Raw genomic sequence first — 144,179 nt, forward strand, 5'->3', positions numbered from 1 at the left:
CATCTGGCTGACACAACACAGGGGCCGAAGAAAAACGACGTTTCAGCTTCTGAAAAGCCTCAACAGCCGCAGAGGACCAATTCACCACATCAGCACCTTTCTTTGTCAAATCAGTCAAAGGTTTAACCACACTAGAAAAATTAGCGATGAAGCGACGGTAAAAATTAGCAAAGCCCAGGAATTTCTGGAGGCTCTTCACAGATGTAGGTTGAGTCCAATCATAAATGGCCTGAACTTTAACAGGATCCATCTCGATAGTAGAAGGGGAAAAAATGAAGCCCAAAAAGGAAACCTTCTGAACTCCGAAGAGACATTTAGACCCCTTCACAAACAAGGAATTAGCACGAAGGACCTGGAATACCATTCTGACCTGTTTCACATGAGACTCCCAATCATCCGAAAAGACCAAAATATCATCCAAATATACAATCATGAATCTATCCAGATACTTTCGGAAGATGTCATGCATAAAGGACTGAAACACAGATGGAGCATTTGAAAGCCCGAATGGCATTACCAGGTACTCAAATTGGCCCTCGGGCGTATTAAATGCTGTTTTCCGTTCATCGCCCTGTTTAATACGCACAAGGTTATACGCCCCTCGAAAATCTATCTTGGTGAACCAACTAGCCCCCTTAATCCGAGCAAACAAATCAGACAGCAGAGGCAAAGGGTACTGAAATTTGACCGTGATTTTATTCAGAAGGCGGTAATCTATACAGGGTCTCAGAGAACCATCCTTCTTGGCCACAAAAAAGAACCCTGCTCCCAACGGTAATGAAGACGGGCAAATATGCCTTTTCTCCAAGGACTCCTTTATATAACTCTGCATAGCGGCGTGCTCTGGCACAGATAAATTAAAAAGTTGGCCCTTAGGAAACTTACTACCAGGAATCAAATTTATAGCACAATCACAATCCCTATGAGGGGGTAGGACACTGGTTTTGGGCTCATCAAATACATCCTGGTAATCCGACAGAAACTCAGGGACTTCAGAAGGAGTGGAAGCAGAAATTGACACCAACGGAACATCGCCATGTACCCCTTGACAACCCCAACTAGACACAGACATTGATTTCCAATCCAATACTGGATTATAAACCTGTAGCCATGGCAAACCCAACACGACCACATCATGCAAATTATGCAACACCAAAAAGCGAATATCTTCCTGATGTGCAGGAGCCATGCATATGGTCAACTGAGTCCAGTACTGAGGTTTATTCTTGACCAACGGCATGGCATCAATTCCCCTTAATGGAATAGGAAACTGCAAAGGCTCCAAGAAAAAATCACAGCGCCTCGCAAACTCCAAGTCCATCAAATTCAGGGCAGCGCCTGAATCCACAAATGCCATAACCGAGTAGGATGACAAAGAGCAAATCAGAGTAACAGACAAAAGAAATTTAGGCTGTACAGTACCAATGGTGACAGACCTAGCGAACCGCTTAGTGCGCTTAGGACAATCAGAGATAGCATGAGTGGGGTCACCACATTAAAAACACAGCCTATTCTGACATCTGTGTTCTTGCCATTCAGTTCTGGTCAAAGTTCTATCACATTGCATAGGCTCAGGCCTTTGCTCAGAGGACACCGCCAAATGGTGCACAATTTTGCGCTCGCGCAAATGCCGATCAATTTGGATGGCCAAGGACATTGATTCATTCAGACCAGCAGGCGTGGGGAATCCCACCATAACATCCTTAAGGGCTTCAGAAAGACCCTTTCTAAAAATTGCTGCCAGGGCACACTCATTCAATTGAGTAAGCACAGACCATTTTCTAAACTTCTGACAATATATCTCCGCTTCATCCTGACCCTGACACAAAGCTAGCAAGATTTTCTCTGCCTGATCCACTGAATTCGGTTCGTCATAAAGCAATCCAAGTGCCAGAAAAAACGCATCTACATTAAGCAATGCAGGATCTCCTGGCGCAAGGGAGAATGCCCAGTATTGAGGGTCGCCACGCAACAAAGAAATAATAATTTTTACTTGCTGAATGGGGTCACCAGAGGAGCGGGGTTTCAAAGCAAGAAACAGTTTACAATTATTTTTGAAATTCAGAAACTTAGATCTATCCCCAGAAAACAAATCAGGAATTGGAATTCTAGGCTCTAACATCGGATTCTGAACTACATAATCTTGAATGCTTTGTACCCTTGCAGTGAGATGATCCACACAAGAGGACAGACCTTGAATATCCATATCTACACCTGAGTCCTGAACCACCCAGAGGTTAAGGGGAAAAGAGAGACAAAACACACTGCAAAGAAAAAAAAATGGGTTCAGAACTTCTCTTATCCCTCTTTTGAGATGCATTAACACTTTATGGGCCAGCTGTACTGTTATGGACCTGGTGGTTAGGAGCACCCGGAATGACCTGATGAGTAAACTCAAAATCGGGACTAGCTCTGGGAAAGTGGGAACTCTGCTGACCGCAAACCCTACTCCTATCACACACACTAGAAATAGCCGTGGATCGTACCTGACTCTCCCTAGACGCCTCTTCACAGCCTAAGAGCTAACTACACCTAAAGATAGAAATAGAAGCCTTACCTTGCCTCAGAGAAATTCCCCAAAGGTAAAGGCAGACCCCCACATATATTGACTGTGAGTTAAGAGGAAAGTCACAAACACAGGAATGAAACAGGTTTTAGCAAAGGAGGCCAGATTTCACTAAATAGTCAGAGGATAGAAAAGGGAACTATGCGGTCAGCACAAAAGACTACAAAAAACCACGCAGAGTAAGCAAAAAGACTCCCCACACCGACTCACGGTGTGGAGGTGCCACTCTGCACCCCCAGAGCTTCCAGCTAGCAAAGGAATATCATGATAGCAAGCCGGACTAGAAATAGCAGTACTAAGAAATATATTCAGGAAGCAGTAACAACAAATGAACTAGCAAAGACTTAGCTTCTGCTGGAGTAGACAGGTCCTCAGAGAAGTCCAAGAGAGATCTGAACCAATACTGAAACATTGACAGCTGGCATGAAGTAACGATCTGAGTGGAGTTAAATAGGAAGCCAGCATAGAAATAAACGAGAGCAGCTGATAAAGCCAACCTCAGTGACCAGCAGTTCCGCTCGAAGCCACCAGAGGGAGTCCAAGAGCAGAACTAACCAAAGTACCATTCATGACCAGAGGAGGGAGTCCGAGAACGGAATTCACAACACCCCTCCTGGCGGACCCCAGCGCTAGTTGGAATGCATCCTTACCATGCAATTGTAAAATAAATTTTGAAAAGTATTTTTATTTGAGTTATTTCATGATAATTGTAAACAGGCCTAAAAGGCCCCAGGTACGTGAATGTGTAGATTTCTATGGGTATGCGTTCTAGGGTTAACTGAACCATGTGTTTTTGCTAAGTCTGAGCAGGCGGATTCCTGCAGACTTAGGGACTGTGAGATACCATTTTGTTTTGTTTTCCTGTTTTGCTCAAAGAGCTGTGTTTATTTTTACTTCACCATCGTTTATGCCGCAGGTACCTAATAAACCAGTGAAGGACTTAAAGAGACAGTGTCCCGAATCTACCTCCATGTACTGCTGGGTGAGCTGATCTACCACAGGTGGTGTTTTAATGTGGGCAACATTCCAGAAACATGGGGAGAAGCTGTGGTCAAACTGCATGTTCTTGGTGAAGGTGGCCATAAGCCAGGAGATGACAGGCATCATGGAGGACCTGTTTAAGTCTCTTGTGCAAGCACAGCAGCAGCAACAGCTGGCACATCAGGAGACAAGATGTCTGCTTATGCAACAGATGCAACAACAGCAGAAGCACCAGCAAGACCAGTTCCGACAACAGCAGCAGCAGATTGAGTTGGTTGCAGAGGTGGTTCGCAGGAGGGCAGCAGCCCCTTCCCCAAGTCCAGGTGAAGACATACAGGTCCTTCTCAAAAAATTAGCATATAGTGTTAAATTTCATTATTTACCATAATGTAATGATTACAATTAAACTTTCATATATTATAGATTCATTATCCACCAACTGAAATTTATCAGGTCTTTTATTGTTTTAATACTGATGATTTTGGCCTACAACTCCTGATAACCCAAAAAACCTGTCTCAATAAATTAGCATATTTCACCCGTCCAATCAAATAAGTGTTTTTTAATAACAAACAAAAAAACCATCAAATAATAATGTTCAGTTATGCACTCAATACTTGGTCGGGAATCCTTTGGCAGAAATGACTGCTTCAATGCGGCGTGGCATGGAGGCAATCAGCCTGTGACACTGCTGAGATGTTATGGAGGCCCAGGATGCTTCAATAGCGGCCTTAAGCTCATCCAGAGTGTTGGGTCTTACGTCTCTCAACTTTCTCTTCACAATATCCCACAGATTCTCTATGGGGTTCAGGTCAGGAGAGTTGGCAGGCCAATTGAGCACAGTAATACCATGGTCAGTAAACCATTTACCAGTGGTTTTGGCACTGTGAGCAGGTGCCAGGTCGTGCTGAAAAATGAAATCTTCATCTCCATAAAGCATTTCAGCCGATGGAAGCATGAAGTGCTCCAAAATCTCCTGACAGCTAGCTGCATTGACCCTGCCCTTGATGAAACACAGTGGACCAACACCAGCAGCTGACATGGCACCCCACACCATCAGTGACTGTGGGTACTTGACACTGGACTTCAGGCATTTTGGCATTTCCTTCTCCCCAGTCTTCCTCCAGACTCTGGCACCTTGATTTCCGAATGACATGCAAAATTTGCTTTCATCAGAAAAAAGTACTTGGGACCACTTAGCAACAGTCCAGTGCTGCTTCTCTGTAGCCCAGGTCAGGCGCTTCTGCCGCTGTTTATGGTTCAAAAGTGGCTTTACCTGGGGAATGCGGCACCTGTAGCCCATTTCCTGCACACGCCTGTGCACGGTGGCTCTGGATGTTTCCACACCAGACTCAGTCCACTGCTTCCTCAGGTTCCCCAAGGTCTGGAATCGGTCCTTCTCCACAATCTTCCTCAGGGTCCGGTCACCTCTTCTCGTTGTACAGCGTTTTCTGCCACATTGTTTCCTTCCAACAGACTTACCATTGAGGTGCCTTGATACAGCACTCTGGGAACAGCCTATTTGTTGAGAAATTTCTTTCTGGGTCTTACCCTCTTGCTTGAGGGTGTCAATGATGGCCTTCTTGACATCTGTCAGGTCGCTAGTCTTACCCATGATGGGGGTTTTGAGTAATGAACCAGGCAGGGAGTTTTTAAAAGCCTCAGGTATCTTTTGCATGTGTTTAGATTTAACTAGTTGATTCAGAAGATTAGGGTAATAGGTCGTTTAGAGAACCTTTTCTTGATATGCTAATTTATTGAGACAGGTTTTTTGGGTTATCAGGAGTTGTAGGCCAAAATCATCAGTATTAAAACAATAAAAGACCTGACAAATTTCAGTTGGTGGATAATGAATCTATAATATATGAAAGTTTAATTGTAATCATTACATTATGGTAAATAATGAAATTTAACACTATATGCTAATTTTTTGAGAAGGACCTGTATATGTCCAGAAGCGGTAAGATGAACAATGCACAAAATAACTCCGGGCAATGATGTAGAAGCTTTTTTGACTGTGTTTGAAAGGGTGGAAGAATGGGAGATGCTGCAGCTGGGGCTGTGGGCAGAGGTAATGGCCTCTTATTTAACTGGCGAGTCACAGAAGATTTATTCTCACTTGGCCTTACAAGATGCCCAAGATGCCCATATATATTAGCATGCTCAGGGGTCACTATGTCTGTCAGAGCTCAAAGGGTTCACCACTGGGCATATTGCGGTGATAAACCCCCTCACTCCCCAAATGTTTAATCTGCTGCATCTGTTACAGAATTGGTTGCAGCTAGAGTGCTCCACCCCAGCTCAGATGGTAGAGCGAGTCGTAGTGGATAGATTTATCCACTCCTTTCCAAAGCCAGTGCAGCCTAAGGGCATCACTGAAATGCAGATGTCCTGGTATGCCTAGTAGAATTGTACCAGGTGGTCAAGAGGTTCCTAAAGAAGCCATATTGGGGTACACAGAGGGATCCAGAGTCCCAAAAAAGGGGTGGTGGAGAGACCACTAGGGGAGTCGGATGTCCCAAGTGGTCACTGAGGGGTTACCAAAGGCCACAAGTAAAGATTTGCTCTGCTGGAGATGTCACAGTCATAGACACATAGCCACCTGGTGTCCTATGTCCTCCAAACAGATGGACTGCAGCCTAGGGAAGCACTATGCCTATCCTGCCTTCAGTGTGGACTATCAGCCTGGTGAGGGGCCGCAGGCATTCCCTGTAACAATAAATGGTCTAATGGTGTTGGAACTCTTGGACTCGGGGAGTTTGGTGACCCTAGTAAGGGCCACTATCTCACACTACTTGATCCCCAGAAAACACGTGGGCATCCAATGTATTCACAGGGACACCAAAGACTACCCTGTTGCCTGAGTGACTGTAAACACAAACTGTGGGGCTGAGTCCCATGAGATTGGAGTGGTTGCAGACCTTCTACACCCGTTGATACCAAAGCAGTACTTTAGCTTGTTCTGGGACTTATGGCAGAAGTCGGAGGGACCACGTGACTCAGACAGGAACCAGTGCAACTGTGGTGAATCCCCATCACAGTCGGAGGTGGATGAATTCCCCCTGTGTGTCCTTTCTGGTGATGAGTAGAGATGAGTGAACCTTTTAAGGTTCAGTTCAGTTATGTTCGCTGAACTTTTCGATGTTCGCCAAACAGTTTGCCGAACATAACCGAACACTATTGAATTAAATGGGAGGGAAAATCAAATGCATAGACAACACCTTCAGGGGAGCCCAAAAGCTTCAAAAACAGCTAAAATAAGGGGGAGACACTAGGAAAAGTGGCATCAAAGACCCATCAATTGCATTCTAAGTAGTGATGACCGAATTTGTTCAGAAAACAATCCCCAAACATAAATTCGGTATGAATATGGCACATTCGGATTCATTATTGGAAACACAAGCAAAATTTTTATCAAATTGGAAAAAAACGGTAACATTCGATAAAAAATGTGGGAAAACATTTGCATTGCCACAAAAGTATTTTCAGCACTTTAGCAATGATAATGATGGTGTATCATGAGCATTTGGCATGCGTTTGATGAGGGGAAGGGGTTTGCAGAGCTCAGAGGCACGGTGCTCTTGTAAACAGTAATTTTCTTTTCCTAACTTTATTTGTGCACACTGCAGCTAGCCAATCAGGGCTCAGGAAACACCCACAATGTCCTGACACCAGGGCTTGTGTCATTGGCTGCTGAAATCACATGTCCCTCTTTGTATAAAGAGTGGACATCTTGTTTTAGCGCCATTTTGACACTGCAACAGTGCAGAGAGGCTGCTCCTGATGCTGGCACTGTTAGCAGCAAGATTTTATCTAGTTAGCTAGGTGTTTTTTATCAGTCAAATAGTGTAGCTAGCTAGTTTCCATTATGGCTGTGAAATTTACCTTCCAGTATATTTTTATGGCCACAGACAAAGCCAGCAGGGCACATGTCCTAAAAGTGTGTTGTGCACTGCTTCTTTTGTGCTCCATGCATGAGTACAACATCCTAAATAATATTTTTTCACTAGGTAATTGTGAAACAGCCTGCTGTATCCCACTGTTAGTGCTGTGGTGATATGAAACTGTCTGCAGAACGCACATTAAAAAAATATATAATTTTTCAGTTGCAAAAAGTTAGACAGCCATCATATCTGTTAGGTGTCGAGTTCCCGGCTCTGCACAGGGGGAATCTCAAGCCATCTCCACTGCGGTCTCCCATCCTTCTCCAGCCACAGTGGAGCCTGCTCAGCGGAGACGTCGGTCCCAGCGTCTGACTTAGGCAGATACTCTGGTTACTGCTGTTCTTCCAGGTTCTGCCATTAAGACCAGTGCTGGGCAGCGCCGAGCAGACGCTTTTGGGACTAAGTCCTGCTTTTCACCCTCTGAGCATGCCCAGGGTGAGATCTCTTATTGGAGGTCGAGGGTCACATGCTTTGATACTGCAGCAAAACCCATTGGTCCTCCAGGAAGGTCCTGAAGGTGCTCAGGGTCTGTGGTAGCCTCTCATTGGTCCTTCTTGGAAGGTCATGTACCTGCTGCAGCTATAAAGGGTTCGCATGGCCGCACGGCCATGCGCTAGTATCAAATCTGTTATGTGCATGCGCCAGTGTGGTCACATTTATGTGTGTTCAGGGACTCGGCTGAAATAAGCCCCTAGAATGCCGGCACCTCCGGCGAGGAGATTGTATGTTTGCATGACCACAGACTGCCTTCAGCTCGGCAGTTAGCTGTGAACTCCTGTGGGGTTAACAGGGCACAGCGTCTTGTTTCCGTGCGACTCTGTGAAGTAACAGAGTTCGCTTAAACCGCCATATAGTGCCGTCATTTACTAGCAGCAGGTTCCTCCTGCACGGTGAACCCCGGGCTGCGAACGCATCAATAATAACATCTATATTTACTCGGTGCATTCCGCTAGCCCTAACAATATCTCACTTTGTCATTTTGTTGGGTTGAAATTAATCCATCTGCAGATGTCACACACATAACCAAAAACATTTTTCTGTTAATAAACTTCATACAATAGGAGGCCTGACTTTTAAATAGTTTGTAGCATCTAGTGTATTATGGAGGCCTGATCCAGAGGCCATCAAATAATTCTTCTGTTCTTAGTGTCATACAGTAGGTGATATCTCACATTCAATTACTTTTGTAGCATCTAGTGTGTTATAGAGGCTTGATACAGAAGCTACCAAAAAATTATTTTGTTCCTAGTGTCATACAGTAGGGGACCTAATTTTCAAATGTTTTGTAGCATCCAGTGTGTTTATAGAGGCCTGATCCAGAGGCCACCAAAAAATTGTTTTCCTAACATCATACAGTAGGGGACACTGGACTTTTAAATTGTTTGTAGCATATCTTCTTTCTCATAGAGACCTCATCCACACTCACACAATTCATCCTTATGTGACTAACACGATACAGCACACCATATTTCACCTTCGAATTTACTGCCGCTAAAATTCAGCTGTTTGCAAAGGTGGTGCAGAGTTTACAATCTAATTTTTTGTTGCTAATACTGTGCTCCTACCACCCTATCTGAGCAACATGCCTTGGAAAAAGCGAGGCCGTGATGAAAGGGGAATTAGACTTGGTGTTCAAGGTGTACGTGGGGTTGATGGTAAGGTTAGTGAAAGCATTAGTGAACCAACAATGTCACGACCTATGCAAAGACATCTGACAACTTCTGTTACTGGACAGGCTACTCATCTACCTTTCTTTGGCAGATGCATAGCGGTACACTTTGTTGATGAGGCGCAGAAAGAGCATGTGCTTGAATGGATGACAAGGGCAGCTTTAAGTGGTCTCTTCTTCTCTTCCTCCACCTCAACATCACACCCAGTACAGTCCACAGAGATGTCACCCAAATTCAGCTTGCTTCCCACAGTGTCATAACTCTCCAAACATTCAACTGACTGTACAGAACCACAGATGGGTGAGTCTGAAGAGCTGTTTACACATTCTATGCCATGGTCATCAGAAGTGTACTCAAAAGCTTCAGGCAAAAGGAGGAAATCTTCACTGATGTCCAAAAATGTTTTTAGCTTGGATCTGGGGCAGGATGAAGTAGGGTCTGAGCAGCATCCTGACCCTCATCATCAGACGTTAACCTAGGAGGGAGAGGTGACCCTGATGAGACTCAGATATCTGAAACTCATGCGGACTGTCCTGTGCTGTCAGGGCAGGAAGTGGAGGAGGGCGACTCCAAGGGCTAGGAATGAGATAGCAAAGAGGATGATGACATGTTAGATCCCAGTTGACATGAACATAAAGGTACACAGTGTCAGGACTCTGAACATTTTTATTACCTTTTGTGCATTACTGCCCTTTTGCAAGATGGCGTCTTTGGTCTCATGTGCACTGTGTCTTCCTGCTATAAAACTCCACCCCAGCCTTCAGTCTGTGCTAGAGTATTCTGCCTTGCATCCAGCTCCTGACCCTGTTGACTCCCTGGCTGTATACCTACTCCTGTGAACCTGTGTGGTGATCCTGCTACTCTGCTCTGAGTTCCTGCTGCATACACCAGTTTCCAGTAATCCTCCTTCATCTGCTGCTCGTGTTTACTTCCATCTGCATTTGCTGGACATGTAAACTGCTGCTGCTCTGCCTAAACCTGAGATTATCACCCAGGCCTTCCTGGTTGAGATAAGACATTGCTTGAACTGCCTTATAAACATAGCTATCTGTGTTTGGACTAAAACAAGGACTTTTTTCATGTCAAGTATCCTCAAGAATAATTGTGCTTCATAGACTTTCTGCATGATTGCATTTTCCTCTGAAGTTCCCTATAGACTGTTTAAGCTGTGTTTAATATTTACACCAAGTGTTGTGGACTTGAGTTTCTCTCTGCACCTGTTTGAATCACTGTGTGATAATATAGACTTTACCACTTATAAAACTGTGTCCTGTAGTTGTCTTGTTCCACGCAAAGAGTCTCCTGAGTTATCCCCTATAATTATTACAGGATACTGCTGGAACAATGACTGCATAAAGCAGATTAGAGCAGGTGTTTTCCATAATTAGATCACTGCAGAAAGATGTGGAAGGTCTGCAAAAGAAGTTTGGAAGCTTTGAAAACAATCAACAATTGTTTGGACAAACTTTGCAGGACTTAAGCAACCGCTTGGCAGCCCAGGAAAACAAACTTGCTGGCATAGAGTCCCAGTATGGACGGGCTTTTCAGGACATAAGCACGCAAATAGCTGCACAAGTGACTTTACCCTCTGGGCAACCGCCACCAGCTAGCCCACCTAAGTTGCCTCCATTCAGATTTAATTGTGATTGCGACACATTTCTTGGCTTTGTGAATCAATGTATGCTATATTTTGATGTGCATGCTGACCGTTTTCCTACTGAAAGATCAAAAGTATTGTGTGTAATAATGCTGCTGACCTCACGAGCGCTCGCCTGGGCGAATCTGATGATTGAGTCTCTTGACCCATGGTTAAATAGCTTGGATGATTTCTTGGCTGCTATGGCATTAATGTTTGATGACCCTAATCGCTGTGCAACCGCTGAATCTGCTTTGTTGTCTTTATGCCAGGCTAAACGTTCTGTTATTGAGTATGCAACTGAATTCAGGAGATTAGTACCAATTGGGACAGTTATGCACAATTGCCTATTTTTAAAAGGGGTCTGTCTAGTATTATAAAAGATGAATTAGCTCGCTCTGAGTCACCACAAGAGCTAGAGACATTTATACAGCATTGTGTTCGCATAGACATTCGCCTTACTGAGCGTAGGCAGGAGAAATTTGCTGCATATAACCATATTTCTAACTTTTCCCTTCCTTCTAAAGAGCCTGCAGGTAAAACCTCTGGGGAGGTGGAGGAGGTGCCCATGCAAATTGATTCCGTCCAGAGGTGTGAGATCAATGAGTGCCGGGAGCATCGCCTTCGTGAAAGTCTATGTTTCTACTGCGGCCAGTCTGACCACTTCTTGATCAATTGTCCTAAGTGTCCAAGACGGCCTAACAAAGTGCTAGCAGCAGTAGGAGAGTATGACAACTGTGATGATGAATCTGACATCTCTGAATGTAGCCTGCCTTTAAATGCTGTATTCCATTCACTTTCTATGACTTCACCCCCCAAGGAGCTGAAGGAGAATAACTCTCACTGTTCTCTCCCTATTAAGATCCTGTGTTCGGGACGGTGGATTTCCAGTGCAGCTATGATTGACTCAGGTGCAGGTGGCAATTTCATGGATATCGCATTTGCCAAGGAACATGGTATTGAAATTCAGCAAAGAGCCTCTCCAATTACCATGGAAACAGTGGATGGGTCACCTTTAATCTCTGTATACAAAAAAGGTTGCACTCTATCGTGCCAAAGCATGTCTAATATGGAATACATGAAATTTGAATAGCAAAATGGCTTTTGAACATTAGAAAAATATTTAAGAGACGCTTTGCACAGAATTTGATATAAATCAAATAGTGTGAGCCCATCAACTTCGTCAAAGTGGTCTCAGACTGATGGGTCCCTGACCTCCCTGTCCAAATGTGAACACTTACCAAAGGCCAATATCTGTATGCCTGGGTGAATGTGGACACCTCTATTCAGCAAAGCCTACATATGAGTTAGCCGGGACCAAGTGTGTTGAGATGCAATTAAAAACCACATGGTGATGGGAGGAGTGCTCAGCCAGTAAGCTAACATGGAATTAACAGAAAAACGGCTCGCACATCCTAACCAGTGTGAATAGGTGCATACCAGGAGCAGCTACCTCCATACATAAATATACAAAAAAGGTTGCACTCTATCGTGCCAAAGCATGTCTAATATGGAATACATGAAATTTGAATAGCAAAATGGCTTTTGAACATTAGAAAAATATTTAAGAGACGCTTTGCACAGAATTTGATATAAATCAAATAGTGTGAGCCCATCAACTTCGTCAAAGTGGTCTCAGACTGATGGGTCCCTGACCTCCCTGTCCAAATGTGAACACTTACCAAAGGCCAATATCTGTATGCCTGGGTGAATGTGGACACCTCTATTCAGCAAAGCCTACATATGAGTTAGCCGGGACCAAGTGTGTTGAGATGCAATTAAAAACCACATGGTGATGGGAGGAGTGCTCAGCCAGTAAGCTAACATGGAATTAACAGAAAAACGGCTCGCACATCCTAACCAGTGTGAATAGGTGCATACCAGGAGCAGCTACCTCCATACATAAATATACAAAAAAGGTTGCACTCTATCGTGCCAAAGCATGTCTAATATGGAATACATGAAATTTGAATAGCAAAATGGCTTTTGAACATTAGAAAAATATTTAAGAGACGCTTTGCACAGAATTTGATATAAATCAAATAGTGTGAGCCCATCAACTTCGTCAAAGTGGTCTCAGACTGATGGGTCCCTGACCTCCCTGTCCAAATGTGAACACTTACCAAAGGCCAATATCTGTATGCCTGGGTGAATGTGGACACCTCTATTCAGCAAAGCCTACATATGAGTTAGCCGGGACCAAGTGTGTTGAGATGCAATTAAAAACCACATGGTGATGGGAGGAGTGCTCAGCCAGTAAGCTAACATGGAATTAACAGAAAAACGGCTCGCACATCCTAACCAGTGTGAATAGGTGCATACCAGGAGCAGCTACCTCCATACATAAATATACAAAAAAGGTTGCACTCTATCGTGCCAAAGCATGTCTAATATGGAATACATGAAATTTGAATAGCAAAATGGCTTTTGAACATTAGAAAAATATTTAAGAGACGCTTTGCACAGAATTTGATATAAATCAAATAGTGTGAGCCCATCAACTTCGTCAAAGTGGTCTCAGACTGATGGGTCCCTGACCTCCCTGTCCAAATGTGAACACTTACCAAAGGCCAATATCTGTATGCCTGGGTGAATGTGGACACCTCTATTCAGCAAAGCCTACATATGAGTTAGCCGGGACCAAGTGTGTTGAGATGCAATTAAAAACCACATGGTGATGGGAGGAGTGCTCAGCCAGTAAGCTAACATGGAATTAACAGAAAAACGGCTCGCACATCCTAACCAGTGTGAATAGGTGCATACCAGGAGCAGCTACCTCCATACATAAATATACAAAAAAGGTTGCACTCTATCGTGCCAAAGCATGTCTAATATGGAATACATGAAATTTGAATAGCAAAATGGCTTTTGAACATTAGAAAAATATTTAAGAGACGCTTTGCACAGAATTTGATATAAATCAAATAGTGTGAGCCCATCAACTTCGTCAAAGTGGTCTCAGACTGATGGGTCCCTGACCTCCCTGTCCAAATGTGAACACTTACCAAAGGCCAATATCTGTATGCCTGGGTGAATGTGGACACCTCTATTCAGCAAAGCCTACATATGAGTTAGCCGGGACCAAGTGTGTTGAGATGCAATTTGACGAAGTTGATGGGCTCACACTATTTGATTTATATCAAATTCTGTGCAAAGCGTCTCTTAAATATTTTTCTAATGTTCAAAAGCCATTTTGCTATTCAAATTTCATGTATTCCATATTAGACATGCTTTGGCATGATAGAGTGCAACCTTTTTTGTATATTTATGTATGGAGGTAGCTGCTCCTGGTATGCACCTACCTTTAATCTCTGGGCCTGTGGATCAGGAGACCGTACCCCTTGAAATTTTGTTGGAGCCTAATCATCAGGAGCAACTTTCTTTCTTGCTAATTTCTTCTCCTCATTTTCATGTGATTTTAGGCATTCCTTGGTTGCGTTCTCAGAACCCAATGATCAACTGGGAGACCAAGGAGATTATCTTTCCAACAAGGAGCAACTCAGCATTAACAGAAGCTGTCCCTGAGTCAACAGCTACGGTACCACATGTACAGGTATTTTCTTTACCTCCAGCATATAAACAGTTCTCTGACATCTGTGACAAGAAGAATGCAGATCAGCTTCCTCCACACAGGCATTATGACTGTCCCATTGAGCTGCTTCCTGGGTCAGCTATTCCTTTTGGTAACGTATACCCTTTGGCGGCACCTGAGCTTCAAGCCTTAAAGGAGTATATTGATAAAAATCTGGCCAAAGGCTTCACACATCCTTCTTCCTCACCAGCAGGGGCACCTATATTTTTTGTAAAAAGTAGGATGGGACCCTGAGACCCTGTGTTGACTATCGGGAACTCAATAAGTAACCATACGAAACCGTTACCCTTTGCCTCTGATTCCCGAATTACTGGAAAGAGTCCACCATGCTAAGGTGTTCTCTAAACTGGATCTTCGTGCGGCTTATAATTTGGTGCGTATTCGTCCAGGGGATGAGTGGAAGACAGCATTCTGATGCCGGTATGGACACTTTGAATATCTCGTGATGCCCTTCGGGCTTTGTAATGCCACTGCAACGTTTCAAGACCTTGCTAATGACATTTTCAGAGATTTGTTGGACCAGTTTGTGGTGATCTATTTGGACGATATACTAATCTTTTCTGATTCTCTACAGGAACATGAAGAACATGTCAAAACTGTTTTAAGACGTCTGAAAGAGAACCATCTGTATATTAAGCCGGAGAAATGTGAGTTCCATCGTTCTGAGATACAGTTCTTAGGTTATATCATCTCTCCCCAGGGGCTGAACATGGAATCTGGTAAGATTCAGGCTCTCCTTGACTGGCCAGTACCCAAGAACGTTAAGGAGGTCCAACGTTTTATTGGTTTTGCAAATTTCTACAGACGCTTCATTCGAAATTTTTCTGATATTGTCCGTCCCATTACTTCCTTGACAAAGAGGGAAAAGCCCTTTAAGTGGTCATCACAGGCTCAAGAAGCTTTTGATCGGCTTAAGATCTGTTTCACCTCAGCACCGCTGTTGATGCACCCAGATCCAACACTATCTTTCATTGTGGAGGTGGACGCTTCTGATAATGCTTTGGGGGCTATTGTCTCCCAAAGAACTGGAGAGAAGGGTCTGCTACATCCTTGTGCTTTCTTTTCCCGTAGACTAACCTCAGCAGAGAAGAATTATGACGTGGGAGACAAGGAATTGCTGGCTATTATTGCGGCTTTCAAAGAATGGAGGCATCATCTGCAAGGAGCTACACAACAGATTATATTGCTAACTGACTATCACAATTTAGAGTTCCTTAGATCCACTAGATGTCTTTCTCCTCGTCAGGCTCGTTGGAACATATTTTTAAATCAATTTAACTTTGTTATCTCGTACCGTCCAGGTTCTCGTAATGGGAAGGCTGATGCTTTATCCCGAATCCATGCTGCGGATTCTGTACCTGGAGCCCTGTCCAAGACCATTCTATCTGATGCCAATTTCATCGGAGTTATCCACGATCAGGACTTGTGGAAGGAGTGCAGGGAGGCCTATGATGGTGATGTATTTCTGGCCAACCCACCTGTGGATATTAATCTTGTCTTTAAGGGTGGTATGTGGTTCAGAGATCGACGTATCTACGTCCCTGAGGTCATCCGTCTGCAGATCCTCAAGTTGGTACATGACTCCAAGTTGGCTGGTCACCGGGGGTACAGAAGACACAAGAGTTCCTGAGCCGATTCTTCTGGTGGCCAACTTGCCTGAAGGATACCAAGGACTATGTTCTCTCTTGCGAGGTATGTGCTCATTACAAGACTCCTCATGTGGCACCTACGGGTCTTCTCCAACCATTACCTGTTCCATCCCAGGGGTCTATATCAATGGACTTTATTGTGGAGTTGCCTACATCGGAGGGCATGAATACAATCATGGTGGTAGTTGATTGCCTGACTAAAGCTGCTCATTTTGTTCCGTGCACCGGCCTCCCTTCAGCTAAAGGTACAGTGAACTTGGTTATACAGAATGTCTTTCGGTTGCATGGGGTCCCGGTTGAGATCATCTCTGACTGTGGAGTACAGTTCACTTCAAGATTCTGGAAGGGGTTTTGCTCTGCACTCAATATTAATGTCTGTCTCTCTTCCGCTTACCATCCCCAGACAAATGGTCAGACTGAGCGGACCAACCAGACACTGGAACAATATCCAAGATGCTATGTCAGCCATCTCCAGGATGATTGGTTGGAGTTGCTGCCGTTAGCCGAATTTTCATATAACAATTCTCAGTGCGCCTCCACTAAATTTTTGCCTTTCTTTGCTAATCTGGGTTATCATCCGTGTATCTTACCTAGGTCTCCAATTAATTATCCGGTTCCAGCAGTGGAGGAAAGGCAGACTGCAATGAGGCAAAATCTGGAGGTTCTGAAGGAATCCCTGACCACAGCTCAAGAACGTTATAAGAGATCGGCTGATAGATTCCGTAAACCTGCACCCATGTTCAAGGTAGGAGATTCCGTGTGGTTAGCAACTAAGAATCTGAAGTTAAACGTTCCTTCACAAAAACTTGGACAGAAATTCATTGGCCCTTTCAAGATCAACGGTATTGTGAGCTCTGTGGCCTGCCGGCTGAAGCTGCCTAGGACTATGAAGGTACACCCAGTTTTTCATGTATCTTTACTAAAGCCTGTATCTCCTAATACCTTCCAGGGACGTGTTGTGCCACCTCCGTGGCCTGTGGTGATTGATGGGCAAGAACAATTTGTGGTGGAGGAAATTATTGATTCCAGGATTCGCAGGAATCGGCTCCAATATCTGATAAGATGGCAGGGATATCCCCCTGAGGAAGACTCTTGGGAACCTGTGGAAAACATCAATGCCCAACAGAAGATTTCTCATTTTCATCAGAGATTCCCTGAGAAACCAGGTCCAGGATTGTCCTGAGGCCACTTCTAAGGAGGGAGTAATGTCAGGACTCTGAACATTTTTATTACCTTTTGTGCATTACTGCCCTTTTCCAAGATGGCGTCTTTGGTCTCATGTGCACTGTGTCTTCCTGCTATAAAACTCCACCCCAGCCTTCAGTCTGTGCTAGAGTATTCTGCCTTGCATCCAGCTCCTGACCCTGTTGACTCCCTGGCTGTATACCTGCTCCTGTGAACCTGTGTGGTGATCCTGCTACTCTGCTCTGAGTTCCTGCTGCATACACCAGTTTCCAGTAATCCTCCTTCATCTGCTGCTTGTGTTTACTTCCATCTGCATTTGCTGGACATGTAAGCTGTTGCTGCTCTGCTTAAACCTGAGATTATCACCCAGGCCCTCCTGGTTGAGATAAGACATTGCTTGAACTGCCTGATAAGCATAGCTATCTGTGTTTGGACTAAAACAAGGACTTATTCATGTCAAGTATCCTCAAGAATAATTGTGCTTCATAGACTTTCTGCGTGATTGCATTTTCCTCTGAAGTTCCCTATAGACTGTTTAAGCTGCGTTTAATATTTACACCAAGTGTTGTGGACTTGAGTTTCTCTCTGCACCTGTTTGAATCACCATGTGATAATATAGACTTTACCACTTATAAAACTGTGTCCTGTAGTTGTCTTGTTCCATGCAAAGAGTCTCCTGAGTTATCCCCTATAATTAATACACACAGCTGAGTAGGTCATCTAAGGAGGAAAACAAAGAGTTTATGTTGTGCCATACTTCGCAGACATGTAGCGATACAGCCATGATGAGCAATGCATCCTCAACCACAACTGTGGCTGTGACCAGCAGCATCCACAAGTCTGCATCTTGCGGAGTTGGCAAAGGTTGCCTAGCCTGGGCCTTTTTTGACACTGTAATGGATGAGCCAACTCATGTACTCTGCCAACTTTGCAAAAAAAAGCTGAGTAGATGTAAAAAGTGCAATAATTTGACTGCTACATGTATGAACCTTCACATGCAACATGCAACATGAGTTACTCTGGGAATACCACTGTGCTAAAATGTGGACTAGCAGACCTCAACAATCTTCAGCTGCCCCATCAATCACATCTGCTGCTTCCTCCTCCTCCTCTGTAACCATGCCAACTATTGAAATGCAGGTTTTCGACCGCAGAACCTCGGGTTCTTTACCCACTTCAGTCATGCTGATTGAGAGCCCACCATCAGCTGGAATGGATGCGGATATGCCTGCTGTTTTAGAACCACCTTAGAGAATGAGCACACCACAACTTTTGCAATCCATCATAACATCTCTGCCTGCACCTCCTTCATGGTCCAGTAGTTTGCCCAGTTCACCATACTCCGCCCTCTCTCAGCACTGCCGCCAGTCCACTGTTCTGCAGTTGTTGTCATGTAAAAGATCGTTTCCTCCTATGCATGACATAGCTAAGAGGTTGAACTTCACTATCTCCAATCTGTTGGCCACGGAAATTCTGCCTTTCCGCCTGGTAGATACAGACAGTTTCCAAAAGCTGATGGTCATCGCAGTCCCCCAGTACCAATTGCCCAGTCACCATTACTTTTCTAAGAAAGCTGTTCCTGTGCTACACCAGCATGTCGCTGACAACATCACCTGTTTCTTGACTAAATCTTTGTTTGCTAGGGTGCATTCCACCACAGACATTTGGATGAGTAAGCATGGCCAAGGGCGTTACATCTTGTTGACTGGGCACTGGGTAACACTGGTGGCTATGGGGGCAAGCGCTGCTCCACAAGTCTTAGGGTATGTGCACACGTTCAGGATTTCTTGCAGAAATTTCCTGAAGAAAACCGGAAATTTTCTGCAAGAAATCCGCATTTTTTTTTTTGCGTTTTTTTCCCGTTTTTTTCGCGTTTTTTTAGCATTCTGCAAGCGTAATTAGCTTGCAGAATGCTAAAGTTTTCCAAGCGATCTGTAGCATCGCTTGGAAAACTGACTGACAGGTTGGTCACACTTGTCAAACATAGTGTTTGACAAGTGTGACCAACTTTTTACTATAGATGCTGCTTTTGCAGCATCTACAGTAAAAGATAGAATGTTTAAAAATAATAAAAAAAATAAAAAAAATGCTTATACTCACCCAGACATCTCCTCAGCGGCATCCGTTCCTCTTCCTATAGCTGGTGTGTGCGCACAGGACCTTCCGTGACGTCACGGTCACGTGAGTGGTCACATGACCGCTCACGACCAATCACAGGACAGTGACGTCATCGGCAGGTCTTTCACCGCACACCAGCTACAGGAACCGAAGCGACAGCATGCAGTGGAGGCGGGAAGACATCGAGGGTGAGTATAGGACTATTTTTTATTTTAATTCTTATTTTTTGACCACTTATATGGTGCCCAGTGCGTGGAGGAGAGTCTCCTCTCCTCCACCCTGGGTACCAACCTCACATAATCTGCTTACTTCCCGCATCGTGTGCACAGCCCCGTGCGGGAAGTAAGCAGATCAATGGACTCCTAGGTGTGCGGAATCCCCTGCAATTCCGCATTTTAATGAACATGTTGCTTTTTTTTCCGCGATGTGATTTTTTCGCGGAAAAAAAGGCTACATTTGCACAAAAAATGCGGAATACACTTAAAATAATAGGAGGCATATGTAAGCGTTTTTTTCGCGTTTTTATCACATTTTTATAGCGAAAAAACGCGAAAAAAACGCGAAAAATACTTAACGTGTGCACATGGCCTTAGAATCCTCAAGGCTTGCAGGACAAACCTCTACTTTTAACACTTCCTCCACTGCTTCTACCTCCTCCTCTATCTCCTCTAGGGTCTCCACATGCACCCTAATCCTCTGCCTTAATGAGACACACGGTCCAACAGTCTATAAATTTTACGTAAATCTTTACTCACCACATTTTAAAAGAGTTTTCAAATCAAAAACCATATACAAAAATGCCACATTAGAGGCTGCAAAAAAACAGAAAAACAGTTTGAGGAACCCTTTAGTTTATCTTATATTCACATGTAAGGTCTAAATTTAGCATAGGTATATAAGGTGCAAAAAAAGGTGCTTAATGCTACTAAAAAGCATGCTTAATATGCCTGTTATCCCTATAAGGTGCTAATAAATATATATAAAGTGCTTCCAGCTGTGTCCACATATAATATGCACAAAAAACAGAAAGCACCACTGCAAAAAATGCACACCACAAAATTGTATAGAAAATTATTTAACAGTATATTTTATTGGTACGCCACACAAAATATTAAAACATAATTAAAACAGGCAATAATCAATCCACTCTGAAAAATAAGTACATGTTATAGTGAATATACACAGATATGCATATAAACCAATCTCAGACCTACTGGCTCATGGGGCTATGTGGTGCATCTCTGCAAACCTAACGTGGACAATAACATGCCCATCAAGGAAAAGGGCCCCCAAGGTAGGGAAGGACCCTATAGGTAAGACCACAGAAGATGACCAAAGACAATATATATAAAAAAGGGTCATCTGCATAATGCAACCAACAGAACTCAGTAAAAGCCTGAAAGGTAAAGGGTTAAATTACCAAATGCTCCAAGTATGAAAGAGGGCAAGACCCCTCAAATGCAGGAGCTGAGTGGAATGAAGACAGTGGCCCCACGCGTATCGCCCTATTAGAAAGGGCTTAGTCAGGGGAGGTGGTGGCACACACACCAATGCACAAATAAATAGCAGTATGTGGAGTTGCCATAATTACCTGATGAAAAACTGGTGTGCGTGGATAGGAACAACCCAGTGAGGGGGAAAAAAATGTGCACATGAGACTAGTACCAGAAAGTAACCACGCACGCTGGAACACAGGCCCCGTCAGGGTGCCTGCGTGAAGTGGAGCGCAACAAAGTCCAGCACCATTGCGCAGCTGCAGATGCTGGGACACAGGTCCACTCAAGGCGCATCCAGCATCTTTGTACATAATTGTGCATGATCAATACATGCTCACCGAGCACGAAACGCCCTGTGAAATGCCTGCATAGAATAGAGCGCAAGGCAACTATCAGGCGCCTGCGCAAAATAACGCTCTGCAGAGTCCAGCACGCATAGTTAATGTATGCTTGCCAAAAAATATGCCAACGCAGGCTGGCCATATGGGATATTCACATAAATACAGCGCAGGGCATTATAATTAGGCCAATTCAACCAAGAAAACCTTAAAGTCACATATGCTTTAAGAAGTGCAAAGAACCCGTATGTACCGTGGGCTGAACAAAACCGCAGCCATAATGAAGGGCTCAAGGTTCACACACTATACTGTATATTATCCAAAAATATAAACAAAGATAATATCACAGCCGACAAGTGATGTTAGGGTACCATCACACAGTGGCATTTTTATCACTACGACGGCACGATTCGTGACGTTCTAGCGATATCGTTACGATCTCGCAGTGTCTGACATGCTACTGCGATCAGACACCCTGCTGAGAATCGTACGTCGTAGCACATCGTTTGAAACTTTCTTTCGTCGCTGGATCTCCCGCTGACATCGCTGGATCGTTGTGTGTGACAGCGATCCAGCGATGCGTTCGCTGGTAACCAGGGTAAACATCGGGTTACTAAGCGCAGGGCCGCGCTTATTAACCCGATGTTTACCCTGGTTACCAGCGTAAAAGTAAAAAAAAACAAACTGTACATACTCACCATCTGATGTCCGTCAGGTCCCTTGCCGTCTGCTTCCCGCTCTGTCTGTCTGCCGGCCGGAAAGTGAGAGCAGATCACAGCGGTGACGTCACTGCTGCGCTCTGCTCTCACTATACGGCTGCACTCAGTCAGAGCAGGAAGCAGACGGCAAGGGACCTGACGGACATCAGATGGTCAGTATGTACGGTTTGTTTTTTTTTACTTTTACGCTGGTAACCACGGTAAACATCGGGTTACTAAGCGCGGCCCTGCGCTTAGTAACCCAATGTTTACCCTGGTTACCAGCGAACCTCGGCATCGTTGGTCACTGGAGAGCGGTCTGTGTGACAGCTCCCCAGCGACCACACAACGACTTACCAACGATCACGGCCAGGTCGTATCGCAGGTCGTGATCGTTGGTAAATCGTATAGTGAGACGGTACCCTTAGAGTGCAAACAACACATACAACATAGACAAACAAAAGCCAAACAACCCCTGGGGGACAGGCACACCACAATAGCAAGGACACACACACACACAACACCTATCCTATGCCAGACAGTTTAAGCATGAACTATAATATTAGACAAACCAAAAATAGTACTTCAAGAGAAGGTGCAACTTTTATTGAAAACACATATACAAAGAAATACACATATACATATATACACATACATACACAGCACATTATAAATATAATAATTAGAATCAACCCATGTAAAAATTGAAGAAGTGGTGTATGACACTAACATGTATCAAGATCCAGCAGTAGTGTTGAGCGATACCGTCCGATACTTGAAAGTATCGGTATCGGATAGTATCGGCCGATACCCGATACCAATACAAGTCAATGGGACACCAAGTATCGGAAGGTATCCTGTATGGTTCCCAGGGTCTGAAGGAGAGGAAACTCTCCTTCAGGCCCTGGGATCCATATTAATGTGTAAAATAAAGAATAAAAATAAAAAACGTCATCTAAGGTCTTTCAAGCGCTCATTCTTAGGAACGGAAGCTGCCGGTTACATCAGTAAGGTCCAGGCTGCGTCGGAGAGGTGAGTATATCAATATTTTTTATTTTTATTCTTTATTTTACACATTAATATCGATCCCAATACCGATTCCTGATATCACAAAAGTATCGGATCTCGGTATCGGAATTCCGATACAGCAAATATCGGCCGATACCCGATACTTGCGGTATCGGAATGCTCAACACTATCCAGCAGTGTAAAAACACCCATTCCATGTAAACACAAAACAGACACCAGATCGTAAGATCTCCATATTGACATATAGATAAAAAGCAAAGGCTCAAGCCCTGGGCCTTCATCAAATTGAGGACCCCACTACAGTTTGTGGCCTTAAAAAAAGATGTTGGGGGGCTACAAACCCCTAGACCAGAGTCGAAGCCTGAAAAAAACGCAGGAATATAGGAGACAAAGAAAAAGGGGGGGGGGGGGGAACCGACACATGTCAGACCCCCTAGTGTTCAGAAGCACCACCCATATTTGCCCCATGAGCCAAAACCAGTAATAAACAATCAGGATAAAAACTATGACAATTTAAAACATAGGAGACAAATATAGTCTATAGCTTGAGACACAGATATAACTCATGGAGGCATCAAGGCCAGGGAACCATGGCATCGTAGATCTATTATTTATGGCAGATGGGACCGAACGCGAGCTTTGAGGCTGTTTCCCTGAATCCATGAGAAGATATAATTCCATCTAGAGATGATTATTATCCAAGGAACCCGGTAAATAGCAATTTCTTATTCAGACATGTAGGGGCAACAGAACCAAGATTAAAGATCCACCGAGATTCTGAACGTAATAGGAGCTTCTTATATGAACCACTCCTGTTAGACATTTAAACTTTCTCAAGTCCCACCACCCGTGTATTCAAGACCTGCCCCGCATGTTAGGCTAAAAAATATGCAGCCACCGGAGTTAGGGTCTTGCCCTTGAATGAAACACTAGATGCCAGGTTGATGGTAGAGAAATGTTTTTTCAATCCTGCATCGTAACTCCTGCGATGTTTGGCCCACATATACCAACTGGCACGGACAGATCAACGCATAGATGACACAAGACATTTTGCAGTTAATATATGACTGGAGCTTGTGCCTACTGCCATCCCCAGGATGGACAAAGACATCCCTAGTTGGCACAATGTGGGAGCAAACATTACAATCCCCCATGCAAATGAACCCTTCAGGTTAATATCCCGATTGATCTTGGTAGTTTGTCTCGAGTAGTGGCTCCTGGTAAGTAGATCTCTAAAATTGGGGGCCCTCCTCGCAGTTAGTAAAGGTTGATCAACCACAACACCCGACGTATGGAGATAAGTGGTGAGAATTCCCAAAAGGCCTCTGTAGGATGGCCCTGATTTGTGGCCAATCATTATTAAAGTTGGTGATGAACCTACGTTTGCTGTCTCATACCTTCGTGTGAGGGTTCAAAAGTGAGTCTTGCGTATTAGCCCTCGCCCATTGGAATGCAGTTGAAATACTCTGAGGCCGGTGTCACACTGGCGTTTTAAACGGCCGGGTGCAATGCAATAAAAAATCGCATTGCACTCGGACCAATGTTAACATATGGGGCAGCTCCCAGCAGCCGACTTTTTGTTGGCTGTTTTCTTCGGTCCGAGACAATCGCAGCAAAACTCTGGGCTCACTCGCACCCATATAAGCCTATGGGTGCGAGTGAGACAGCGCACACCACTCGGATATCATCCGAGTGACGTGCATTATAAGCGGACCCCAGCAATGGAGGAGATGGAGAAATTCATTTCTCCGCCTCCTCCGCAGTTGTGCTCCGATCCTCCCTGTGCGAGAGAATCAGAGCACAGATGCATGACACTCGGCCCCTGCTCTGCTGCGAGCAGGAGCTGAGTGTCATTAGCATATCACATCCAATGATATCACATCGGATGTAATAGGCCAGTGTGACGCCGGCCTTATGGGGATAATGTCTTTGTTTAAACCAATGAGAGGCTGCCACAGAGCGTGAGCACCTACAGGACCTTCCTGAACGACCAATGGCCTTAGCTGCAGTGTCTAATCATGTGACCCTCGATCTCCGCTGAGAGATCTTACTCTGGGCATGCTCAGAACGAGAAAAGCAGGACTTAGTCCCAGAAGCGTCTGCTCGCCGCTGCCCAGCACTGACTTCAATGGCAGAAGCAGGAAAAGCAGCAGTAACTCTCTGTACAGAGTCAGACTGAGCGAGATGCTGGGCAGGGCCGGTTTTAGGCAAAGTGGGGCCCTAGGCAAAGTTTAAAATGGGGCCCCAAATACTAACATATTGCACATCATACAGAAGCATTTCAGTTGTATTTACATGCACTGATCTCAGGCCGCTAAACGAGTGTGATCGACAATACTGAAGTCGTTGGACACTTGTTTCCCCGCCTCTTTCCACCATCTGAGAAAGAATGAAGGGGACAGAACGATCACTAATAGATCACTAACAGATCCCCATACAGTATCATGTTATCAGCAGCACATCTACAGTTTACATCGGCGATGTGCTGCTGAGAACAAGGATTTTTATTCCGGCATAAACCAATCACCCAATGAATATGCAGCATTTTGCTTGTTTAGTGTAATACACCCCATAGTCCTCCATATATTGTAATGTGCACCACAGTCCTCCATATTGTAAAATGCACACCCAATAGTCCTCCATATAATATAATGTGCCCCATAGTCCTCCATATAGTATAATACACTCCTCATAGTCCTCCATATAGTATTATACACTTCCCATAGTCCTCCATATAGTATAATACACTCCTCATAGTCCTCCATATATTAAAATACACTCCTCAGTCCTCCATATAGCATAATACACTCCTCACAGTGCTCCATATAGCATAATGCACTGCCATAGTCATCCATGTAGTACAATTCACTTCCCATAGTATAATGCACCCCATAGTTCTTCATATAGTATAATGTACTCCCCATAGTCCTCGATACAGTATAATTCAGCCCACATATAGTATAATGCAGCCACCACCCTGCAGAGTATAATGCAGCCACCCCACAGAGTATAATGCCGCCACCCCAGAGTATAATGTAACCCCCCCACAGAGTATAATGTTACCTCCCTATAGAATATAATGCAGCCCCCCCATATAGTATAATGTAGCCCCCTCATAGAGTATGATGCAATCACCCATAAAGGAATATAAATATAATACAGCCCCCCATAGAATAAAATGTAGCCCCGAACAAGATATAATACAGCCCACCTCCCCATAGAATATAATGTAGCCCCATCAAAGGGTATGATGCAATCACCCCTCATAAAATCTAATAAAGCCCCCCACAGAATATAATGTAGCCCCCCATAGTATATAACACAGCCTCCTCCATAGAATATAATGTATAATGTACCCCCCAAATATATAACACAGCCACATAGTATATAACACAGCCTCCCCATAGAATATAATATACCCCCATAGTATACAGCACAGCCCACATAGTAGTATATAGCACAGCCCATATAGTAGAATATAGCACAGCCACTTAGTATATAGCACAGCCCACACAGTAGTATATAGCACAGCCCACACAGTAGTTTATAGAACAGCCCACACAGTAGTATACAGCACTGCCCACAGTAGTATACAGCACTGCCCACAGGAGTATACAGCACAGCCCACAGGAGTATACAGCACAGCCCACAGGAGTATACAGCACTGCCCATACAGTAGTACACAGCACAGCCCACAGGAGTATACAGCACAGCCCACAGGAGTATACAGCACTGCCCATACAGTAGTACACATCACAGCCCACAGGAGTATACAGCACTGCCCACAGGAGTATACAGCACAGCCCACAGGAGTATACAGCACAGCCCACAGGAGTATACAGCACTGCCCATACAGTAGTACACAGCACAGCCCACAGGAGTATACAGCACTGCCCACAGTAGTATACAGTACAGCCCACAGGAGTATACAGCACAGCCCACAGTAGTATACAGCACAGCCCACAGGAGTATACAGCACTGCCCACAGTAGTATACAGCACTGCCCATACAGTAGTACACAGTACAGCCCACAGGAGTATACAGCACTGCCCACAGTAGTATACAGCACAGCCCACAGCAGTATACAGCACTGCCCACAGCAGTATACAGCACAGACCACAGGAGTATACAGCACAGCCCACAGGAGTATACAGCACTGCCCATACAGTAGTACACAGCACAGCCCACAGCAGTATACAGCACTGCCCACAGGAGTATACAGCACAGCCCACAGGAGTATACAGCACTGCCCACAGGAGTATACAGCACAGCCCACAGGAGTATACAGCACAGCCCACAGGAGTATACAGCACTGCCCACAGTAGTATACAGAACAGCCCACAGGAGTATACAGCACTGCCCACAGGAGTATACAGCACTGCCCACAGTAGTATACAGCACAGCCCACAGGAGTATACAGCACAGCCCATACAGTAGCACAGCACAGCCCACATCCCCCCTCTCTCCTCCCGAGAATGGCCGCACAGTCCAGTAAAAAAAAACCAAAAACACAAGCTCCTTACCTCTACCCGAGCCCGCGCTGCTCCCTGCTCCTGTGTCGGTGGCTGCCGCCGCACTGCCTGACACACAGCGAGTACGCGATGACGTGCACCCGCTGTGTCAGAGGCAGAGCGGGGAATGATGGGGGAGGGAGCGTCAGGTGACGCTCTCTCCTCCATCATTGCTTTGAACTGTACCGGCAGACGCCGGTATAGTTCAATGCGGCGGGGGAGTCAGCGCTGGCGGCAGGCGGGCCCCCATGCCTCACAAGGGCCCCATAGCGGCTGCGTGACTTGACGCTAGCTGGGGGCCCCTGGAGGAGCGGGGGCCCCAGGCAGCTGCCTGGTCTGCCTGCCCCTAACGCCGGCCCTGATGCTGGGACCGACGTCTCCGCTGAGCAGGCTCCACTGTGGCAGGAGAAGAATGGGAGACCGCAGCGGAGATGGACCGAGATTCCCACTGTGCAGAGGCAGGAACTCGACTCCTAACATTACCCCCCCTAGGGCCCCCCCTCCTTGCGCCTCGCTACGTTCGAAGGCAGCAATGAGCTGCGGAGCCCGAATGTGCTCAGCAGGCTCCCAGGACCTATCCTCAGGACCGTAGCCCTACCAGTCCACCAAATAAATTTTTTTGCCACGAACCACCTTGCACCCCAAAATAGCGTTCACCTCGTAATCGTCCGTAGACGAACCCAATGTCCCGGCAGATGACTCAGAAAACCGGGACATGTATACGGGCTTAAGCAGGGACACATGAAAGGTGTCGGTGATACCTAGGCGTGGAGGAAGGGCTAGACGGTAGACCACAGGGTTAACCTGTTCGAGGACCTAGAAGGGACCCAAGTAGCGAGGTGCAAACTTAGTGGACTCAACACGCAGCCTGATGTTATGGGCGGAGAGCCACACTAAGTCGCCAGGAGCAAAGGTCGGGGCAGGGTGCCGATGTGCATTGGCGGAGGACCTCATTCTCTCCTTGGAGGCCTGGATAGCATCCTGAGTGCGGTCCCAAATGTCTCGTGCCTCCACTACCCAGTCTGCCACCCTGAAATCAGCAGAGGACACGGGCATAGGCACAGGAACCCGCGGATGTTGGCCGTAATTAAGGAGGAAAGGAGTCTGAACGGTGGAGTCGGCTACAGCGTTGTTAAGGGCAAACTCAGCCCACGGTAACAAGGATGCCCAGTCTTCCTGCCTGGCAGAAACAAAATGTCGTAAATAAGTGACCAGAGTCTGATTGGCCCTCTCAACCAACCCATTTGTCTCGGGATGATAAGCCGAGGAGAGATTTAACTCAATACTGAGTAGACGACAAAGCTCCCTCCAGAATCGAGACGCAAACTGGGGACTCCAGTCACTGACAATCTTGTCCGGCATACCGTGTAAGCGAAAGATATGCTTGATGAACAAGGCTGCCAGAGCCCATGCAGACGGTAGCCGTGGAAGAGGCACCAAATGAACCATTTTGGAAAAATGGTCGGTGATCACCCAGAAAATGGTGCAATTACGAGACTTGAGTAAGCCCACCACAAAGTCCATCCCGACCATCTCCCAGGACCTGTCCGCCACCGGCAGAGGATAAAGCAACCCAGCTGGCCATTGCTGAGGGGACTTGTTCTTGGCACAAGAGACACACGCCCGAACATAGTCTGCGACATCACGAGCCATATGCGGCCACCAGTATGTCCTCGCCAGTAACTCAGATGTCCTTTTGGAACCAAAATGTCCACCCACCCTGGACGAGTGTGCCCAAGAGAGAACTTCCGGTCGCAAACTGGATGGTACAAAAGTCTTGCCCGGAGGCACAGACTCTAGGGAAACCGCGGCCACGGTTCTCAGGCTCTCAGTGGGGACAATAAGCAAAGGCTCCTCTTCCTCCTCCACAGATGACACAACGGAGCGAGAGAGAGCGTCGGCACGAATGTTCTTCTCCCCAGAAAGAAAATGGAGGGTGAAATGAAACCGGGAGAAGAACAAGGACCATCTGGCCTGGCGAGAATTTAACCGCTGGGCTGTCTGCAGGTACACCAAATTTTTATGATCTGTGAAGACTTGGAATGGAAAATGAGCTCCCTCCAAGAGATGTCTCCACTCCGAGAAGGCCAACTTCATGGCTAGCAACTCCCTGTCCCCGATGGAATAATTCCTCTCTGCTGGTGATATGGTCTTAGAAAAGAAGAAGTAAGGATGCTTCCGACCTTGAGCATCCTTTTGGAAGAGGACTGCTCCAGCACCAACAGATGAGGCATCCACCTCCATGAAAAATGGCCTATCTACATCGGGGCGATGTAGGATGGGAGTGCTAGCGAAGTGTGACTTTATGGAGTTAAAGGCCTTGGAGACCTCCTCAGGCCACAATTTGGGATTTGCCCCCTTCTTGGTGAGGGCAACCAAGGGAGCTACCAAAGTTGAGAAGTGCGGAATGAACTGGTGATAATAATTAATGAACCCCATAAAGCACTGCACCGCTTTAAGAGAATGGGGTTCCTGCCAGTCCATCACGGCCTGTAGTTTGGCAGGATCCATAGCCAATTCCTGGGCGGAGATGATATAGCCTCAGAAAGGTAAGGACTTCTGTTCGAACATACACTTCTCCAACTTGGCATAGAGGGAGTTTGCCCATAGGAGGTCGAAGACTTTGCAAACATCTCTCCGGTGGGAGTCAATATCTGGAGAGTAGATGAGAATATCATCCAGATAGACTACGACCGAGGTGGTGAGCATATACCGGAAGATGTCGTTCACAAAGTCTTGGAAAATGGCGGGGCATTACAGAGCCCGAAGGGCATCACCAGATATTCATAGTGCCCATCCCTGGTGTTAAAAACCGTCTTCCATTTGTCCCCTTCACGGATGCGAATCAGGTTGTAAGCACCCCGCAGATCTAGTTTAGTAAACACCCTTGCTCCCCGAAGCCTATCGAAGAGCTCAGATATCAAGGGCAAAGGAAACTTATTCTTAATGGTGATGGCGTTAAGACCCCTGTAGTCTATGCATGGACACAGTTCCCCATTCTTCTTCTGCACGAAGAAGAACCCAGCCCCAGCAGGTGACACTGACTTCCTGATGATCCCTCTTGCCAGATTCTCTTGAATGTACTGAGACATTGCCTCCGTCTCCATGAGAGATAACGGATAAACTCGACCCCAGAGAGGCTCAGCACCAGGCAAAAGATCAATAGGACAGTCATAGGGGCGATGGGGCGGAAGGGTCTCTGCCGCCTTTTTGGAGAATACGTCTGCGTAAGACCAATATTGCTTGGGGAGAGAGGATAGATCTGCGGGTACCTCTGTTGTAGCAACCTGAACGCACTCCCTCGGACACCTACCCCCACAAGATTCAACCCAACCCAAAATTCTGCCTGAGGACCACTCGATATGAAGAGAGTGGTACCGTAGCCATGGTATCCCCAACAGGACCTCATCAATTCCCTCAGGAATGACGAACAGAGATATAATCTCCTGATGGGATGGTGACATGGACAGAGTAATAGGGATGGTCTGGTGCGTTATCTGTGAGGGCAGTGTCGACCCATTCACCACTCGTACCATTACTGGTTGAGCTAGCATAACCAGGGGTATTGCGTGACGTTGGGCGAAGGCTGAAGACATAAAATTGCCCTCCGCCCCAGAGTCCATGCAGAGCTCTACCGAGTGGGAGGATGAGCCTATAATTATTGTCCCCTTAAAGGACAATTTGGAGGCAAACGTCGCCATGTCTAGTGTACCTCCACCTACTACCACTAGACGCTGACGTTTCCTCGACCACTGGGGACATCTGGTGGCAAGATGTCCTGACTGCTGGCAAACATGACAGACCTTGAGTGCACAAGCGGTCCGGGACTTAGATCCCTCACATGACACTACCATGGCCTCATGTGACTCAGGAACCAGGACCGGAGATTCCAGAGGTTTGGCAAAGGTGGGAGCCAGCCAAAACCTTTGCTTACACTGGGCTCGCTCTAACCTCCGCTCGTTAAAACGGAGCTCAATATGAGTAGAGACGGATATTAACTCCTCCAGTGTGGCAGGAATCTCCCTAGTGGCCAGAGCGTCCTTAACGTGATCAGCCAGCCCCCTCCAAAATATGGGGATAAGGGCTTTATCCGACCACTCCAGCTCAGAAGCTAAAGTACGGAAGTGGACGGCAAATTGGCTGACCAAGGACTCACCCTGAGTTAATGCCAGCATTTGGAGCGCCATGTCATGGCTGACTCGAGGTCCTAAAAAGACCTGTTTCAGAGTGCTCAGGAACAGCGGAGCACTCTGCACCACATGATCGCCATGCTCCCACAGCGGTGTAGCCCATTCCAACGCCCTGTCCGACAAGAGGGACACAATAAATCCCACCTTAGCTCGCTCTGTGGGAAAACGTGCAGCCAGGAGCTCAAGGTGAATAGAACACTGACTCACGAATCCCCTACAGGATTTGCTGTCTCCAGAAAATTTCTCTGGCAGTGGAAGGCGAGATAATGTCAGAACAGGGGTGGCAGTGGACAAGGTTGCTGCACAGCAACTGTGGTAACATCCACAGCTGAGGTTGAGCTCTCGAGAGCCACCAACCTACCCTCCAGTTGCTGGATATACCGCAGTGATTGCTGAATGTCCGCCATTTACTAGCCAGACCCTGGCGCTAGTATTATGTTAGGGCTAGCGGAACGCACCAAATGGATATAAAGACTTTATTATAATATATGCATTCGCAGCCCGGGGTCCACCGTGCAGGAGAACCTGCTGCTAGCAAATGGCAGAACTAAATGGCGGTATGAGCTACCTCTGTTAATTCACAGAGTAGCCGTAAACTCAAAGCACTGCGCCCTGTTAAACTTCACAATGGCACAGGCTAACTACCCATACGAGAGCAGTCAGTGGTCATGCATGCACACAAAACTCCTCGCCGGAGGTGCCAGCATGCTAGGGCCTTATTTCAGCCAGGTCCCTGAATACTCAAATACACAAACTCCTCGCCGGAGGTGCCAGCATTCTAGGCGCTTATTTCAGCCGGGTCCTTGAACACAATCATACGTGACCACACTGGCGCAAAGTACAACATAGAACAGTACTAGCGCATGGCCGCACGGCCATGCGAGCCTTAAATAGTTGCAGCTCGTTCAGGACCTTCCTAGAAGGACCAATGAGAGGCTGCCACAGAGCGTGAGCACCTGCAGGACCTTCCTGAAGGACCAAAGGCCTTAGCTGCAGTGTCTGATCATGTGACCCTCGATCTCCACTGAGAGATCTTACTCTGGGCATGCTCAGAACTAGAAAAGCAGGACTTAGTCCCAGAAGCATCTGCTCGCCGCTGCCCAGCACTGACTTCAATGGCGGAAGCAGGAAAAGCAGCAGTAACTCTCTGTACAGAGTCAGACTGAGCGAGACGCTGGGACCGACGTCTCTGCTGAGCAGGCTCCACTGTGGCAGAAGAAGAATGGGAGATTGCAGCGGAGATGGACCGAGATTCCCCCTGTGCAGAGGCGGGAACTCGACCCCTAACATCCACCATCACAAAAATTACAGTATTACCTGTTGACATGGGTTGATCAGTGACAAAATCGACCAATAAATGAGCCCAAGGTCTACTGCGAATCGCTAATGGTTGTAGTGACCCAGAGGGACGAGTATGAGAGGTTTTAGAACTCGCACAGACACAGCAGATGGATACATACTCCCGGACATCATGATGTACCCCTGACCACCAAAAACACTGAGTAAGAAGACCTGTGGTGACTTTGTTACCGGCATGTCTGTCCAAGACCACATCATGATGTTCACTAAGAACTTTCAATCTGAGATACACAGGTACAAACAGTTTCCCTCACGGTCAGGCAGCAGGGGCATCCCCCAGAGGCTCAACAACCTCTTTCTCAAGATCAGAGCATATAAACACAATAACCACCCCTTTTTGTAGTATAGGAACCGGTTGACAGTTATTTCCACCCCCAGGAAACAACAAGATAAGGCATCCGTTTTAATGTTCTTTTTCCCTGACCTATATGTAACAAAAAAAGTAAAACCTGGTGAAGAACAATATCTATCTTACCTGTTAAGGTGATAGACATTTCGTAGACACTAGATATACAAGATTCTTATGATCCATGATCACGATAACCAGATGAATTGCCCCCTCCAAAAAATGACGCAACTCTTCAAAGGCCCACTTGAGTGCCAAGTGTTCCCTGTTACAAATATAATAATTTCTCTCTGCAGATGACACTTTTTTTTAGAAAAGTATGCACATGGATGCCATTTAACAGTAGACATACCTTGCGACAATACAGCCCCCACCCCCACTTCAGACATGTTGACTTCTATAATAAAAGGCTGAGTGACATCATGCTGCATGAGAATCAACGCAGATGCAAAATGCTCCTTCAAGGTATCGAATGCCTCCCTTGCCGAACTGGACCACTTGAAAAAGTCTGTCCCTTTCCAGGTCATATCCATCAGAGGTTTTGCCACTACTGAAAATTTTTTGATGAACTTATAGTAGCAGTTGTTGAACCTCTAAAACCTTTCTAATGCCTTCAAATCCTTAGGACAATCCCAATCCAGTACCGCCCAAACTTTCTCTAGATCCATACGAAAACAGGTGGACGATAAAACATATCCTAGAAAAGGGATCTCCTCAACCAAGAACATACATTTATTGTTTCTGAGTATCTGTAAGACCTGCTTTACATATACCTGATGTGACTCAAGGTCAGGTGAATAAATTAATATGTCATCAAAATAGATTACCACAAATCTTCCTACCATGTGACTAAAGATGCAATTTACAAAGTGCTGAAAGACGGCGGGAGCATTAGTCAATTCAAATGGCATCACAAGGCTCTCATAGTGTTCCTCAGGCGTATTGACAGCAAATTTCCACTCATCCCCCTCTTTAATACGAATGAGATTACACACTCTCCTGACATCCAGTTTAGAAAGCCATTTTGCTCATACAATCTCATTAAAGAGGTTCGGGATGAGAGGGAGCAGATCCAGATCCTGGACCGTGATCTGATTAAGTTTGGGGAAATCTATGTAGGAGCATAACCCCCTATCTTTCTTAATTTCAAAGAAAAAACCCCACCCACAACAATGGGGGATGAGGATGGTCTGATCTTACCCTTTGCCAAACTTTTTGCAATACAGTCCTTCATGGCCTGCCTCTCTGAACCAGAGATATTTTATAGTCTGCTCTTTGGCAGCTTGTCCCCAGTGAAAAGATTAATGGCGTAGTCATAAGGATGATGGGGACGAAGTTCTTGGCACCCCTGCCCCGAAAACACATCCCCAAATACAGTGCCAATGCTGTGTTCTTGACAATACTCACTCCACCTTACTACCACCTGAGTCTGCCTATCTACCACAGGGTTGTGCAGAGTGAGCCATGGAAGTCGAAAGAAACACAGGAGAGGGCAGACCCTCTAGCACATAACAGTTAATAGCTTCTCAGTGAATGGCCCCTTCGATGGAAACTATGGGTATAGGTCTGGACAGTGTATGTGGTTTGAGGCCCAGGACCTGGACGAACCTAGCATCGCTCAAGTTAAGCACCGCCCCGTTGTCCAGAAAGGCAGAAACAATCACCTTATTTTTGCCTAGATGGATTTCAGCAGGCAGAAAAAATTATGTCCTACCCAGGTAGGAGATGTGTACACTTGGGTTGCTAACCTCCCCGCAACCTGAGTTCCTTAATTTTCTGGTGGCTGTTTACAGTGGTATAGGGCAGGACACATGCCCAGAAAATAGCCCTTAGTTTCTACCACAGTAAAAACATACTCCCCTTTGCGCCAAACAACAGACTGCCTTCCAGAACTAGTTGCTCCAAACAACTGCATAGGTTTCTCAGATGACTTAGACCAAGTTTTCCTTGGCCCCGGACCTCCAGCACATTGGGAGTCTCTGTATGTCTCTGGTAAAGACGGTGGTCCACCCAGATGGACCAGAGACATGGACACCTTAAGGGAAACTGGAGTCTCATACATGGCTTAGTCATCCTTGACTCTTACTGATAGCCCTTCACAGAACTGGCTGCAAAGTGTGGGGTCATTCCATTTAATGTCAGTGCACCACCTACAAAACTTGGAGCAATACTGCGCCACCAGCCGCTCTCCCTGCTAAAGCTGACGTAGAGTGAACTCAGTCAGGGAAATTCGGTCGGGATTATCATATTTGGCCCAGTGGCAGAAAAAATCCCTCCATTGTCTGGAGCGACTGGAGTCAGACAGGAGAGAGAATGCCCATGCTTCGGCATCACCCTGAAGGGGAGAGATTATTCCCACCCGTTGTTCCTCGGTTCCTGAGAAACAAGAACATAACCTGAAGTATAGCTTAAAGGCCTACCTGAAAACACCAAACTTGTCACCCCCCCCCAGAGAACTTGGGAAGAGGGGAGTAGTAGTGTACCGTAATACACCAACCAGACTAACAAGGTAATAGTAACATGGAAAAAGGAAAATACCAATAGTTAAAACATACACACACAAACAACAGAGGTAAACACCAGGGAGTGGAAGATGGGGTTAAAACAAAGTAGGAAAAGAATGTGAATTATCACACACTATGCCGATAGATGCTACTTCGCAGGTGTGGCCAGCACCATCTTAGAGGATACATTTTTTTTCTCTAGCAAGATGGCGCAGCCGACGCCTACACAGTAGCAGCTAACGGATTATTTCTTTTTTTATTTTGGCCATTTCTCCTTTTCAGAAAAAAAGATACAAAATTTATTGCTGGAAAATTCGGAGACGTCAGAAGTTTATAGAATACATGAACAATTTACATTTTACTCAAAAATGTACCTATAAGAGAAAAATCAGAAAAACTGAACATGTTGCAGTGGTCTCTTAATTTTTGTCAGAGCTGTATATATATATATATATATATATATATATATATATATATGTGTTCTTTCCCTGTGAATAAATATATAGTATACAAACAAACCGTGTTGTTCTCACTTTTCCTGGGTCCACCATTGAGTTTTATGCAGATGCTCCCGGTGTCTGGCATTGGCTGTGGTGCTGATGTCACATCAACAGCATGGCAGCCACTTAGTCAGCTTAGCTGCTCTGCCAGTGTAGATGGCACTACCTCCAGAGCTGCTGATGGCACTGATTGGCTGCAGCACTGTCAACTTCATGTCAGCGCTTCTGACACCGAGAGCATCGACAATTACTCGAAGCATTGGTAGTGAGTACAGTGAGATATGTTTCTTTGCAAGAACCTGGAGCTGGGAAAATACTTATACTGAAAGGAAACAATCCCTTTAACTGCATGACCATTTTATGTGTGGGAGGAAAATCTGATATTTCTAGTTACATATGAAACCGTAGGACCTTTTGTACAACAGAATGTGAATGGTTTGTAGAGAATTTGTGTAGTTCATTCTGCAGGTTAATCAGTTTATAGCATAGAGCTGAAGAACATTGACTCTTCTGAAAAATCTCTTGCATTCGGACATTTTGGCCATTAGAAAAAGAATGTCTGTATAATTTGACAGCTCAACACAAACTTTAAAGTAAAATGTGTTTTCTGATAAAGTGATAACGTGTCAGTTTGATGTAGAGTGAGTGTGTTCAAGGACAATTCAAGTAACAATAAAAGGGAAGTAAAGTCAAACAATGCCAATCTCTGAGCCTTCAGAGTTGTCATAGTGACAACACTATCTAGGTCTATAGCTTAGTTTTTATAAAAGCAATCAAAAGAAGACAAAGAACAATTCAGGCATATAAAGCAGTAAATACTAGTTGGCTTTTGCACTGCATTGATTTTTGCATTCCTGGACATATGTAAAATGAAGCTCAAGGGTTAGTTTTCAAATGTAAATCTAATGTACCGTATATACTCGAGTATAAGCCAACCCGAGTATAAGCCGACCCCCCTAATTTTGCCACAAAAAAACTGGGAAAACGTAATGACTCGAGTATAAGTCTAGGGTGGGAAATGCAGCAGCTACAGGTAAATGTCAAAAGTAGAAATAGATGCCATTAAAAGTAAAATTGAGACATCAGTAGGTTAAGTGTTTTTGAATATCCATATTGAATCAGGAGCCCCATATAATGCTCCATAAAGTTTATGATGGCCCCATAAGATGCTCCATATTAAAATATGCCCCATATAATCCGGCATAAAGGTTAATAATGACCCCATAAGATGCTCCATAGACACATTTACCCAATATAATGCTGCACAAATGTTGATTATGGCCCCATAAGATGCTCCATACAGACACTTGCCCATAAAATGCTCCACAAATGTTAATTATGGCCCGATAAGATACTCCATACAGACATTTGCCCCATATAATGCTGCACAAACGTTAATTATGGACCCATAAGATGCTCCATAAAGATATTTGCCCCATATAGTGCGGCACAAACCTTGATTATGGCCCCATAAGATGCTCCATACAGACACTTGCCCCATATAATGCTCCACAAACATTAATTATGGCCCCATAAGATACTCCATACAGACATTTGCCCCATATAATGCCGCACAAACGTTAATTATGGCCCCATAAGATGCTCCATAAAGATATTTGCCCCATATAGTGCTGCACAAATGTTATGGCCCCATAAGATACTCCATACAGACATTTGCCCCATACAATGCTGCACAAACGTTAATTATGGCCCCATAAGATGCTCCATAAAGATATTTGCCCCATATAGTGCTGCACATACGTTGATTATGGCCCCATAAGATGCTCCATACAGACACTTGCCCCATATAGTGCTGCACAAACGTTATGGCCCCATAAGATGCTCCATACAGACACTTGCCCCATTTGCTGTTGCTGCAATAAAAAAAATCACATACTCACCTCTCCATCATTCAGGCCCCCAGCACTTTCAATATTCACCTGACTTCGTTCCGGCGCCGCTCCATCTTCAGCGTCTTCTGCACTGACATTCAGGCAGAGGGCGCGCACTAACCACGTCACCGCGCCCTCTGACCTGAGCGTCACTGCAGAAGATGCTGAAGACGGAGCTGTGTCCAGAACGGGGAGCAGGTGAATATCGTGCAGTGCTCCCCCTCCCCATTATACTCACCTGCTCCTGGCGCAGTGCAGTCCCTGATTCCCCAGCGCCGCAGCTTCTTCCTGTACTGAGCGGTCACCGTTACCGCTCATTACAGTAATGAATATGCGGCTCCACCCCTATGGGATGTGGAGCCGCATATTCATTACTGTAATGAGCGGTACCATGTGACCGCTCAGTACAGGAAGAAGCTGAGGCACCGGGGAGCCAGGGACTGCACCGCATCGGGAGTAGGTGAGTATAATTAGACAGCCCCCGCTCCCCCTCCCCTGCCGACCCCTGGGTATGACTCGAGTATAAGCCGAGAGGGGGACTTTCAGCCCCCAAAAATAGGTTGAAAATCTCGGCTTATACTCGAGTATATACGGTACCTAAAAAAATTAGTGTGTAACAAAACGACATTTTGTACTAAGATCTTGTGAACATGACACTGAAGAATAGAAAATGGAGAAAGTTGATGATCTCAAATAGATATCTGTGAAATGACACAAGTCATGGTTGCCAATTTAATTTTCCTAGTTTTTCTGGACAATGTATCCAAAAATCATAGACAGTCACCATTTTTTTCACAAACACATTTTAAAACCAAAGTAAATCATTAAAATTGTAACTTTTAGTCTCCATAATTATAAATTTTACTTTTAGTCCACAGCTCAAAATAGTTTTATGAACATATTAGGCTATGTTCACATTTGCGTTGTTTGGTGCAGCATCGGTGACGCAACGCAACCAACAATGCATGTACACAACGCAGCATTTTGCGACGCATGCGTTGTCATAAGATCCTACAGATGGGGACTTTCAGCACAGGGAAAACGCTACAAGTAGCGTCCCCTGCGCCCTGTCTTGTGCGTCTATATGACGCATGCGTCGTAAAACGCAGTACAACGCATACCAGCGCATGTCCATGCGCCCCCCATGTTAAAGACGCATGCGTCGGTGAACATAGCCTTAGCAGCATTCACTGTAAACTGAAAATTATTATGTATTTTAAAGCACAATAAACTCCATAAGGACATACTCATTTTAGTCCTTTAGGACAAAGCAATTTGTTTTCATTTTTGTCATGGTCGTGTTCCAGAAGCAATAGTGCTTTTCTTTTTCTTTCAACATAGCTATTTGTTTTCTAGGATGAGTTGTCTTTGTCACTGGCAGCATTTTCGGATACTTTAAGTAAATGTTATGTCAAGGAAAGCGATTTAGTGGATGATTTCCACGCTGCTGAAAGTACTGAAACATACAGTATATACATATATATATATATATATATATATATATATATATATATATATGTATATATATACTGTATATAGGTTTTCACGAATATTTGAGCCCATGGATCTATTATATGTCCATTTTGCAAGCTGGCGAGAAAATCTCGCCGTACGGAAGCCATACGAATGCCATACGGATGACAAACTGATACTTTTTGGAGAAAAAATGGCATCCTCACATTGAATACGCATCACTGTTCAGGAAATTTTCTGCTTATCTTGGCCGTAAAAAAGGGACCGTAAATCAGAGAGTGGTGTCACATAAAATACTTAATAAATAACATTTGCCACATGTCTACTTTATAACAGCACAATTTTTAAAGTGACTTTTGGGGATCAATATAACTGAAAATACCCAAACGTGACACCATTCTAAAAACTGCACCCCTCAAGGTGCCTAAACCACATTCAGGAAGTTTATTAACCCTTCACGTGCTTCATGAGAACTAAAGCAATGTGTAAGGAAAAAATTAACATTTTACTTTTTTTTTTTTTTTTTTTACAAAATATTGACTTTGGAACCAATTTTTTTATTTTAACAAGGGTATCAGGAGAAAATGGACCACAAAATTTGTTGTGCAATTTCTCCTGAGTACGCCGATACCCCATATGTGTGGAAAATCCACTGTTTGGGTGCATGGTAGGGCTCAGAAGAGAGGAAGCACCGTTTGACTTTTTGAATGCAAAATTGGCTGGAATCAATGGTGAAGCCATGTCGCGTTTGGAGACCCCCTGATGTACATAAACCTTAACCCTAACCCTAACTCTAACACACTCCTAACCCTAATCCAAACCCTAACCATAATCCCAACCACAAACCTAATACCAACACACCCCTAACCCTAATCCCAAACCCTAACCATAACCTTAACCACAAACCTAATCCCAAAACACCCCTAATGTTAATCCCAACCCTAACTGTAATCCTAACCCTAGCCCTAACCCTAACCATAACCCTAGCTCTAACTCTAACCCTAGCCTTAGCCCTAAACCTAGTCCTAGCACTAACCCTATCCCTAACCCTAGCTCCAACCCTAGCCCTAACCTTAACCATAACCCTAACCCTAACTCTAATCCTAGCCTTTACCCTAACCCTAACCCTAGCCCTAATTCCTAGCCTTAATCCTAACCCTAATTTTAGCCCAACTCACTTTAGCCCAACTCTAATCCTAATGGAAAAATGGAGATAAATATATTTTTTATTTCATTATTTTTACCTAACTAAGGAGGTGATATAAGGGGATTTTATTTACTATTTATTTTATTTTGTTCACTGTGATTATGTCTATTAAAAATTTCCTATTGCAGCTGGGTGTCGGCCGGCAGATCTCAGCGGGTGCACTGCGCATGCGCCTGCCATTTTCTCCTGGAATAAGATGCTGGCGATCCGGGGGACTTCACAGGGGCATGCAGGCACACCAGAGGTACGGGGAGTGATCCGGGTACCAGGGAACCCTATTTTTCTCTCCTCTGATGTGTGATCACATCAGAGGAGAGATAAATTATATGGAAAATATGACTTATTTTGCGGTCGCCGTTATATACCATTAATAACGTCGATCGCAATACCGGGGTCTGTAAAAACCAACCAGAATCATGTTCTCTGGTGTCTCAAGTACCCCCAGTAGCTGAGACCCGAGAAATTCCAACTCTGGGGGGCACTATACCCTAATTCCTCAGCACCATTAATTAACGGCACTGTGGTTTACGTACCCTTAACTGCTGCCATTAAAAGGCGTATCGGCGGTCATTGAGGGGTTAATCTAAATCATGTAGGAAGGCTCATTAAAGGTTCGATATTGAATTTTAGGATTTCTACTTCCAATAGGTAAGCAGTAGAGTTCTAGAAGCAGTAGAGTTCCTCTTTGAAGTGGAAATGTGCGTATTTAATTTCCCAGAGGAGCATTTGCAAGGCTTAAAAGTCTCTTCACGTTGGCATGCCAGGCTTTTCATGTCGCTCTCCACAAGTAGAAATGTTACCCCTTGGATCCCTGTCAGATGCCTCTCTCCTAGCCAAACTAGATCTCATACTTTGCACTGATGAGGGGCAGTACCTCAAAATAACATGTCTGTAAATTGAGATTCTTGCTTAGCTTTTATCCTTAATCATGTGGTAAGGCTCATTAACGGGTCGATATCCTGTAGAATGTAAGCCCACAAGGGCAAGGTCCTCTTCCCTCTGTACCAGTCTATCATTGGTAGTTTGTTTACTGTAAGTGATATCTGTCCTTTCTATGTAACCCCTTCTCATGTACAGCACCACGGAATCAATGGTGCTACATAAATAAATAATACTAATATTGTCTTTTAGGATTGCTACTTCCAATAGGTGGCACTAGAGTTCGAGTCATCTTCCTCTCTGAAGAAGCGATTTGCAGATATGAACCACCATGCAATACATACTACAAATATAATGTTATCAGAAGAAGTAAATAGCTTTAGAACTGTTTTTATTTTTCACTACAGGATCTGTAGGATTACAAGATAACGTAAATATGCTGAAAGGAACTAGGAAGGAAAATGTAGAAAAACAACTCTTTCTCAACTGTACAAAAAGCAAAAGGAAAATTGTGTTTCTTTCTATATCTAGTGGTGGAATTTATTTGACTTTCATTTTGAGAACATCTGAAATGTTAGGCTCCCTTCATGGCTTCAATTGTTCTATGATACATATGACAGCTCTGATATCTGTTTGCACAGAAGACCGGTGAGAACCGGGGCCGTCGGAGGGGTGAGTATATCAATATTTTTTATTTTTATTCTTTATTTTATACATGAATATGGATCCCAGGGCCTGAAGGAGAGTTTCCTCTCCTTCAGACCCTGGGAACCATTCCGATATTTTGTGTCCCATTGATATGCATTGGTATCGGGTATCGGTATCGGCGATATCCGATATTTTTTGGATATCGGCCGATCCAATCCGATACCGATACCTTTGCATATCGGAAGGTATCGCTCAACACTATTTATAATGCAGAGCCGTGAAAATAAAAATTCTTTATTTTCCCACAAAAATTATTTTTTAGCCCCGTTTTGTATTTTCCCAAGGGTAACAGGAGAAATTGGACCCCAAAGTTGTTGTCCAATTTGTCCTGAGTACGCTGATACCCCATATGTGGGGGGAACCACAATTTGGGCACATGGCAGAGCTCGGAAAGGAAGGAGCGCCATTTGGAATGCAGACTTAGATGGATTGGTCTGCATGCGTCATGTTGCATTTGCAGAGCCCCTGATGTAACTAAACAGTAGAAACCCCCCATAAGTGACCCCATATTGGAAACTAGACCCCCCAAGGAACTTATCTAGATGTGTTGTGAGAACTTTGAACCCCCAAGTGTTTCACTACCGTTTATAACGCAGAGCCGTGAAAATAAAAAATATTTTTTTCCACAAAAATTATTTTTTTAGCCCCCAGTTTTGTATTTTCCCAAGGGTAACAGGAGAAATTGGACCCCAAAAGTTGTTGTGCAATGTGTCCTGAGTACGCTGATACCCCATATGTTGGGGTGAACCCCTGTTTGGGTGCACAGGAGAGCTCGGAAGGGAAGGAGCACTGTTTGACTTTTTCAATGCAGAATTGGCTGGAATTGAGATCGGACGCCATGTCGCGTTTGGAGAGCCCCTGATGTGCCTAAACAGTGGAAACCCCCCAATTATAACTGAAACCCTAATCCAAACACACCCCTTACCCTAATCTCAAAGGTAACCCTAACCACACCCCTAACCCTGACACACCCCTAACCCTAATCCCAACCCTATTCCCAACTGTAAATGTAATCCAAACCCTAACTTTAGCCCCCACCCTAACTTTACTCCAACCCTAACCCTAACTTTAGCCCCAACCCTAACTGTAGCCCTAACCCTAGCCCCAACCCTATTCCTAGCCCTAACCCTAGCCCTAGCCCTAACCCTAATGGGAAAATGGAAATAAATGCATTTTTTTAATTTTTTAATTTTTCCCTAACTAAGGGGGTGATGAAGGGGGGTTTGATTTACTATTTTTATAGCGGGTTTTCTATCAGATTTTTGATTGGCAGCCGTCACACACTAAAAGATGCTTTTTATTGCAAAAAATGTTTTTTGCATTACCACATTTTGAGAGCTATAATTTTTCCACATTTTGGTCCACAGAATCATGTGAGGTCTTGTTTTTTGCGGGACGAGTTGACGTTTTTATTGTTAACATTTTCGGGCACATGACATTTTGATCGCTTTTTATTCCGATTTTTGCGAGGCAGAATGACCAAAAACCAGCTATTCATGAATTTTTTTTGGGGGGGCGTTTATACCGTTCCGCGTTTGGTAAAATGGTTAAAGCAGTTTTATTCTTTGGGTCAGTATGATTACAGCGATACCTCATTTATATCATTTTTTCATGTTTTGGTGCTTTTATATGATAAAAACTATTATATAGAAAAAATAATTATTTTTGCATCGCTTTATTCTGAGGACTATAACTTTTTATTTTTTTGCTGATGATGCTGTATGGTGGCTCGTTTTTTGCGGGACAAGATGACATTTTCAGTGGTACCATGGTTATTTATTTCTGTCTTTTTGGTCGCATGTTATTCCACTTTTTGTTCGGTGGTATGACAATAAAGCGTTGTTTTTTGCCTCGTTTTTTTACGGGGGGCATCACAGTAAAGTGACAGATCGCTGATCTGACCCTTTGCTGTGCACTGTGTCAGATCAGCGATCTGACATGCACAGCAGGGAGGCTTCCCGGCGCCTGTTCTGAGCAGGCGCTGTGAAGCCACCTCCCTGCAGGACCCAGATGCAGCCCCGTGGCCATTTGTATCTGGGGCCTGCAGAGAGGAGACGCTCGGTACAAGGTGAGCACATTGCCTTGTACCGATCATCTCAGGGAAGCCCGCAGGGAGCCCCCACCCTGCGCGATGCTTCCCTATACCGCCGGAACACTGCGATCATGTTTGATCGCAGTGTGCCGGGGGTTAATGTGCCGGAAGCGGTCCGTGATTACTCCTGGCACATAGTGCCAGATGTCAGCTGCGATAGTCAGCTGACACCCAGCTGTGATCAGCCGCGCTTCCCCCGTGAGCGCGGCTGATCGCGTTGGACGTACTTTTCCATCCTTGGGTAGTAGGGCCCACCCCACATGGATGGAATAGTACGTCCAATGACAGAAAGGGGCTAAAGATGTGGGGAGCACCTTGAACTCACAAGGTTTTTCACAGAATTTTATAACATTTAGCCGTGAAAATGGGAAAATACATTTTTTCAGCCAAAATGTTGCTTCAGCCCTAAATTTTTCATTTTGACAAGGGTATCAGGAGAAAATGGGACATAAAGTCTGTTGTGAAATTTCTCCTGAGTATACGATACCCCATATGTAGTGGGAAAACATGGGCACTTGGCAGGGCTTGGACGTGAAGGAGCACCATTTAACTTTTGGAGTGCAATATTGGCTGGAATAAATAACAGCTGTCATGTCACATTTACAGAAACACCCACAAGTTTGGAAACTACACTCCTCAAGAAACTTATCTACAGGTGTAGTGAGTGGAGCGCCCCCAGACGCAGGGCCGCGGGGTACTCGGTACCGGGCCTCTCTGTCTCAGTTCTGGGGTCGTCACGGTGGCTAGACCCGGTCCGTGACCCTGCTAAGGGGCGTCCAATGAAAGATGAGATAATGGTGCATGGTGTAGGTCGCAGTGAATAACGAGGACCCAGGGTTTCAGTCTCTTTACCTCTTTACTGAAGGCTTCAGGGTCCGCAATCCAGAGTACTGTTAACAGGGCTGGTTGAGACCGGCCGGTCCGAAGGCACATCCAGAGTTCCCTTTGCAGGTGGAAATCAGTGTCTACCTTCTAGCGCCTGTGTGTTGTAGTACTTCCCTGCTGAGCACCACGAGATAGTCCTCACAACTGTTGTGTATATTTCTGGTCTTTCTCTCTCTCCGTCCCCCAGATGATATGGATGGGATGCACCCGTATGACGGGGTAGGCCTGGAGCTATTTTATAGGGACCCTAGGGACGCCCCTCTCCCACAGTTTGCCTCCGTTGTCTTCGTTAGGTGTAATGGTGAGACAGCCAACCTATGGTTAACTGCCCGGCCGTAGTTTAAAGTAATGCGTGGAGTCTCTTACTTTCTCGGCGTTCCGGCCACTGGCTACGCGCCTCAGAAGGATGTTGCTGATCTTGAGGCACGACTCCTTCTGGTATTATCTCCATTTTGCTGTATTTCCATTCCTCACTTCTCCACAATAAACCTCGCTTCTTGTCCTTTCTTAGGAGTCTGCCGCTGTAAGGCACAGGCACAATTCCATAACGATCTGTCTCTTTCTAGGACTCTGCCAGGATCCCACCCCTGACAGGTCCTCTCTCTAGCTCTTCCCAGCTACTTTCTCCCTAACTTCCTGTCCAAACCCCAGTTTTACCAGAGGGTGAGGAGTGGCCTACTAGATAGAACCACTCCCCCTGGTGGCCGGAGTGTGAAGTGTAGTGTGTGTGTGTGATACCTGGTCAGGTGAACTCCTTTAGTGCAATCAGACGTAACATCACTCCCCTTAGTGGCAGAGCGACATTACTGCAACGACCAGGACTCTGGGGCGCTGCACTAGCACCTTGAACCCACAGGGTGTTTCACAGAATTTTATAACTTGGAGCACTGAAAATGAAAACTAAATTTTGCTTTAGCCAAAATTATTCGTTTTTTACAAGGGTAACAGGAGAAAATGGACCCCAAAATCTTCTGTGTGATTTCTCCTGAGTATGTTGATACCTTTGACACACAGCAGGACTTGGAAGGGAAGGAACCCCAAATGAATTTTTGACCGCGATTTTAGCTGAAATAGATTACGGCTGCCATGTCAAATTTGAAGAGCCACTGGCATGCCAAAACAGCAGAAATCAATACAAATAATACCATTATGGAAACTAAACCTCTTGAGGAATTAATCTAGGGGTGTGGTGAGAATTTTTAACTGTCAGGCGATTCAAAGAATAGTATAACATTGAGTTAGGTCAATGGAAAATTATCATTTTTTTCCTCTAAAAGTTTTCAATTTTCATGAGGGTTAATAAGAAAAAATGGAACATAGAATTTGCTGTGCAATTTCTCCTGAGTATGCCAATACCCTATCCTTTACTGGAATGGTTTGAGTGGGCCATGTCATATTGGCAGAGTCGTTGATATGCCAGAACATTGTAACCCCATAAGTGACCCCATTTTACAAACTACACTTCTTTATGAATTCATCTAACAATGCAGTGATCATATTAATACCAACACCACAGAAGTGTTTCAGAATGCTATACCATTGGGCAGCAAAAAAAAATAATTACAGTTTAACCCCAATTTTTGTTTTAGCCACAAATTTTACATTTTCACATGGGGAAATGGGTAAAACTGGCAACAAAATTTGTCACACAATTTCTGCTGTTTGTGGCAATATCCAATATGTGGCTGTACAGTAATAATTAGCCACACAGCGACACTTGGGAGGGACAAAGCTTTATTTGACTCATGGAGAACAAATTTTCCTAGAATAATTTGTGGATTCCATACACAGAGCCCTTAAGTGCCAGAAGAGCAGACAAATAGGTACTTCAAAGGTAATGAAGGGGTTAAGCTCTGGAATCTCTCGAGAACCCAGAGCTGTTATGATGTCACAATGTTATGATGTTGTCATGGGTGTGTCAGAGGCAGCAGACAGTCATTCTGCATCTGACTGCAGAAGGTCTCTGCATTTGGCATTACAGACACCATCTTAATCCTTCTGACTTTTGGATCCTGTGGCAACCTCCTTCCTGCTCTAATTGACACACCTGGACCTAGTTGTTTATAGACTCTTAGTCTGATTCAGGGTGCGTAAAGTGATATTTACATTTTCCCTTGTGAAGGCTTGGAGCTATAGCAGTCAGCTTACTTCCTCTCTGGTGTTCTTGGAGGGTGTTTGGTATTACCTCTCTGGAGTCTGCTCAGGCTATGTTTCTTCCCTCTTGTTTGTCTACCTTCTTGCTTTAGTGTGCAGTGGGGACTGACCAGTTTCTCATCCCCCTACAGTATTCAGGGCCTAGCTCTAGGGATATACAGGGCTTAGGTTTCCTGCTCAGCGTTTGTTGAGGAAGCAATATAGGGATGTAGGGTAGGCAGGATGCTATTAGATCTGCCTAGCGGTCTCCACTACCCCGTCCCCTCATTCCCTCGTGTTGCACTTAGTCTTCCCACACTGTGCATGGCAGATGTGCATTGACGTCCAAGGTCTGGTGTCTAGAATTAGATATCGAGCTATGACCAGGCCTTAGAGGTCACTGGGCATTGTGATCGTTGCCATAAATCCTGTTCTAGAGTGAAGAAATTGGAATGTGACTGATTTTTTTTTTTGTTGACACCAATATTGGAGTATTCGTGTTAATATAGTCCTCATAGTTTTGTGATTTCTTCCTCACTTGCTTGCTAACATTACTTACAGTTGTTATGCTAATAGTGAATGCAAGCTAACAAAGCTAACTCTGACTGTTGATAATATTTAATGATGAGTGATTACTAAAATGCTCGGGTGCTCATTACTTCGGTATAGCAGATCGTATTGCTTGGGTGCTTGACCTGAGTAACGAGTATAATGGAAGTCAATCAAACTCTACCATATTTCCGGAGGTCCCCCCCACCCGGAGGTCAGGAGGGTTTCTAGAAATTGCTCAAATCGATGGAAACAGTGCTGAAATGGCATTGGAAATACATGGGGATTTCTGAATCCCAGGTCACTGCTATGATCGAGGTTGTTAAAGTATTGCGCCACTTTTACGGACTGACAATAAAACATACAAAAACAAAGACTTCTCCCGAATATCCCTTATCCTCTGGAATTCTTTGCCCCAACACGTCCAACTATCAACCACATTCGGATCCTTCAGACGGAACCTGAAAACCCATCTCTTCAGGAAAGCCTACAGCCTGCACTGACTCCGCTGCCTCCTTATCACTACCGAAGCTACCGCCTCACCAACATCGGAGCTCCTGCAACCCTCAACCTACTGTCTCCTTCCACATAATCCTGTAGAATGTAAGCCTGCAAGGGCAGGGTCCTCGCCCCTCTGTATCAGTCTGTCATTGTTAGTTTGTTTACTGTAAGTGATATCTGTAACTTGTATGTAACCCCTTCTCATGTACAGCACCATGGAATCAATGGTGCTATATGAATAAATAATAATAATAATAATAATAATGATAATAATAATAATAAAAAGCTGATCATCGGTTATAGAGTTCTTTTATGCAGTCCAGCTAGGGGTGTGGAGGTTTCCTGCGTCAGTTGTGTTGCTGCTATGGAAGTTCAGATTCCTGGTGCTGTTCTTTATGCTTCTGTGGAGCTTAGAAATACAAGCAGAACAAATAATACTAGGGTCAATACTGATAGAAAAATACAAAACTTTATTATTAAAATTACAAAAACGACTCAGGTTATGGGGGGTTGTCACAAGGACTATCACACACAGTATATTGCAAAGATTGGCTGCACAGGAACCAAAATAATGGCTATGAGGTATTAATGTTCTCCCTAACTCAAACATCCCGTACTCAAACCTATATCACATGAGGTACCACTTAGGGATAATTTACAATATATCTCACCTCTACTGTGCCCAAAAGACCTACCAAATCATGCTAATAAAGTTATCATCAAACAATTTTACCAAAGATATGCAACACAAAAATCATCCTGCAAAGTAACAATCATTACCGGCAGTCAAAGGTAGTCCAGGGCACAGTCCATAAATTGGTCCGTGCGCGTCCGCCCCGAAGTGCGCTTCGGAGCTTCTTTCTTCAGGCGGCCTGCACATCCATAGTGTACATCTTATATCCATACCACCATTATTATGGTTTGAAAGAGCGTCACCGCGTGACCAGAAGCGGTGGCCCCAGCCGGAAGTCATGAGCCCTTCTCAAAGTCAACTGCGACTCCATCCGGCATCGGCGTCACGTGGTGGCAGGTCCTGGTTGGGCACCACCTACCGCGATGAGACACTGAAAGCCACCCGAAGCAGCAGAGATGAGACAGATGACGCGTACAGGCAGGGGACGTCCTCACCTGGTACTGCTGCAGTGACTCATCTCTGCTGCTCCGGGCAGCTTTCGGCGTCTCATCGGGATAGGTGGTGTCCAACCAGGACCTGCCACCACATTATGTCGACGCCGACTGGCTTCGCGGTTGACTTGGAGACGGGCGCGTCACTTCCGTCCGGGGCCGTCACTGCCGGTCACACGGTGATGCTCTTTCAAACCATAATAATGGTGGTATGGATATAAATAGGATGCACACTATGGATGTGCAGGCCCCCTGAAGAAGGAAGGTCCGAAACACACGGACCAATTTGTGGACTGTGCCCTGGACTACCTTTGACTGCCGGTAATGATTGTTACTTTACAGGATGATTATTGGGTTGCATATCTTTGGTAAAACTGTTTGTTGGTAACTTTATTAGCGTGATTTGGTAGGTCTTTTGGGCACAGTAGAGGTGAGATATGTTGTAAATTATCCCTAAGTGGTACCACATGGGATATAGCTTTGAGTACGGGATGCTTGAGTTAGGGAGAACATTAATATCTCATAATAACCATTATTTTGGTTCCTGTGCAGCCAATCTTTGCAATATACTGTGTGTGATTGTCCTTGTGGCAACCCCCCATAACCTGAGTCGTTTTTGTAATTTTAATAATAAAGTTTTGTTTTTTTCTTTCAGTACTGACCCTAGTATCATTTATTCTGCTTGTATTTCTATGTAAATTATGATGATAGGTCATAACAGTCCCAATATGTTATACACATGGCCCCAGTAATTATTCAGGGTTGATATATACAACATGTGTTATCGTTATATAAGATATCACTATTCTGTGGAGCTTAGCAGCAGATTCTGAACTGAGTATTTCTTCATTTTTTTTGTTTGCCCTATGTTTGTCTCTTCCCCTATGTGTTACCATCTGCAATGATGAGGGTAGTATCCTTGCCGGCCAGTGTACTAGCCAGGGTACATTGAGCAGATAATCTGGGACTAGGCACGTGGCGGCGGCAGGGGGAAGAACATGCATTGGGCTTTAGGGAAGCTTAGGGACAGGCACAGGTTGATGTCAGGAGGTGTCCCATCCCTCGCTCCCTACCTTTTTGGCCTTACTCTCTCTTTTCCATCCCATCAAATTTATATGCTGTGTCATCTTCCAGACTTTCCCATGACCAAGCATGACACTAAGACTGGACCGAGTGCAAGACAGGGTGGAGCTGACAAAATGACTGGATGCATTTTCTGCTATCCATTCAACAAACGTTTCACACTCGTCTGGCTTCAAGGTTGGTGTTATACACCCCCCTACAAAGTGGGACAGGAAGCTAGATCGACATGATGTGTGTGTTTGTTATTCTCATGCACAAGGCACAGTTTCACCTTGCCCTTGCCCTCGGCCTCTGCTCTCACTATCGGCATCATGTCCACTACCAGGTCCTTTATCCCTTGCCTTCCCCATTTTTAATTCTGCATGATATATCCATGCTAAAAAGTTGGCATGATTAGTATTGCAGGAAAATTTGCACACCTCTGATGGACTACTCGATACTAGTGATGAGCAAGTGAGCTCGTTACTCTAGCTTTCAGAGCATGCTCGGGTGTTCTTTGAGTATTTTGGGCATGCTCGTAGATTATGTTTGAGTCCCCGCAGCTGCATTATTTCTGGCTGCCAGACAGCCTGAACACATGTGGGTATTGCCTAACAAACAGGCACTGCCTGCATGTGTTCAGCTTGTCTGGCAGCCGCAAATCATGCAGCTGCGGGGACTCAAACATAATCTACAAGCACGCCCAAAATACTTGGAGAACACTCGAGCATGCTCGGAAAACTCGAGTAACAAGCACACTCACTCATCACTACTCGATACCTTCAGCACAATCTCTCCCAGAGTGCTGCTAACAGCACTATTAATATGTATTATAACTAGCCCTAATAAGGGATGTTGTTGTAGTTGAAAGAAATATAAATGTAGTTGAATGCCTGGCTAATATGCAACTACAATTCTTTCAGCAGCAGCACATCTGCCTGCTCTGCCTGTTTCCAGGGTATAGTGTGATGAGTATACTCGCCGGGTAATTAGCATCTGGAGCACCATAATGCTCGAGTGAGTTGCGAGCAATGACGACCATGCTTGCTCATCGCTAGTAATATAATTTCTGAAACATCTAGTGCTCTGGTGATATTGTTATGTCACATGAGCCCTTCAATTAAGCGTGGCTGCTAATGAAAAGCGACACTCTAACTTTTTGTTTCCTCTGGATATCAGTTACGTATGAAAAAAGTAAGAGTGAACAGGCTCATTAGCAGCCACTGATTGCAGGGATCATGAGACATAACAACTTTGCAATAGCTCAGAGAGACATGGAACAGTGCTGTTATCAAAGGTGAGTTCAAGCTGTTTTTTTTTTTTTTTATATGGGGGAATATAGTAGTTGAGAAGAATTTGTCTGAGTAGTGGACAACCCCTTTCACCAGGTAGCCCAGGCCCTTTCCTCTATTGCATGTACATCAAAATATGCTACCCTGTTTACCTGTCACATAATATCATGGCAAATTCTTAAAACAGAATGTACTTTGTATGATAAATTCTAAAAAAATCAGAGAGGAGATTCAGATTAATAAGTTTATTGTATTATTGAGCCCAGCATGTAGCTCTCAGTACAACCATCTCAATTCATCCTTTTGCCCTGCCCTAGCTGCTGTGTATACAGACAGGCACAAAGAAGCAATCAATCCTATCAATGTCTGGCAATGTCTGGTGAGGAAGCAGAGAGAGTTCTGGACTCATAACTCCATTATGAGCCAACTATATTCTTTTTATAGCAACTATCATTTAACTAACGCAATATTTAATCGTGCTGCTTCATGTATTATCTCATTGGACTTATGATAATATACTGATAAAAATTAGGCAACATTTTTGATGAGCAGTGAAGTACAAATTGTAGCCTGCATCCCTTATTGCGACTTATAAAAATAGATTTTATTAAAATGTCTATCCACCTCTGACATTTTTTTAAAACCATACAGAATGCTGCAGCAAAAAAAAAAAAGAAGTAAATCAGACTCTTTTTTTCCATGTGGAACGTCAGAAGCCATGGAAGAAGAAAAGTGAGGAAACTTTATTTTGCTATGTAACCGTACTCTTCATGATTTAAAAAAAATCAAGGGTGGAAAATCTCTTTAAACAGACACCTCATATAGTACAGACCAAAAGTTTGGACACACCTTCTCACTTAAAGATTTTATTCAAAATTGAAGGCATACTGAGCCAGCATGGCTACCACAGCATCTTGCAGCAGCATGCTATTCTATCCGGTTTGCGTTTAGTTGGACCATCATTTATTTTTCAATAGGACAATGACCCCAAACACACCTCCAGGCTGTGTAAGGGCTATTTGACCAAGAAGGAGAGTGATGGGGTGCTACGCTAGATGACCTGGCCTCCACAGTCACCAGACCTGAACCCAATCGAGATGGTTTGGGGAGAGCTGGACCGCAGAGTGAAGGTAAAAGGGCCAACAAGTGCTAAGCATCTCTGGGAACCTTCAAGATTGTTGGAAGACCATTCCCGGTGACTACCTCTTGAAGCTTATCAAGAGAATGCCAAGAGTGTGCAAAGCAGTTATCAAAGCAAAAGGTGGCTACTTTGAAGAACCCAGAATGTAAGACATAATTTCAGTCGATTCACACTTTTTTGTTAACTATATAATTCCACATGTGTTAATTCATAGTTTTGATGCCTTCAGTGCGAATGTACAATTTTCATAGTCATGAAAATACAGGAAAATCTTTAAATGAGAAGGTATGTTCAAACCTTTGGTCTGTAATATATATATATATATATATATATATATATATATATATATATATATATATATATATATATATATATATATAAATATATATGCACTTTTGGTGTTTTCAGCATTAAATAAACATCTTAAAAAAAAAAAGGTTCACTGTGCTTGGTTTATGCAATTGGAAATCAATATCTATCTAAGCAGCCCATTTTGTTATCTTTATAGTGCTGTCCAAAGGGGAAAGCAATGGCACTCTGTGAGGAAATTCTAGTATTGAATCTATTGTGCTCAGAGCTATGTCTTGTAACCTCTGATTAATACATCTTAAATTTCAAGTTTTTTATGACAGTTTCAATTACGCCTAACAGTATAACGTCTCACTTTTGTACCTTAAATTACTGCAAGTTATGCTATGTGATAAAATGATGACTTGCTTTGTGCTATTAATGTCCCACCCTATGACAGATAGAATATGCTGTAAAATGCCATGATGATAACAGAAATATTTTGTTTAATGGTGTCATTGATTAATAGAGACTAGTGATAAGCGAGCAGTGAAATACTCAAGTGCTTGGTACTCAAATCGAGCAGGTCGAACGCTTGGATGGGCTCGACTCCAGTACAAAGTATAACAGGAAACTAAAGCATTTTTCCAGAAGACCCTAACAGGAGGGAGGAAAATCGACAAAATGGGTGGAAACAGCACTCAATTGGAATGTAAATAGCATAGGGAAGCTGCCTGTATGCATCTTTGATTCCCAAGTTGCTGCTGGGAACAATGTCGTCAGTGTATTACACCCCTTTTACAGACTGACAATAAAACAACATAAAAATTAAAAAATCATGAGCGAGGACAGCCTGATGATCTTCTAAAAATTATGAGTGCGGGTCACCTTATAATCAGCTAAAAGTTTGGAGTGAGAACTGCCTGTTTTTCCTCAAAAAATTATGAGCAAAGTCTGCATGATGACCTTCTAAAAAGGGCCGTCTGGTGACCTTCTAAAAATAAGTGAGGGCCGTCTGATGACCCTCTAAAAATTATCAATGAATAAGGGCCACCCGATAACGTTCTAATTATTATGAGTGATGGCCGCATGATGACCCTCTAAAAATTTGGAGTGAGGGCCACCTGTTTCTCCTCTAAAAATTAAGAATGAGGGACTCCTGATTAGAGATGAGCGGTGTTCGAGTCGAACTGTTCGCCAATTTCAAATTCAAGCTGTTTTGGGTGGTGTTCGATTTGTTCGAGTTTCTGTTCGATAACTGTTCATTCACCAAAAGCCTAGCTTGATTTGCACATTAAAACTGTTTAGCATTGTTAATGGACTGTTTCAGTGTATAGTGGGCGGGGGATAGATCTATGCTGAAATAACACCGATCTCCATTTTTTTTTTCTTTCCCGCATTTACAGAGGGGCGATGCAGTCTCTCAGCCTATCAGCAGTGCACACACACACAGCAATATGCATGTGATGCACTCAAGCAGAGGCATGTGTCATTGGCTGTGTATGTCACATGTCCTTGCCCTATAAGAACCAGCCATTTGCCCCGTCGTCACCATTTCCTCACTGCTGCAGCTGAGTGTTAGACGGCACCGCTGCTGTTGTGAGCGCTATACAGACTAAGTGTTTTTTTAGAGCAAATTGTGAGAGATAGGTTTAGGGAGTCGGAAGGAGTCGGGACTAGTTGTAATATCAGCCCTTTTCAGGGTAGGTTACAGCAGTTCATAGCACTGTTTGCCAGGCAGGTCTGAGCCAGTGCTGTGCAAGTGTTAGTCACAGCATTTGGTGTAATCTAGCTCAGCCAATCCTTTTGGGCTAGCAGTATTGTCTGATAGTCATCTGAGTAGCCTGCCTGTGAAGCTAGCTACACCGCCTGTGTATCTCAATTTTTACTGCATTTAACCCAGTAAATCATTTTGGGGTTTTGGGCTTAGTAGCAGGGTCTGCACATCAGCAGAGTAGCCCGCCTGTGAAACGAACTATACCGCCTGTGTATCTCTATTTTTACTGCATCTAATCCAGTTAATAGTTTTGGGCCTAGGAGCAGTGTCTGCATGTCAGCAGAGTAGCCCGCCTGTGAACAAACTATACCGCCTGTGTATCTCTATTTTCACTGCATCTAATCCAGTTAATAGTTTAGGGCCTAGGAGCAGTGTCTGCACGTCAGCAGAGTAGCCCACCTGTGAAACAAACTATACCGCTTGTGTATCTCAATTTTTACTGCATCTAATCCAGTTAATAGTTTTGGGCCTAGGAGCAGTGTCTGCACGTCAGCAGAGTAGCCCGCCTGTGAAACAAACTATACCGCCTGTGTATCTCAATTTTTACTGCATCTAATCCAGTTAATAGTTTTGGGCCTAGGAGCAGTGTCTGCGCGTCAGCAGAGTAGCCCAATGTGAAACAAACTATACCGCCTGTGTATCTCAATTTTTACTGCATCTAATCCAGTCAATAGTTTTGGACCTAGAAGCAGTGTCTGCACGTCAGCAGAGTAGCCCGCCTGTGAAACTAACTATACCGCCTGTGTATTTCTATTTTTACTGCATCTAATCCAGTTAATAGTTTTGGGCCTAGGAGCAGTGTCTGCCCTGTCCGACGTGCAATACGTTATGACGTATAGCCTGGGCCAACAAGGGGCAAATCATGTTGCAGAAGTGGTCTCAGATCAGGGACCTATGCACCCTTCTGCACAGTTTTGAAATAGCAACGAAGATGTTTAGTGCTGACAATGCCATTATCAGCATGACCATTCCGTTGATTTACATGCTGGAGCACACCTTACACAGTGTTCGGAGTCAGGTGGTGGAACAAGAGGAGGAGGAGGAACAGGAGGAGTCATATGCGGAAGTGATCATATCTCTAAGGTCAGGAAGGTTGGCAGCACCAAGGCGGCTGGCATTGGAGGCTGGGGGAGAGGGATTACGGAGGGCGCATGGTAGCAGCCAAACTGTTGAGGAAGGTGCAGGAGGCGAGGGAGAAGTGGAGGACGAACTGGCGCTGGGCATGGAAGACTCATCAGATGAGGGAGACCTTGATCAAATTTCTGTTGTGCGAGGTTGGGGGGAGAGGGCAGACGAAGGAAGCATGATTCTCACCTCGCCACCACCAAGACAACAAGGACTTGGTCCTCCTGGATGCACAAGACACATGAGTGCCTTCTTGCTGCACTACCTGCAACATGACCCTCGGATTGTCAGAATCCAAAGTAATGCCGGCTAATGGGTTGCCACACTCTTAGATCCCTGGTACAAAAGCAAATTTGGTGAAATAATTCCTGCCATAGAAAGGGATTCACGCATGCAGGAGTATCAGCAGAGACTGTTACAGAATCTAACATCTGCTTTTCCACAAAACACCAGTGGTGCACGTAGTCAATCTCTGAGTTCTAACTTGCCAACCATGGGACTATCGAGTCATCACTCTAATCATAACAGTAACATCGTATCTGGTGGTTACAGCAATTTTTTCCAATCGCTTCAAGATTTTTTTAGACCATCCTTTGCAAGGCCACAGGAGACAAGAAGTCTGAGGCACAGCCAATGCCTAGAGAGGATGGTACAAGAGTATCTCCAAGTTAACATCGATGCCATGACTGTGGAACTGGACCCTTGCTCATTTTGGGCTTCCAATCTTGAAAAATGGCCTGAGCTCGCCACTCACGCCTTGGAGATCTTGTCGTGCCCTGCAGCCAGCGTTCTCTCTGAACGTGTGTTCAGCGCTGCTGGTGGTGTGCTGACAGATAAGCGCACGCGGCTGTCCAGTGACAATGTAGACAGACTAACGTTCATCAAGATGAACAAATCCTGGATCCGCAAGGACTTTTCTACGCCTGCGTCATCTTGGGGAGACTAAAAGCTTGATGATTTTTGAAAATCACCTCACCAACCGTTTTAAAAAACTCTGGCGAAATTGATGCCACTTAAGTGGTGTCTGTGGCCAAATTTTTGGAAAAAATGGAGACTCTTTTATTTAGTCCCCTTGCTGAGTTTTACATGATGTTGCCATCGTCAATTCCAGGTGGGTGGAGTTGTCTGCAGAGTTGTTTACTCATACTATGGCCTGGGATTCAGAGGTCTGCTCCAAAGCATCAGTGTCTGCTAGTCAGCAGAGTAGCCCAGCCACCCGCCGCCTGTTTACCTAAGTATTATTTTTAACGGCATCTGGCCCAGGAAATCGTTTTGGGCCTAGTAGAATTTTGTGCTACTCAGCAGCGTACCCCACCCATGAAGCAAGCTACACCGCCTGTTTACCTAACTACTATTTTTTAACGGCATCTAGCCCGGGAAATCCTTTTGGGCCTAGTAGAATTTAGTGCTACTCAGCAGCGTACCCCACCCATGAAGCAAGCTACACCGCCTGTTTACCTAACTACTATTTTGTAATGGCATCTAGCCCAGGAAATCCTTTTGGGCCTAGTAGAATTTAGTGCTACTCAGCAGCGTACCCCACCCATGAAGCAAGCTACAACGCCTGTTTACCTAAGTACTATTTTTTAACAGCATCTGGCCCAGGAAATCCTTTAGGGCCTAGTAGCAATTTCTGCTACTCAGCAGCGTACCCCACCCATGAAGCAAGCTACACCGCCTGTTTACCTAAGTACTATTTTTTTACGGCATCCAGCCCAGGAAATCCTTTTGGGCCTAGTAGAATTTTGTGCTACTCAGCAGCGTACCCCACCCATGAAGCAAGCTACACCGCCTGTTTACCTAAGTACTATTTTTACCGGCATCTGGCCCAGGAAATCCTTTTTGGCCTAGTAGAATTTGGTGCTACTCAGCAGTGTACCCCACCCATGAAGCAAGCTACACCACCTGTTTACCTAACTAGTATTTTGTAACGGCATCTAGCCCGGGAAATCCTTTTGGGCCTAGTAGAATTTTGTGCTACTCAGCAGCGTACCCCACCCATAACGCAAGCTACACCGCCTGTTTACCTAAGTACTCTTTTTTAACGGCATCTGGCCCAGGAAATCCTTTTGGGCCTAGTAGCAATTTCTGCTACTCAACAGAGTACCCCACCCATGAAGCAAGCTACACCGCCTGTTTACCTAAGTACTATTTTTTAACGGCATCTGGCCCAGGAAATCCTGAAAGTTCGCATGATCTATTTCCTCCAATGAAAAGCACATAAAGTTCAATTATCTAAAGTTCATTCCAAAACGATCTATTTGATCAAATTATTATGTTGTGAGATGCACAAGGAGATTTGTGGTTGACGTGTCTAGGCAGTGGCAGTGGCAGAAGCCACATGGTAGAAGAATAGGATGGGGCACGCAAGGAAAAGTGTGGCATCAGCAGTACCAGAGGTATATATGACATGAAGAACAGAGAGTAAATGCCCAAAAGAGTGAGTCATGGCTCTGGAAGAAGTAGCAGAATGGTGCAGAAATCAGACAATGGACATGAAGGCAGGCAGATGTTATATGCAAATTAAAGTCAGCAGTGAGCACTGATTCATTTTGAAAAATGTAAGGTTTTATGTGCTGATGGAGAGCCATAGTTTCTAGTCTACTTGAGCCGGAATGTCAATGGTTTATTTTCCTTTTGCACAACATTCAGAATGCCAAAGAATAGACTGTCAGCAATGTTCAAAATAATTTATACACAGGAGATGCCTGAACATATGACTTGCTACCACTGCAAGAAGACTTTTCAAGCACTGTTGAGCCTTCTCCACCAATAGCATATGCGTTATAACCTGCTAGAGAATTGATTACAGGACAAGCAGATTTTGCATCAGATGATCTTTTAACTGCACCTCACCTGTGCAGTATTTTGCGAGACCTTCCACTTCTGAAGGCATCACCTCTTTGGCATACCTTCCAGGTTCCCAGGTCTTGTCCACTACAGAATGATCACTATCATTATCATCATCATCTACCTGCCATAGGCAGCTGGCAGTTAGTTGTCTCTCTGTGGGAAATTGTTTAAACTTGCAGACCCCACACCGGATTCCTTCCTCAAGATCTGCCCTGGCTCAGAGTGATACTATCACTATCAAAGGCACTAAATCCATGACTCGCAGAGCCAACAACACAGCTTTGTGTTTAAATCATGTCCTTTGTCACATCTGGCCTCATGTCATCCAAGTCCAAAAGTTGACTGGATAAACTTGGTATGGTATAGAAGGCTGAGCTGATTGAAGCTGATGTTGTCTACATCATCCTGCTGTGACTGAGAGGAGTGATGTGACATACATTTTATAATGTAGACTGTTTCCTCACCACAGAAATGCTTGCCAGAAGCAATAGAAGCCAAGTGTCACCTGACTTTGTTACTGCTCCTGCTAGTAGCACTGGTGCCGATGCTACTGGTGGCTCCCACATTTTTAAGGTATGTTTTTTTTTTTCTCACACAATGTCATATCAGTTGCCAGGGATATTATTTATTCTAACATTAATTTTGGACCCAACTATATTGTTTATATTGTTTGCAAAAAATTGTTAGCACTCTTAAAGATCAGTTGATGTTACATTTACTTTCTGAGAAAAAAAACAGATGCAAAATATAAATTTGAATATTTGTACTTCTCAACATCATTTTTTACCACTTCAAAAATGTCATCCTGTAAAAAAAACCTGTAGCATCTTGGACTTTTTTTTTTTACTTTTCAGATACCCCAAAATACTTTCTTACTGCTTTTGATGTCTCTTCCAAGCCTTAATTCAATATCAGCTTTAGATAATCTAATGCGTGCCCTGCCTATTTTGTATATAACATTATATTTTTCTTTAGATATGTCTCCCTCTTTCCATTTGATAATGATTTATTTCTTCCTTTTTAACATGCGTTTAAGTTCTGAGTTCATCCATCCTGGTTTCCTTAAATGCTTCCTATTTTTCTCTCTTTTAGGGATTGTTAACAATTGTGCTTTAGGAATCCAAATTTTCAAAATTTCCTATCCTTCCACAACATTTCTGTTCATAAGGACATCCAGACATGGGATCCCTACCATTCCTCTTTATGAGTCCCTCAAATTCCCTTAAATTCTGCCTTTCGGAAATCTAACCTTGAAGTCTGAGTCTTCACAGGTCTTCGTCCTCTAGTTATCCAAACGTCTATGATAGCATGATCGCTGCCTCCTGGGGTCCCAGCCACCTTTGCCTCTTCTTCCATTTCCTCACCATTTATCTGTTCATAAGAACTATATCCAAGGTAGCAGATCCCCTTGCTTTCTCATCTACCTTTTGGAAGAAAAAGTTATCAGCAAGAGAAGATAAGAATTTGCTGGACCTGTTACTTTTGCTTGAGAGTTTTCCAATAAATGTCTGGATAGTTGAAATCTCCCATCTACCTTGGCCACCTGATGCATAAAGAGTTCATCCATATCTTCTTCTTGCCAGGTGGCCTTTAGTAAACGCCTACAAAGTTTTCACAGAACTCCCAGTCACTGAAGCTTCAATCTCTGTGGAGATAAATGTTTTTGTAACATACAATGTGACACCTCCTCCCCATTTATTAAGTCTGTTTCTAGCAAATAAGTTGTATCCTTCTAGTCTTGTATCCCAATCATATGTATCATCCCACCAAGTTTCAGTGATGCCAATAACATCATACTTCTTTTCCTGCATTAGTAGCCCCAAGTCTCCTTTGTTTGTTGACTATGCTTTGTGCATTTGGTTAAAAACCTCTTAGTTTGTGATAAGCTTCTATTTCTACAATATTTTTGTTATTATGACTTTTTTTCTTCTTTTCCACTTCTAATAGCAGAATTATCAATAGTATTTGTTCACTGTATAGTTTTCCCTGGCCTTTTGCTTCCCTTCTCACAATGTTTTAGTTTATTGCTCGCCTGATGAGTGTAGCAAGGCAAATTCTATGTATGTGTTTTTCAGTCTTGGTAAGGTGCAGCCCATCTCTAGCAAGTGGTCTATCATATTGGCTATTCCCTCCGTGATCCAGAAATCCAAATCCTTGATGACGTCACCATCGATGAAGCCAGTTGTTTACCAGTAGAATCTTGTTCCATCTCCTTGCTCCATGATCATTCACTGGGAGGATGGACAGGAAGACCCCCTGTGCTCGCAGTTCTTTCACTTTCTTGCCTATGTCTTCAAAGTTGCTGCAGATGGTTTTGAGGTCCTTTCTTGTGGTGTGATTTATTCCTTCATGTATTAGCAAAAATGGGTAGTCATCTGTAGGTCTGAAGAGTCCTGATATCCTGTCAGAAACATTTTTGATTTTTGCACCTGGAAGACAGTACATTTCTCTTGAGGTTATATCTGGTTTGCAGATAGTGACCTATGTTTCTCTGAACATTTTACCTTCTCCATCCAAGAGGACTCTGAGCACTTACAAGGTTGTTCTTTGTGGGCAAAGTCTTATCTTGATGTATTTGCTCATTGTTCTGATGCATGAGAGCCTGGTACTTGTTTCTGAGCATTATGGGTGCTGACTGCCTTAGGATCCTACTGTTTCTCTGGATCATATCCTTCCATTCCCCTGTTTCTTCAAGAGCACTGCAAATTTCTTCTGTTTCTGTATTCTGAAGAGATACTTCTGCTCTGTCTAAAAAACTCCTCACCTTCCTTAATTTTCAATGTAGCTATTCTCTCTCCTAGATCTAGCAACTTTTCTTCCAACAGGGACACAGGCTTGAATTTCTGGAAGGTGAAGTTTGGCTTTTCCACTGGCAAGTCTGCGAACATGTAGCATGTAATGCAGCTCACCAAATGGCTACTGGCCTCTACCATGTTCTTACTGTTGACATGATGTAAAAGAAGTGAAGATCATGCCAAGACACCCCCCCGCTTTAGACCCTATAATCTATGCAAGTTGCAGAGTCCCATTCCGCTTCCTAACAAAGAAGAAGCCGGCTCCTGCTGGAGAAAAGACTTGTGAATGAATCTCCTTGTGAGATTTTCCATAACATATTCGGACATGGCTAGGGTCTCCGCCTGGGTCAGAGGGTAAATATGGCCTCGAGGACGTGAGGATCCTGGAAGCAGGTCTATAGGGCATGCCCCCCAAAAAAACAGTATTAGATTACGCCTCCTTTGCCTCTCGACCCATACCAGCAAGTTTAATTATTCCTCCACTTGGAGCTATGCCTCCTGGTTTTAGATAGCTAGTTTAGTTTTATAAATTGCAGGTTTTTTAAGTCATTTCCATAACAAAAAATGAAAAAAGTCACCCCGAAGTGCAAACATGTTCCTCATCATAGAGACAGATTCTTTGTGCTTCAGGGTGGGCCTGCAGGTAGGAAGTCAAGGGAGCATCATGAGCATTTGTTTCATGGCTATCTGTACCTTGTTCAGGGTGACATGAAGCAGGACCTGTACAAATCCGTGCCATACTGTAGCAACGTGTGATATCTTAGCTGCACTGCAGAAGAAGGGGAATTGGGAAGAGGAAATGTAAACTTCATGCACTATACTGTAGTGCCCTACATCACAAAGGTCGCAAAGTAACACCTATCATTAAGAATCTTTGAATTGGTAAACTGGCAGAATTAAATACCGAACGTATGAGCCTTTCTAAATGTAAAATCTTAGGAATGCAATGTCTGTATGATTGAATTAACAAAATCCTTGAAAATGGTTCAGGGTCATTCACAAATATTAATTTGCAATAACATTTGTAGGAGATGTTTCTCATGCAAAACCTTTTTTACACATTGCATGCTATTTGATATGATTGATATGCCTGTTATTTTATTATTTAATATGCCTGAATTGAGATGTGTGAACAAACAATAATAAAAAGGCTGGACGTTGAAACATAAATCTTTCAATTGATCCAACACTGAAATATTTAAAGTCATGTTTTAGAATTTGAATTCACACTTTCCTCTACAATGGGATCTACAGAATTCACGACATTTTATTATTTTTACATATTAGCAAACATTATAAAAGAATTATAATAACATAATGAAGATGTGCATATAATTTTATTTCAGTTAAGAAATAATTGGAGATAGCCATATTATGTGACTAATGCTCTGCTATGATTCCATTATTATTATTATTATTATTATTATTATTATTTATTTATATAGCACCATTGATTCCATGGTGCTGTACATGAGAAGGGGTTACATACAAGTCACAGATATCACATACAGTAGACAAACTTACAATGACAGACTGATACAGAGGGGCGAGGACCCTGCCCTTGCGGGCTTACATTCTGCAGGATTATGGGGAAGGAGACAGTAGGTTGGGGGTTCCGGTGTTGGTGAGGCGGTAGCTTCGGTAGTGATGAGGAGGCAGCGGGGTCAGTGCAGGCTGTAGGCTTTCCTGAAGAGATGTGTTTTCAGGCTCCGTCTGAAGGATCCGAATATGGTGGATAACCGGACATGTTGGGGCAGAGAATTCCAGAGGATGGGGGATATTCGGGAGAAGTCTTGGAGGCGATTGGATGAGGAGCGAATAAGTGTGGAGGAGAGAAGGAGGTCTTGGGAGGGCCGGAGATTACGTGAGGGAAGATATATGGAGATTAGTTCAGAGATATATGGAGGAGATAGGTTATGGATGGCCTTGTAGGTCAGTATTAGTAATTTGAACTGGATATGCTGAGGGAATGGGAGCCAGTGAAGAGATTTGCAGAGGGGGTAAGCGGAGGAGTAGCGAGGAGAGAGATGGATTAGTCGGGCAGCAGAGTTAAGGATGGACTGGAGAGGTGCAAGGGTGTTAGCAGGGAGGCCGCAGAAAAGGATGTTGCAGTAGTCAAGGCCGGAGATGATGAGGGCATGCACAAGCATTTTAGTAGATTGAAGGTTGAGGAAAGGATGGATTCTGGAGATATTTTTGAGCTGGAGGCAACAGGAGGTGGAAAGAGCTTGGAGTATTTCCATGAGAGTATCAAATAAAGTGTCTGCACTAGGGTTGAGCGAAACGGATCGTTCATTTTCATAAGTCGCCGACTTTTGGCAAAGTCGGCGTCTCATGAAACCGATCCGATCCCTGTGTGGGGTCGGCCATGCGGTACGCGACTTTCACGCCAAAGTCGCGTTTCAATGACGCTAAAAGCGCCATTTCTCAGCCAATGAAGGTGGACGCAGAGTGTGGGCAGCGTGATGACATAGATCTCAGTCTCCACCATCTTAGAGAAGGGCATTGCAGTGATTGGCTTGCTTTCTGCGGTGTCACAGGGGCTATAAAGGGGCGTTCCCGCCGACCGCCATCTTACTGCTGCTGATGTGAGCGTAGGGAGAGGTTGCTGCCGCTTCTTCAGAAGCAGGGATAGTGATAGGCAGGGTACATAAAGCTGCAAACCGCTTGTGCTGTAGCGATTTCCACTGTCCAACACCACCTTTTGTTTGCAGGGACAGTGGAAGCTACATTTTTTTTCCTCAGCGCTGTCGCTCATTGGGCTGCCCTAGAAGGCTCCCTGACCCTGATAGCTGCGTTGCTGTGCCTGTGTGTGTACGACGCTGTGCAAACCAACTGCTTTTTTCAAAGCACAAATCCTGTATTTCCTTCCTTTCTGCACAGCTATCTTGTGTGTTTGTCCACACTTTTGTGTGCAGCAGTCCTTTTTCTAGCTGCCTGCCATACTTTTCTGAGATAACTGCAGGGAGATAAATCTTGGCAAGTCTGCCTCCGTGCCATTGCTGTGGGTGGCATCTCACTCTCATTGTGTGGCACCGAAAAAAACACTGTGTGATACTTGGCCATTTTTTTTTTGTCTAAATTCTCCCTTTTCAAAAAAAAAAAGTTAGTGGGAGATAAATCTTGGCAAGTCTGCCTCCGTGCCATTGCTGTGGGTGGCATCTCACTCTCATTGTGTGGCACCGAAAAAAACACTGTGTGATACTTGGCCATTTTTTTTTTTTATTTAAATTCTCCCTTTTCAAAAAAAAAAAAAAGTTAGTGGGAGATAAATCTTGCAAGTCTGCCTCCGTGCCATTGCTGTGGGTGGCATCTCACTCTCATTGTGTGGCACCGAAAAGCCACTGTGTGATACTTGGCCATTTTTTTTTTTTTTTGTCTAAATTCTCCCTTTTCAAAAAAAAAAAAGTTAGTGAGAGATAAATCTTGGCAAGTCTGCCTCCGTGCCATTGCTGTGGGTGGCATCTCACTCTCATTGTGTGGCACCGAAAAAACCACTGTGTGATACTTGGCCATTTTTTTTTTGGGGGGGGTAAATTCTCACTTTTCAAAAAAAAAATAAGTTAGTGGGAGATAAATATTGGCAAGTCTGCCTCCGTGCCAGTCCTGTGTGTGGCATCTGTTTCTCATTGTGTCCCACCGAAAAGCAGTGTGTGTGTAATACTGGGCCTTTTTGTTTTTTTTGGGTAAATTCTCCCTTTTCAAAAAAAAAATAGTTAGTGGGAGATAAATCTTGGCAAGTCTGCCTCCGTGCCAGTCCTGTGTGTGGCATCTGTCTCTCATTGTGTCCCACCGAAAAGCAGTGTGTAATACTGGTCCTTTTTGTTTTTTTGGGGTAAATTCTCCCTTTTCAAAAAAAAAAAAAATAGTTAGTGGGAGATAAATATTGGCAAGTCTGCCTCCGTGCCAGTCCTGTGTGTGGCATCTGTTTCTCATTGTGTCCCACCGAAAAGCAGTGTGTGTGTAATACTGGGCCTTTTTGGTTTTTTTTGGTAAATTCTCCCTTTTCAAAAAAAAAATAGTTAGTGGGAGATAAATATTGGCAAGTCTGCCTCCGTGCCATTGCTGTGGGTGGCATCTCACTCTCATTGTGTGGCACCGAAAAAACCACTGTGTGATACTTGGCCATTTTTTTTTTTGTCTAAATTCTCCCTTTTCAAAAAAAAAAAAGTTAGTGGGAGATAAATCTTGGCAAGTCTGCCTCCGTGCCAGTCCTCTGTGTGGCATCTGTCTCTCATTGTGTCCCACCAAAAAGCAGTGTGTAATACTGGTCCTTTTTGTTTTTTTGGGGTAAATTCTCCCTTTTCAAAAAAAAAAATAGTTAGTGGGAGATAAATCTTGGCAAGTCTGCCTCCGTGCCAGTCCTCTGTGTGGCATCTGTTTCTCATTGTGTCCCACCGAAAAGCAGTGTGTGTGTAATACTGGTCCTTTTTGGGGTTTTTTGGGTAAATTCTCCCTTTTCAAAAAAAAAATAGTTAGTGGGAGATAAATCTTGGCAAGTCTGCCTCCGTGCCAGTCCTGTGTGTGGCATCTGTCTCTCATTGTGTCCCACCGAAAAGCAGTGTGTGTGTAATACTGGGCCTTTTTGGTTTTTTTTGGTAAATTCTCCCTTTTCAAAAAAAAAATAGTTAGTGGGAGATAAATATTGGCAAGTCTGCCTCCGTGCCATTGCTGTGGGTGGCATCTCACTCTCATTGTGTGGCACCGAAAAAACCACTGTGTGATACTTGGCCATTTTTTTTTTTGTCTAAATTCTCCCTTTTCAAAAAAAAAAAAGTTAGTGGGAGATAAATCTTGGCAAGTCTGCCTCCGTGCCAGTCCTCTGTGTGGCATCTGTCTCTCATTGTGTCCCACCGAAAAGCAGTGTGTAATACTGGTCCTTTTTGTTTTTTTGGGGTAAATTCTCCCTTTTCAAAAAAAAAAATAGTTAGTGGGAGATAAATCTTGGCAAGTCTGCCTCCGTGCCAGTCCTCTGTGTGGCATCTGTTTCTCATTGTGTCCCACCGAAAAGCAGTGTGTGTGTAATACTGGTCCTTTTTGGGGTTTTTTGGGTAAATTCTCCCTTTTCAAAAAAAAAATAGTTAGTGGGAGATAAATCTTGGCAAGTCTGCCTCCGTGCCAGTCCTGTGTGTGGCATCTGTCTCTCATTGTGTCCCACCGAAAAGCAGTGTGTAATACTGGTCCTTTTTGTTTTTTTGGGGTAAATTCTCCCTTTTCAAAAAAAAAAAATAGTTAGTGGGAGATAAATATTGGCAAGTCTGCCTCCGTGCCAGTCCTGTGTGTGGCATCTGTCTCTCATTGTGTCCCACCGAAAAGCAGTGTGTAATACTGGTCCTTTTTGTTTTTTTGGGGTAAATTTTCCCTTTTCAAAAAAAAAAATAGTTATTGGGAGATAAATATTGGCAAGTCTGCCTCCGTGCCAGTCCTGTGTGTGGCATCTGTCTCTCATTGTGTCCCACCGAAAAGCAGTGTGTAATACTGGTCCTTTTTGTTTTTTGGGGGTAAATTCTCCCTTTTCAAAAAAAAAAAAATAGTTAGTGGGAGATAAATCTTGGCAAGTCTGCCTCCGTGCCAGTCCTGTGTGTGGCATCTGTTTCTCATTGTGTCCCACCGAAAAGCAGTGTGTGTGTGTAATACTGGGCCTTTTTGGTTTTTTTTGGTAAATTCTCCCTTTAAAAAAAAAAAAAAATTAGTGGGAGATAAATATTGGCAAGTCTGCTTGAGTGCTGCTCCTGTGTGTGCCATCTGTCTCAAATTATTGGGGCACAGAAAACCGAGTGTGTAACATTGGGGCTGATTTTCCTTTCAGTGTCAGGCACCTATAAAGGTATATATAAATTCTACAGAAGTTTGAGTTCACCTTATAAGTTGTTTTACAGTAACAAATAGCGTTACTTTGGTTACGTTTTGCAAACAATGAGGAAGTCTAGTGGAAGAGGTCGTGGCCGTGGGCGGTCATTGTCAGCTGGTAATGATGGTAGTGGTGGTGGAGCATCAGGTGGTCGTGGTAAAAGCAGTACAGCACCTAAGTCTCGAGTTGTTGAGCCAAAAACGTTGTCTGCCTACACAAGGCCTCGAACGCTCTCTTTTCTGGGAGTAGGAAAACCACTTTTGAAGCCGGAGCAGGAGGAACAAGTATTGGCTTTCATTGCTCACTCTGCCTCTAGCTCTTTCGCCTCCTCCTCGGAAAGTGGCAAATGTCAGAGCAGTGCATCATCAGTGGATGCTCCCGGTCAGGAACAAGTCGCTTCCTTGTGTCCTTCACCCAGAACAACAGTGAAGGATGCGTCAGTCGACACAACAGGTTACTCCATGGAGCTCTTTACACATACCGTTCCTGGGTTAGACAGTGAAACAGTTAACAGGCCATGCCCATTAGAATTTGAATCGGACATGGAGTGCACAGATGCACAGCCACAGCCAGATTACTATGCTGTTCCTTTGACTCAGACAAGAACATTGCCCACGCAGTGTACTAAGGCAGAATCAAACCCAGCGGAGACTATGGTGCCCCGTCACAAACGCTATACCACCGGCTTACACGGTGACACAGATGAAGTTGCACACGACATAGAAGAGGAGGTCATAGATGACCCAGTTGTTGACCCCGATTGGCAGTCATTGGGGGAACAGGGTGCAGGCGGCAGTAGTTCAGAAGCGGAGGAGGAGGAGCCGCAGCAGGCATCAACATCACAACAGGTTCCATCTACCGGGCCCGTATCTGGCCAAAAACGCGTGGCAAAACCAAAACCTGTTGGAGGACAGCGTGGCCATCCGGTTAAAGAAGCTCAGTCTGCAATGCCTGAAAAGTTATCCGATAGTAGAAAGAGTGCAGTCTGGCATTTTTTTAAACAACATCCAAATGATCAGCGCAAAGTCATCTGTCAAAAATGTTCAACTACCTTAAGCAGAGGTCAGAATCTTAAAAGTCTAAATACAAGTTGCATGCATAGACATTTATCCACCATGCATTTGCAAGCCTGGAATAACTACCAAATGTCCCTAAAGGTTGCAGCACCCTCGGCCAATGAAGCTAGTCAGCAACGCTACATCCCTTCCCTCACTGTAAACCCACCATTTCCCGCACCACCGGCAGTATCTGTGCAGCTTTCGTCGACAGGCCAAAGCAGTCAGGGAATCACCAGGTTTGCAGTAGGAAACACTGCATGAAGGGCACCGGCAAGAATACCATCTCCAACCCTCTCTCACTCACCCATGTCCACCGGCACCACCGCTAGTTCCACGATCTCCAGCTCTCCAGTCAAGCTCACCCTACATGAGACTCTTGTTAGGAAAAGGAAGTACTCATCCTCGCATCCGCGTACACAGGGTTTGAACGCCCACATTGCTAGACTAATCTCATTAGAGATGATGCCCTACCGGTTAGTTGAAAGTGAAGCTTTCAAAGCGCTGATGGACTATGCTGTACCACGCTACGAGCTACCCAGTCGACACTTCTTTTCTAGAAAAGCCATCCCAGCCCTCCAACAGCATGTTAAAGACCGCATCGTCCATGCACTCAGACAGTCTGTGACTACAAAGGTGCACCTGACAACAGATGCATGGACCAGTAGGCATAGCCAGGGACGTTACGTGTCCATCACGGCACACTGGGTGAATGTGGTGGATGCAGGGTCCACAGGGGACAGCAATATTGGGACAGTTTTGCCTAGTCCACGGTCAAGGAAAGAGTTGGCTGTAGGCGTTAGCCCCTCCTCCTCCTCTTCCTCCTCCTCATGCAGAAGCGAGAGCTCGTCCACACACCGCAGTCGCACATCCACTCCATCCGCAACTGCCACTGTTGCACACCAGGTGTGCCATTATGGGACAGCTAGTGGCAAGCGTCAGCAGGCTGTATTGGCAATGAAGTGTTTGGGCGACAACAGACACACACCGCGGAAGTTCTGTCCGAGTTCTTGCTGAATGAAACTCAGTCATGGCTGGGCACTGTACATCTTGAGGCAGGCAAGGTTGTGAGTGATAACGGAAGGAATTTCATGGCTGCCATAGCCCTTTCCCAACTGAAACACATTCCTTGCCTGGCTCACACCTTAAACCTGGTGGTGCAGTGCTTCCTGAAAAGTTATCCGGGGTTACCCGACCTGCTCCTCAAAGTGCGCAGACTTTGCTCGCATATCCGCCGTTCGCCCGTACACTCCAGCCGTATGCAGAACTATCAGCGGTCTTTGAACCTTCCCCAGCATCGCCTAATCATCGACATTTCAACAAGGTGGAACTCCACACTGCACATGCTTCAGAGACTGTGCGAACAGAGGCGTGCTGTTATGTTTTTGTGGGAGGATACACATACACGGGCAGGCAGTTGGATGGCAGACATGGAGTTGTCAGGTGTGCAGTGGTCGAAGCTACTGCTCCATCCTGCATGTCCACATGGATAGTCCTTCTCTGAACCCTGCTTATACAGGTATTATACAGATGATCAGGTTTTAAATACATCAGATAGGGATTCTATACATTAGTTAGGACTGCTCTATAAGGGTATACCTTGACGATTTGGTGGAGCAGCTTAGTATACATTTTTTTGCAAAAAAACGTATCAACTAAATACCCTGTTTTCTTTACATCTTTTGACTAGCACTTGCTGATTACTGTGTGCTGATTACTGTGATTTTTTTTACAACAGAGTATTTTTGACCTCACTGTGCTCTTTTGTGTCGAAGCTACAAGACCTGTGTCAAGTCCCTCAGTGTTTTGAGGAATGCACACGGCTGGTTAGTGCAGACAACACCATAATAAGCATGAGCATCCCCCTAATGCGTCTGCTGATGCAAAGTTTGACGCACATAAAGGAGCAGGCGTCTGCAGCTGAGGAAGAGGAAAGCCTTGATGACAGTCAGCCATTGTCTGGTCAGGGCCGTGTAGAGGACGCGGTAGCGGGCGAAGAGGAGGACGAGGATGAGGAGGATGATGGGGATGAGTACTTTTTGAATGAGGAAGCTTCTCCTGGGCCAACAGAAATTAGTGGCGTTGCAAGGCCGGGTTCTGTTTTTTTAAGGGAGACAAGTGACGTAGATTTGCCTGTAAGAGCCCCTTCAACCAGCACAACCGCAGATTTGACAACTGGAACTTTGGCACACATGGCGGATTATGCCTTACGTACCCTCAAAAGGGACACACACGTTATTAAAATGATGAGCGATGACGATTACTGGTTGGCCTGCATCCTTGACCCTCGCTATAAAGGCAAATTGCAAAATATTATGCCACATGAGAACCTCGAACAAATATTAGCAACCAAACAAGCTACTCTTGTAGACCGTTTGATTCAGGCATTCCCAGCACACAGCGCCGGTGATGGTTCTCACACGAGCTGCAGGGGGCTACAGGGCAGAGGTGTTAGAGGTGCACAGATCAGAAGTGGCGTTGGACAGAGGGGTTTTCTGACCAGGTTGTGGAGTGATTTCGCAATGACCGCAGACAGGACAGGTACTGCAGCATCTATTCAAAGTGACAGGAGACAACATTTGTCCAGTATGGTTACTAACTATTTTTCTTCCGTTATCGATGTTCTCCCTCAACCGTCATTCCCATTTGATTACTGGGCATCAAAATTAGACACCTGGCCTGAATTGGCAGAATATGCGTTGCAGGAGCTTGCTTGCCCAGCAGCTAGTGTGCTATCAGAAAGAGTATTCAGTGCTGCTGGTTCAATATTAACCGAAAAAAGGACTCGTCTGGCTACCCAAAATGTGGATGATCTCACCTTCATTAAAATGAACTACTCCTGGATTTCAAATTATTTTGCCCCACCTTTCCCGGCTGACACCTAGCTTTCCTATAAAAAGGTCTTGCTTGTGGACTGGTCTTACTGAGTGTTCCAATCTGTTAATTTGCAGCAGCTGTTTGTCCAGCATACGACATGTTTACACCTCCCCCAATGGGAAAAATCCCCCCACGGGGCCGTTGTCTCGCCACTTGGCGCAAGCACCCGTTACAGTGCTGATTGTCTGAAGAGGTGGGTGTGCCCGATTTTGGTCGACGGCACTGCCACTGGGTCCCTCATAGTACAATGTAGTGTCTCTGGCGGTGGTGGTGCGCACCCAACGTCAGACACACCGTTGTAACATGAGGGGCCCTGGGGCAGTACCGCCGGCCACAAGAGAGTCCCCCCCCAGCTCAAACTGTGCTCTACCACGTGCAAAATTATCTCGCACAGCTCCACCAATGTTTAGTCTATGCACTGACATCATTCAATGCCTGGCACTGACAAACAATACCAATTTGTTTGCATCTATGATGCTAGTTAAAGTAGTCTGGGTCAGTGTCCTATATTGACACCAGTAAATACTAATTTACTGCCAAATTACTTTGTCATAAACTCTGCAGATGAGCCCACCCCTGTACCTAAGCATGCCACCCTTTTTTTACTTATAGTTGTTTTGCGAGACATTCACATCTATTTATTTTTTTGGAGTACTAACTGTGTCAGACACGCCTTGCAATACTCCTCCACTGACCACAATGCTGCCTGCCTGTGTATCCATGTAACCGATGTAAAACTGCCATGACTGCCTACTGTTTGTTATTTTAGGCCTTTGATAGCCTGTCTGCGGCCCCTACTTGCAATACTCCTCCACTGACCACAATGCTGCCTGCCCGTGTATCCATGTAACCGATATAAAACTGCCATGACCCTATTGTTTGTTATTTTAGGCCTTTGATAGCCTGTCTGCGGCCCCTACTTGCAATACTCCTCCACTGACCACAATGCTGCCTGCCTGTGTATCCATGTAACCTATGTAAAACTGCCATGACTGCCTACTGTTTGTTATTTTAGGCCTTTGTGAGCCTGTCTGCGGCCCCTACTTGCAATACTCCTCCACTGACCACAATGCTGCCTGCCCGTGTATCCATGTAACCGATATAAAACTGCCATGAGCCTATTGTTTGTTATTTTAGGCCTTTGTGAGCCTGTCTGCGGCCCCTACTTGCAATACTCCTCCACTGACCACAATGCTGCCTGGAGTGCCTGCCTGTGTATCCATGTAACCGATGTAAAACTGCCATGACTGCCTACTGTTTGTTATTTTAGGCCTTTGATAGCCTGTCTGCGGCCCCTACTTGCAATACTTCTCCACTGACCACAATGCTGCCTGCCCGTGTATCCATGTAACCGATATAAAACTGCCATGAGCCTATTGTTTGTTATTTTAGGCCTTTGTGAGCCTGTCTGCGGCCCCTACTTGCAATACTCCTCCACTGACCACAATGCTGCCTGGAGTGCCTGCCTGTGTATCCATGTAACCGATGTAAAACTGCCATGACTGCCTACTGTTTGTTATTTTAGGCCTTTGTGAGCCTGTCTGCGGCCCCTACTTGCAATACTCCTCCACTGACCACAATGCTGCCTGCCCGTGTATCCATGTAACCAATATAAAACTGCCATGAGCCTATTGTTTGTTATTTTAGGCCTTTGTGAGCCTGTCTGCGGCCCCTACTTGCAATACTCCTCCACTGACCACAATGCTGCCTGCCTGTGTATCCATGTAACCGATATAAAACTGCCATGAGCCTATTGTTTGTTATTTTAGGCCTTTGTGAGCCTGTCTGCGGCCCCTACTTGCAATACTCCTCCACTGACCACAATGCTGCCTGCCCGTGTATCCATGTAACCGATATAAAACTGCCATGAGCCTATTGTTTGTTATTTTAGGCCTTTGTGAGCCTGTCTGCGGCCCCTACTTGCAATACTCCTCCACTGACCACAATGCTGCCTGGAGTGCCTGCCTGTGTATCCATGTAACCGATGTAAAACTGCCATGACTGCCTACTGTTTGTTATTTTAGGCCTTTGTGAGCCTGTCTGCGGCCCCTACTTGCAATACTCCTCCACTGACCACAATGCAGCCTGGAGTGCCTGCCTGTGTATCCATGTAACCAATGTAAAACTGCCATGACTGCCTACTGTTTGTTATTTTAGGCCTTTGTGAGCCTGTCTGCGGCCCCTACTTGCAATACTCCTCCACTGACCACACCAATGCTGCCCGTGTACCCCTGGAACCTATTTAAAAGTTCATAGAGCCTAGTTATATATTTTATTTACTATTAATAAGGCCATGATGGACTACGCTGTACCACGCTACAAGCTAAGCAGTCGACACTTCTTTTGCGAGAAAAGCCATCCCAACCCTCCACCAGCATGTAGAAGACCGCATTGTCCATGCACTCTGGCAATCTGTGGGTACAAAGGTGCACCTGACAACAGACGCATGGACCTGTAGGCATGGCCACGGAAGATTACGTGTCCATTACGGCGCAATGGGTTAATGTGTTGGATGCATGGTCCACAGGGGACAGCCTACTAAGTCTGTCTGCAGTCCCTAACTCAAATTGTCCTCCACTGTCTAAATCGGAGCTTCCACCTTCTGGCTTTCGGCCTATAGTATCAGATATGAAACTGCATTTGGCCTTCAACTTTGGTTACGGCCTACTAACGGTGTCTGCCCCTCCCTGGTGTTTTTCCTCAACTGAATAAAGCTGAGCTTCAACCTTCTGGCTTTCGGCCTATAGTATCAGATATGAAACTGCATTTGGCCTTCAACTTTGGTTAGGGCCTACTAACGGTGTCTGCCCCTGCCTGGTGTTTTTCCTCAACTGAATAAAGCTGAGCTTCAACCTTCTGGCTCTCATTAAGTGCTGTTATTTTAAAAATTGGTGGTTAGGGCCTACTAACGGTGTCTGCCCCTCCCTGGTGTTTGCCCTCAACTGAATAAAGCTGAGCTTCAACCTTCTGGCTCTCATTAAGTGCTGTGTTTTTAAAAATTGGTGGTTAGGGCCTACTAACGGTGTCTGCCCCTCCCTGGTGTTTGCCCTCAACTGAATAAAGCTGAGCTTCAACCTTCTGGCTCTCATTAAGTGCTGTGTTTTTAAAAATTGGTGGTTAGGGCCTACTAACGGTGTCTGCCCCTCCCTGGTGTTTGCCCTCAACTGAATAAAGCTGAGCTTCAACCTTCTGGCTCTCATTAAGTGCTGTGTTTTTAAAAATTGGTGGTTAGGGCCTACTAACGGTGTCTGCCCCTCCCTGGTGTTTTTCCTCAACTGAATAAAGCTGAGCTTCATCCTTCTGGCTTTCGGCCTATAGTATCAGATATGAAACTGCATTTGGCCTTCAACTTTGGTTACGGCCTACTAACGGTGTCTGCCCCTGCCTGGTGTTTTTCCTCAACTGAATAAAGCTGAGCTTCAACCTTCTGGCTTTCGGCCTATAGTATCAGATATGAAACTGCATTTGGCCTTCAACTTTGGTTACGGCCTACTAACGTTGTCTGCCCCTGCCTGGTGTTTTTCCTCAACTGAATAAAGCTGAGCTTCCATCTTCTGGCTTTCGGCCTATAGTATCAGATATGAAACTGCATTTGGCCTTCAACTTTGGTTACGGCCTACTAACGGTGTCTGCCCCTGCCTGGTGTTTTTCCTCAACTGAATAAAGCTGAGCTTCAACCTTCTGGCTTTCGGCCTATAGTATCAGATATGAAACTGCATTTGGCCTTCAACTTTGGTTACGGCCTACTAACGGTGTCTGCCCCTGCCTGGTGTTTTTCCTCAACTGAATAAAGCTGAGCTTCAACCTTCTGGCTCTCATTAAGTGCTGTTATTTTAAAAATTGGTGGTTAGGGCCTACTAACGGTGTCTGCCCCTCCCTGGTGTTTGCCCTCAACTGAATAAAGCTGAGCTTCAACCTTCTGGCTCTCATTAAGTGCTGTGTTTTTAAAAATTGGTGGTTAGCGCCTACTAACGGTGTCTGCCCCTCCCTGGTGTTTGCCCTCAACTGAATAAAGCTGAGCTTCAACCTTCTGGCTCTCATTAAGTGCTGTGTTTTAAAAAATTGGTGGTTAGGGCCTACTAACGGTGTCTGCCCCTCAGTGGTGTTTTTCCTCAACTGAATAAAGCTGAGCTTCAACCTTCTGGCTTTCGGCCTATAGTATCAGATATGAAACTGCATTTGGCCTTCAACTTTGGTTACGGCCTACTAACGGTGTCTGCTCCTGCCTGGTGTTTTTCCTCAACTGAATAAAGCTGAGCTTCAACCTTCTGGCTCTCATTAAGTGCTGTTATTTTAAAAATTGGTGGTTAGGGCCTACTAACGGTGTCTGCCCCTCCCTGGTGTTTGCCCTCAACTGAATAAAGCTGAGCTTCAACCTTCTGGCTCTCATTAAGTGCTGTGTTTTTAAAAATTGGTGGTTAGGGCCTACTAACGGTGTCTGCCCCTCCCTGGTGTTTGCCCTCAACTGAATAAAGCTGAGTTTCAACCTTCTGGCTCTCATTAAGTGCTGTTATTTTAAAAATTGGTGGTTAGGGCCTACTAACGGTGTCTGCCCCTCCCTGGTGTTTTTCCTCAACTGAATAAAGCTGAGCTTCAACCTTCTGGCTTTCGGCCTATAGTATCAGATATGAAACTGCATTTGGCCTTCAACTTTGGTTACGGCCTACTAACGGTGTCTGCCCCTGCCTGGTGTTTTTCCTCAACTGAATAAAGCTGAGCTTCAACCTTCTGGCTCTCATTAAGTGCTGTTATTTTAAAAATTGGTGGTTAGGGCCTACTAACGGTGTCTGCCCCTCCCTGGTGTTTGCCCTCAACTGAATAAAGCTGAGCTTCAACCTTCTGGCTCTCATTAAGTGCTGTTATTTTAAAAATTGGTGGTTAGGGCCTACTAACGGTGTCTGCCCCTCCCTGGTGTTTGCCCTCAACTGAATAAAGCTGAGCTTCAACCTTCTGGCTCTTATTAAGTGCTGTGTTTTTAAAAACTGGTGGTTAGGGCCTACTAATGGTGTCTGCCCCTCCCTGGTGTTTGCCCTCAACTGAATAAAGCTGAGCTTCAACCTTCTGGCTCTCATTAAGTGCTGTGTTTTTAAAAATTGGTGGTTAGGGCCTACTAACGGTGTCTGCCCCTCCCTGGTGTTTGCCCTCAACTGAATAAAGCTGAGCTTCAACCTTCTGGCTTTCGGCCTATAGTATCAGATATGAAACTGCATTTGGCCTTCAACTTTGGTTACGGCCTACTAACGGTGTCTGCTCCTGCCTGGTGTTTTTCCTCAACTGAATAAAGCTGAGCTTCAACCTTCTGGCTTTCGGCCTATAGTATCAGATATGAAACTGCATTTGGCCTTCAACTTTGGTTACGGCCTACTAACGGTGTCTGCCCCTCCCTGGTGTTTGCCCTCAACTGAATAAAGCTGAGCTTCAACCTTCTGGCTCTCATTAAGTGCTGTTATTTTAAAAATTGGTGGTTAGGGCCTACTAACGGTGTCTGCCCCTCCCTGGTGTTTGCCCTCAACTGAATAAAGCTGAGCTTCAACCTTCTGGCTCTCATTAAGTGCTGTGTTTTCAAAAATTGGTGGTTAGGGCCTACTAACGATGTCTGCCCCTCCCTGGTGTTTGCCCTCAACTGAATAAAGCTGAGCTTCAACCTTCTGGCTCTCATTAAGTGCTGTGTTTTTAAAAATTGGTGGTTAGCGCCTACTAACGGTGTCTGCCCCTCCCTGGTGTTTGCCCTCAACTGAATAAAGCTGAGCTTCAACCTTCTGGCTCTCATTAAGTGCTGTGTTTTAAAAAATTGGTGGTTAGGGCCTACTAATGGTGTCTGCCCCTCAGTGGTGTTTTTCCTCAACTGAATAAAGCTGAGCTTCAACCTTCTGGCTTTCGGCCTATAGTATCAGATATGAAACTGCATTTGGCCTTCAACTTTGGTTACGGCCTACTAACGGTGTCTGCTCCTGCCTGGTGTTTTTCCTCAACTGAATAAAGCTGAGCTTCAAGCTTCTGGCTCTCATTAAGTGCTGTTATTTTAAAAATTGGTGGTTAGGGCCTACTAACGGTGTCTGCCCCTCCCTGGTGTTTGCCCTCAACTGAATAAAGCTGAGCTTCAACCTTCTGGCTCTCATTAAGTGCTGTGTTTTTAAAAATTGGTGGTTAGGGCCTACTAACGGTGTCTGCCCCTCCCTGGTGTTTGCCCTCAACTGAATAAAGCTGAGCTTCAACCTTCTGGCTCTCATTAAGTGCTGTTATTTTAAAAATTGGTGGTTAGGGCCTACTAACGGTGTCTGCCCCTCCCTGGTGTTTTTCCTCAACTGAATAAAGCTGAGCTTCAACCTTCTGGCTTTCGGCATATAGTATCAGATATGAAACTGCATTTGGCCTTCAACTTTGGTTACGGCCTACTAACGGTGTCTGCCCCTGCCTGGTGTTTTTCCTCAACTGAATAAAGCTGAGCTTCAACCTTCTGGCTCTCATTAAGTGCTGTTATTTTAAAAATTGGTGGTTAGGGCCTACTAACGGTGTCTGCCCCTCCCTGGTGTTTGCTGTTGTGAATTTGGATTCTGGGCTCCCCCGGTGGCTACTGGTGGAATTGAACTGGTGTCTTCATCTTCTCTGTTCACCTGTTCCCATCAAGATGTGGGAGTCGCTATATAACCTTGCTGCTCTGTTAGTTGCTTGCCGGTCAACAATGTTATCAGAAGCCTCTCTGTGCTTGTTCCTGCTCCTAGACAACTACTAGATAAGTTGGACTCTTGTCCATGTTTGTTTTTGCATTTTTGTTCCAGTTCACAGCTGTAGTTTCGTTACTGTGTCTGGAAAGCTCTTGTGAACAGGAATTGCCACTCTGGTGTTATGAGTTAATGCCAGAGTTTTAAAGTAATTTCTGGATGGTGTTTTGATAGGGTTTTCAGCTGACCATGAAAGTGTCCTTTCTGTCTTCTGCTATGTAGTAAGTGGACCTCAAATTTGCTAAACCTATTTTCATACTACGTTTGTTATTTCATCTTAATTCACCGCCAATACATGTGGGGGGCCTCTGTCTCCTTTCGGGGTATTTCTCTAGAGGTGAGCTAGGACTAATATTTTCCTCTGCTAGCATTATTTAGTCCTCCGGCTGGTGCTGGGCATCTAGAATCAACGTAGGCATGCTACCCGGCCACTGCTAGTTGTGCGTTAGGTTTAGTTCATGGTCAGCTCAGTTCCCATCTTCCAAGAGCTAGTTCCTATATATGCTGAGGCAATGTTCTCTTGCCATTGAGATCATGACAGTTTGACCGGCCCACTAAAGGGTTAAAATCCTTGGCTGAGAAAGGAGAGAAATAAGTAGTCTGCTGAAATTTTTTTTTTTTTTTTTTTTTCTCTCCTTCTAATCTTTGAATGGCTCTGTGTCCACCTGTTTGTAATGGATCTTCAGAGTGTAACTGCAGGTTTGAATAATCTCGCCACGAAGGTACAAAATTTGCAAGATTTTGTTTGTCATGCACCTGTATCTGAGCCGAGAATTCCTTTGCCGGAATTTTTCTCGGGGAATAGATCTGGGTTTCAGAATTTTCGAAATAATTGCAAATTATTTTTGTCCCTGAAATCTCGCTCTGCCGGAGACCCTGCACAGCAGGTCAGGATTGTGATTTCCTTGCTCCGGGGCGACCCTCAAGACTGGGCTTTTTCATTGACACCAGGGGATCCTGCGTTGCTCAATGTGGATGCGTTTTTTCTGGCCTTGGGGTTGCTTTATGACGAACCTCATTTGGAGCTTCAGGCAGAAAAAACTTTGATGTCCCTATCTCAGGGGCAAGATGAAGCGGAAATTTACTGCCAAAGATTCCGTAAATGGTCTGTGCTTACTCAGTGGAATGAGTGCGCCCTGGCGGCGACTTTCAGAGAGGGTCTCTCTGATGCCATTAAGGATGTTATGGTGGGGTTCCCTGTGCCTGCGGGTCTGAATGAGTCCATGACAATGGCTATTCAGATCGATAGGCGTTTGCGGGAGCGCAAACCAGTGCACCATCTGGCGGTGTCCACTGAGAAGTCGCCAGAGAGTATGCAGTGTGATAGAATTCTGTCCCGAAGCGAGCGGCAGAATTTTAGACGGAAAAATGGGTTGTGTTTCTATTGTGGTGATTCTACTCATGTTATATCAGCATGCTCTAAGCGCACTAAAAAGCTTGGTAAATCTGTTTCCATTTGCACCTTACCGTCTAAGTTTATTCTTTCTGTGACCCTGATTTGCTCTTTGTCATCTATTACCACGGACGCCTATGTCGACTCTGGCGCCGCTTTGAGTCTTATGGATTGGTCCTTTGCCAAACGCTGTGGGTATGATTTAGAGCCTTTGGAGACTCCTATTCCTCTGAAGGGGATTGACTCCACCCCATTGGCTAATAATAAACCACAATACTGGACACAAGTAACTATGCGTATTAATCCGGATCACCAGGAGATTATTCGCTTTCTGGTGCTGTATAATCTACATGATGATTTGGTGCTAGGATTGCCTTGGCTGCAATCTCACAACCCAGTCCTCGACTGGAGAGCTATGTCTGTGTTGAGCTGGGGATGTAAGGGGGCTCATGGGGATGTACCTGTGGTTTCCATTTCATCATCTATTCCCTCTGAAATTCCTGAGTTCCTGTCTGACTATCGTGACGTCTTTGAAGAATCCAAGCTTGGTTCGTTACCTCCGCACCGAGAGTGCGATTGTGCCATAGATTTAATCCCGGGTAGTAAATACCCAAAGGGTCGTTTATTTAATCTGTCTGTGCCTGAACATGCTGCTATGCGAGAATATATAAAGGAGTCCTTGGAAAAGGGACATATTCGTCCATCGTCATCTCCCTTAGGAGCCGGTTTTTTCTTTGTGTCAAAAAAAAGACGGCTCTTTGAGACCATGTATTGATTATCGGCTTTTGAATAAAATCACTGTTAAATATCAATACCCATTGCCGTTGCTGACTGATTTGTTTGCTCGCATAAAGGGGGCCAAGTGGTTCTCTAAGATTGACCTTCGTGGGGCGTATAATTTGGTGCGAATCAGGCAGGGGGATGAGTGGAAAACCGCATTTAATACGCCCGAGGGCCACTTTGAGTATTTAGTGATGCCTTTTGGTCTTTCAAATGCTCCGTCAGTTTTCCAGTCCTTTATGCATGATATTTTTCGCGATTATTTGGATAAATTTATGATTGTGTATCTGGATGATATTCTGATTTTTTCGGATGACTGGGACTCTCATGTCCAGCAAGTCAGGAGGGTTTTTCAGGTTTTGCGGTCTAATTCTTTGTGTGTGAAGGGTTCTAAGTGTGTTTTTGGGGTACAGAGGATTTCCTTTTTGGGATATATTTTTTCCCCCTCTTCCATTGAAATGGATCCTGTCAAGGTTCAAGCTATTTGTGATTGGACGCAGCCCTCTTCTCTTAAGAGTCTTCAGAAATTTTTGGGCTTTGCTAACTTTTATCGTCGATTTATTGCTGGTTTTTCGGATATTGCTAAGCCATTGACCGATTTGACTAAGAAGGGTGCTGATGTTGCTGATTGGTCCCCTGATGCTGTGGAGGCCTTTCGGGAGCTTAAGCGCCGTTTTTCCTCTGCCCCTGTGTTGCGTCAGCCTGATGTTGCTCTACCTTTTCAGGTTGAGGTCGACGCTTCTGAGATCGGAGCTGGGGCAGTGTTGTCGCAGAAAAGTTCTGACTGCTCCGTGATGAGGCCTTGTGCCTTCTTTTCCCGTAAATTTTCGCCTGCTGAGCGGAATTATGATGTTGGGAATCGGGAGCTTTTGGCCATGAAGTGGGCTTTTGAGGAGTGGCGCCATTGGCTTGAGGGGGCCAGACACCAGGTGGTGGTATTGACTGACCACAAAAATTTGATTTATCTTGAGACCGCCAGGCGCCTGAATCCTAGACAGGCGCGCTGGTCATTATTTTTCTCTCGGTTTAATTTTGTGGTGTCATACCTACCGGGTTCTAAGAATGTTAAGGCGGATGCCCTTTCTAGGAGTTTTGAGCCTGACTCGCCTGGTAACTCTGAGCCCACAGGTATCCTTAAGGATGGAGTGGTATTGTCAGCCGTTTCTCCAGACCTGCGGCGGGCCTTGCAGGAGTTTCAGGCGGATAGACCTGATCGTTGCCCACCTGATAAACTGTTTGTTCCTGATGATTGGACCAGTAGAGTCATCTCTGAGGTTCATTCTTCTGCGTTGGCAGGTCATCCTGGCATTTTTGGTACCAGGGATTTGGTGGCAAGGTCCTTCTGGTGGCCTTCCCTGTCACGAGATGTGCGAGGCTTTGTGCAGTCTTGTGACGTTTGTGCTCGGGCCAAGCCTTGTTGTTCTCGGGCTAGTGGATTATTGTTGCCCTTGCCTATTCCTAAGAGGCCTTGGACGCACATCTCGATGGATTTTATTTCAGATCTGCCTGTTTCTCAGAAGATGTCTGTCATCTGGGTGGTGTGTGACCGTTTCTCTAAGATGGTCCATTTGGTTCCTCTGCCCAAGTTGCCTTCTTCTTCCGAGTTGGTTCCTCTGTTTTTTCAAAATGTTGTTCGTTTGCATGGTATTCCTGAGAATATCGTTTCTGACAGAGGGACCCAATTCGTGTCTAGATTTTGGCGGGCATTCTGTGCTAGGATGGGCATAGATTTATCTTTTTCGTCCGCTTTCCATCCTCAGACGAATGGCCAGACCGAGCGGATTAATCAGACCCTGGAGACATATCTGAGATGTTTTGTGTCTGCTGACCAGGATGATTGGGTTGCTTTTTTGCCATTGGCGGAGTTCGCTCTCAATAATCGGGCCAGCTCTGCCACTTTGGTGTCCCCGTTTTTCTGTAATTCGGGGTTTCATCCTCGATTTTCCTCTGGTCAGGTGGAATCTTCGGATTGTCCTGGAGTGGATGCTGTGGTGGAGAGATTGCATCAGATCTGGGGGCAGGTGGTGGACAATTTGAGGTTGTCCCAGGAGAAGACTCAGCTTTTTGCCAACCGCCACCGTCGTGTTGGTCCTCGGCTTTGTGTTGGGGATTTGGTGTGGTTGTCTTCTCGTTTTGTCCCTATGAGGGTCTCTTCTCCTAAGTTTAAGCCTCGGTTCATCGGCCCGTATAAGATATTGGAGATTCTTAACCCTGTTTCCTTCCGTTTGGACCTCCCTGCATCCTTTTCTATTCATAACGTTTTTCATCGGTCATTATTGCGCAGGTATGAGGTACCGGTTGTGCCTTCCGTTGAGCCTCCTGCTCCGGTGTTGGTTGAGGGTGAGTTGGAGTACGTTGTGGAGAAAATCTTAGACTCTCGTGTTTCCAGACGGAGACTCCAGTATCTGGTCAAGTGGAAGGGATACGGCCAGGAGGATAATTCTTGGGTGAATGCATCTGATGTTCATGCCTCTGATCTGGTTCGTGCCTTTCATAGGGCCCATCCTGATCGCCCTGGTGGTTCTGGTGAGGGTTCGGTGCCCCCTCCTTGAGGGGGGGGTACTGTTGTGAATTTGGATTCTGGGCTCCCCCGGTGGCTACTGGTGGAATTGAACTGGTGTCTTCATCTTCTCTGTTCACCTGTTCCCATCAAGATGTGGGAGTCGCTATATAACCTTGCTGCTCTGTTAGTTGCTTGCCGGTCAACAATGTTATCAGAAGCCTCTCTGTGCTTGTTCCTGCTCCTAGACAACTACTAGATAAGTTGGACTCTTGTCCATGTTTGTTTTTGCATTTTTGTTCCAGTTCACAGCTGTAGTTTCGTTACTGTGTCTGGAAAGCTCTTGTGAACAGGAATTGCCACTCTGGTGTTATGAGTTAATGCCAGAGTTTTAAAGTAATTTCTGGATGGTGTTTTGATAGGGTTTTCAGCTGACCATGAAAGTGTCCTTTCTGTCTTCTGCTATGTAGTAAGTGGACCTCAAATTTGCTAAACCTATTTTCATACTACGTTTGTTATTTCATCTTAATTCACCGCCAATACATGTGGGGGGCCTCTGTCTCCTTTCGGGGTATTTCTCTAGAGGTGAGCTAGGACTAATATTTTCCTCTGCTAGCATTATTTAGTCCTCCGGCTGGTGCTGGGCATCTAGAATCAACGTAGGCATGCTACCCGGCCACTGCTAGTTCTGCGTTAGGTTTAGTTCATGGTCAGCTCAGTTCCCATCTTCCAAGAGCTAGTTCCTATATATGCTGAGGCAATGTTCTCTTGCCATTGAGATCATGACAGTTTGCCCTCAACTGAATAAAGCTGAGCTTCAACCTTCTGGCTCTCATTAAGTGCTGTTATTTTAAAAATTGGTGGTTAGGGCCTACTAACGGTGTCTGCCCCTCCCTGGTGTTTGCCCTCAACTGAATAAAGCTGAGCTTCAACCTTCTGGCTCTCATTAAGTGCTGTGTTTTTAAAAATTGGTGGTTAGGGCCTACTAACGGTGTCTGCCCCTCCCTGGTGTTTGCCCTCCACTGAATAAAGCTGAGCTTCAACCTTCTGGCTCTCATTAGGTGCTGTGTTTTTAAAAATTGGTGGTTAGGGCCTACTAACGGTGTCTGCCCCTCCCTGGTGTTTGCCCTCAACTGAATAAAGCTGAGCTTCAACCTTCTGGCTTTCGGCCTATAGTATCAGATATTAAACTGCATTTGGCCTACTAGTGTGGTTGGGCCCTTAAAACAGTGTCTGCTGCTCCTGGGTTTGCTAGTCCACTGAACAAAGCAATGCCGCCTATTTAGTCCTGTCCTGTTACCAATTTTGAACTGCATTTAGCCTACTTTATTCTTTGGCCCTATATCTGTTTCCTCCTCATCCTGCCCATTGCCCAGCCACTGCTAGATGAGTCTGCTGGTACATTGACCTAGACCACTACATTCCCCTTGCACTCTACACAGCCAGAATCTGACCCTGCTGAAAGTAAGGTTCCCCTTCCCGCATGTTATACCACCTTACACAGGGACAAAGAGGAAGGTGCAGATGAAAGTGCAGGTTCCTTCATCAGGTGGGGGGGCATACTCGTTGGCGACGTCACTGGCACAGGGCCCCTCAGAGTACGCAAAAGTGTCGCTGCTGGTGGGAGGCGCCCCCGCCGTGCAAACACACCGCTGTACTTTGAGGGGCCCTGTGCCAGTGCCAATGCGAACAAGTGTGCCCCCCTGCTTGCTCAGGATCACAGCACTTGCAACGTTGAAATACTTTCCTCTCCCTGCTCCACCGCCGTGACGTAGTCCACGATTCCTGGGCCCACTAAAACCTTGAACCAGCCCTACCCCCCACAAATTTGCCAAATGACCCCCAAGCTCCATTGAACAACTATTATTATAAAGTTAATTAAGATTGACAAGCTTCAGAAACAAGAATGGATGTTTTTGGCATTAAAATGGGCACTGTAGGTGTTTTCCTGGCCTCCACTCACTGCCGACTATGCTTCCCCATTGACTTGCATTGGGATTCGTGTTTCGGTCGATCCCCGACTTTTAGCGATAATCGGCCGACTGCACTCGACTCGACTCTGGACAAAGTCGGGTTTCACAAAACCCGACTCGATCTTAAAAAAATGAAAGTCGCTCAACCCTAGTCTGCACGACTTATGATTTCAGCTGAATCCAGTAAAGCAGGTTTGACCCCATAACTCTTACACACCTCTTTTGTCCACTGCTGTGATGATTAGTTGTGTTTTAATATATACAGGTCCTTCTCAAAAAATTAGCATATAGTGTTAAATTTCATTATTTACCATAATGTAATGATTACAATTAAACTTTCATATATTATAGATTCATTATCCACCAACTGAAATTTATCAGGTCTTTTATTGTTTTAATACTGATGATTTTGGCCTACAACTCCTGATAACCCAAAAAACCTGTCTCAATAAATTAGCATATCAAGAAAAGGTTCTCTAAACGACCTATTACCCTAATCTTCTGAATCAACTAATTAACTCTAAACACATGCAAAAGATACCTGAGGCTTTTAAAAACTCCCTGCCTGGTTCATTACTCAAAACCCCCATCATGGGTAAGACTAGCGACCTGACAGATGTCAAGAAGGCCATCATTGACACCCTCAAGCAAGAGGGTAAGACCCAGAAAGAAATTTCTCAACAAATAGGCTGTTCCCAGAGTGCTGTATCAAGGCACCTCAATGGTAAGTCTGTTGGAATGAAACAATGTGGCAGAAAACGCTGTACAACGAGAAGAGGTGACCGGACCCTGAGGAAGATTGTGGAGAAGGACCGATTCCAGACCTTGGGGAACCTGAGGAAGCAGTGGACTGAGTCTGGTGTGGAAACATCCAGAGCCACCGTGCACAGGCGTGTGCAGGAAATGGGCTACAGGTGCCGCATTCCCCAGGTAAAGCCACTTTTGAACCATAAACAGTGGCAGAAGCGCCTGACCTGGGCTACAGAGAAGCAGCACTGGACTGTTGCTTAGGCTACGTTCACATTTGCGTTGTGCGCCGCAGCGTCGGCGCCGCAACGCACAACGCAAACAAAAACGCAGTTGCGTTTTGAACAAAAAACGCTGCGTTTTGCGCCGCATGCGCCCCCCAAAATCTATACAATGTTTTGCATATTTATTGGAAAACGCATGCGTCGTACAACGCACCACGACGCAAGTACTTGCGTCGTCTGCGTTGTCAATACAAATCAATGGTAAAAAAGGCGCATCGACGACGCAAAAGCGACGCAAACACGACGCATGCGTTTTTTAAAAAGTCAGCGCCGCAAAAAAAATGCAACATGTTGCGTTTGCCGCGCCCTGACAGGTGCGCCCTAACGCCGCATGCGGCGTACGACGCACCAAAACGCATGACAACGCATGTACATGCGGCGCCATGCGGCCCCAATGTTAAAGATAGGGCCGCACGACGCATGCGTTTTGTTGCGGCGACGACGCTGCGGCGCACAACGCAAATGTGAACGTAGCCTAAGTGGTCCCAAGTACTTTTTTCTGATGAAAGCAAATTTTGCATGTCATTCGGAAATCAAGGTGCCAGAGTCTGGAGGAAGACTGGGGAGAAGGAAATGCCAAAATGCCTGAAGTCCAGTGTCAAGTACCCAGTCAGTGATGGTGTGGGGTGCCATGTCAGCTGCTGGTGTTGGTCCACTGTGTTTCATCAAGGGCAGGGTCAATGCAGCTAGCTATCAGGAGATTTTGGAGCACTTCATGCTTCCTGGCACCTGCTCACAGTGCCAAAACCACTGGTAAATGGTTTACTGACCATGGTATTACTGTGCTCAATTGGCCTGCCAACTCTCCTGACCTGAACCCCATAGAGAATCTGTGGGATATTGCGAAGAGAAAGTTGAGAGACGCAAGACCCAACACTCTGGATGAGCTTAAGGCCGCTATTGAAGCATCCTGGGCCTCCATAACATCTCAGCAGTGTCACAGGCTGATTGCCTCCATGCCACGCTGCATTGAAGCAGTCATTTCTGCCAAAGGATTCCCGACCAAGTATTGAGTGCATAACTGAACATTATTATTTGATGTTTTTTTTGTTTGTTATTAAAAAACACTTTTATTTGATTGGACGGTTGAAATATGCTAATTTATTGAGACAGGTTTTTTGGGTTATCAGGAGTTGTAGGCCAAAATCATCAGTATTAAAACAATAAAAGACCTGACAAATTTCAGTTGGTGGATAATGAATCTATAATATATGAAAGTTTAATTGTAATCATTACATTATGGTAAATAATGAAATTTAACACTATATGCTAATTTTTTGAGAAGGACCTGTATATATATATATATATATATATATATATATATATATATATATATATATATATATATATACTAGCTGAAGAGCCCGGCGTTGCCTGGGCATAGTAAATATCTGTGGTTAGTTATAGCACCTCACTTCTCTTATTTTCCCATCACGCCTCTGATTTTCCCCCTCACATCTCTCATTTTCTCCCTTACACCTCTCATTTTCCCCCTCACTCCTCTTATTTTCTTTCTCACTCCTCTCATTCCTCCCTCACTCCTCTCATTCCCCCCTAACACTTGTCATTTTGACCTCACATCTGTCATTTTCCGATCACTCCACTATTTTCCCTCACTCCTCTCATTTTGCACTTACACCTTTTCATTTTCACCTCACACCCCTCATTTTCACCTCACACCTCTCATTTTCTCCTCAGTATATACATGTTTGTCATCTCCCTTATATATAGTATACACTTGTATGTCATCTCCTGTATATAGTATATACCTGTATGTCATCTCCCCTGTAAATAGAATATATATCTGCTGTATGTCATCTCCTCCTGTATATTGTATATACCTATGTGTCATATCCTCCTGTATATAGTATATACCTGTATGTCATCTCTTCTGTATATACTATATACCTGTATGTCATCTCCTCCTATATATAGTATATACCTGTATGTCATCTCCTGTATATAGTATATACCTGTATGTCATCTCCCCTGTATATAGTATATAACTGCTGTATGTCATCTCCTCCTCTATATGCCTATGTGTCATCTCCTCTTTTATATAGTATATACCTGTATGTCATCTCCTCCTGTATATGGTATACACCTGTAAGTCATCTCCTCCTGTATATAGTATATACCTGTGTGTCATCTGCTCCTGTATATAGTATATACCTGTTTGTCATCTCCTCCTGTATATAGTATGTACATGTATGTCATCTCCTCCTGTATATAGTATATACCTGTGTGTCATCTCCTCCTGTATATAGTATATACCTGTGTGTCATCTGCTCCTGTTTATAGTATATATCTGTGTGTCATCTCCTCCTGTATATACATGTGTCATCTCCCCTGTATATAGTATATAATTGTGTGTCATCTCCTCCTGTATATAGTATATACCTGTGTGTCATCTCCTCCTGTGTATAGTATATATCTGTGTGTCATCTCCCCTGTATATAGTATGTACCTGTATGTCATCTCCTCCTGTATATAGTATGTACCTGTATGTCATCTCTTCCTGTATATAGTATATACCTGTGTGTCATCTCCCCTGTATATAGTATATACCTGTGTGTCATCTCCCCTGTATATAGTATATACCTGTGTGTCATCTCCCCTGTATATAGTATGTACCTGTATGTCATCTCCCCTGTATATAGTATATACCAGTGTGGTATCTCCTCCTGTATATGGAGCGCCCCCACTGCCGCAGGGCCGAGGGGTACCCGGTACCGGGCCTCTGAGTCTCTGTTCTGGGGTTGTCACGGTGGCTAGACCTGGTCCGTGACCCTGCTGAGGGGCGTCCAATGAAAGGTGTGGATGGTGATGATGTTGTGGTGGTGCGGTGCAGGTCGCAGTAAATAACGAGGACACCAGGTTGCAGTCTCTTTACCTCTTTACTGAAGGCTTCAGGATCCTCAGTCCGGAATACGGTTAACCAGGCTGCGCAAGTCCGGCCGGTCCGATGGCACCTCCAGGGTTCCCTTTGCAGGTGGAAATCTGTGCCTACCTTCTAGCGCTTGTGTGTTGAGGTCCTCCCCTGCTGTGCTTACGGGATAGTCCCACAACTGTTGTGTCTGTTTCTGAAGTTCCCTCACAACTCGATTATGATGTTCTGCTTCGTCCCCCAGATGATATGGCTAGGACGCACCCGTATGACGGGTAGGCTTGGAGGTCTTCCGGGACCCTAGAGTCGCCCCTCTCCAAATGTTGCCCCCTATGTCTTCTTAGGTGATTTGAGTGAGACAGCCCGCCTATAACTGACTGTCCTGCCGTAGGTTTGAAGTAAGGCCTGGAGCTTAATACTTCCTCGGCGTTCCGGCCACCGGCTGCGTGCCTCAGTAGGATGTTGCCTCGACTTACAGCACGACTCCTACTGGTGTTTCTCCTTGTTGTGTTGATCTCATTTCTCACTCAGCACAATAAACCTCGCTTCTTGTCCTTTCTTGGGGTACCGCCGCAACGAAGTGCAGGCGTGGTCCCGTAACGTTCTTTCTGTTCGCTAGGCCTCTGTCAGGATCCCACCCCTGACAAGGACCCCCCTGAATCTTCCCCTGCAACACCTTCTGCCACAGGATGTTGCCTGGTTCCAACCCAGTCAGCTTCTGACTAACTTCCTCGCTAACCCCCAGTTTTACCAGATTGTGAGGAGTGGCCTAATACATAGTGCCCTTAGCTCCCCCTGGAGGCCAGACTGTGAAGTGTATTGGTGTCTGTGATACCTGGTCAGGTGAACTCCTTCAGTGCCATCAGACGTACCATAGCCCCCCTTAGCGGCGGAGCATCAGTACCGCAACGACCAGGACTCTGGGGTGCTGCACTTCCCCCAGTTAAATCCAGTACTCCTGGACTGGGAAGAAAACAACAATACATGTCAGCAAAAAGACATACAATTTTGAAATGCAATAGCAATAAGCAAATTTGAACAGAGCTTCCCTTTATGGGAGGTGAGGACACTTGAACGTTACAAACATGGTTAAATACTTTAAATAACATACTATAAATAACTTCTCTTACCCAACCGGGTATTCTACTAAGTGCAAATTTTTGAACAGTAATTTAACGTTGCCTTTAAGGACGTACACGCTGAATCCACTAAAGACCTTCTTATAAAACACTATAAGGCTAATCAACTTTTTCTTCACTTTCCATCTTTACATCTGCAGGACCGCCTGTCTATCTGCCCCAGGCCTACTGCCTCTCGCTCTGTTGCAGGACCGCCGCTTTCCGCCCGGGCCTACTGCCTTTCTGCTACTATACACAGTATAGAACTTATCAACCTTCTCTCAGTTCAAGATCACTGAGCCATCTCTGTATGGCTCCTAGGAGGACTCACCAACTAACCCCGTACGGGTTCACTTCCTGTCCTCATTTTCTAACACATTATTAAACATTTCATACAATTAACTAGCTAACTACATATAACTTTTACATGTAAGCATTATTCGACTTTAAGTGCTACCGTTGAACGTCCCCTTTAAGAAGGGACCAAGTCTCTCTTAGGTAGTGCAACTTCTCAAGCTGCAAGTTCGTGTACAGCAAAGACTCCGATACTGCTTCCAGGAACAGTTTCTTCGCAAAGAGTCCTTTTCTTTGTAAAACCAGTAGAGGGCACCTTTAAGAAGGTGCAAACTATTTACAATAAGTTTGTAATCATGCATTGTTCATGATCCAGCAGTTCTTTTCAACAATGATGAACGAGAAACAAAAGCAAAAACAAAAAGGCAAAATAGTGATCCCGGGTAAACTAAGGGATCCCTTTAAGAGTTAACCCTAGACGGGTTGTAGTAGCAGAGAAACACATAGAAAGACAGACAGTTAACTATATACAGTTTGCAAAGCACTTTAAAGCCTCATAGTAAATTGCAAGACATCAGCCGGTAGTGGACAGTGTCATTATCGGTGGTTGGTCTCTCGGGTGCAGTCAGGTCACCCGGTGTCTGGATTCGAAGGCTAACCTTGGCTGCAAGCTCGGTAGCTGCAACAAGGCGTACGTTGGCGATAGTAGCAAGATCTGTCAAGTCTGGTTCAATCATGGTCGAGGCAACAGGTGATGCCCCCTCAGGCCCACATCGTTGGACGTTCCGAGCGCACCATCCTTGTGCACTCCAGTGGTGGGTGTAGGTCACCTGATCCCCCCTTTGCAATAGTGGGTCACCATATCGGTTGCGGAAAGGAGTCTTCACATCGTGACTAGTAACGAAGACGTCAGTCGGTAGTCCCGGTTCCTGTATGGAGCCCCAACCCCGCTTTGGGTGAAAGGCCAGCACAGTTCCCCGCTTTACCACGTCTTTCCTGCCGTGCGCAGGCTTTGGGTGTTTCACATTTGGCGCATCAGTTTGTTCTGTCTCTTTTCGGTTTTTCCAGTGTAAGATCAGGCATTGTTTATATTGTTCCCAAGTGAGCACAGCAAGAGTGAGGCCTTCCTCCCGAGCTCCATCTGGCCCAATCTGGGGGGTATCCCACTGGAAGATCACCCCCTCTGAGCTCACATCTAGGGGTTCCCCCATCTTGATCGGTAGTGGAGGCACCAGCTTCCCCATCGTGTCGGGGGTTAGCTGTTATGATCTGGTGGCCTAAGAGCACCATGAGATGTACTCTGGAGAAGGTGGTACCTGTACTGACAGCACACCCTGAACTTAACACCGCAACTAGAAGTAGCCGTGGAATGTACCTAGCACTCCCTAGAAATCTCGACACAGCCGGAGGACTAATTACCCCTAGAGATAGAAAAGGGAAAACTATCTTGCCTAAGAGAAAATCCCCAAGGATAGGCAGCCCCCCACAAATATTGACTGTGAGAGGAGAGGGAAAAAACATACACAGACTGAAATGAGAATTTAGCAAAGGAGGCCACTTCTAGCTAAATAGAAAGGATAGGACAGAGTACTATGCGGTCAGTATAAAAACACTAGAAAATATCCACCACAGAAAATACAAAATCTCCACAGCTAACTAAAGATATGGAGGGTATATCTGCATCTCCAGAGATACCAGCTTGGCTAAACAAATCCTTATACAGACTAAGCTGGACAAGACAAAACATAGAAAAGAACTGAACAATAAGGCCACAGCATGTGGACAGCAAAATCAAGGCCAGAACTTATCTTTGTTGAAATGAACTGCAAAGCAGAAGAGACCAGGCAGGGATGTGAATCCTCCAAGAACAATGGACAACTGGCACTGACTAAAGGGTGAAGCAAGACTAAATAGCCCAGTCAAAACTGCAAAAAGTGAGCACACCTGATAAATGCTGCGATTCAGAGACAGCAGCGCTACCACTTACAACCACCGGAGGGAGCCCAAGAGCAGAATTCACAACAGTACCCCCCCCTTGAGGAGGGGTCACCGAACCCTCACCAGAGCCCCCAGGCCGATCCGGACGAGCCAAATGAAAGGCACGAACCAAATCATCGGCATGAACATCGGAGGCAACAACCCAAGAATTATCCTCCTGGCCATAACCCTTCCATTTGACAAGATACTGAAGCTTCCGCCTCGAAAAACGAGAATCCAAAATCTTCTCCACCACATACTCCAACTCCTCATCAATCAACACCGGGGCAGGAGGATCAACAGAGGGAACAATGGGCACCACATATTTCCACAACAAAGATCTATGAAAAACATTATGGATGGAAAAAGAGGCTGGAAGGGCCAAACGAAAAGACACTGGATTGATAATCTCAGAAATCCTATAAAGGCCAATAAACCAAGGCTTAAACTTAGGGGAAGAAACCTTCATAGGGACATGACGGGAAGACAACCAGACCAAATCCCCAACCCGAAGCCGGGAACCAACACACCGACGATGGTTAGCAAAACGCTGAGCCCCCTCCTGAGACAACACCAAATTGTCAACAACATGAGCCCAAATTTGCTGCAACCTGTCAACCACAGAGTCCACCCCAGGACAATCAGAAGGCTCAACCTGCCCCGAAGAAAAACGAGGATGAAAACCAGAGTTACAAAAGAAGGGTGAAACCAATGTAGCAGAACTAGCCCGATTATTAAGGGCAAACTCGGCCAATGGCAAGAAAGCCACCCAATCATCCTGATCAGCAGACACAAAGCATCTCAAATAAGTTTCCAAAGTCTGATTAGTTCGCACGGTTTGGCCATTTGCCTGAGGAGGAAATGTGGAAGAAAAAGACAAATCAATGCCCAGCCTAGCACAAAAGGCCCGCCAAAACCTAGAAACAAACTGGGAACCTCTATCGGACACAATATTCTCCGGAATGCCATGCAAACGAACCACATGCTGAAAAAGCAACGGAACCCAATCAGAAGAGGAAGGCAATTTACGCAAAGGTACCAAATGAACTATCTTAGAAAAACGGTCACAAACCACCCAGATAACTGACATCCTCTGGGAAACCGGAAGATCCGAAATAAAATCCATAGAAATATGCGTCCAAGGCCTCTCAGGGACCGGCAAAGGCAAAAGCAACCCACTAGCACGGGAACAGCAAGGCTTGGCCCGTGCACGAGTCCCACAGGACTGCACAAAAGAACGCACATCCCGTGATAAAGAAGGCCACCAAAAGGACCTACCAACCAAATCTCTGGTACCAAAAATCCCAGGATGACCAGCTAACACAGAACAATGAACCTCTGAAATCACTTTACTAGTCCATCTGTCAGGAACAAACAATTTCCCCACTGGACAGCGGTCAGGTTTATCAGCCTGAAATTCCTGAAGAACCCGTCGTAAATCAGGGGAGATGGCAGAAAGAATCAACACTTCCTTCAGAATACCGACCGGCTCAAGGACCCCAGGAGAATCAGGCAAAAAGCTCCTAGAGAGGGCATCAGCCTTAACATTCTTAGAACCCGGAAGATACGAGACAACAAAATCAAAATGGGAGAAAAACAGGGACCATCGGGCCTGTCTAGGATTCAGCCGTTTGGCAGACTCGAGGTAAATCAGATTCTTATGATCGGTCAAGACCACAATACGGTGCTTGGCCCCCTCAAGCCAATGTCGCCACTCCTCAAATGCCCACTTCATAGCCAACAACTCACGATTACCGACATCATAATTGCATTCCGCAGGCGAAAACTTTTGAGAAAAGAAAGCACACGGTTTCAACAAGGAACCATCAGAATTCCTCTGAGACAAAACGGCCCCTGCCCCAATCTCAGAAGCGTCAACCTCAACCTGAAAAGGAAGAGAAACATCTGGCTGACGCAACACAGGGGCAGAAGTAAATCGGCGTTTAAGCTCCTGAAAGGCAGAAACAGCCGCAGAGGACCAATTCATCACATCAGCGCCTTTCTTCGTCAAATCGGTCAGGGGTTTAACCACACTGGAGAAGTTGGCAATGAAACGGCGATAAAAATTAGCAAAGCCAAAAAATTTCTGAAGGCTCTTCACGGATGTGGGCTGGATCCAATCATGAATGGCCTGAACCTTAACCGGATCCATTTCTATAGATGAGGGAGAAAAAATGAAGCCCAAAAAAGAAATCTTCTGTACTCCAAAGAGGCACTTAGACCCCTTCACAAACAAGGCATTATTACGAAGGATCTGAAATACCATCCTGACTTGTTTCACATGAGACTCCCAATCATCTGAAAAAATCAAAATATCATCCAAATATACAATCATGAATTTATCAAGATAATTCCGAAATATATCATGCATGAAGGACTGAAATACAGATGGAGCATTAGAGAGTCCGAATGGCATCACAAGGTATTCAAAATGGCCTTTGGGCATATTAAACGCAGTTTTCCATTCGTCACCCTGCTTAATATGAACAAGATTATATGCCCCTCGAAGGTCAATCTTAGTAAACCAACTAGCCCCCTTAATCCTAGCAAACAGATCAGAAAGCAAAGGGTATTGGAATTTGACCGTGATCTTATTCAAGAGGCGATAATCAATACAGGGTCTCAAGGAGCCATCTTTTTTGGCAATAAAAAAAAAACCTGCTCCCAATGGTGAAGAAGATGGCCGAATATGCCCCTTCTCCAAGGACTCCTTAACATAGCTCCGCATGGCGGTATGTTCTGGCACAGACAGGTTGAAAAGTCGGCCCTTAGGGAACTTACAGCCTGGAATCAAGTCAATAGCACAATCACAGTCCCTATGCGGTGGAAGGGAACTGGACTTGGGCTCATTGAATACATCCTGGAAATCTGACAAAAACTCAGGAATTTCAGAAGAGGGGGAGGAGGCAATTGACATCAAAGGAACATCACCATGAACCCCCTGACAACCCCAACTAGTCACAGACATAGATTTCTAATCTAATACCGGATTATGCACCTGTAACCATGGGAAACCCAGCACAACAGCATCATGCAAATTATGCAACACCAGAAAACGACAATCTTCCTGATGGGCTGGCGCCATGCACATGGTCAGCTGTGTCCGAAACTGAGGTTTATTTTTAGCCAACGGTGTAGCATCAATACCCCTCAAAGGAATATGACTCTGCAAAGGCTGCAAGGGGAATCCAAAACGCCTGGCAAATTCTAAGTCCATTAAATTTAGAGCTGTGCCTGAATCCACAAATGCCATGACAGAATATGACGATAATGAGCAGATCAGGGTCACAGATAACAGAAATTTAGGTTGTACAGTACTGATGGTAACAGAACTAGCGATTCTCTTGGTACGCTTAGGGCAATCAGAAATAACATGAGCAGAATCGCCGCAGTAAAAACACAACCTATTCTGACGTCTGAATCCTTGTCGTTCAGCTCTAGACACAATCCTATCACACTGCATAGGCTCAGGACTCCGCTCGGAAGACAATGCCATAGTGTGCACAACTCTGCGCTCGCGCAAGCGCCGATCAATCTGAATGGCCAGAGACATAGAATCACTCAGACCAGCAGGCGTGGGGAATAGGGTTGAGCGACTTTTATTTTTATAGGATCGGGTCGGGTTTCACGAAACCCGACTTTCTCAAAAGTCGGGTCGAGTGAAATCGGCCGATCCTATAAAAAAGTCGGGGTCGGCCGAAACACGAAACCCAATGCAGTGCATTGGGATACTATGGTTCCCAGGGTCTGAAGGAGAGGAAACTCTCCTTCAGGCCCTGGGATCCATATTAATGTGTAAAATAAAGATTCAAAATAAAAAATATTGATATACTCACCCTCGGACGTGCCCTGGTACTATCCGGCAGCCTTCCTTCCTAAGAATGAGCGCGTGAATGACCTGCGGTGACGTCGCGGCTTGTGATTGGTCGCGTGAGCGGTCACATGGGCGGTCACGCGACCAATCACAAGCCGCGATGTCATCTAAGGTCCTTCACGCGCTCATTCTTAGGAAGGAAGGCTGCCGGAAAGAAGCAGGGCGCGTCCGAGGGTGAGTATATTCCTATTAGGAAAACTATCTTGCCTAAGAGAAAATTCCCAAGGATAGGCAGCCCCCCAGAAATATTGACTGTGAGAGGAGAGGGAAAAAACATACACAGACTGAAATGAGAATTTAGCAAAAGAGGCCACTTCTAGCTAAATAGAAAGGATAGGACAGAGTACTATGCGGTCAGTATAAAAACACTAGAAAATATCCACCACAGAAAATACAAAATCTCCACAGCTAACTAAAGATATGGAGGGTATATCTGCATCTCCAGAGATACCAGCTTGGCTAAACAAATCCTTATACAGACCAAGCTGGACAAGACAAAACATAGAAAAGAACTGAACAATAAGGCCACAGCATGTGGACAGCAAAATCAAGGCCAGAACTTATCTTTGTTGAAATGAACTGCAAAGCAGAAGAGACCAGGCAGGGATGTGAATCCTCCAGGAACAATGGACAACTGGCACTGACTAAAGGGTGAAGCAAGACTAAATAGCCCAGTCAAAACTGCAAAAAGTGAACACACATGATAAATGCTGCGATTCAGAGACAGCAGCGCTACCACTTACAACCACCGGAGGGAGCCCAAGAGCAGAATTCACAACAGTTAGCACCACCAGCTCCGCTGAGAGGAACTGGTCATTGTTGGGGTGAGGAGTGGTCGCGGGAGCGGGATCGGTCAGGAGAGCAGGATCGGTCGCGGGAGCGGGATCGGTCAGGAGAGCAGGATCGGTCGGGGGAGCAGGGGCGCCTTCCATACCTGCGCCTGATGTGATTCCACCAATGTCGATCCGTTCCGCTGATGAGGACACTGGAATCGGCTATAGCCCGGACCGCGGCTCCTCCAAGGCGGCCTCTCAATGTGGTTCCGCTCTCCATGGCTCTGCATCTGCTGGCTCCGTGGTCGGGATAGGTAGACTCAGCTCCTCCGCCGGCGGCTCCAAGGAGTTCAAATCCTTCAGCTGCGGTGGATGCGGTTCCGCCTCTGGTGGGTGAGGGAAGCCGGGATCACTTCGCCGTCGCTCGGGCACCTGCTGATCATCTTCGCTGTCTTGAGATCGGCAGCCGTGCATGCACCTGACTCCGCCATTTCTCCGAGGTCAAGCTCCCTCTTCACCTCGTTCCCGCCGTTGCAAATCAGGGGGCGGTTCTCCTCTGCTGCTGGGCAGGTCGTAATCTCGCAGCAGTAGTCGGAGGGGGCGGTCGCTACTTTTGGCGCCGCTTTGGTAGTCTCCTCCCATGGCACGCCCATCTTCTTCCTCTGCGCTCCCTGTGGCGCTGCAATGGCGGCGGCTTTTGGCGGGAACTTTTGGCGGCAAGTGGCAACACACAGCCTTTGCAATAAGTCACAGTCCAAGTACAATAAATCACAGTTCCAAGGCACACATGAACTGATTCTTCAGGCTTAAGTAGATCCTGTTCGTGACGCCAAGTTGGAGCGCCCCACACTGCCACAGGGCCGAGGGGTACCCGGTACCGGGCCTCTGAGTCTCTGTTCTGGGGTTGTCACGGTGGCTAGACCCGGTCCGTGACCCTGCTGAGGGGCGTCCAATGAAAGGTGTGGATGGTGATGATGTTGTGGTGGTGCAGTGCAGGTCGCAGTAAATAACGAGGACACCAGGTTGCAGTCTCTTTACCTCTTTACTGAAGGCTTCAGGATCCTCAGTCCGGAATACGGTTAACCGGGCTGCGCAAGTCCGGCCGGTCCGATGGCACCTCCAGGGTTCCCTTTGCAGGTGGAAATCTGTGCCTACCTTCTAGCGCTTGTGTGTTGAGGTCCTCCCCTGCTGTGCTTACGGGATTGTCCCCACAACTGTTGTGTCTGTTTCTGAAGTTCCCTCACAACTCGATTATGATGTTCTGCTTCGTCCCCCAGATGATATGGCTAGGATGCACCCGTATGACGGGTAGGCTCGGAGGTCTTCCGGGACCCTAGAGTCGCCCCTCTCCAAATGTTGCCCCCTATGTCTTCTTAGGTGATTTGAGTGAGACAGCCCGCCTATAACTGACTGTCCTGCCGTAGGTTTGAAGTAAGGCCTGGAGCTTAATACTTCCTCGGCGTTCCGGCCACCGGCTGCGTGCCTCAGTAGGATGTTGCCTCGACTTACAGCACGACTCCTACTGGTGTTTCTCCTTGTTGCGTTGATTTTGTTTCTCACTCAGCACAATAAACCTCGCTTCTTGTCCTTTCTTGAGGTACCGCCACAACAAAGTGCAGGCGCGGTTCTGTAACGTTCTTTCTGTTCGCTAGGCCTCTGTCAGGATCCCACCCCTGACAGGGACCCCCCTGAATCTTCCCCTGCAACACCCTCTGCCACAGGATGTTGCCTGGTTCCAACCCAGTCAGCTTCTGACTAACTTCCTCTCTAACCCCCAGTTTTACCAGATTGTGAGGAGTGGCCTAATACATAGTGCCCTTAGCTCCCCCTGGAGGCCAGACTGGGAAGTGTATTGGTGTCTGTGATACCTGGTCAGGTGAACTCCTTCAGTGCCATCAGACGTACCATAGCCCCCTTAGCGGCAGAGCATCAGTTCCGCAACGACCAGGACTCTGGGGCGCTGCATATATAGTATATACCTGTGTGTTATCTCCCCTGTATATAGTATATATGTGTGTGTCATCTCCCCTGTATATAGTATATACCTGTGTGTCATCTCCCCTGTATATAGTATATACCTGTATGTCATCTCAGATTTTTATATTTGAAGGATAATACCAGACTTGTGTGTGTTTTAGGGCGAGTTTCATGTGTCAAGTTGTGTGTGTTGAGTTGCGTGTGGCGACATGCATGTAGCGACTTTTGTGAGATGAGTTTTGTGTGGCGACATGCGTGTAGCAACTTTTTGTGTGTTGAGTTGCATGTGACAGGTTAGTGTAGCAAGTTGTGTGCAGCAAGTTTTGCGCGTGGCGAGTTTTATGTGTGGTGCGTTTTGAGTATGTGCAAGTTTTGTGTGAGGCAACTTTTGCATGTGTTGCAACTTTTGTGCATGTGGCAATTTTTCCGCGTGTGCAAGTTTTGCGTGGGGCGAGTTTTCCATGAGGTGAGTTTTGCACGTGTGGTGAGTTTTGCATGAGCCTAGTTTTGCATGTGGCGAGTTTTGTGCGGCGACTTTTGTGTTTCGACTTTTATGTGGCGAGGTTGGTGTATGTGTGGTGAAATGTGTGCTGAGGTTGATATGTGTTCAAGCACGTGGTAGTGTGTGGTGCATTTTGTGTGTGTGTTCATATCCCCGTGTGTGGTGAGTATCCCATGTCGGGGACCCACCTTAGCAACTGTATGGTATATACTCTTTAGCGCCATCGCTCTCACTCTTTAAGTCCCCCTTGTTCACATCTGGCAGCTGTCAATTTGCCTCCAACACTTTTCCTTTCACTTTTTCCCCATCATGTAGATAGGGGCAAAATTGTTTTGGTGAATTGGAACACGCGGGGTTAAAATTTCACCTCACAACTAGTGTTGAGCATTCCGATACTGCAAATATCGGGTATCGGCCGACATTCGCTGTATCGGAATTCCGATACCGAGTTCCGATATTTTTGTGATATCGGTAATCGGAATCGGAAGTTCCTATAAGTTCCCAGTCATCTTCGGCGTGTGCGGTGTGTATGGTTCCCAGGGTCTGGAGGAGAGGAGACTCTCCTTCAGGCCCTGGGATCCATATTCATGTAAAAAATAAAGAATAAAAAAAAAAAATATGGATATACTCACCCCTCCGACGGCCCCTGGCTCTCAGCGGTGCAACCGGCAGCCTCCGTTCCTAAGAATGCAGTGAGTGTAGGACCTGCGATGACGTCGCAGTCTTGTGACTGGTCGCGTGACCGGTTGTGTGACCGCGATGTCATCGCAGGTCCTACACTCACTGCATTCTTAGGAACAGAGGCTGCAGGTTGCACCACTGAGAGCCAGGGGCCGTCGGAGTGTGAGTATATCCATATTTTTTATTTTTATTCTTTATTTTTTACATGAATATGGATCCCAGGGCCTGAAGGAGAGTTTCCTCTCCTTCAGACCCTTGGAACCATCCAGGATCACTTCCGATATTTGTGTCCCATTGACTTGCATTGGTATCGGGTATCGGTATCGGCGATATCCGATATTGGCGATATCCGATATTTTTTAGATATTGGCCGATCCAATCCGATACCGATACTTTTGAATATCGGAAGGTATCGCTCAACACTACTCACAACATAGCCTATGACGCTCTCAGGGTCCAGACGTGTGACTGTGCAAAATTTTGTGGCTGTAGCTGCGACGGTGCAGATGCCAATCCCGGACATACACACACACACATACACACACACATTCAGCTTTATATATTAGATATACCTGTAAGTCATGCCGTGGCGGGGCCCGCTGCCTTGGCTGTCTGCCTTGCTGTCTAGCCATTTAGCCCGATTAGCCCTCTACATGAGCCTCATAACCTTCCTCATTCCTCAGCAGCAAAAATTGCCTCCTTGTAGTCCTGCCGTCACATCTCCTAGCCTTTCTTTTCTTTCCCTAAACAGTTGCTTAAATATAAGGCTATCTTTTCAAGACCTGAACAAGTTAATAATGTTATTATGCTTACTTGTTCTCTTTCAGCTACATCTGCATTGTCAATATTTGTTCTTAAGCACATTTGAATCTCTACTGCAACCAATGCTCATTTGGGATCTGTTTGTGAGCATTTGTTTCTTGTTATTTGTATTGTTACTTGAAAAACTTAAATAAAGAATTTTAAAAAAAAGATATACCTGTAAGTCATCTCCCCTGTATATAGTATATAACTGTATGTCATCTCCCCTGTATATAGTATATACCTGTATGTCATCTCCCCTGTATATAGTATATACCTGTATGTCATCTCCTCCTGTATATAATATATAGCTGCATGTCATCTCCTCCTGTATATAGTATATACGTGTATGTCATCTCCCCTGTATATAGTATATACCTGTATATCATCTCCTCCTGTATATACTATATACAGTAGCTGTATATCATCTCCCCTGTATATAGTACATACCTGTATGCCATCTCCTCCTGGGTGTCAATTTGCCTCCAACACTTTTCCTTTCACTTTTTCCCCATTATGCAGATAGGGGCAAAATTGTTTGGTGAATTGGAACGCGCGGGGTTAAAATTGTGTCTCACAACATAGCCTATGACGCTCTCGGGGTCCAGACGTGTGACTGTGCAAAATTTTGTGGCTAAAGCTGCGACGGTGCAGATGCCAATCCCCGACATACACACATAAACACACACATTCAGCTTTATATAATATATATATATATATACACTCACCGGCCACTTTATTAGGTACACCATGCTAGTAACGGGTTGGACCCCCTTTTGCCTTCAGAACTGCCTCAATTCTTCGTGGCATAGATTCAACAAGGTGCTGGAAGCATTCCTCAGAGATTTTGGTCCATATTGACATGATGGCATCACACAGTTGCCGCAGATTTGTCTCTGCACATCCCAAAGATGCTCCATACAAGGCAGGATGGATCCATGCTTTCATGTTGTTTACGCCAAATTCTGACCCTACCATCCGAATGTCGCAGCAGAAATCGAGACTCATCAGACCAAGCAACGTTTTTCCAATCTTCTACTGTCCAATTTCGATGAGCTTGTACAAATTGTAGCCTCAGTTTCCTGTTCTTAGCTGAAAGGAGTGGTACCCGGTGTGGTCTTCTGCTGCTGTAGCCCATCTGCCTCAAAGTTCGACGCACTGTGCGTTCAGAGATGCTCTTAGGCCTACCTTGGTTGTAACGGGTGGCGATTTGAGTCACTGTTGCCTTTCTATCAGCTCGAACCAGTCTGCCCATTCTCCTCTGACCTCTGGCATCAACAAGGCATTTCCGCCCACAGAACTGCCGCTCACTGGATTTTTTTTCTTTTTCGGACCATTCTCTGTAAACCCTAGAGATGGTTGTGCGTGAAAATCCCAGTAGATCAGCAGTTTCTGAAATACTCAGACCAGCCCTTCTGGCACCAACAACCATGCCACGTTCAAAGGCACTCAAATCACCTTTCTTCCCCATACTGATGCTCGGTTTGAACTGCAGGAGATTGTCTTGACCATGTCTACATGCCTAAATGCACTGAGTTGCCGCCATGTGATTGGCTGATTAGAAATTAAGTGTTAACAAGAAGTTGGACAGGTGTACCTAATAAAGTGGCCGGTGAGTGTATATATATATATATATATATATATATATATATATATATATATATATATATATATATATATATATATATATATATATATATATACTAGACTGTGGCCCGATTCTAATGCATCGGGTATTCTAGAATATGCATGTCCCCGTAGTATGTGATTCGCGGCAGACTGTGCCCGTCGCTGATTGGTCGAGGCAACCTTTATGACATCATCGTCGCCATGGCAACCATTATGACATCATCGTCGCCATGCTGTGCCCATCTCTGATTGGTCGAGGCCGCCCGACAAACCGTCGACCACTCCATATAAGGTATGGTCTACAAACCGCCAACCACTCCATATAAGGTATGGTCTACAAACCGCCGACCACTCCATATAAGGTATGGTCTACAAACCGCCGACCACTCCATATAAGGTATGGTCTACAAACCGCCGACCACTCCATATAAGGTATCCTGTTTGTAGACCATACCTTATATGGAGTGATTTCCAGGACAGACAGACAGACAGACAGACAGACAGACAGACAGACAGACAGACAGACAGACAGACGGAAAAACCCTTAGACAATTATATATATAGATATACATACAGCACAGACCAAAAGTTTGGACACACCTTCTCATTTTAAGATTTTTCTGTATTTTCATGACTATGACAATTGTAAATTCACACTGAAGGCATCAAAACTATGAATTAACACGTGTGGAATTATATACTTAACAAAAAAGTATGAAACAACTGAAAATATGTCTTATATTCTAGGTTCTTCAAAGTAGCCACCTTTTTCTTTGATGACTGCTTTGCACACTCTTGGCATTCTCTTGATTAGCTTCAAGAGGTAGCCACTGGAAATGATCTTCCAACAATCTTGAAGGAGTTCCTAGAGATGCTCAGCACTTGTTAGCCCTTTTGCCTTCACTCTGCGGTCCAGCTCACCCCAAACCATCTCGATTGGGTTCAGGTCTGGTGAACTGTGGAGGCCAGGTCATCTGGCATAGCACCCCATCACTCTCCTTCTTGGTCAAATAGCCCTTACACAGCCTGGAGGTGTGTTTGGGGTCATTGTCCTGTTGAAAAATAAATGATGCTCCAACTAGACGCAAACCGGATGGAATAGCATGCCGCTGCAAGATGCTGTGATGCTGGTTCAGAATGCCTTCAATTTTGAATAAATCCCCAAAAGTGTCATCAGCAAAGCACCCCCACACCATCACACCTCCTCCTTCATTCTTCACAGTGGGAACCAGGCATGAAGAGTCCATCCATTCACCTTTTCTGCGTCGCACAAAGACACCGTGGTTTGAACCAAAGATCTCAAATTTGGACTCATCAAACCAAAACACAGATTTCCACTGGTCTAATGTCCATTCCTTGTGTTCTTTAGCCCAAACAAGTCTCTTCTGCTTGTTGCCTGTCCTTAGCAGTGGTTTCCTAGCAGCTATTTTACCATGAAGGCCTGCTGCACAAAGTCACCTCTTAACAGTTGTTGTAGAGATGTTTCTGCTGCTAGAACTCTGTGTGGCATTGACCTGGTCTCTAATCTGAGCTGCTGTTAACCTGCGATTTCTGAGGCTGGTGACTCGGATAAACTTATCCTCAGAAGCACAGGTGACTCTCAGTCTTCCTTTCCTGGGGCGGTCCTCATGTGAGCCAGTTTTTTTGTAGCGCTTGATGGTTTTTGCAATTGCACTTGGGGGCACTTTCAAAGTCTGCCCAATTTTTCGGACTGACTGACCTTCATTTCTTAAAGTAATGATGGCCACTCGTTTTTGTTTACTTAGCTGCTTTTTTTTTGCCATAATACAAATTCTAACAGTATATTCAGTAGGACTATCAGCTGTGTATCCACCAGACTTCTGCTCAACACAACTGATGGTCCCAACTCTATTTATAAGGCAAGAAATCCTTCTTATTAAACCTGACAGGGCACACCTGTGAAGTGAAAACCATATCCGGCGACTACCTCTTGAAGCTCATCAAGAGAATGCCAAGAGTGTGCAAAGCAGTCATCAAAGCAAAAGGTGGCTACTTTGAACAACCTAGAATATAAGACGTATCTTCAGTTGTTTCACACTTTTTTGTTAAGTATATAATTCCACATGTGTCAATTCATAGTTTTGATGCCTTCAGTGTGAATTTACAATTTTTATAGTCATGAAAATACAGAAAAATCTTTAAATGAGAAGGTGTGTCCAAACTTTTGGTCTGTACTGTATATATATATATATATATATATATATATATATATATATATATATATATATATATATATATATATATATTTATACATATACTGTATATAGAAACAGTTATGGATAGTGTTGAGCATTCCGAAATTGCAAGTATCGGGTATCGGCCGATATTCGCGGTATCGGAATTCCGATACCGAGTTCCGATACTTTCAGTGTATCGGAAACCGGAATCGGAAATTTACATCATGCAAACTCCCGTTTTTTTATGAATCAGCCAATGAGGAATGATTTGAAGTGTGGGCACATCCTGTTCTGCATGGTGGGCATGTAACTACTGGCATGGCTGTGATTGGCTGCTGAAATGATGTCACAACGCCCTTTAAAAGTTGCCACCACCATTTTGTGCTCACTCTGCTGTGAATTCAGTTAGTGACAGGACGCTGTGTTCTGACTGAGGCCCAGTTTAGAGATTGCGATTTGCTTAATTGTGCTTAATCCAGGCTAAATTAGCAACCGCTGTGTGTTCACCTTGCTTTTGCCTTGCAGCGCTGTTTTCACAGCTGTCTGCAAGGTCTCTCTGTGTGTGTATGAGTGTCCATAGCCACAGCCAGTTGTGTTCAGCTCAGGGTGCTTCACTGCCTCATACTGCTAAATCCTTTTTTGTTTTTTTGTTTTTTTTAAATTAGTGCAGCCTGCTGCACATTTTTTCAAATATATCCTATATTAGTGGCTTTCCATCTGTATCCTGCTAGATTGTGGAAAATCACTAAATAGGATTAGATAGAGGAGCTTTGTTTGGCCTTGCAGCGCCGTTCGCGGCTGTCTGCACGGTCTGTGTGGGTGCAGCTCACTCTGCTGTCTGTCCATAGCCACAGCCGGTTGTCTTTAGCTCAGGGTGCTTCACTGCCTCATACTGCTAAATCCTTTTTTTTTTTTTTATTTAGTGCAGCCTGCTGCACATTTTCTCAAATATATCCTATATTAGTGGCTTTCCATCTGTATCCTGCTAGATTGTGGAAAATCACTATATAGGATTAGATAGAGGAGCTTTGTTTGGCCTTGCAGCGCCGTTCGCGGCTGACTGCACGGTCTGTGTGGGTGCAGCTCACTCTGCTGTCTGTCCATAGCCACAGCCAGTTGTGTTCAGCTCAGGGTGCTTCACTGCCTCATACTGCTAAATCCTTTTTTGTTTTTTTGTTTTTTTTAAATGAGTGCAGCCTGCTGCACATTTTTTCAAATATATCCTATATTAGTGGCTTTCCATCTGTATCCTGCTAGATTGTGGAAAATCACTAAATAGGATTAGATAGAGGAGCTTTGTTTGGCCTTGCAGCGCCGTTCGCGGCTGTCTGCACGGTCTGTGTGGGTGCAGCTCACTCTGCTGTCTGTCCATAGCCACAGCCGGTTGTGTTCAGCTCAGGGTGCTTCACTGCCTCATACTGCTAAATCCTTTTTTTTTTTTATTTAGTGCAGCCTGCTGCACATTTTCTCAAATATATCCTATATTAGTGGCTTTCCATCTGTATCCTGCTAGATTGTGGAAAATCACTATATAGGATTAGATAGAGGAGCTTTGTTTGGCCTTGCAGCGCCGTTCGCGGCTGACTGCACGGTCTGTGTGGGTGCAGCTCACTCTGCTGTCTGTCCATAGCCACAGCCGGTTGTGTTCAGCTCAGGGTGCTTCACTGCCTCATACTGCTAAATCCTTTTTTTTTTTTATTTAGTGCAGCCTGCTGCACATTTTCTCAAATATATCCTATATTAGTGGCTTTCCATCTGTATCCTGCTAGATTGTGGAAAATCACTATATAGGATTAGATAGAGGAGCTTTGTTTGGCCTTGCAGCGCCGTTCGCGGCTGACTGCACGGTCTGTGTGGGTGCAGCTCACTCTGCTGTCTGTCCATAGCCACAGCCGGTTGTGTTCAGCTCAGGGTGCTTTACTGCCTCATACTGCTAAATCCTTTTTTTTTTTAATTTAGTGCAGCCTGCTGCACATTTTCTCAAATATATCCTATATTAGTGGCTTTCCATCTGTATCCTGCTAGACTGTGGAAAATCACTATATAGGATTAGATAGAGGAGCTTTGTTTTTGCCTTGCAGCGCCGTTCGCGGCTGTCTGCACGGTCTGTGTGTGAGTACTGCACTCACTCTGTAGTGTCTGTTCTGCGAAATAAACCCAAAGTTCACCAAACACTCCACTTTACTGTTGTGTAGGCCACATTAGCTCATAATAAAGTCTAGTCCACACTCCATAAAATAAGTGTTTCTTATACCTGTTAGCAGCTGTTCAGGAATAAGCACACTAAGGCTAGTTTCACATTTGCGTTTAAAAACGCAGCGTTTAAAACGCAAACGCAGGTGGTGAAAAAAACGCATGTAAACGCGTGCAAACGCTGCGTTTTTTAGATGCATGCCTTTTCTCATGCGGTGTCATTGAGACACACACATATACTGTATATATATATATATATATATATATATATATCATTGAGACACATATATACAGTATATATATATATATATATATATATATATATATATATATATTTACTTCAGCGCGATATAGATGCTGAATTAAATTACCTATTTGAGGTATGAAGTGACACATTAGCGAACAGAGGTAAAAAAAGCTTTATTAACATATAGTTTTAAAATTACAATTTTTTAAAAAACAGGATGGTGTGAACAAATGGACCTCCAAAATACAAGCAGGGGGTGACCCACGGTTCCCAGTTGCAATATATAATTAAGGATTAAATATACATATGACATATTGCTGTGCTAGAATCAGTAACCCTATAGAGGAAACAAGGCTGTCTATGTGGATGGACGAAAAAACGTCTCTTTACAGATACCGCATGACAGTCTAACAATTTAAATAGAGGGTATAACTGAGAAATAAACAAATGGTGATATGTACATATATTTAGCAATGCCCTCACACCAGGAAATAAGGAATGGCTCTGGTAGTGATAATGATGGATTTTATAGTGATATGGAAATGAAAATGGTATTTACTGCTGGTATTTATTGCTGTGCATTGGAAGGATATGGCAATGAAGCCATAAAGGGGATTGACCACTAGATGGCAATATGAAAGGAAACATACTTTCCTAGGTAAGACTGCCTCAAAGAAAGGAAACAAGAAAAAGAATAGGTGATCCCAGAGCCAAAACTGGTATTTTACCTGATGATGGGTAGAGGTGGGTAAGGATGGGCTGGGAAGGCAGGTACTAATGTTAGTAGTGTGTATGTGCAAAATTTCGGCGCTGTAGCTATTAAATTTAAGGGTTAAATCACGGAAAAAATTGGCGTGGGCTCCCGAGCAATTTTCTTCGCCAGAGTGGTAAAGCCAGTGACTGAGGGCAGATATTAATAGCCTGGAGAGGGTCCACGGTTATTGGCCCCCCTGGCTAAAAACATCTGCCCCCAGCCACCCCAGAAAAGGCACATCTGTAAGATGCGCCTATTCTGGCACTTGGCCACTCTCTTCCCACTCCCGTGTAGCTGTGGGATATGGGGTAATGAAGGGTTAATGTCACCTTGCTATTGTAAGGTGACATTAAGCCAGATTAATAATGGAGAGGCGTCAATTATGACACCTATCCATTATTAATCCCAGGCTCGAGGTCATATGAGGACATCCAGCAGAGGGCGCATCACCACGACTGAAGGTAACTACAGGTCATTGACCTACATTACCTTCATTCCCCGGGGTTTACAGGCAGGAGCGCAGCTGCATTATAGCAGAGCTCCTGCCTGTAAAATATTTTAACCCCTTCAGATGGACTTACATCGTGGGACGTTACAGATCTACGGAAGGTATGTATATTGTTGGTTTATTATTTATAATTTGTTACAGAACGATGGTCTTCAGGTGGATTGAGAGAGCAATAAAATATTACAACAACCTGTGTGTTTACTTCATTAAAATACTTTGCAATATTGTGTGTGTGTTTTTTTTAACCATTTCATACAATTGGATTAATAATATTCTCATATCATGTCTCATATCATGTCGGGTTTAGGCAGGAGAAATGAAAAGCCGGCAATTGAATTACCAGCTTTAGGGTTAGGAGTAGGGTTAGGGTTAGGGTTTGGATCCCTTTATCACCTTGATGGTGGGGGTGGCTTATCAGTGTGTATTCTTGTTTTTTTCTATTGAAACGCATGCATTTAAAACGCAACCAAACGCATGTGATTAAAAACGTATGCGTTTACATAGACAGCAATACGTTTTTTTGCCGCAAAAAAAGCCTCTAGAAATTACTACATATTGCATTTCTGCAACAAAACGCAAGCATAGAAAAGACGCATGCATCGTCAAATGCGGCAAAACGCATACAAAAAACACACTTAATGTTAAATATAGGAAAAAAAATGCATGCGTTTTTTTGCGGTAAAACGCAGCGGCAAAAAACGCAAATGTGAAACCAGCCTAAGCCGTTAGTACTTTTCTGCCTATCTTAACCACTCAGTCAGGATGAAGAAGGCAGGGAGTAAGGCACGTGGGCGTGGGCGTGGAACAGGGAGAGGACGTGGGGATTCTGCGCCAGCTGCGGGCACCGGTGACTCATCATCCCCCAGTTTCAGCAGGGAGCAGACCTTCATGCGCAGCTTTGTCGGAGCTCGCCTTACCCCGCTGCTGCAGGACGAACAAATTGAAGCCGTTGTCAGATGGATGGCAGCTAACGCATCGACTTCAATTAGTGCCACATCCTCTCAGGCACAAAGCACTGAAGAGCAACCATCTGTCTCTTCACCACCTGCCAAATTGCCCAGGCAGTCAGAGAGCCCAGGACAGGAGCCATCTCTACTTCTGTTCTCTGAATCTCTTGGCTTGGAAACAGGGGGCCAGCCAAGCAGCATTAGAGAATCAGAAGAAGAGGCTGTATGCAGTGATGCCCAACAGCTTTGTCTCTCTGAATCAGAAGAGGCGGGTGGGACAGTGCCTCCGGTTACAACTTCTCAGTACGCATCAGTGCTGGCTGCACAGTTAACACTTGCTGCCATGTTATTGGGGTTCAGTAACGTCAGCTGCTCCCCTGCTGTGTATCTGGCAAAACAAATCTGCTCCTCCTGCTGTCCTTGGGCTCTAACACTGCCAGTTGGTGCCTGGAAGTGCTGTCCGCACAGTCAACAGGCGCTCCTCTGTTATTGTGGTTCAGTAACGTCAGCTGTTCCCCAGCTGTGTGTGTGGCAATACCTCCAATCTGCTCCTCCTGCTGTCCCTGGGCTCTAACAGCGCCAGTTGGTGCCTGGAAGTGCTGGCTGCACAGTTAACACTTGCTGCCATGTTATTGGGGTTCAGTAATGTCAGCTGCTCCCCTGCTGTGTATCTGGCAAAACAAATCTGCTCCTCCTGCTGTCCTTGGGCTCTAACACTGCCAGTTGGTGCCTGGAAGTGCTGTCCGCACAGTCAACAGGCGCTCCTCTGTTATTGTGGTTCAGTAACGTCAGCTGTTCCCCAGCTGTGTGTGTGGCAATACCTCCAATCTGCTCCTCCTGCTGTCCCTGGGCTCTAACAGCGCCAGTTGGTGCCTGGAAGTGCTGGCTGCACAGTTAACACTTGCTGCCATGTTATTGGGGTTCAGTAACGTCAGCTGCTCCCCTGCTGTGTATCTGGCAAAACAAATCTGCTCCTCCTGCTGTCCTTGGGCTCTAACACTGCCAGTTAGTGCCTGGAAGTGCTGTCCGCACAGTCAACAGGCGCTCCTCTGTTATTGTGGTTCAGTAACGTCAGCTGTTCCCCAGCTTTGTGTGTGGCAATACCTCCAATCTGCTCCTCCTGCTGTCCCTGGGCTCTAACAGCACCAGTTCGTGCCTGGAAGTGCTGGCTGCACAGTTAACACTTGCTGCCATGTTATTGGGGTTCAGTAATGTCAGCTGCTCCCCTGCTGTGTATCTGGCAAAACAAATCTGCTCCTCCTGCTGTCCCTGGGCTCTAACACCGCCAGTTGGTGCCTGGAAGTGCTGTCCGCACAGTCAACAGTCACTCCTCTTTTATTGGGGTTCAGTAACGTCAGCTGCTCCCCTGCTGTGTATCTGGCAAAACAAATCTGCTCCTCCTGCTGTCCTTGGGCTCTAACACTGCCAGTTGGTGCCTGGAAGTGCTGTCCGCACAGTCAACAGGCGCTCCTCTGTTAATGTGGTTCAGTAACGTCAGCTGTTCCCCAGCTGTGTGTGTGGCAATACCTCCAATCTGCTCCTCCTGCTGTCCCTGGGCTCTAACACCGCCAGTTGGTGCCTGGAAGTGCTGGCTGCACAGTTAACACTTGCTGCCATGTTATTGGGGTTCAGTAATGTCAGCTGCTCCCCTGCTGTGTATCTGGCAAAACAAATCTGCTCCTCCTGCTGTCCCTGGGCTCTAACACCGCCAGTTGGTGCCTGGAAGTGCTGTCCGCACAGTCAACAGTCACTCCTCTTTTATTGGGGTTCAGTAACGTCAGCTGTTCCCCAGCTGTGTGTGCGGCAATACCTCCAATCTGCTCCTCCTGCTGTCCCTGGGCTCTAACACCGCCTGTTGATGCCTGGAAGTGCTGTCCGCACAGTCAACAGTCGCTCCTCTGTTATTGGGGTTCAGTAACGTCAGCTGTTCCCCAGCTGTGTGTGCAGCAATACCTCCAATCTGCTCCTCCTGCTGTCCCTGGGCTCTAACACCGCCAGTTGGTGCCTGGAAGTGCTGTCCGCACAGACAAGAGTCGCTCCTCTGTTATTGGGGTTCAGTAACGTCAGCTGTTCCCCAGCTGTGTGTGTGGCAATACCTCCAATCTGCTCCTCCTGCTGTCCCTGGGCTCTAACACCGCCAGTTGGTGCCTGGAAGTGCTGTCCGCACAGTCAACAGTCACTACTCTGTTATTGGGGTTCAGTACCATCAGCTGTTCCCCAGCTGTGTGTGCGGCAATACCTCCAATCTGCTCCTCCTGCTGTCCCTGGGCACTAACACCGCCAGTTGGTGCCTGGAAGTGCTGTCCGCACAGTCAACAGTCGCTCCTCTGTTATTGGTGTTCAGTAACATCAGCTGTTCCTGAGCTGTGTGTGCGGCAATACCTCCAATCTGCTCCTCCTGCTGTCCCTGGGCTCTAACACCGCCAGTTGGTGCCTGGAAGTGCTGTCCGCACAGTCAACAGTCGCTCCTCTGTTATTGGGGTTCAGTAACGTCAGCTTTTCCCCGGCTGTTTGTGCGGCAATACCTCCAATCTGCTCCTCCTGCTGTCCCTGGGCTCTAACACCGCCAGTTGGTGCCTGGAAGTGCTGTCCGCACAGTCAACAGTCGCTCCTTTGTTATTGGGGTTCAGTAACGTCAGCTGTTCCCCAGCTGTGTGTGCGGCAATACCTCCAATCTGCTCCTCCTGCTGTCCCTGGGCTCTAACACCGCCAGTTGGTGCCTGGAAGTGCTGTCCGCACAGTCAACAGTCGCTCCTCTGTTATTGGGGTTCAGTAACATCAGCTGTTCCCCAGCTGTGTGTGCAGCAATACCTCCAATCTGCTCCTCCTGCTGTCCCTGGGCTCTAACACCGCCAGTTGGTGCCTGGAAGTGCTGGCTGCACAGTTAACACTTGCTGCCGTGTTATTGGGGTTCAGTGACATCAGCTGCTCCCCTGCTGTGTATCCAGCAACGTGTCATGCGACCGCCACGCTGGCACAACTACTGAAATTTAAGGGAACCTGTCCCCCACCCCCCAGGCGTTTGTTACTGAAAGAGCCACCTTGTGCAGCAGCAATGCTGCACAAGGAAAAGGTGCCTCTGTTCGGTGTGCTCCTTGCAAACGCTGAACTAGACACTTATGAAATGTGTCCCAAAAACACCGTAAAACCGTCCCGGAGGTGGGACTTGCCTTTGTAATGTGACGCAGCACAGCCGTCATTCCTACCCCCTTGGCGCCGTGCGCTGCCTCCTCAGCGTTGTTTGATTCTGTCACTGAGCCTGCGCTGTTATGTTATCCCTTGGCCAGGCGCACTTTGCGCTGCCCGTCTTCTGACATCATTTGGTGTCAGGCAGGCTGCGCCTGTGCGGCCGCGCTGCCCGAGATCCCGCCTCGCAGTGTCTTCTGATTTAATCACACTGTGGGCCTGGGATCCATGGGCATGCACAGTGCATATCTTCACCTCAGGCTCTCACTCATCTCCCTCCACCTTCTTCAGACTGTGCGCCATCAGCTGATCCCTAATAGCATGCCACGGCCGTGACGCCACACAGTCTGAAGAAGCCGGAGGGAGGGGAGTGAGAGGCGAGGATATGCACTGTGCATGCCCATGGATCCCAGGCCTGCAGTGGGATTACATTAGATGACACTGCGAGGCGGTATGTCGGGCAGTGCGGCCGCACAGGCGCAGCCAGCCCAACACCAAATGATGTCAGAAGATGGGCAGCGCAAAGTGCGCCTGGCCAAGGGATAACATAACAGCGCAGGCTCCGTGACAGAATCAAACAACGCTGAGGAGGCGGCGCACGGCGCCAAGGGGGTAGGAATGATGGCTGTGCTGCGTCACATTACAAAGGCAAGTCCCACCTCCGGGACGGTTTTACTGTGTTTTTGGGACACATTTCAAAAGTGTCTAGTTCAGCGTTTGCAAGGAGCACAACGAACAGAGGCACCTTTTCCTTGTGCAGCATTGCTCCTGCACAAGGTGGCTCTTTCAGTAACAAACGCCTGGGGGGTGGGGGACTGGTTCCCTTAAATTTCAGGCGTTTGTATGTATAACAGCCACCTTGTAATGTTGCATTTGTACAAGGTGGCTTTCAGTTTTACTCCTTGCACACGCTGAACTAAACAAAGTTATAATAATATGTTTCCCCTGATAAAGTTCAACCGTCCCGGAGATGTGACTTTCCTTCGTAATGACACGCAGCAACTCCCTGGCCAGCATGCGCCACCTCCTTAGCGTTGTTTGAATCTGTCCTGGAGCCTGCGCTGTAATATTATCCCTTGGCCATCCGCAGTTAGCGCTGCCCGTCTTCTGACAACATTTGTAGTCAGGCTGGCTGCGCCTGTGTGGACGCGCTGCCCAAGATCACATGCCTCAGTGTCTTATTTGTTCTCACTGCGGTGCTGGGATTCATGGGAATGCGCTGTGCATATCTTCGCCTCTCACTCAACTCCTTCCGCCTTCTTCAGACTGTGCGGCTTCACGGCCGTGGCATGCGATAAGGGGTCAGCTGACGCCGCACAGTCTGAAGCAGGAGTAAGGACATGAGTGACAGGCGCCAATATTTCAATATTTACTGCACAAGGCCATGAATCCCAGCCCCGCAGTGTAAGTAAATCAGAAGACACTGCGGGGCTGGGATTCATGGCCTTGCGCAGTAACAGTGCATGTCCAAGGGATAACACAACATCGCAGACGACGGAACACAAAAAGCAACACTCAGGAGGCAGCGCCCAGCACCAAGGTGGTAATTGTCACAGCTGTGCTGAGTCTCATTAGGATGGAAAGTCCCGCCTCCAAGACAGTTTGACTGTATAAGGGGCTACATTTTATACGTGTTTCATTCAGCGTGTGCAAGGACTGAAATTAAAAGAGCAATCTTTTACTTGTGCAGCATTACTGCTGCACAAGGTGTCTCTTCTAGTTTGTAACACCTGAGGGGGGTTTAAAGGTTGCCTTTCAATTTGCTCCAATTAGGCTTCGGCCTACACTCTGCTCCTCCTGCTGTCCCTGGGCTCTAACACCGCCAGTTGGTGCCCGGAAGTGCTAGCTGCACAGAGAAAAACACCTGTCAATGTGTCAGTGGGGTTCAGCAACGCCAGCTGTTCCCCTGCTGTGTAGCTGGCAACGTGTCCTGCAAACGCCACGCAGACACAACAGATATTAAACTGCCTCCAGTGCAGGCTTCGGCCTACACTCTGCTCCTCCTGCTGACCCTGGGCTCTAATCCTGCCAGTTGGTGCCTGGAAGTGCTAGCTGCACAGAGAAAAACACCCGTCAATGTGTCAGTGGGGTTCAGCAACGCCAGCTGTGCCCCTGCTGTGTAGCCGGCAATGTGTCCTGCAAACGCCACGCAGACACAACAGATATTAAACTGCTTCCAGTGCAGGCTTCGGCCTACACTCTGCTCCTCCTGCTGACGCTGGGCTCTAACACCACCAGTTGGTGCTCGGAAGTGTTAGCTGCACAGAGAAAAACACCCGTCAATGTGTCAGTGGGGTTCAGTAACGCCAGCTGTGCCCCTGCTGTGTAGCCGGCATCGTGTCCTGCAAACGCCACGCAGACACAACAACTGAAATTAAAGGGAACCTGTCCCCCCAGGCGTTTGTATGTATAACAGCCACCTTGTACAGCAGTAATGCTGCATTTGTACAAGGTGGCTTCAGTTTTACTCCTTGCACACGCTGAACTAAACAAAGTTATAATAATATGTTTCCCCTGATAAAGTTCAACCGTCCCGGAGATGTGACTTTACTTCGTAATGACATGCAGCAACCCCCTAGCCAGCGTGTGCCACCTCCTTAGCGTTGTTGAATCTGTCCCGGAGCCTGCGCTGTAATGTTATCCCTTGGCCATCCACAGTTAGCGCTGCCCATCTTCTGACAACATTTGTAGTCAGGCTGGCTGCGCCTGTGCGGATGCGCTGCCCAAGATCACACGCCTCAGTGTCTTATTTGTTCTCACTGCGGTGCTGGGATTCATGGGAATGCGCTGTGCATATCTTTGCCTCCACTCATCTCCTTCCGCCTTCTTCAGACTGTGCGGCTTTACGGCCGTGACATGCGATAAGGGGTCAGCTGACGCCGCACAGTCTGAAGCAGGAGTAAGGACATGAGTGACAGGCGCCGATATTTACTGCACAAGGCCATGAATCCCAGCCACACAGTGTAAGTAAATCAGAAGACACTGCGGGGCTGGGATTCATGGCCTTGCGCAGTAACAGCGCTTGTCCAAGGGATAACACAACATCGCAGATGACGGAACACAAAAAAGCAACACTCAGGAGGCAGCGCCCAGCACCAAGGTGGTAATTTTCACAGCTGTGCTGCGTCTCATTAAGATGGAAAGTCCCGCCTCCAAGACAGTTTGACTGTATAAAGGGCCGCATTATATATGTGTTTCATTCAGCGTGTGCAAGGACCGAAATTAAAAGAGCAATCTTTTACTTGCGCAGCATTACTGCTGCACAAGGTGGCTCTTCTAGTTTGTAACACCTGAGGGGGGTTTAAAAGTTGCCTTTCAATTTGCTCCAATTAGGCTTCGGCCTACACTCTGCTCCTCCTTGATTCCCTGGGCTCTAACACCGCCAGTTGGTGCCCGGTAGTGCTGGCTGCACAGAGAAAAACACCCGCCACTGTGTCAGTGGGGTTCAGCAACGCCAGCTGTTCCCCTGCTGTGTAGCCAGCTGTTATGGTCTGGTGATTAAGGAGCGACATGCGACTAGCTCTGAGCAGGTGGTAACTATACCGACCGCAGTTCCTAATCTTAACACAGACACTAGCAGTAGCCGTGGGATGTTCCTGTCACTCCCTGGACACCTCGTCACAGCCGGAGAACTAGCTACCCCTAAAGGTAGAAACAGGAAAGCTATCTTGCCTCAGAGAAAATCCACAAAGGATAGGACAGCCCCCCACAAATAATGACTGTGAGAGGAGAAGGAAATGACATACGTAGTATGAAACAAGATTTAGCAAAGGAGGCCACTATTAGCTAGACAGAATTAGTACAGAACAGAAAACTGTGCGGTCAGTAATAAAAACTAGAAAAAGTCCATCGCAGAGAAATGCAAAAATCTCCACACCTGACTAAAGGTGTGGAGGGCAAACTCTGCTACCCAGAGCTTCCAGCTTAGCTAAATAGATCCATACTGATAAGCTGGACAAATGAGCAAAACATAGAAAATGCCAAACAACAAAGTCCAAAACAAGTGAACTGCAAAATGACAAGCAAGGACTTAGCTTTGCTGAAATGGTCAGAGTGGCAGGGAAATCCTCAGAGAGCCATGACTCCAAGCTCAACAATTGACAACTGGCATTGAATTAAGGAAAAGGCCAGACTAATATAGCCGAGCCAGAAAGACGATCAGTGAGAACAGCTGCTGATGCTAAATCCAAGAAGCAGCCATACCACTCAAAACCACAGGAGGGAGCCAAGAGCGGAATTCACAACAGTACCCCCCCCTTGAGGAGGGGTCACCGAACCCTCACCAGAGCCCCCAGGCCGATCAGGATGAGCCAAATGGAAAGCATGAACCAAATCGGCGGCATGGACTTCGGAGGCAACCACCCAAGAATTATCCTCCTGGCCATAACCCTTCCACTTGACAAGATACTGAAGCCTCCGCCTCGAAAAACGAGAATCCAAAATTTTCTCAACCACATAATCCAACTCCCCCTCAACCAGCACCGGGGCAGGAGGATCAACAGATGGAACAACGGGTACCACATATCTCCGCAACAAAGATCTATGAAAAACATTGTGGATGGCAAAAGAGGCTGGAAGGGCCAAACGAAAAGACACTGGATTGATAATCTCAGAAATCTTATAAGGTCCAATAAACCGAGTCTTGAACTTAGGGGAAGAAACCTTCATAGGAACATGACGAGAGGCTAACCAGACCCAATCCCCCACACGAAGCCGAGGACCAACACACCGACGGCGGTTAGCAAAACGCTGAGCCTTTTCCTGGGACCATGTCAAATTGTTTACCACATGAGTCCAAATCTGCTGCAACCTGTCCATCACAGAATCCACACCAGGACAATCAGAAGGCTCAACCTGCCCTGAAGAAAAACGAGGATGGAAACCAAAATTACAAAAGAAAGGCGAAACCAAAGTAGCCGAACTGGCCCGATTATTAAGGGCAAACTCGGCCAATGGCAAGAAAGCCACCCAATCATCCTGCTTAGCAGACACAAAGCATCTCAAATAGGTTTCCAAGGTTTGATTAGTTCGCTCAGTTTGGCCATTTGTCTGAGGATGGAACGCCGAAGAAAAAGACAAATTAATGCCCATCTTAGCACAAAAGGCCCGCCAAAACCTGGAAACAAACTGGGAACCTCTGTCAGACACAATATTCTCTGGAATGCCATGCAAACGAACCACATGCTGAAAAAATAATGGAACCAAATCAGAGGAGGAAGGCAATTTAGGCAAAGGTACCAAATGGACCATTTTAGAGAACCGGTCACAAACCACCCAGATAACAGACATCCTCTGGGACACAGGAAGATCCGAAATAAAATCCATGGAAATATGCGTCCAAGGCCTCTCCGGGACAGGCAAAGGCAAAAGCAACCCACTAGCGCGTGAACAGCAAGGCTTAGCCCGGGCACAAGTCCCACAGGACTGCACAAAAGAACGCACATCCCGCAACAAGGAAGGCCACCAAAAGGACCTAGCAACCAAATCTCTGGTACCAAAAATCCCAGGATGACCGGCCAACACAGAACAATGGACCTCAGAAATTACCTTACTTGTCCAATCTATCAGGAACAAACAGCTTCCCCACAGGACAGCGGTCAGGTTTATCAGCCTGAAATTCCTGAAGCGCCCGCCGCAAATCAGGGAAGATGGCAGACAGGATCACCCCTTCCCTAAGAATGCCAACCGGCTCAAGGACTCCAGGAGAATCAGGCAAAAAACTCCTAGAGAGGGCATCCGCCTTAACATTCTTAGATCCTGGAAGATATGAGACCGCAAAATCAAAACGGGAGAAAAACAGGGACCACCGAGCCTGTCTAGGGTTCAGCCGTTTGGCCGACTCGAGGTAAATCAGATTCTTATGATCGGTCAAGACCACAATGCGGTGCTTGGCTCCCTCAAGCCAATGTCGCCATTCCTCAAATGCCCACTTCATAGCCAACAACTCCCGATTGCCGACATCATAATTGCGTTCCGCAGGCGAAAACTTTCGGGAAAAGAAGGCACATGGCTTCATCAAGGAACCATCAGAATTCCTCTGTGACAAAACGGCCCAAGCCCCAATCTCAGAAGCGTCAACCTCAACCTGAAAAGGAAGAGAAACATCCGGCTGACGCAAGACAGGGGCAGAAGTAAATCGGCGTTTAAGCTCCTGAAAGGCCTCAACAGCCTCAGAGGACCAATTAGTCACATCAGCGCCTTTCTTCGTCAAATCGGTCAGGGGTTTAACCACACTAGAGAAGTTGGCAATGAAACGGCGATAAAAATTAGCAAAGCCCAAAAATTTCTGAAGGCTCTTCACAGATGTGGGTTGAATCCAGTCATGAATGGCTTGGACCTTAACAGGATCCATTTCTATAGACGAAGGAGAAAAAATAAACCCCAAAAAAGAGACCTTCTAAACTCCAAATAGGCACTTAGACCCCTTCACAAATAGAGCATTATCACGAAGGATCTGGAATACCATCCTGACCTGCTTCACATGAGACTCCCAATCATTGGAAAAAATCAAAATATCATCCAAATACATAATCAAGAATTTGTCAAGATAATTGCGGAAAATATCATGCATAAAGGACTGAAATACAGAAGGAGCATTAGAAAGCCCTAAAGGCATCACCAGGTATTCAAAATGGCCTTCGGGCATATTAAATGCAGTTTTCCATTCGTCACCCTGTTTAATATGAACAAGATTATATGCCCCTCGAAGGTCAATCTTGGTAAACCAACTAGCCCCCTTAATCCGAGCAAACAAATCAGAGAGCAAAGGTAAAGGGTATTGGAATTTGACCGTGATCTTATTAAGAAGACGATAATCAATACAGGGTCTCAAGGAGCCATCCTTCTTGGCAACAAAAAAGAATCCCGCTCCCAATGGTGATGAAGACGGCCGAATATGCCCCTTCTCTAAAGACTCCTTTACATAGCTCCGCATGGCTGCATGCTCTGGCACAGACAGATTGAAAAGTCGGCCCTTAGGGAACTTACAGCCAGGAATCAAGTCAATAGCACAATCACAGTCCCTATGTGGAGGAAGGGAACTGGACTTGGGCTCATCAAATACATCCTGGAAATCTGACAAAAATTCAGGAACATCAGAAGAGGGGGAAGAGGAAATTGACATTAAAGGAACGTCACTATGTACCCCTTGACAACCCCAACTAGTCACAGACATTGATTTCCAATCCAGCACTGGATTGTGTACTTGTAACCATGGAAAACCCAGTACAACAACATCATGTAAATTATGCAACACCAGAAAACGACAATCTTCCTGATGTGCTAGAGCCATGCACATAGTCAGCTGAGTCCAATACTGAGGTTTATTCTTGGCCAACGGTGTAGCATCAATACCCCTTAAGGGTATGGGACTCTGCAAAGGCTGCAAAGAAAAACCACAGCACCTAGCGAATTCTAAGTCCATTAAGTTCAGAGCAGCGCCCGAATCCACAAATGCCACGACAGAAAAAGATGACAATGAGCAAATCAGGGTCACAGACAGGAGAAACTTAGGCTGCACAGTACTAATGGTAACAGATCTAGCGACCCTCTTAATACGCTTAGGGCAATCAGAAATAGCATGAGCAGAATCCCCACAGTAAAAACACAGCCCATTCTGACGTCTGTATCCCCTCTGTTCCACTCTAGTCAAAATCCTATCACATTGCATAGGCTCAGGACTCTGCTCAGAGGACGCTGCCATATGGTGCACCACTTTGCGTTCGCGCAGGCGCCGATCAATTTGAATGGCCAGAGACATAGACTCGCTCAAACCAACAGGCGTGGGGAACCCCACCATAATATCCTTAAGGGCTTCAGAAAGACCCTTTCTGAAAATTGCTGCCAGAGCATCCTCATTCCATTTAGTGAGCACAGACCATTTTCTAAATTTCTGGCAGTATAATTCTGCCGCTTCCTGACCCTGACACAGGGCCAACAGTGTTTTCTCAGCATGCTCTACAGAGTTAGGTTAGTCATACAATAATCCGAGCGTTTGAAAAAATGCATCTACATTAAGCAATGCCAGATCCCCTGACTCAAGGGAGAATGCCCAGTCCTGAGGGTCACCACGCAGCAGAGAAATAACTATTTTTACTTGCTGAATGGGGTCACCAGAGGAACGGGGTTTCAGAGCAAAAAACAATTTGCAGTTATTTTTAAAGTTCAAAAACTTAGTTCTATCCCCGTAAAACAAATCCGGAGTAGGAATTCTAGGCTCTAAGGCCGGAGTCTGAACAACATAATCTTGAATACTCTGTACTCTTGCAGCAAGCTGATCCACACGAGAAAACAACCCCTGAACATCCATGCCCGCATCCAAATCCTGAATCACCCAGAGATTAAGAGGAAGGAAAAAGACAAAACAGACTAAAGAAAAAAAAAAAAAGGCTCAGAACTCTTTTTCTTTTCCTTCTTTTGAGATGCATTCAGCTCATTTTTGGCCAGTTGTACTGTTATGGTCTGGTGATTAAGGAGCGACATGCGACTAGCTCTGAGCAGGAGGTAACTATACCGACCGCAGTTCCTAATCTTAACACAGACACTAGCAGTAGCCGTGGATGTTCCTGTCACTCCCTGGACACCTCGTCACAGCCGGAGAACTAGCTTCCCCTAAAGGTAGAAACAGGAAAGCTATCTTGCCTCAGAGAAAATCCACAAAGGATAGGACAGCCCCCCACAAATAATGACTGTGAGAGGAGAAGGAAATGACATACATAGTATGAAACAAGATTTAGCAAAGGAGGCCACTACTAGCTAGACAGAATTAATACAGAACAGAAAACTGTGCGGTCAGTAATAAAAACTAGAAAAAGTCCACCGCAGAGAAATGCAAAAATCTCCACACCTGACTAAAGGTGTGGAGGGCAAACTCTGCTGCCCAGAGCTTCCAGCTTAGCTAAATAGATCCATACTGATAAGCTGGACAAATGAGCAAAACATAGAAAATGCCAAACAACAAAGTCCACAACAAGTGAACTGCAAAAAGACAAGCAAGGACTTAGCTTTGCTGAAATGGTCAGAGTGGCAGGGAAATCCTCAGAGAGCCATGACTCCAAGCTCAACAATTGACAACTGGCATTGAATTAGGGAAAAGGCCAGACTAATATAGCCGAGCCAGAAAGACGGTCAGTGAGAACAGCTGCTGATGCTAAATCCAAGAAGCAGCCATACCACTCAAAACCACAGGAGGGAGCCCAAGAGCAGAATTCACAAAAATGCTACTTATAACCACCGGAGGGAGCCCAAGAGCGGAATTCACAACAGCCGGCATCGTGTCCTGCAAACGCCACGCAGACACAACGGACCTCCAAATGCCTCCAGTGCAGGCTTCGGCCTACACTCTGCTGCCCCTGCTGCCCCTTTGCTCCAACACCGCTAGTTGGGGCTCTAGGACGACAATCTTGAATAGATCCAAAAAACTCATTAAACCGCACCCTATACCCATATGGCTTCCATAAGCCTAGTAGCGCACGTCAATGCCAGGGGGTCAACCCAGCTACAAAGTCTTGATAAAGGTTGTTATACCGAAACGTCGCCCCAGATGGCAGATTAAATTTGTAAGTTATTTTTTCACTGATCATTGTGGCGCTGTCTTCTCTTTTGATATGGATTGGACAATCTTGAATAGGTCCCCATCCTGGTTCCAGTACTGTCAGCTGGTTCTGGGTAGAGCCTTTGGCTTAGGTGCCTCCTTCTGGGTATCCAAGTTCTACCAATGTCAGGTGGTCCTTGGTAGTGCTTCCAGGCACAGGTACCTCCTGCTTAGTAACCGGGTTCCAGTAGCGTCAGCTGGTCCTCGGTAGTTCCATTGGCTCTTGGATCTTCGGCTACCCATCCGGGTTCCAGTACCGTCAGCTGGTTCTCGGCAGTGTCTTTTTCTCTTGTACCTTCTGCTCCCCATCCTGGTTCCAGTACCGTCAGCTGGTTCCAGGCAGAGCCTTTGGCTTAGGTGCCTCCTTCTGGGTATCCGAGTTCCACCAACGTCAGGTGGTCCTTGGTAGTGCTTTCAGGCACGGGTACCTCCTGCTTAGTAACCGGGTTCCAGTAACGTCAGCTGGTCCTCGTTAGTTCCATTGGCTCCTGGACCTTCGGCTACCCATCCGGGTTCCAGTACCGTCAGCTTGTTCTTGGCAGTGTCTTTTGCTCTTGTACCTTCTGCTCCCCATCCTGGTTCCAGTACCGTCAGCTGGTTCCGGGCAGAGCCTTTGGCTTAGGTGCCTCCTTCTGGGTATCCGAGTTCCACCAACGTCAGGTGGTCCTTGGTAGTGCTTTCAGGCACGAATACCTCCTGCTTAGTAACCGGGTTCCAGTAACGTCAGCTGGTCCTCGGTAGTTCCATTGGCTCTTGGACCTTCGGCTAGCCATCCGAGTTCCAGTTCCATCAGCTGGTTCTCGGCATTTTCTCAGCCTTCTTGTACCTTCTGCTACATTTCCAAGTTCAAGACCCTAAAGACGATGACCCAGAAGACCACCCTGTTATGATCCGGTGGTAGGATCTCAAAACTGACCTGACACATAGGACCAGAATATAGGACAAGTTCTGGGGATGTGGAAGCTATACTGACCGCAATCCTGATCCTATCCACAAACACTAAAGGCAGCTGTGGTGCGTTCCTAAAATCCTAGACGCCTCGTTCACAGCCTGAGAAACTGGCTACCCCTAGAGAGAAAGCAAAGACCTCACTTGCCTCAGAGAAATGACCCCAAAGTTTTAGTCAGCCCCCCACAAATAATAACGGTGAGTTAAGGGGAAAAGACAAACGTATAAATGAAACAGGTTCAGCAAATGAGGCCCGCTAACACTAGATAGACTGAAAATAGATAGGAGTCTGTGCGGTCAGTACAAAAACTATCAAAAATAAACCACGCAGAGAATACAAGAACCCCCACACCGACTCACGATGTGAGGGGCGCACTCTGCACCCCAGAACTAACCAGCAAGCGAAAAATCACATATAAGCAAGCTGGACTGAACTCATCATATACAGAGAAACGTTTTCAAGGAAATAATGAGCAACATGAACAAACAAACTTAACTTCTCCAGCAGGAGACTGGTCACAAGGAATATTCAGGAGCTCTCAGAAACAGGACTGAATACACCGACAGCAGGCAACAAATGAAGGGCCAGGTGAATTAAATAGGCCCAGCATAGCAGGAAATGAAGAAGCTGAGCCCAGCCAAGACCAGCCATATCGCTAAAGGCCACCAGAGGGAGCCCCAGAACAAACTCACACAATACCGCTCATGACCACAGGAGGGAGCCCGAGAACGGAATTCACAACACCACCCCTAAGATGACGACGACACCAGAGATGACAACCACTGAGATGACGACCCTGGAGACGATGACCCTGATGACCACCCCGATGACGATGACCCCGATGACGACGATGACGACACCGGAGACGACGACACTGGAGACAACGACATGGAAGACCGAGAAGCAGAAGAACAAGAGGCTGCAGAACAAAGAGCAGAAGAACATTAAGCATAAGACTAAATGGAACGCCCCCAGATGCAGGGCCGCGGGGTACTCGGTACCGGGCTTCTCTGTCTCGGTGCTGGGGTCGTCACGGTGGCTAGACGCGGTCCGTGACCCTGCTAAGGGGCGTCCAATGAAAGGTGTAGGTGGTGGTGCATGGTGCAGTTCGCGGTGAATAACGAGGACACAGGGTTGCAGTCTCTACCTCTTTACTGAAGGCTTCAAAGTCCTCAATCCAGAGTACGGTTAATAGGGCTGCAAGAGACCGTCCGGTCCAATGGCACCTCCAGAGTTCCCTTTGCAGGTGGAAATCTGTGCCTACCTTCTAGCGCCTGTGGGTTGTAGTACTTCACTGCTGAGCACCACGGGATAGTCCTCACAACTGTTGTGTCTGTTTCTGATGTTCTTCTCCGTCCCCCAGATGATATGGATAGGATGTTCCGGCGGCAGCCTGGAGCACGATACACCGCTGAACGCCTCGAGCCATCCAGCCGACCTCCCTCCTCCACCGGGTATAGGTCACTGCGTCTCCGGGCTCCAAATTGCGGTCTTTGTCATATCTTCCATCGCAGGGCTCCACTTCCTTCCGGTCAACACGGACCTGCAGCGGCTCCCCAATTTCTTGAATGACTCCCCTTCCTTCCCGAGGGTTAAAGAATACCACCACACCCCAGTGCGACGGTGGGACCGCCTCAGCACTCGTCAGGTCGATCTGGACCGCAGGTTGGGGTCTATTTCTCCACGCCGTCATCAGGCGCCGCAAGTGTTCTGCCTCCGGCAGGATCCTCAGGCCCTGTGCCTGCAGCTCACACTCTGCCGCGGCCGGGGTAGAGGAAGCGGGGGACACCGGAGATAGGCGGACCTCCGTGGGCTGGTCCAGCCGAGAGATCACGCGATCGTTGGCCTCCCGGCGGTGCGCTACCCGCCGGGCCTCGGCTGCAGCCACACACTCCTCGGATGGCGGCCAGTTGGGTCTGCCCAGCGGTAACTCCGTAAGGGCCAGTCCCTGTAACGAAGGCGGATCTGGGGCTGTGACGGGTAATGCAGCCTCATGCTGGATCGGGCCGTCCACATGCGGTGCTTCCGACGTCACCATCTTTGCCTCCTCCGTGATGTCCTCTTCCCGCGCTCTCTTTCGTGGGCGGCCCCGTCTCCATGATCTCCACCCTCCAAAGAGGATGAGAAGGCGGACCTCAGCCGCTGACGGACACGTCCTCAGGATACAGAAGTATTTTGATTGGGCGGCCATCGTCTTTCGCGCCCTTCACCTTGTCTACGCCCACTTCCACGCCCTTCTTTTTCTCCTGCGCTCTCCTTAGCGCTGTAATGGCGGCGGTTTTGGCGGGAACTTTTGGTGATAACAGCAATGCACAGTCTTTGCAATAAGTCACAGTCCAAGCACAATAGATCACAGTTCCAAGGCACACATGACCTGATTCTTCAGGCTTGAGTAGATCCTGTTTGTGACGCCAAGTTTGGAGCGCCCCCAGACGCAGGGCCGTGGGGTACTCGGTACCGGGCTTCTCTGTCTCGGTGCTGGGGTCGTCAAGGTGGCTAGACCTGGTCCATGACCCTGCTAAGGGGCGTCCAATGAAAGGTGTAGGTGGTGGTGCGTAGTGCAGTTCGCGGCTTCAAAGTCCTCAATCCAGAGTACGGTTAACAGGGCTGCAAGAGACCGGCCGGTCCGATGGCACCTCCAGAGTTCCCTTTGCAGGTGGAAATCTGTGCCTACCTTCTAGCGCCTGTGTGTTGTAGTACTTCCCTGCTGAGCACCACGGGATAGTCCTCACAACTGTTGTGTCTGATGTTCTTCTCCGTCCCCCAGATGATTTGGATAGGACGCACCCGTATGACGGGAAGGCCTGGAGTTCTTCCGGGACCCTAGCGTCGCCCCTCTCCCACAATTGCCCCCTATGTCTTCTTAGGTGATTTTGGTGAGACAGCCAACCTAAAATCAACTGTCCTGCCTCTGTTTGAAGTATTGCTTGGAGCCTAATACTTCCTCGGCGTTCTGGCCACCGGCTAGGCGCCTCAATAGGATGTTGCCTCGATCTTACAGCACGACTCCTATTGGTGTTATTTCCTTTTTGCTTTGATCTCGTTTCTCACTCTCCACAATAAACCTCGCTTCTTTGCCTTTCTTGAGATACCGCCGCGATGTAGTGCAGGCGCGGTTCCTTAATGTTCTTTTCTGTTCGCTAGGCCTCTGTCAGGATCCCACCCCTGACAGGGACACCCTGAATCTTCCCCTGCAACACCCTCTGCCACAGGATGTTGCCTGGTTCCAACCCAGTCAGCTTCTGTCTAACTTTCTATCTAACCCCCAGTTTTACCAGATTGTGAGGAGTGGCCTAATACATAGCGCCCTTAGCTCCCCCTGGAGGCCAGACTATGAAGTGTATTGGTGTCTGTGATACCTGGTCAGGTGAACTCCTTTAGTGCCATCAGACGTACCATCACTCCCCTTAGCGGCAGAGCGATGTTACTGCAACGACCAGGTCTCTGGGGCGCTGCATAAACATCAGAGCAAAAGATATAATGTAAATTATAATCAGAAGAAGACTAAGCAGTGTATGGGGGTGAGTCCGTTCCTCCTCGTGGTGCCCCTGGATAAAGCCTGCTGCTGCAGGCCAAACTGAATGCGGACAAATCCTGTTTTAAATATTTTGCGACAGGCAGAACGGAAGGTGTAATCTTCAAACTTTGATAGATAACAAGTACAGGAATGCCTGTCAAACATAAGATTTTGATGAATAAGAGGAATGTGAAGGAGATTATGAACTTGAATATGGAGAAGAATAAGAGTTGAATGAGAAGAATATGAAGATTTTTTTTAAAAAGAATAATAGGAAGAAGGTGAAGAAGAAGAGGAATAAGGTGGAGAAGAAGTTGATGAAAAAGATGCTGCTGCTGAGGATGATGAAGTAGAAAGTGTGTTAGAAGTTAAAAAAAGGTGCAGAGCATGGAAGTAGAGAAACATAAATATCTGACAAAATCTAAAAAATCCAAACATAGTCAAAATCTTTGTAACTCCGAACGTCTTAAAAAATTTGTAATTCCTGCTATTCCATTTGAATGGGCTAAACCTCTATGCATTTAATGTCCCCTCCACCTTCTCCGATACATTCTACGTTAGTCTTAGTTGTTTTCCTTCATGTGGAATTAGGCTACAAGGAAATAAAGGGTTTATTTTAATTCCGATATTTTGCTCCCATTGACTTGCATTGGTATCGGGTATCGGTATCGGCGAGATCCGATATTTTGCCGGTATCGGCTGATCCAATCCGATACCGATACTTTCGAATATCGGAAGGTATCGCTCAACACTAGTTATGGAGAAACCAATATAATTACACAAAATTTGGGTTTATGAACATTTTTTCCAATCCAATGACTAATTCTTATATTTTCTTTCACTCTGTTTTAAAAAAACACTTCTATTTTTTAACCATCATGTATGGATTTTGTACAACTGTGCTTCAAAATACGTACAAGTGAAATGAACAAGAAAAATCTTTATTGCAGCCAAAAATGTACACAATATTCTTTATAAAAATGTATTGGAAATACATTCTGCCACTTTATTGGAAATTAATTCTTGCACATTTCTCTTTTCTCTTCAAAGCTTCTCTTGAAACCCTTTACTGTATCTACCTACAGATCCTGTGGATCTCCTCTGTGAAGCATCCAGCAGTAGTCCCCCATCATGTTCATGTTCCATCTATCTTGGTATTGTCCATCTCCTTGATATCCTCCTTGCTCTTTGCTAGCAGTACCAAGGTTTTCAGAAAAGTAGTCCAAATGGGAATGTAAAAAAATGTAACTTCAAATTTATCAGACAACTCAAGGTTTTAAAACATTTCAGCATATGTTGCATCTTTGAAGTTACCTAAACATTTCTTCACAACTTCTTTAACTCCTCCCCGAAGCATGTTTTCACCTTCCTGACCAGGCCAATTTTTACAATTCTGACCACTGCCACTTTATGAGGTCATAACTGTGGAACACTTCAGAAGATCCCAGTGAGTCTGAGAAGGTTTTCTCAAGACATATTGTACTTTATGATAGTTGTAAAATTTCTTTGATATGATTTGCATTTATTTGTTGTTAAAAACGGAAATTTGGTAAAAATTTCGCAATTTTCAAACTTTAAATTTTTATGCCCTTAAATCAGAGAGTCATATTGCACAACATAGTTAATAAATAACATTTTCCACATGTCTACTTTACATCAGCACAATTTTGTAAAAATAATTTTTTTGTTAGGAAGTTATAAGGGTTAGGCCGGGGTCACACTACAGCATAATACGGACAAGTGCTAAGCGATAAAAAATCGCATAGCACTCGGACCAATGTTAACCCCTTACTGACATCGGACGGGATAGTACGTCCGATGTCAGCTCCCCTGCTTTGATGCAGGGCACCGCGGTGAGCCCGCATCAAAGCCGGGACATGTCAGCTGTTTTGAACAGCTGACATGTGCCCGCAATAGCGGCGGGTGAAATCGCGATTCACCCGCCGCTATTAACTAGTTAAATGCCGCTGTCAAACGCAGACAGCGGCATTTAACTACCGCATCCGGCTGGGCGGCCGGATATGAGCGCATCGCCGACCCCCGTCACATGATCGGAGGTCGGTGATGCTTCTCCATTGTAACCATAGAGGTCCTTGAGACCACTATGGTTACTGATCGCTGGTAGCTGTGAGCGCCACCCTGTGGTCGGCGCTCACAGCACACCCGATTTTCGACTACATAGCAGCGAACAGCAGATCGCTGCTATGTAGCAGAGGCGATCGTGCTGTGCCTGCTTCTAGCCTCCCATGGAGGCTATTGAAGAATGGCAAAAGTTAAAAAAAAAAGTTAAAAAAAATGTGAAAAAAATAAAAAAAATATAAAAGTTTAAATCACCCCCCTTTCGCCCCAATCAAAATAAATCAATAAAAAAAATCAAATCTACACATATTTTGTATCACCACGTTCAGAATCGCCCGATCTATCAATAAAAAAAGCATTAACCTGATCGCTAAACGGCGTAACGAGAAAAAAAATCGAAACGCCAGAATTACGTTTTTTTGGTCACCATGACATTGTATTAAAATGCAATAACGGGCGATCAAAAGAACTTATCTGCACCGAATTGGAATCATTAAAAACGCCAGCTCGGCACGCAAAAAATAAGCCCTCAACCGACCCCAGATCTTGAAAAATGGAGACGCTACGAGCATCGGAAAATGGCGCAATTTTTTTTTTTTTTAGCAAAGTTTGGAATTTTTTTTCACCACTTAGGTAAAAACTAACCTAGTCATGTTAGGTGTCTATGAACTCGTAATGACCTGGAGAATCATAACGGCAGGTTAGTTTTAGCATTTAGTGAACTTAGCAAAAAAGCCAAGCAAAAAACAAGTGTGGGATTGCACTTTTTTTGCAATTTCACCGCACTTGGAATTTTTTTCCCGTTTTCTAGTACATGACATGGTAAAACCAATGATGTCGTTCAAAATTACAACTCGTCCCGCAAAAAATAAGCCATGACACGGCCAAATTGACAGAAAAATAAAAAAGTTATGGCTCTGGGAAGGAGGGGAGTGAAAAACAAACACGGAAAAACGAAAAATCCCACAGTCATGAAGGGGTTAATCTATGGGGCAGCTCCCATCATCCATTTTTTCTCATCCGTATTATACTTGATAGTGAAATCGCAACATGCTGCGATTGTCCGCATATCTTAGATGAGAAACGCCAATGCAAGTCTATGGGTGCGAGAAAAAATCGCACAGCACACGGACTATGCATGTGACTTGCGAGAAATTCTCAGGCATTGGACAGGAAATTGGCTTAGACATTATTTGCTCATTTTGCAAGTGTGTGAGAAAATCTCACCATACGGATGACATACGGATGACACACGGATACTTTTTTGAGAAAAAATTGCATCCTCGCATTGCACACGGATGACATACGGATCACCATACGGAGAACATTTGTGCGATTCTCGGCAGACAAAATCGGACAGATTTTTTATACATTGTGTGTGATTCCAGCCTTAAAAGTTGACAAGTGATTTTGCATTTTTACAACTAAATTAGCAAAACCATTTTTTTAGGGACCACCTCACATTTGAAGTGACTAGAGGGGTCTACATGACAGACAATACACAAATATGACAATTCTATAAACTGCACCCCTCGAGGTACTCAAAACCACACTCAAGAAGTTTATTAACCCTTTAGGCGCTTTACAGGAATTTTTGGAAAGTAGAAGGAAAAAATAAACATTTACTTTTTGCAAGGGTAACAGGGGAAAATGGGCCATAAATTGTGTGTGCAATTTCTTCTGAGCATGCTGATATCCCATATGTAGGGGAAATCTACTGTTTATGCACACGGCAAGGCTCGAAAGGGAAGGAGTACCATTTCACTTTTTGAATGTAAAATTTGCTGGCATAATTAGCGGACGCCATGTCATGTTTGGAGAGCCCCTGATGTACCTAAACAGTGGAAACCCCCAACAAGTGACACCATTTTGGAAACTAGACCCCTTAGGAAACTTATCTAAATGTGTATTTAGCACCTTGTTCCCATAGGTGCTTCACAGAAGTTTGCAACAATAAGCCGTGGAAATAAAAAAAATCACATTTTTCCATATAAATCTTTTTTTAGCTCAAAATTTTGAATTTTTATAATGGTATCAAGATAAATTGAACCATACAACTTGTTTTCCAATTTCTCCCGATTGCGAAGATACCCAATATGTTGAGGAAAACAACTGTTTGGTTGCACAGCAGGGCTTGCGCTGGAAAGGATCTCCATTTGACTGTTTGAATGTTAAATATGCAGGAATCAGTGGATGCCATGTTGCATTTGGAGAGCCCCTGATGTGTCTAAACAGTGGAAACCCCCAACATGTGACACCATTTTGGAAACTAGACCCCTTAGGGAACTTATCTAGATGTATATTTAGCACCTTCTTCCCACAGGTGCTTCACAGAAGTTTACAACGTTAAGCCGTGAAAATTAAAAAAATTTAATTTTTCCCAGATGAATCTTTTTTAGCTCCAAATTTTGCATTTTCATAAGGGAAACAGGAGAATTTGCTGCATACAATTTGTTGAGCAATATCTCCTGAGTATGCTGATACCCCATATGTGGGGGAATACTACTCTTTGGGCACACGGCAGGGCTTGGAAAGGAAGGAGCGCCACTTGACTTTTTGAATGCAAAATATGCTGGAATAATTAGCGGCTGCCATGTCGCATTTGAAGAGCCCCTGATGTGCCTAAACAGTGGATGCCCAAATGACACCATTTTGGAAACGATACCCTTTGGGGACCTTATTTAGATGTGTATTGAGCACCCCCAGGTGCTTCACAGAAGTTTAAAATGTTAAGCCATGAAAATTAAAAAAAAATCACATTTTTCCTACAAAAATCTTTCCTAGCTACAAATTTTGTATTTTCACAAGGTCAAAAGGAGAAAATTGACCCCAAAGATTGTTGTATAATTTCTCCTGAGCACATCAATACCCCATATGTGGTCAAAAAATACTTTTGAGGCACAGTGAAAAGCTCAGAAGTGAAGTAGCGCCATATTACAGTGCGGATTTTGCCGCACTTGTTTAAGGGTGCCACTTTACATTGGCAGAGCCCCTGAGGTGTCAGAACAGCAGAACCCTCCGTAAGAGACCCCATTTTACTAATTAAACCTCTCAATTAATTCATCTAGGGGTGTAGTGATTATATTGACACCACAAACTTTTATACCATTTGGGCAGTGACAAAAAATAATTTACATTTTTACCACCAAGATTGTGTGTTAGCCCCAAGTTTTACATTTCCACACTGGGATATGGGTAAAAATGGCACCAGAATTTGTCCCACAATTTCTGCGGCATGTAGAAATACCCCATATATAGTACTACTTTGCCATACGGAGTGATTTGGGAGGGACAGAGCGATATTTGCTTTCTGGAGTACAGATTTTCCTAGACTAGTTTATGGATTCCATATAAAGAGCCCCTAAGGGCTAAAAAAGCAGAATTCCCCCCCCCTCAAGTGACCACATTTTGGAAATTATAACCCTTTGTGCACTAATCTACAGATGTAGTAACAATTTTGACTCCATGGGTGTTTTCCAGAAACAGGCAGCAGTGGCTGTTGCTAAGTGAAAATGGCAAACTGCCTTTGTAGTAACCAGTATGCTGTAGTGACCAGTAGGGTTGAGCGAAACGGGTCGATCATTTTCAAAAGTCGCCGACTTTTGGCTAAGTCGGCGTCTCATGAAACCCGATCCGACCCCTGTGCTTGTCGGCCATGCGGTACGCGACTTTCGCGCCAAAGTCGCGTTTCAATGACGCGAAAAGCGCCATTTCTCAGCCAATGAAGGTGAACGCAGAGTGTGGGCAGCGTGATGACATAGATCCTGGTCCCCACCATCTTAGAGAAGGGCATTGCAGTGATTGGCTTGCTGTCTGCGGCGTCACAGGGGCTATAAAGGGGCGTTCCCGCCGACCGCCATCTTACTGCTGCTGATCTGAGCTTAGGGACAGGTTGCTGCCGCTTCGTCAGAAGCAGGGAGAGCGTTAGGCAGGGTCCACTAACCACCAAACCGCTTGTGCTGCAGCGATTTCCACTGTCCAACACCACCTTCGGTGTGCAGGAACAGTGGAAGCTATTTTTTTTTTTTTTTCCCCTCAGCGCTGTAGCTCATTGGGCTGCCCTAGAAGGCTCCGTGATAGCTGTATTGCTGTGTGTACGCCACTGTGGAAACCAACTGCTTTTTTCAAAGCACATATCCTCTTGTTCCTTCCTTTCTGCACAGCTATCTTTTTTGTTTGTCCACACTTTTTATTTAATTTGTGCATCAGTCCACTCCTATTGCTGCCTGCCATACCTGGCTTACATTACTGCAGGGAGATAGTAATTGTAGGACAGTTTTTTTTTTTTTTTGTTTTTTTTTTGTGGGAGATTAAGATTGGCATTTCTGCTACAGTGCCATCCCTGTGTGTGCCATCTCTCACTGAGTGGGCCATAGAAAGCCTATTTATTTTTTCCGTGATTTGTGTTCTAAAATCTACCTCAACACAGAAACACTACATCAATCAGTGGGAGAAAAATATTGGCCTCAGTCAGGGCTTGTGTGCCACTGCTGTGTGTGCGCTATCATTCAGTGGGCTATAGCAAGCCTATATTTTTTTTTTTTTTTTTTTTTTAATATTATTTGGTTTCAAAAGTCTCCCTGAAAAAAAAAAAAAACCTAAAAAAACAGTGGGAGAGTAATATTGCCCTTTCAGCTTGTGTGCCAGTCTTGACTCCTGGGTGTGCCACCTCTCTCCCTCTCATTCAGTGGGCCATAGAAAGCCTATTTATTTTTTTTTTTAAATATTATTGGGTTTCTAAAGTCTCCCTGAAAAAAACAAAAAATACATAAAAAAACAGTGGGAGAGTAATATTGCCCTTTCAGCTTGTGTGCCAGTCTTGACTCCTGGGTGTGCCACCTCTCTCCCTTTCATTCAGTGGGCCATAGAAAGCCTATTTTTTTTTTTTTAATATTATTTGGTTTCTAATTCTCCCTGAAAAAAAAAAAAAAACCTAAAAAAACAGTGGGAGAGTAATATTGCCCTTTCAGCTTGTGTGCCAGTCTTGACTCCTGGGTGTGCCACCTCTCTCCCTCTCATTCAGTGGGCCATAGAAAGCCTATTTATTTTTTTTTTTAAATATTATTGGGTTTCTAAAGTCTCCCTGAAAAAACAAAAAATACATAAAAAAACAGTGGGAGAGTAATATTGCCCTTTCAGCTTGTGTGCCAGTCTTGACTCCTGGGTGTGCCACCTCTCTCCCTTTCATTCAGTGGGCCATAGAAAGCCTATTTATTTTTTCCGTGATTTGTGTTCTAAATTCTACCTCAACACAAAAACACTACATCAATCAGTGGGAGAAAAATATTGGCCTCAGTAAGGGCTTGTGTGCCACTGCTGTGTGTGCTATCTCTCATTCAGTGGGCTATAGCAAGCCTATTTTTTTTTTTTTTTTTTTTTTTTTTAATATTATTTGGTTTCTAAAGTCTCCCTGAAAAAAAAAAAAAACCTAAAAAAACAGTGGGAGAGTAATATTGCCCTTTCAGCTTGTGTGCCAGTCTTGACTCCTGGGTGTGCCACCTCTCTCCCTCTCATTCAGTGGGCCATAGAAAGCCTATTTATTTTTTTTTTTAAATATTATTGGGTTTCTAAAGTCTCCCTGAAAAAAACAAAAAATACATAAAAAAACAGTGGGAGAGTAATATTGCCCTTTCAGCTTGTGTGCCAGTCTTGACTCCTGGGTGTGCCACCTCTCTCCCTCTCATTCAGTGGGCCATAGAAAGCCTATTTATTTTTTTTTTTAAATATTATTGGGTTTCTAAAGTCTCCCTGAAAAAAACAAAAAATACATAAAAAAACAGTGGGAGAGTAATATTGCCCTTTCAGCTTGTGTGCCAGTCTTGACTCCTGGGTGTGCCACCTCTCTCCCTTTCATTCAGTGGGCCATAGAAAGCCTATTTTTTTTTTTTTAATATTATTTGGTTTCTAATTCTCCCTGAAAAAAAAAAAAAAACCTAAAAAAACAGTGGGAGAGTAATATTGCCCTTTCAGCTTGTGTGCCAGTCTTGACTCCTGGGTGTGCCACCTCTCTCCCTCTCATTCAGTGGGCCATAGAAAGCCTATTTATTTTTTTTTTTAAATATTATTGGGTTTCTAAAGTCTCCCTGAAAAAACAAAAAATACATAAAAAAACAGTGGGAGAGTAATATTGCCCTTTCAGCTTGTGTGCCAGTCTTGACTCCTGGGTGTGCCACCTCTCTCCCTTTCATTCAGTGGGCCATAGAAAGCCTATTTATTTTTTCCGTGATTTGTGTTCTAAATTCTACCTCAACACAAAAACACTACATCAATCAGTGGGAGAAAAATATTGGCCTCAGTAAGGGCTTGTGTGCCACTGCTGTGTGTGCTATCTCTCATTCAGTGGGCTATAGCAAGCCTATTTTTTTTTTTTTTTTTTTTTTTTTTAATATTATTTGGTTTCTAATTCTCCCTGAAAAAAAAAAAAAAACCTAAAAAAACAGTGGGAGAGTAATATTGCCCTTTCAGCTTGTGTGCCAGTCTTGACTCCTGGGTGTGCCACCTCTCTCCCTCTCATTCAGTGGGCCATAGAAAGCCTATTTATTTTTTTTTTAAAATATTATTGGGTTTCTAAAGTCTCCCTGAAAAAACAAAAAATACATAAAAAAACAGTGGGAGAGTAATATTGCCCTTTCAGCTTGTGTGCCAGTCTTGACTCCTGGGTGTGCCACCTCTCTCCCTTTCATTCAGTGGGCCATAGAAAGCCTATTTTTTTTTTTTTTAATATTATTTGGTTTCTAATTCTCCCTGAAAAAAAAAAAAAAACCTAAAAAAACAGTGGGAGAGTAATATTGCCCTTTCAGCTTGTGTGCCAGTCTTGACTCCTGGGTGTGCCACCTCTCTCCCTTTCATTCAGTGGGCCATAGAAAGCCTTTTTTTTTTTTGGTTTTTTTAATATTATTTGGTTTCTAAAGTCTCCCTGAAAAAAACAAAAAAAACATAAAAAACAGTGGGAGAGTAATATTGCCCTTTCAGCTTGTGCGCCAGTCTTGACTCCTGGTTGTGCCACCTCTCTCTCTCTAATTGTGGGCCATAGAAAGCCTTTTTTTTTTTTTTTTTAATATTATTTGGTTTCTAAAGTCTCCCTGAGAAAAAAAAATAAATAAATTAGGTGGGAGATTAATATTGACATTAGTGCTTGAGTGACAGTCCTGCGTGTGTGTCATCTCTGTGATTTTGTGCCACAGAAAACAGAGTGTGTAACATTGTGCCTGATTTTCCTTGTGGTCTCACCAACCTGTTAAGGGATATTGAAATCATACTGAAGTTATAGCTCACCGTGTAAGTTGTTTGATAGCAACAAATAAAGTTACTTTGGTTAAGATTTTAAAACAATGAGGAAGTCTGGTGCAAGAGGTCGTCGTGGGCGTTCATTGTCAGCTGGTAATGATGGTAGTGGTAGTGGAGCATCAGGTGGTCGTGGGGATAAAAATATTCCACCTAAGTCTGGAGCTGTGGAGCCAGTTTCGTCGTCAGGCTACACAAGGCCTCGAACGCTCTCTTTTCTGGGAGTAGGAAAACCGCTTTTAAAGGCGGAGCAGCAACAGCAAGTTTTGGCTTACATTGCAGACTCAGCCTCTAGCTCTTTTGCCTCCTCTTCCGAAACTGGTAAATGTAAAAGCAGCGCGTCGCTTGTGGATGTTCACGGTCAGGGACAAGTCGCTTCCTTGTCCTCCTCAGCAAAAACTACAACAAGAGAGAAGGATGCAGCAGGCGACACAACGGGTCACTCCATGGAGCTCTTTACACATACCGTCCCTGGCTTAGAAAGTGAAACATTTAACAGGCCATGCCCATTACAAGTATATTCTGACATGGAGTGCACTGATGCACAGCCACAGCCAGAGTACTATGCTGCTCCTTTGACTCAGACCACCACATTGCCCTCTCAGGGTACAGATCCACAATCAGACCCTGATGAGACTATGTTGCCCCGCCACGAACGCTATACCACCGACCGACACAGTGACACAGACGAAGTTGCACACGAGCTCGAAGAGGAGGTAATAGATGACCCAGTTATTGACCCCGATTGGCAGCCATTGGGGGAACAGGGTGCAGGCGGCAGTAGTTCAGAAGCGGAGGTGGAGGAGGGGCCGCAGCAGGCATCAACATCGCAACAGGTTCCATCTGCCGGGCCCGTATCTGGACCAAAACGCGTGTCAAAGCCAAAACCTGTTGGAGCACAGCGTTGCCATCCGGTTAAAGCTCAGTCTGCAATCCCTGAAAAGGGATCAGAGTCTAGGAAGAGTGCAGTCTGGCATTTTTTTAAACAACATCCAACTGATCAGCGCAAAGTCATCTGTCAAAAATGTTCAACTAGCTTAAGCAGAGGTCAGAATCTGAAAAGTCTAAATACTAGTTGCATGCATAGACACTTAACCACCATGCATTCTCAAGCCTGGACTAACTACCAAACGTCCCTCAAGGTTGTAGCACCCTCGGCCAATGAAGCTAGTCAGCAACGCAACATCCCTTCCGTCACTGTAAGGCCACCATTTTCCGCACCACCGGCAGTATCTGTGCAGGTTTCTTTGCCAGCCAAAAGCAGTCAGGGTCAGGGAATCACCAGTTTTGTAGGAGGAAATATTGCATGTAGGGCACCGGCGGAAACAATACCGTCTCCAACCGTCTCTCAGTCTGCCATGTCCACCGGCACACCCGAAAGTTCCACGATCTACAGCTCTCCAGTCCAGCTCACCCTACATGAGACTCTGGTTAGAAAAAGGAAGTACTTATCCTCGCATCCGCGTACACAGGGTTTTAACGCCCACATAGCTAGACTAATCTCGTTAGAGATGATGCCCTACCGGTTAGTTGAAAGCGAAGCTTTCAAAGCCCTGATGGAGTACGCTGAACCACGATACGAGCTACCCAGTCGACACTTTTTTTCCAGAAAAGCCATCCCAGCCCTGCACCAGCATGTTAAACAGCGCATCGTCCATGCACTCAGGCAATCTGTGAGTACAAAGGTGCACCTGACTACAGATGCATGGACCAGTAGGCATGGCCAGGGACGTTATGTGTCCATCACGGCACACTGGGTGAATGTGGTGGATGCAGGGTCCACAGGCGACATCAATTTAGGGACAGTTGTGCCTAGCCCACGGTCTAGGAAACAGTTGGCTGTAGGCGTTCGCACCCCCTCCTCCTCCTCCTCGTCCTCCTGCAGAAGCTACAGCTCTTCCACAGAACGCAGTCGGCCAACCACTCCATCGGCAGATGACACTGTTGCACACCAGTTGTCCCATTATGGGCCAGCTACTGCCAAGCGTCAGCAGGCTGTATTGGCTATGAAGTGTTTGGGCGACAACAGACACACCGCGGAAGTTCTGTCCGAGTTCTTGCAACAAGAAACGCAGTCGTGGCTGGGCACAGTAGATCTTGAGGCAGGCAAGGTAGTGAGTGATAACGGAAGGAATTTCATGGCTGCCATCTCCCTTTCCCAACTGAAACACATTCCTTGCCTGGCTCACACCTTAAACCTGGTGGTGCAGTGCTTATTGAAAACTTATCCTGGGTTCTCCGACCTGCTCCTCAAAGTGCGTGCACTTTGCTCACATATCCGACGTTCGCCTGTACACGCCAGCCGTATGCAGACCTATCAGCGGTCTTTGAACCTTCCCCAGCATCGCCTAATCATAGACGTTGCAACAAGGTGGAACTCAACACTGCACATGCTTCAGAGACTGTGCGAACAGAGGCGTGCTGTTATTTATTTGTGGGAGGATACACGGGCAGGCAGTAGGATGGCAGACATGGAGTTGTCAGGTGTGCAGTGGTCGAAGATACAAGACATGTGTCAAGTCCTTCAGTGTTTTGAGGAATGCACACGGCTGGTTAGTGCAGACAACGCCGTAATAAGCATGAGCATCCCCCTAATGCGTCTGCTGATGCAAAGTTTGACGCACATAAAGGAGCAGGCGTCTGCACCAGAGGAAGAGGGAAGCCTTGATGACAGTCAGCCATTGTCTGGTCAGGGCAGTGTACAGGACGAGGTAGCGGGCGAAGAGGAGGTGGAGGACGAGGAGGATGATGGGGATGAGTATATTTTTAATGCGGAAACTTTCACGGGGGCACAGGAAATTGGTTGCGTGTCACGGCCGGGTTCTGGTTTTTTGAGGGACACAAGTGACGTAGATTTGCCTGCAACTGCCCCTCAACCAATCACAACCGGAGATTTGACAAGTGGAACTTTGGCCCACATGGCGGATTATGCCTTACGTATCCTACAAAGGGACACACGCATTACGAAAATGATGAACGATGACGATTACTGGTTGGCCTGCCTCCTTGATCCACGCTATAAAGGCAAATTGCAAAATGTTATGCCACATGAGAACTTGGAACTAATATTAGCAACCAAACAATCAACTCTTGTTGACCGTTTGCTTCAGGCATTCCCAGCACACAGCGCACGTGATCGTTCTCACACGAGCTCCAGGGGGCAGCAGACTAGGAGTGTTAGGGGTGCACACATCAGAAGTGGCGTTGGACAGAGGGGTTTTCTGACCAGGTTGTGGAGTGATTTTGCTATGACCGCAGACAGGACAGGTACTGCTGCATCAATTGAAAGTGACAGGAGACAACATTTGTCCAGTATGGTTACTAACTATTTTTCATCCCTTATCGATGTTCTCCCTCAACCGTCATTCCCATTTGATTACTGGGCCTCCAAATTAGACACCTGGCCAGAATTGGCAGAATATGCATTGCAGGAGCTTGCTTGCCCGGCAGCAAGTGTCCTATCAGAAAGAGTATTCAGTGCTGCAGGGTCAATATTAACCGAAAAAAGGACTCGTCTGGCTACCCAAAATGTTGACGATCTAACATTCATTAAAATGAACCACAACTGGATTTCAAAATCTTTTGCCCCACCTTGCCCGGCCGACACCTAGCTTTCCTATGAAAAGCTCTTGCCTGTGAATTACTTTTCTAATGTCTAATTTGCTGCTGCAGATTGTACAGCATACGACATGTTTACACCTCCCTAAATGGCCAAACTCCCCACACGGGGCCGTGGTATCGCGACTTGGCGCAAGCACCCGTGAGACTGCTGTTTGTCTGAAGAGGTGGGTGTGCTCGCTTTTGGTTGACGGCATTGCTACTGGGTCCCTCATAGTACAATGTAGTGTCTCTGGCGGTGGTGGTGCGCACCCAACGTCAGACACACCGTTGTAACATGAGTGGCCCTGGGGCGGTCCCGCCGGCCTCAAGAGAGTTCCCCCCTACCCCAGCTCAAACTGGGCTGTACTACGTGCAAAATTATGTCGCACAGCTCCACCAATCTTTAGTCTATTCGCTGACATCATTCAATGTCTGGCACTGACAATACAAATTTGTAGACATCTATGATGCAACTTAAAGTAGTCTGTGTCTGTGTCCTATATTGGCACCATTAAATAGTTACTGCCAAATTACTATGTCAGAAACACAGCAGATGAGCCCACCCCTGTACCTAAGTATGCCATCTTTTTTTTTGTTTTGGTTGTTTTGCGAGACATTAACATCTATTTATATTTTGGGAGTACTGGGACAGACACTCCTTGCACTACTCCTCCACTCAGCACCAAGCTGCCTGCCCGTGTATCCATGTAACCGCTGTAAAACTGCCATGAGCCTATTGTTTGTTATTTTAGGCCTTTGATAGCCTGTCTGCGGTCCCTACTCCTCCACTGACCACCAAGCTGCCTGCCCGTGTATCCATGTAACCGCTGTAAAACTGCCATGAGCCTATTGTTTGTTATTTTAGGCCTTTGAAGCCTTTCTGCGCTCCCTCCTTCCACTAGTCCTCCACTGACCAGACCACTGCTGCCCGTGTACCCCTGGAACCAATTTTAAAGTGCCTACAGCCAGCCCATTTTATTGTGTTAGGCCTTCGAAGCCTGTCTGCGGTCCATACTTCCACTAGTCCTCCACTGACCAGACCACTGCTGCCCGTGTACCCCTGGAACCAATTTTAAAGTGCCTACAGCCAGCCCATTTTATTGTGTTAGGCCTTCGAAGCCTGTCTGCGGTCCATACTTCCACTAGGCCTCCACTGACCAGACCACTGCTGCCCGTGTACCCCTGGAACCAATTTTAAAGTGCCTACAGCCAGCCCATTTTATTGTGTTAGGCCTTCGAAGCCTGTCTGCGGTCCCTCCTTCCACTAGGCCTCCACTGACCAGACCACTGCTGCCCGTGTACCCCTGGAACCAATTTTAAAGTGCCTACAGCCAGCCCATTTTATTGTGTTAGGCCTTCGAAGCCTGTCTGCGGTCCCTCCTTCCACTAGGCCTCCACTGACCAGACCACTGCTGCCCGTGTACCCCTGGAACCAATTTTAAAGTGCCTACAGCCAGCCCATTTTATTGTGTTAGGCCTTCGAAGCCTGTCTGCGGTCCATACTTCCACTAGGCCTCCACTGACCAGACCACTGCTGCCCGTGTACCCCTGGAACCAATTTTAAAGTGCCTACAGCCAGCCCATTTTATTGTGTTAGGCCTTCGAAGCCTGTCTGCGGTCCCTCCTTCCACTAGGCCTCCACTGACCAGACCACTGCTGCCCGTGTACCCCTGGAACCAATTTTAAAGTGCCTACAGCCAGCCCATTTTATTGTGTTAGGCCTTCGAAGCCTGTCTGCGGTCCCTCCTTCCACTAGGCCTCCACTGACCAGACCACTGCTGCCCGTGTACCCCTGGAACCAATTTTAAAGTGCCTACAGCCAGCCCATTTTATTGTGTTAGGCCTTCGAAGCCTGTCTGCGGTCCATACTTCCACTAGGCCTCCACTGACCAGACCACTGCTGCCCGTGTACCCCTGGAACCAATTTTAAAGTGCCTACAGCCAGCCCATTTTATTGTGTTAGGCCTTCGAAGCCTGTCTGCGGTCCATACTTCCACTAGGCCTCCACTGACCAGACCACTGCTGCCCGTGTACCCCTGGAACCAATTTTAAAGTGCCTACAGCCAGCCCATTTTATTGTGTTAGGCCTTCGAAGCCTGTCTGCGGTCCATACTTCCACTAGTCCTCCACTGACCAGACCACTGCTGCCCGTGTACCCCTGGAACCAATTTTAAAGTGCCTACAGCCAGCCCATTTTATTGTGTTAGGCCTTCGAAGCCTGTCTGCGGTCCATACTTTAAATACTCCTCCACTCACCACCAAGCTGCCTGCCCGTGTATCCATGTAACCGCTGTAAAACTGCCATGAGCCTATTGTTTGTTATGTTAGGCCTTTGATAGCCTGTCTGCGGTCCTTACTTTAAATACTCCTCCACTCACCACCTAGCTGCCTGTGTATCCATGTAACCGATGTAAAACTGCCATGACTGCCTACTGTTTGTTATTTTAGGCCTTTGATAGCCTGTCTGCGGCCCCTACTTGCAATACTCCTCCACTGACCACAATGCTGCCTGGAGTGCCTGCCTGTGTATCCATGTAACCGATGTAAAACTGCCATGACTGCCTACTGTTTGTTATTTTAGGCCTTTGATAGCCTGTCTGCGGCCCCTACTTGCAATACTCCTCCACTGAGCACAATGCTGCCTGGAGTGCCTGCCTGTGTATCCATGTAACCGATGTAAAACTGCCATGACTGCCTACTGTTTGTTATTTTAGGCCTTTGATAGCCTGTCTGCAGCCCCTACTTGCAATACTCCTCCACTGACCACACCAATGCTGCCCGTGTACCCCTGGAACCTATTTAAAAGTTCATAGAGCCTAGTTATATATTTTATTTACTATTAATAAGGCCATGATGGACTACGCTGTACCACGCTACAAGCTAACCAGTCGACACTTCTTTTGCGAGAAAAGCCATCCCAACCCTCCACCAGCATGTAGAAGACCGCATTGTCCATGCACTCTGGCAATCTGTGAGTACAAAGGTGCACCTGACAACAGACGCATGGACCTGTAGGCATGGCCACGGAAGATTACGTGTCCATTACGGCGCAATGGGTTAATGTGGTGGATGCATGGTCCACAGGGGACAGCCTACTAAGTCTGTCTGCAGTCCCTAATTCAAATTGTCCTCCACTGTCTAAATCGGAACTTCCACCTTCTGGCTTTCGGCCTATAGTATCAGAAATTAAACTGCATTTGGCCTTCAACTTTGGTTAGGGCCTACTAACGGCTTCTGCCCCTCCCTGGTGTTGTCCTCAACTAAATAAAGCTGAGCTTCAACCTTCCGGCTCTCATTAAGTGGTTTTAAAAAAAAAAAAATTGGTGGTTAGGGCCTACTAACGGCTTCTGCCCCTCCCTGGTGTTGTCCTCAACTAAATAAAGCTGAGCTTCAACCTTCCGGCTCTCATTATGTGGTTTAAAAAAAAAAAATGGTGGTTAGGGCCTACTAACGGCTTCTGCCCCTCCCTGGTGTTGTCCTCAACTAAATAAAGCTGAGCTTCAACCTTCCGGCTCTCATTAAGTGGTTTTAAAAAAAAAATGGTGGTTAGGGCCTACTAACGGCTTCTGCCCCTCCCTGGTGTTGTCCTCAACTAAATAAAGCTGAGCTTCAACCTTCCGGCTCTCATTAAGTGGTTTTTAAAAAAAAATGGTGGTTAGGGCCTACTAACGGCTTCTGCCCCTCCCTGGTGTTGTCCTCAACTAAATAAAGCTGAGCTTCAACCTTCCGGCTCTCATTAAGTGGTTTTAAAAAAAAAAAAAATGGTGGTTAGGGCCTACTAACGGCTTCTGCCCCTCCCTGGTGTTGTCCTCAACTAAATAAAGCTGAGCTTCAACCTTCCGGCTCTCATTATGTGGTTTTAAAAAAAAAAATGGTGGTTAGGGCCTACTAACGGCTTCTGCCCCTCCCTGGTGTTGTCCTCAACTAAATAAAGCTGAGCTTCAACCTTCCGGCTCTCATTAAGTGGTTTTTAAAAAAAAATGGTGGTTAGGGCCTACTAACGGCTTCTGCCCCTCCCTGGTGTTGTCCTCAACTAAATAAAGCTGAGCTTCAACCTTCCGGCTCTCATTAAGTGGTTTTAAAAAAAAAAAAATTGGTGGTTAGGGCCTACTAACGGCTTCTGCCCCTCCCTGGTGTTGTCCTCAACTAAATAAAGCTGAGCTTCAACCTTCCGGCTCTCATTAAGTGGTTTTAAAAAAAAAATGGTGGTTAGGGCCTACTAACGGCTTCTGCCCCTCCCTGGTGTTGTCCTCAACTAAATAAAGCTGAGCTTCAACCTTCCGGCTCTCATTATGTGGTTTTAAAAAAAAAAAAAATGGTGGTTAGGGCCTACTAACGGCT

The sequence above is a fragment of the Ranitomeya variabilis genome, chromosome 2, assembly GCF_051348905.1.
Source record: "Ranitomeya variabilis isolate aRanVar5 chromosome 2, aRanVar5.hap1, whole genome shotgun sequence".
NCBI lineage: Eukaryota > Metazoa > Chordata > Amphibia > Anura > Dendrobatidae > Ranitomeya > Ranitomeya variabilis.